The 105,479-nt window shown below is 35.3% G+C and overlaps 7 protein-coding genes across 7 annotated transcripts; 5 read left to right on the top strand and 2 right to left on the bottom strand.

Moving 5' to 3' along the window:
* Nucleotides 1–3,110: 3,110 nt before the first annotated feature.
* LOC113780825 (cationic amino acid transporter 6, chloroplastic-like) lies at nucleotides 3,111–7,497 on the top strand. The gene is made up of 5 exons (XM_027326605.1): nucleotides 3,111–3,504; nucleotides 3,682–3,904; nucleotides 4,423–4,753; nucleotides 4,894–5,122; nucleotides 6,929–7,497. The coding sequence occupies exons 1-5, from the start codon at nucleotides 3,111–3,113 to the stop codon at nucleotides 7,495–7,497; spliced, it is 1,746 nt and encodes a 581-aa protein (XP_027182406.1).
* A 1,017-nt stretch (nucleotides 7,498–8,514) lies between these two features.
* LOC113781012 (protein FIP2-like) lies at nucleotides 8,515–11,465 on the bottom strand. Its single transcript, XM_027326834.1, has one exon. The coding sequence runs from the start codon at nucleotides 10,177–10,179 to the stop codon at nucleotides 8,848–8,850; it is 1,332 nt and encodes a 443-aa protein (XP_027182635.1). The 5' UTR covers nucleotides 10,180–11,465; the 3' UTR covers nucleotides 8,515–8,847.
* An 11,859-nt stretch (nucleotides 11,466–23,324) lies between these two features.
* LOC113780824 (receptor-like protein 9DC3) lies at nucleotides 23,325–27,356 on the top strand. Its single transcript, XM_027326604.1, has 2 exons — nucleotides 23,325–26,479; nucleotides 27,204–27,356. The coding sequence occupies exon 1, from the start codon at nucleotides 23,325–23,327 to the stop codon at nucleotides 26,352–26,354; it is 3,030 nt and encodes a 1,009-aa protein (XP_027182405.1). The 3' UTR covers nucleotides 26,355–26,479; nucleotides 27,204–27,356.
* Nucleotides 27,357–35,547: 8,191 nt separating this feature from the next.
* Nucleotides 35,548–36,459, top strand: LOC113780823. Its single transcript, XM_027326603.1, has 2 exons — nucleotides 35,548–35,674; nucleotides 35,900–36,459. Exons 1-2 carry the CDS (start codon nucleotides 35,548–35,550, stop codon nucleotides 36,457–36,459), a joined length of 687 nt encoding a protein of 228 aa, XP_027182404.1.
* A 12,645-nt stretch (nucleotides 36,460–49,104) lies between these two features.
* On the top strand, nucleotides 49,105–80,426 carry LOC113779190 (beta-Amyrin Synthase 2-like). The gene is made up of 18 exons (XM_027324691.1): nucleotides 49,105–49,302; nucleotides 49,782–49,967; nucleotides 51,662–51,751; nucleotides 52,273–52,470; nucleotides 54,016–54,100; nucleotides 60,381–60,547; nucleotides 61,299–61,487; nucleotides 66,245–66,364; nucleotides 66,587–66,706; nucleotides 67,217–67,339; nucleotides 67,470–67,568; nucleotides 67,663–67,719; nucleotides 68,424–68,470; nucleotides 68,596–68,739; nucleotides 69,251–69,428; nucleotides 69,862–69,942; nucleotides 70,334–70,418; nucleotides 80,310–80,426. Exons 1-18 carry the CDS (start codon nucleotides 49,105–49,107, stop codon nucleotides 80,369–80,371), a joined length of 2,229 nt encoding a protein of 742 aa, XP_027180492.1. The 3' UTR covers nucleotides 80,372–80,426.
* Nucleotides 80,427–80,930: 504 nt separating this feature from the next.
* On the top strand, nucleotides 80,931–82,448 carry LOC113780822 (receptor-like protein Cf-9 homolog). Its single transcript, XM_027326602.1, has one exon. The coding sequence runs from the start codon at nucleotides 80,931–80,933 to the stop codon at nucleotides 82,446–82,448; it is 1,518 nt and encodes a 505-aa protein (XP_027182403.1).
* An 8,765-nt stretch (nucleotides 82,449–91,213) lies between these two features.
* LOC113780821 (beta-glucosidase 24-like) lies at nucleotides 91,214–94,897 on the bottom strand. Its single transcript, XM_027326600.1, has 11 exons — nucleotides 94,849–94,897; nucleotides 94,346–94,404; nucleotides 94,166–94,241; nucleotides 93,801–93,878; nucleotides 93,393–93,480; nucleotides 93,015–93,270; nucleotides 92,753–92,871; nucleotides 92,409–92,629; nucleotides 91,930–91,967; nucleotides 91,458–91,560; nucleotides 91,214–91,320 (listed from the first exon to the last, which is right to left on the bottom strand). Exons 1-11 carry the CDS (start codon nucleotides 94,895–94,897, stop codon nucleotides 91,214–91,216), a joined length of 1,194 nt encoding a protein of 397 aa, XP_027182401.1.
* Nucleotides 94,898–105,479: the final 10,582 nt, after the last annotated feature.

The raw sequence follows: 105,479 nt of genomic DNA, 5'->3' as shown, positions 1-105,479 counted from the left end.
AGGATATATAGGTATATGCCCTAGAAACCTCGAGATTTACTAGCACGGAAAAGCGTACATCCTACTAGCTCAAGGCGAAATAAGTTCATGAATACAAACTTTATGAGATCTTGATGAATATATGCTTCAAAGAAAAATAGCCACCGACTGCATCTGCTCTCCGCAAATTATACGCAATCATAACCTTTACTGGAATAAAATAGCCTATCTTGAACCGAATTCAATGGAGATTTGCAGGAAACGCCAATACATATGTAACACGCTACGTGAAAGAAATTGCCGAATCTGCTTCTGCCAAGGAAAATGACCTTCCTCTAAATATGGAGTGGCTAATTGCATTTCCCACTCTTATTGTTTATTCTCTCCTGGAACTCTTTCTTAATGCATTGATATTGAACTTTAATCTCAAAATGGCTACTTATATAGCTACTAAGCAATCAGCATCTGTCAAGAACTTAATTAACCATTTGCATGTCCAAACTACAAGACTTTTACCTAACTTTTTCTTTTGGCTAAATGTCTAGATTTGAAGAATGAGGGACATTCAAAAAGGCCATCAAGCACCATAGCTTAAGGTCATGAATCCAGCCTTTCCAGTACGAAATATGCTAGCCAGGTACAATTGCTGGATATAGATAAACCAGTGTCTCTATCAAACAGAATGAATGGCAAGCAGCCAAATTGTGATGATAGAGGCAATGACTAAGCTGTCTATGTACATTGGTCGAATGGAGGGAATCCTGGTTGATCTCTCTGAGTCCAAAGACATCTCGCATGTTCATCTTAATCATTTCTAAATTATGAGACATTAGTGAGGAAAATCCTGAGGGCTGTTCTGCTTGCATTTGTGTGCAAATCAAATTGATCAGTTGTAAACGTATATGAAGTCTAGTTCATGCATGCTTCTGAATCTTGTTTGTTCTGAATATCTTAGCTTAAATTTGATACAGTTGGCATTGACTGTACACCTGAAGCATACCTAGTTGAAAGTTGAAAGGTCCTTCTATTAAAGGCATTACTGCTATCTCTTGCTCATACCTTACTGGAATTGAATAAATCATCCACTCAAGAACAGAAGAACATAAGTTCTGCTCAATATAATTGTTACCTAATACCTTAAATTATGATCAATATTTCCTACACCGATGATGTGTGTAAAAAATTATGCCACTGCAGATATACAACAAAGGACATATATAGACGAAGGGGTACATGAAGCCCTTCTCTAGAACTAAATATAAAAACATCTAAGAAATGATATTCAAATAAGACGTAAAATTTATGCAAAAAAAATGTAACAGAAAGAAAGAAGGTGGTCCATTCAACATTTAGTAATTTCCTGGCAATTGTCCCTTACTAATCCAACTCAGTTGAGTCATGAATCTGACACACTATTATAGGATAATAAATTACAGGAAAAGGCATAGCTTGTTTTAAACAGTCCCTACATTCATTGCAAATCCTTCTTTAATTACTTAGTTGCTTGATAAAGCAATGCAGTTGGCATACTGCCCGTTGGTCGCTAATCATTACGACAGCTTCCGAAACCATCGCCTTTGGACTTGATAAGCCACAGCCTGATGGTAAATTAACTTGTCATGCGTGAAACACTTGAATTTGTAACCTCCTTGTCACAGCAACTGATCATGAATATAAACTGCAATAAAAGTTTTGTACTGTATAATTTGATTAATCTGGAAGACAGAATCCAAAGAACGGAAAGCCGATTTCTACGGAGTGGGAAGGGGATAAATAAGCATCTGAGTACGCTGCCACCAAGTATTTGTGAACTAAAACTATGAGAAGAATCAGTTTAGGAATCAAGTCCAAATAGTTCTCAACACTTGAGGAAGAAATCTTTAGTTTGCTTTTACAAAGTTTGGATGCTAGTCACATCTTTTCAAAGTACTTGGATAGGGAAATTCCAAAGATTAGGTCAAAGTCCTTTCAGCTTTGTGATTCGTCTTACAAGTTTGTTTTCAAAATTGTTTTGCTTTCTTCCCACCTTTCTTTGCATGCTTCTTTAGGAGAAGAACCTCTTTGATGTCTTGGGGCCCTAAAAAGCTCAGGAGAAAAAGGATTATTAATGGGATAAATCAATCTCTTAGAGGCCAAGGAGAACTTTGTACTTTCATCAATCTTGGGGCACACAATCAGGGTTCTCCAATTATCCAACAATCCTTTGAAATAGGGATAATTTTAGAAACTTCCCTTCAGATTTTTTTGACAATTTCACATATTTCCATTGAGATTTTAAAAATTATACATATATCTCTCTTGAAGTTACTGTTTTGATAACCAAAACTATTCAATGGTCAAAATTTTGAATAAATAACTCAAAATGCTCTCATGAAATTGTAAAGTTCATCTTACTCTCATATAATTCTCGAAAAAAAGTTAGAACATGCATAATATCACAAATTCTTTCAACTCTCATTTCTACCATCTTAAACGTTCCATATTCCCACATCCTACATCAGTACCACTATCTCCATGACCACCATCACCATAAGTCCCTAAATTCTAAAATCTCAATCTAAAAAAGGAATAGCACCATTAAACTTAAACAAATTTCACCAATTGCATTAATATAACACTCTATCTTTCAAATGTTGGAGTACCAACACCAACCCCATCTTTCTTAAACCTTCAGCCCTCATCTTGTTCTATTCTTCCCCAAATCCTCCAAGCAAAGTTAAAATTAATTTGTAATACGTTAAAATAGTGTTTAAGACATAATTGATTATTCAACGAGCGAATCTTGTTTTTGTTTCCATTTATTGTCTAATTGTATGAAATGCATTCATATGCATAAGCTTAGGAGTAGATTAGGAGCAGATTGTTTAATTGCATGAAAAACATTAATATGTTGAGGTTATTATTATTATTTTATAAGGCCAAGGGAAATTAGTATAATATTGAAAATCTCAAGGGTATTAGATGAATCTCTCAGAAATCTTGAGGGAGGTTCTTGAAATTATCATCCCTTCGAAATATGTACCATGCAATATATATATATATACACATATAGAGAGACACATTCTACAAAACCCAATGCATACTTCTTAACCTTCTCGTGGAAGCCAAAAACATTCACTGGAGTGTATAAAATGGCAGCAATTGATCAGCCTGAAACATCTGGATCTATGAACTTCTCTACTTACCTTCATTCGCTCTCTCAGACGCCTAACAGGCTTAAGAAGAGAATATTAGCAACATGGACACCAGACCAAGAGCTCAATAAAGTCAGGCTCAGGTCTGGTGCAGACATGAAGAGAAAACTAACCTGGTATGATTTAGTGGCTCTTGGAGTTGGAGGAATGCTTGGTGCCGGAGTATTCGTTACTACCGGTCCTGTTGCTCTAGATATCTCCGGTCCTTCTGTTTTCATTTCATACATAATAGCAGGAATATCAGCTCTACTCTCTTCTTTGTGCTATACTGAATTTTCCATTGAGATTCCAGTTGCTGGTGGCGCATTTAGTTACCTGAGAGTTACTTTTGGTAAGGAAAATAATCCTTAACCTCTTTTAATATTATTATGAAGTTTGGGGAAGGCATGAGCTTCAAACCCCAGACATTCTTTTACTAAGGGGTAGGACTAATTCTTTCTTTTAGACATGTCTTCATTTAGCTGTTCAGCCTAATACAGAAAGTTGCTCATAGTCTGAAATGATGCAGGAGAATTTGTGGGCTACTTTGCTGGTGCCAACATACTGATGGAGTACGTCTTATCAAATGCTGCTGTTGCAAGAAGTTTCACGGAGTATCTCTGCACTGCTTTTGGAAGGAACGATCCAAACTCATGGAGAATTGAAGTGGATGGATTAGTAAAGGGTTATAACATGTTGGACATTCCAGCAGTTGCTTTAACTGCTGTTCTAACTCTGTGCTTGTGTCATAGGTTGATCCCTTTTAATTCCTGCTTCCAATCATTCCCCAGATTTTCCTTCTTATATTTGTTCTAATTATATTTCTCATACCAGTTAGTTAGTAAGACAGCTTTTAAGGTTTGTATACTGCCCTGATATTCCGTTCTCAAAAATAATATAAAAAAAAGTTTGGAAAAAGATCTCAGCAAACATGCCATAATACCTCATGCTACTTGAAAAAAAGTTGTGTGTGATTGAATTTTGATCTTCATCTGGAACTTTTGTTGCATCAACCACTGGAGATGGCCGGTATAGTGCGCTGTTCAGCCACAAATTACTATTATCTGGATAAATTCATTGATTGAATGAAATTTGAAATGCAACTTTTTTTTTTTGTTAATGTGATAGAAGTGACACCAATACTATGATCAATCTTAGCATCTAGTGCTTCAAGAGAATTATTGTATTTTCATAGGTATTAATTAACATAAATATATAAGTGGCATTTCATAGCGATGGCTTTTGGTTTTTTGTTTTCGGAAATTTGCAGTACAAAGGAAAGCTCAAATTTGAACCTAGCGATGACAGTGTTCCATGTAGCTTTCTTTGGTTTTATTATCATTGCTGGTTTTCAAAATGGAAGCCCCAAAAACTTGATCAAACCAGGAGGCCTGGCTCCTTTTGGTGCTAAGGGAGTCCTTGATGGTGCAGCAAAAGTCTATTTCAGTTATATAGGCTATGATTCAGTTTCAACAATGGCAGAAGAGATCAGGAATCCTTCAAGAAACCTCCCAATTGGAATTGTGGGTTCAGTACTTATTGTTTCTGCACTTTATTGCCTCATGGCCTTGTCTTTGTGCTTGTTGGTTCCTTATAACAAGGTCAGTGGACAAAAATATAAGCGAATCATTTTATTCAAGTCTTTGGAAAAATTGAGGAAAAAAATCCTGAAATATACACACACACACACACATATATGTATCTTCTCATGATTTGATACTATGTTTCAAATGATTCCTAGATTCCAGAGAGGGCATCGTTTTCGGTTGTTTTTCGAAATATGGGTTGGAAATGGGCAAGCAACTTAGTAGGGGCTGGTGCAAGCCTGGGAATTGTGGCTTCTCTCCTGGTTGCCATGCTAGGCCAAGCAAGGTATCTTTGTGTTATTGGGAGGGCCCGGCTTGTGCCATCCTGGTTAGCTAAAGTGCATTCGAAGACAGGCACCCCACTAAACGCAACTATATTCTTGGGTGAGTTTTTTCAACCAATGAGTCTCTCAATTACAACCCTTTCAATGGTTTTCGTCTGCTTACAAAACGTTTTCATAATAGTAGTACTCTTTATTGAAACTTGAGTTACTTGACGGAATTGTATGTGGAAGAAAGAAAATTTGGATGATTATACTGAGCCAAATTCTCAATTTTTTGAGACCTTAGTGTACATTCTTTTACTATTACTTTGTGCAAATATGGGAAATTTCAGAATCTCCTTGTCTTTTTTTTCCAACAAACGATAACAGATTTCATTAATAATAACACTTGATAATACAAGTATTAATTACAAAAAGGGGATACTACCCTCATTTCTTTCTTCCCTAACTCAATCAGCCATGTTGGGAAATCATTTTCCCATTCAATATTATGCACTAGTTTAACTGCAAAATGGGCTAGTGCATGACTGATTTCATTTGCTGCTCTAGAAATAAACACAAAAAAGCACCTGTCAAAGCCTTTTCTAAGATCCTGTACATCCTCTAAAATCGTTGCAATGCTGTACTCATATTCACTGCTCTAGAATCTCCTTGTCTCAAAAGGCAAATATTGCTCTACTATTTTGACCATATGATTATACAATCTTTATTCATTCCAACACCCGCCCGCAGAAACACCCCCCCCCCCCCCCCCCCCCGGCCCCAAAAAAAAACCCCCTCAAAGAAAAAAAGAAAAGAAAAGTTTTTCCTCACTTAATGATTGAGGTCTTTCTTGAAAAGCAAGAAAGTTTTGTACTCATAATCCCACTCTTGAAACGAAAACGTCTTTATGATCTTGGGGAATGATATACTAGATTTTCTTTTTCTCCTGGTTTAATCGATTGGAGATCATGAATCCCTGCAAAATGATAGCCTGCTAGAGGCTGAGAAAATGCAGGAAAAGCTTGTCGTTTACTTTTACACTTGATGCAAAGCACTTTTAGTAGAGAATTGCGGATAAAGTCAACGTATGCCTGATGGTATTCTCTCGTAAATGCTTAAATGTCTATCTTATCGTGTCCTTTCATTTCAATGTTGGCAATTAAATCTTGATAATCATCGTCATTATATCTGTATGGTTCTTGGATGTTGAGTGATCCTTCATCAGTTCATTGAAACCATAAACTTTCTAACCAATCAAATATGAATTAGGTTGAGAGTCTGATTTAACATTTTGGGAGTAGTTCTCAAGTTGATGATGAGTCATATCTGTTGGCATAAGTTCAGTAATATGATGGATTAGACAATAGAGAAATTAAAGAGTAAGCATTTGTACGGTGTAATTGGTAGAATTAATACTTGTAAATCTTATATATACTGACGGTGTAAACACTATCACGGTTGGGTATGCGATATATATGAAAATTTTGAATTTCAAATTTAAATTTAAATTATGTATCATGCATCTAACGGTGAAAATGTATATACTGTCAGTATATAGAAGATTAATCCTAATACTTAATAGTGCTCTAGAACTCGTGCAATGTTACTGTTTTTGGAAGGCCTATAAGGACCAAAACCTTCTGAATTCCTCTGATCAGTTTTATATCACAGTTCATCATGGCCTTGCTCCAATTGATTCTGGTTGATCTTTATGCTGAAGTTTTTAACTTTATGGTACCATAGATGTTCATGAGCGAACAATTATAGGGGAAATTACACTCGTTTTCCAACTTTTCCAAGCATCAAGACCTAAGAGCTCAAAATTTGTTTCTGCCAGGGAAACTACGAATGCTACAACGTGTAACAGGAAAAACTATATATCCATGAATTTATATGACCCATTAGATTCCAAATCTTGATGCAGGATTTTGCCAAGCATCAATTGCACTCTTCACCGAACTGGACATTGTGATTGAGATGATCTCCATTGGAACCCTTCTGGTGTTCTACCTGGTGGCTAATGCTCTCCTATATCGTCGATACGTAATCACAAGCAGCCATCCTCCATTCCCCACTCTCCTGTTTCTCATCCTCCTCACTTGCACCTCAATTGGCTTCTCCATTTCTTGGAAGCTGAAAAGACACTGGTGGGATCTACCATTATTTGGTGGGCTGATGATCACTATCACTGCCCTTTTCCAATGTCTTATGGCCCCTCCTGCTAGCCAGCGCCAGGAACCTGCCAAATGGTCAGTGCCCTTCATGCCATGGCCGGCTGCAATATCCATCTTTCTCAATGTTTTTCTCATGACTACCTTACAAAAGCTTTCCTACCAAAGATTTGGTATATGGGCATGCTTTATTACTTTGTTTTATGTAGTGTATGGTGTTCACTCTACATATCATGCAGAAGAAATGGAAGTATGTGTTGATAATGGTGTCACCACAAACTCATCCGTTCAGCCGACAAAGTTTGATATCCAAGTTTTATAATGAAAGGAACCAGTTTTGCTTTGCTTTTCCATTTCTCCGATTTTTTTTTCTTACTATTCAATTAGTTGTTTTTGTTGAAAAAAGTGAATTTTATGAACTATTTCATGAAATTCTTCTTGGATTCTTGAAATTTTGACCCTCTCTAAATTAAAAAAGCTACAGGGACTAAATAAAAGCCTGGTTAGTCGAATTTGGGAGGTGCATTCTAGGCAGGGACTGAAATGCATGCGCTGCTTGCTAACCTTGCCAAGAGGGATGAAACTTCTTAACGGGCCTTCTTAGTCAATGAGACATTTGTTAGGCTAAGACTAATTGGGCTTCCTTGGCCCAGAATATTCTCAATTAACAGGCCTAATGCCCTCCTGAAAATCCAACAAACCTACTGGAGTTTCATCAGACCTACAACAAAGCTACTCTAGGCCTAGGGGTCCATCAAATATTTATGACTAATTGGGCTTCCCTGGCCCAGAATATCCTCAATTAACAGGCCTAAAACCCTCCCGAAAATCCAACAAACCTACTGGAGTTTCATCAGACCTACAACAAAGCTACTCTAGGCCTAGAGGTCTGTGCCCACCTACGAGTCAAAGAAGAACTTAGTCCCTTTTTTGCGATCACTAAGGGGTGAAATTTTTTAATTGTATGTGAGGTTCGAACCTATAACATATAATCCAAAGAGAGACTTAATCCCTCTTTGATGACCACTGAACGGTTTGCCGGAGGTACTCTCACTGTGCCACTAATTCCAAAACACATGAAAAAAAGTTCTCTGTGTTTGAATGGATAGGAGCTTATTTGATATATTATTTAAAATAATTATTATAACACTTGTGATGTATATGAAAGATAAAAAGGTTATTCGAACAATAAAAAAAAAAAATTAAAAAATATGTTTGTAATGCAAGTAAATAATTTTTGTACAAATAATAGCTATCCAAACGCACGTGTAGTACTACATAGAAACATATAAGCGCAGGCAACATTTATATTTAATCCGCTGATCGCAAAAGCTGGAAATCCTGAAAATTCACTGTCCCAAGATCCATTGATCATTTCAGAATATCTACAGCCTCACAAGACAACATTACGTGTATGTACATTAACTGATGTAGAACCAAAGTTATGCCTCACAGATACAGATGCCAAGGAATTCGCATTACATAACCTCAATTATAATTTCTTACATAAGTTAGAACAAAGATTTAGCAAAAAAAAAAAACTATCAAGAATGCCAAAAAAAAAAAAAACTAGTTAATCTGTAGAAAAGCTCATCTTTTCCCAGCTGGAAACTGGGAATAGCTCACACCTACCAAAATCAACACCCGTAAATCCCAAACCCCCAGCCTTTAGCTACGTTTCTGGAGCAGCTGTGATCTTCACCTTTTTTCTCTTGATCTCCATCAAACTCTGTGCAAGAGCATCAACAATCTGTCGCTGTGATTCGAGTATCAATTCATTCCGTTTCATCTCCATCTCCATTCGATTTTTCTCCATCTCCCTTGCCATATCCATTTTCATATTTTCCATCTTCATGAAACCTTCTCCCAACATCTTAATGGACGAAACCATTTCATCAATTGAACTCCGCCCCCTTTTCGCCTCTCCTCTTCCACCACTGTCGCAGCCAAAACCCCTCTTCTCAAATCCCAACCTTGACTGATCGTAAAACCCATTCAAACCTCCAGACGAATCGAGATCAGAATCCAAATTTTCAGCATACTTTCTCCTAGTGCCAAGAGACACCCATGACCCATCCTTAGCCTGATCAGCATCAAAACTCCTGTTCACCTTCCCAATCCTCTTCAGCCTAAGTCGCGGCGGAACCATACTCTCATCACCCAAAGTTTGCATATGAAATCCATCACTAGCTTCAAAACCTTTGCCTCCTAGAGATTCAAACTCAAAACCACTCCTAGAATTCCCTAGAATCTTGCCAAAGTTCTTCCCTTTAAACCCCGTAAGCCCTGGCATTCCATCATCAACGTTCTTAGCGCCAAACCCGCCATGGAAATCCATTTCTTCCTCATCTTTATCAGATCCAATATCCATGTACGAAGAGTATCCACCATTGAAAACTTTAGAACTAAAATCAGAGCCCACTTTTTTATCAGCATTTTTCGACGAATTCTTAGCCCTAACACCTTGGCTGAAACCAAAGTTAGGAGTTGAATTGCCATCAACTTTGGTACTTCGGTTTTTAGTACTAAGTTTTAATTTCAATATATTCTGATCGAGAAAAGTCTTCAACGGAAACCCACTAGCAGAATTTTCCCGATTCTCAGGTTCTCGATTGGATCCAGCCACTGAAACAGAGGTTCCATTTTCCATGGCGTCCATATTCTCAAAGAAAAACCAAGAGGAGAAGAATCTGCCGGAGGGGTAGGAGAGTGACCGCTGCTTTTCTGCTCGGTAGCGCTGCCGGAGCTTCTCCATCTTGTGGCGGCACTGAGCGGAAGTCTTGGCGGGAGAAGCATCTGGGCAGCGATTGGTGACAGCTGCCGCCACCGCATCCCAGTCAGCCGTTCGAAGATATCCGCGGCGGAGCGCATACCATCTCTCGCGGTAGGCGTCTATCAAGGCCAGAGTCTCCTCTTGGGTCCAACAAGGCGGTGGGAATTTCCTGGCAGGCCTCCCGGCGGCATCAGCAGCAGCCGGAGCAACGGTTGTGGTGGTGACGGACATAAGCTTGCCTTAAAGATGCTAACTTTATGATGATTGACCAAAAAAATTTTCCCCAAAAAAAAAAAAAATTATGATGATTGGTGACAATACTGATGGTGGCGGACGTTAGCAACTATGCTTGGAGTGCTAGCTTTGGGACCGGCGGAGGTGCTGGAGGAAAGCTATAAAAAGAAATGGCATACGAAGCAAAGAAAAACCAGACATGGTAGAGGTAAGTTCCATGAGGTGGAGGCGGACATTAGCAAAGATAGTGAGGAGTGGGAGTAAAAGCAGAGTGGTTGGGTTGGGGCTCCATTGGGTGCAAATTAGGAATATAAAAGAGGCTTGGTTGGGAGGTGAGACAAGTGGCGTAGTGTGGTGGGGTGGGGCAAAGAAATAGTGGGGGCAAGAGGCGGTGGTGGCGGTGGTAGTGTTGTTAGACGGCGCACGTTAGCAGAGGAGGTTAAAAAAAGAAAAAAAAACAAAGAAAGAGTGGGTGAGGTGGTGGTGGGGATAAGGTAGTTGATAGGTGATGGGATAGGGGTGTGGTAAAGCATTGAATTTTTGGGCTCTGATGCAGTGGTAAGAATAGTAATAGGAGGATAGATAGTGGAGTGGGCATCAGGGCAAGGCAGCGGCTGGGATGGGGATGGGGATTGGGTCTGGAAGGTGGGTGGATTACGGATAGAGTATGATGATGATGATGATGATGATGAGGATGGGCCGGATGATGCTAGCTTGCGCATGGGACGTGAGCAGTGCAGTACACCCCACAAGGCCGCAACTACTCCACCAGTTCACCACCACACCACAGCCCCCCACCCATCCCATCCACTCACCTATCCCATTTCCATTTCCCACCACTCAACTTCTAACGCACAACACCACCTATTCTTTCCCATTTCCATTTGTCCTTTTGTCTCTCAAAATATGCCCACCCACCATCTCTACTAATAGTTGTGGACCGGTTGAGAAGGGGGAGGGGGGTTTTGGGCATGGTTATGGCTTTGCGTGTAAATTTCTTCGCTCGTAATCTGGTTGGTTGTGTGTGACTGCGTGTGACCCCTGGTTGGAGCCATAGATGCAGTAGGTTTTGTCCAAGTGGTGGATTTACGGTAGTGTCCTACTTAAAGGGACTGGTACTCTGTGTGTTATTATTGAAGGTAATCGACTAATTGTCCTAAACCTAACTTTTGGAAGAGGTACGCCCTCTCTCCGTCGGGATTTTCTATGTAAACTTTAGGGTTAATCACAATTAAGCCCCTGGTTCGTATTGGTTAATCCTATATGATCTCATGTTTGGTTTGGCTGTGTTCTATGTATGGGAGGATACATCCCACCTGCCTGAATTAATCCTCTACATAGGAATAAAATAATTCTATGAAAGAAGTAGTATGAGTTATTCTGAGACGAGTAAAAGTTGGGATGATGACAATTAGAACTTATTTATCCTACTAATAAAAAAATGTTTTATTCTAATATCTATATAAACCTAATCTCTATCTATAATATTATCTAAATCTTGAACTAATTTTCCCTTATTAATCACATAATAAAATTTTGAATAAATTTGCTCCTACTAATAAAAAATTAATTTTTGGACTAATTTAATCATATTAATGATATACAATAATGTTGGACTGATTTGCCTACGTTATCAATAAAACTAAATTTTCACTCATTTACTCATATTAATGAAATAACTAAATTTTGGACTAATTTAAACCCATTATTAATAAATTAAAATTTTGACTGATTTGACTCTACTAAATTTTAGACCGATTTATCCATACTAAAAGCAAAAGTAAATTTCATACTATTTTGGCCCTACTAGTTGCTTATATAACCATATATTTTTTTGTCAAATTAAATCCATAAAAAGTTAAACATGTAAATTGAGACTTGTGAACCCATTTAATAAGGTTGAACTTGGTCCACAAAAAAAAAAAATTATGTGTTGGTCGGTCTTGGCTCTTACCACACAAAGTTCACATATTTGTGCTGCTTATTAATATCAAACTCATGTTCAAATCCATCAGTATATATTTATATGTATGTGTATATATACACACACACATACATATATAACTTTTTATACGACAAGGCTTAGCAAAATCCAAACATCCCTAATGTTTGCCAAAAAAGGTGTTTTGATCTATTAATAAATAATCCTATCTCAAATCAAATATAAAACGAGGTTATTTTCTAAAACATCCCATCTATCATAAAAGCCAACGAAACACTGAATAACAAGATTATTCATGAATCATGATGACTCAACCGAGGATGTACAATTCCATGAAGGGATAATTTCATAAATCTTCCCTGAGGTTTTTGTCAGTTGCACTTGCCTCCCCTCAACTTCTGAAAATATCACTTACCTCCCTTGACTATGAATTGGGACCCATTGCTGACATAAGCTGCTGCATAATGACTCTTATACCCTTAATATTTGCACTGAATAACATACGTAATTTCGATAAAATATTTTTAGGACTAAATTTGAAAATAAAAGAAGAAACCGGAGTCTTGAACGAGAAGTAGGGGTGGGCGCGGATCGGATACCCGCCCCATTCACCATTTGGCTGACCCGATCCGCACCTTACGGGTCAGCCATTTTCTGACCCTTACCCGCCCCGCATATCAACGAGTACCCTATAACGGGTACCCGCTGAGATAGGGTCGGATCAGCAGGTACCCGCTCCGTCCCGTTTATTATTTAATTTTTTTTTTAAAAATGATTTATACCCATTTAATTTTATATTTTACACATTCATCTAAGATTTAATAATTTTTTTTTCTACAAAAAGATTCCCACCAAGAAACAAGCATATGAAGAGAATATAAGATAAAGGATAAAAATTAAAAGAATTCAAAATCAATAAAAGTTTAAAATAAGTAGCACAATTTTTAATATATATGTTTCACATTAATTAAACTTTTTTCTATAAAATATAAGATCATGGCCTTTACAAATGAATCTTGTAAATAAACTATAGTCTCTCATATTTGTAATGTAATTTGTTCAATAAAATTACTTATTTAGTTATAACTTATTATTTTATAGTGTGTGTATAAAAAAAATAAAAAAAATATATATGCGGGGCGGATCGGGTACCCGCGGGTTTTTAATTATGTGACCCTAATCCGCCCCGCATCTTAGCGGATACCCGACTCTCTTTTGACCCGAGCAAATAATAAAAATCGGATATCCTGATTTTCGGATCGGATCGGATATGACGGGTTTTCAGGTTAACGGATAATTTTGCCCACCCCTGACGAGAAGAGAGGAATTGGCACGAAAGCAATACTTCCAATCGCGCCATAATCTGACAATTATGTATGATTGCAGATTGCTCTTGTCATATATCTCCTTTATATTACTCATATCTTTACTATTGTGTTGAGAGTTGAGAGAAAGAAAGATTTCTAGAAGGAAGGTTTGAGACATAAAGTTGTGAGACAATCAATTCTTCCTTGAATCACTGCTGATCTTCACAGCAACAGAAGTTAGAAATTTCGATTACTATGGTTTTACAAGGCATTTTGCACAAACTATTTTTATGATCATACTTAATTCATGTTATTTAGGTTAGTTTACCATGAAAACTGAGTTTTAGATTCTGATGATGATAACATTATGCTTGTTTAGATTAGTTATGCATGAAAGTTTTGACTTTTAGGTTGTGATGGTGAAAATATAATGTTTATTTTGTCAATAAATATCATCTACATCAAATAAGTTATTCATTCTTTAACAAAATAAACTATAGAGCATCTGGTTTGTGTAGATCATGACAGATTTTCTCTAGTAGGTAGTAAAAGCAAAATAATGTTGTGACATTATAGAACTAATGAATGGAGTTTTGTAGTTTTCATGTGAATAAATGGCTCTTTTAAGTGATATAAGTAGTTTTGCAGCAATATAGTGACAAGGATGAAAGTACTATAGCTTGGAAGAGGAACGTTGTTCTATTCTACCTATATTAGTTACATGATTTCTAGGATTGCTAAACTTATGTGTTGCTTTGATAATGCTGATCAGGTGATATTTCTTTGTGTATTTCATGTATGTTCAGATGCTCTTCATGTGTGTCATGTTTGTTAAAGTTACCAAATGTAGTACTAGGTGTACACCAGTTTAAGATTGAAGCCTTATTAAGTAATTCATTTGATGTTGACAAAATCCGAGTTTTTGGGAATGATCTTTCTAAAATCTCTCATTTACTGAAATCTCTTATTAAGTGTGTTCATGTTGTATTAGTCTTTGATTACCAATATCTTAATGTTGAAATTACAGGATGGGAACTCTTGCTGCTCATGACATTGTTGTCCACTACATGGGGAAGAAAACTAGAATTCCCAATGTAGATCCTCAAAGATATTCTTACATGCAACTATTGAATGATGTTGCTGAGCGGGCATTGAGTGACATGCTTGGGAATGTGAATCTATTGCTGCACATGAGATGTGGAATTCCAAAAACTATATGTAGCATGGATATCATTGATGATCAATTTGTGAAGGAAATATTCCAAGTCCATAAGAGTGAACTTGTAATCAATCTGTTTGTCCTTGACATGGATAGTATACCTAATGAGGTTGGTAACAATTTAAATGGTCAATCTTTCCAAGAGAACTTGAGAATTGATAATAAAGCTGGAAGACAGATTGAGTACTTTCAAAATTCTGGGGATGATGATGAGTATTATGATTCGAGTTCTGATGAGTCATGGAAACATCATTTGGGCAGTGATAAAGAAGATGGTTTAGATGATGATCGAGTGTCCCTTGCATCTAGTGACAGCAGTGACTTAAACTTTTCTGATTTTGAGGAAAATGAAGATGATAATATTGTTCCAGATTCTGATTCTGAATCTGAGAAAATTCCTGATTCTATAAAAGAAGTCATGAAGTCCAAGATGTGGACGTATAATCCAAGAGATGAGATAGAGTTTGAGAAAGGTCAGCTATTCACAAACGTAGATGCTTTCAGAGTAGCATTGAAAGATTATGTGATTCAGAAAGGCTTTCCAATTGTGAGGCTTAACAATGAAAAAAGTCGATGCACTGCAAAATGTGGTGGTCAGGGATGTAACTGGAGAATTCATGCATCTCCTATTGCTGATTCCGTGACTTTCATGATTAAGTCATACAATCCCAAGCATACATGTGTTATGAATAAAAGGATTGTGGAAGCTACATCAGATTGGATTGCAAAGAAGTTAGTAAGTGTGCTCAGAGATCATCTAGAAATGTCAAGGGGGTAGTTGCTGCAATGAGAAAATATGGTGTTACTCCAAGCAAGATGCAAGTGTATAGGGCAAAATAGAAGGCACTTGAAGAGATAGAAGGCACGCATAGTGAATCTTATGCTAAGCTGCCAAAGTATGCTAAACTTGTGAGAAGTACAAATCCCGGAAGCATATGTAAAATTCATTTTATGAGACCAAATTTACAGGTTGAACCTACATTCTTAAGGCTCTTTGTCAGCTTCAAGGCACAAAGAGATGACTTCCTATCAGGTTGTCGACCATTTGTTGGCTTTGATGGATGTTTTCTCAAAGGGCCATATGGAGGCGTGCTTCTAACTGCTGTAGCCTTTGATTGAAATAGTAGTTTATTTCCCCTTACTTTTGTAATTGCAGAATGTGAGAACAAAGAAACGTGGAGTTGGCTTTTCTACTTTTTTGAGGAGTTTTATGGTCCATTTGACAACAACATACCTTGGACATTCATGAGTGAGAGGCAATAAATATACTTTTTCATTCATCATTACTCATTTTTTTGTCTCTGTTTTGCACTTCTTATTGTATATAACTGAGTCCATTGATTTTTTTTTTTTTTTTGGCTCGGGACTAAACCTTGCCTATGAAGAGAAAATTCCCATTGCTGATGCTAGGTACTGCTGTAGACATATCTGCAGCAATTTCAATGCTCAATTCCCTGGATTGCTACTAAGGAGCTACTTTTGGCAAGCAGCTAAGAGCTTCGATATTATTGGCTTCAATGAAGCAATGGAAAGAATTAAGGAGCTGAATGTGGAGGCATGGAAGTACTTAGACAAAATTCCAAAAACAGCTTGGGCAAGGCACACATTCTTTACTGAAATAAAAGTGTGAGCATGTGACTAACAATTTCACCAAGTCTTTTAATGCATGGATTGGCGAACTCAGAGAAAAGCCAATACTCACACTTGTTGATGGATTAAGAAGAAAGATAATAAAAAATTGGCTAAGAGATACCAAAAGGGTTGTACTTGATGTGATTGAAAAGTTAAGGAAGATAACACAAAAGTCAAGAAGATGTGAGTTGATGATGGCTAGTGAGGATACTTTTGAAGTAGGCAACTTTGATAAGACTTATATAGTCAAATTAGCTGATAGACATTGTGATTGTGGTGAATTCCAACTCACTGGAATTCCATGTAAGCATGTTGCATTAGGAGTGGTGTGCAAGAGGGAGACACTAGAGAGCTACTGTGACAAAGCTTTCTCAAAGGATCAGTACTTGAGGACCTACTCCTTAATGATCCATCTAATTCCACATGTTCAGCGATGGCCATGTATGCCTGATGTGCTTCCAAAAACTGTTTTACTACCACCCCTTAGAAGAGCATCGGGTAGACCAAGAACAAATAGAAGAAGGGAAGCTGATGAAGGTGTTCCTTCTTCTCAAACAAAGAGCTCAACTACTTTCAAGTGTTCCAACTGTAAGGCATTTGGTCATAACAGAAGGACATGCCAAGGAGCACCTGTGAATGCAAAGAATGGCAGCTCAACTTCTAGAAATCAGGTTAAAAGTGAACAATATTTATACAGACTGCCATAGTTTTTAAAGTAAAACTAATTTTACTAATTATGTGTTTTGATCATAGGGTGGTATTAGGAGGGCAAAACCAAGAAAGGGCATTGCTAGCACTGGTTTAGCAGGATCTGTGCTTTGGGTAAGTGAGGTCAAATTGCATTTAAGTACAGATTATGCTATTTTAAGTTTCCTGACTCTTGAATTTTATTCATCCTAGGAGCATGCACAAGGAAATCTTCCTATTGTGGTTTCAAGTCAAGGAAGTATTCAAACTCCTCCAACTAACGCTGTTACTGTGAATGTTGGAGTAAATGTCGAAGCTACTGGAAGTGCTTCCAAGAGAAAGGTAAGTTGTATACAAAGTAGTACAAATTATACTCAAATTCCAATGCCATAGCATATAAGTTTCTTTTGTGTTTTCCAGAGAGGAAGAACTTCTCAAATGGCTGGTCCTTCTACTGCTAAAAGTTCCAAATAGGAAAGGGAAATGCTTTTACTAGTGCACAACCAGCCTCTGCAGCTAATACCAATCAGAATTCCCAAACTCAAGCCTGTGTAAGCATTGAAGCTGTTGCCAATATGGACAGTCAAAGTCTTACCAATAGTTTTAGCATGAGATTCTGAGTAATCTTGAAAGTTACCTTTTCCAACTGATGGAATTCTTACATATGACAGCACTATTAACTCTTATTATACTACTTGCTAAAACTCAATGTAACTTTTGTTGGGTGGTGCTTCGTGGATGTCATCTCAAATTTGCTGCCCACTCATTAATTTTGGACATGCACTTGGAACTATGTTAGCAGTATGCAATCCTCACCATCTAATTGCAGTAGTACACTTAGATGGTGTTTTGTGCAGGTTTGGACTGCAATAGCTAGTACTTATCATATGATGTTGGATTCTGGATTTGCACAATATATTATGTGGTTTTTTATCTACTTTTGACTACTTTTGGTTTTGTTGGTATTTAAATTCTTCATGCATTAATCATTTTGCATTGAATCACATTCTTGGATGACAATGATAATAGCTGCGTTGAATCACCACTCTTGGAGTCGTGCAAATTTTTGGATGACAAACTTTCACATACTTCTTCATTTTCACAAACACCCCCACACTTTTCATTTTTGTATCCCTACCACCCAATTATTTAAACATTTATTAAAATAACAAGTTGTAGGAAATAAAAAGGGCATTTTTAGGATTAAATTTCTCTCTCTCTTGTTACTAGTACTTTAATCCACCTTTTTCTGATTTGGGCTGACAAATTACTCAAGTTTCTCAAATAAGAAAGGTAAGTGATATTTTCAGAAGTTGAAGGGTGGCAAGTGCATCTGACAAAAATCTTAGGGGAGGTTTCTGAAATTATCCCTTCCATGAATAATTCTAGGATAAATAATTCCCTTTCATCTGTAAACCAAATATTTTAAAATATATCCCATTTCTTACTTTAGCCCTTTCCCTTTTTTTGAATCACTTTATTACTTTATCCCTTTACCTGTTGGACAAATTTATCCCTCTACTATCCTCAATTTTTATTTTTTATTTTTTTCTCTTATTTTTCCCCATTTTCCCTCATTTATTTCCTTTGCCTCTTTCTTCTTTCTTTACTTCTTCTTCTTCTTTTCCACAAGAAACTTCATCTCAATGATTGAAACTAATGAGGAATTGCACATATTTAGGCCATGCTTGGATTGCTTGTTTCCGTCGGAAAATATTGTCGTTTTTCGTGATCACATTTCCCTATCACCTTTTTCTCTCATATATATCAAATCGCTACAGTAATTTTTCCATGAAAAATGATGGAAAATGCAATCCAAACACAACCTTATCTTCTCGTTAAATGATCACAAAATATTCAAACCCATTCCCCAAATACCATTATTGGACCTTTCAATTCTTTTGCTTTTTCACCTTTCAATCCCAATTTCTTATTTTATTCTCAAGAAAACATCACAAAATGAATTTGTGACTTGATTAATGACATTAATTGCAATTTTCTGACAAATAGCATAGTATAAAAATCGAAATTAGCTTTTGAGGCCTTTCCAAGTTTCATCCATAAACCTAATTACAGACTTCAGATAAATTTTTCTGATAGGAAGGATGGAACAGAGAAGAAATAAGAAAGAGAAAAAGAAATAAAGGAGGGAAAATTGGGGAAAGGAAAAATGATAAATGAAAAATCAAAATAATGGAAGGATAATTTTGTTTTATAGGGGATTAAATGATAAAAAATGAAAAGTTATGGAGTAAAGTGAAAAATGGAGTATACCTTGAAGGGATTAATTGTATTTAAATCTAAACTTTACCTTCAACTTGGGTTTCTTGAATCTTGACCAGATTACACCTAGAGCTGTTAATCGAGCCGAGTATTTGGCTGCCGAGCTCGTTATCCTAACGAGCTTTAAAATGTGTTCGAACTCGGCTCGTTAAATGTACATGTGGCTCGAGCTCGAGCTCGTGCAAATTAACCTTAATAAAAATCTATAATTTTTAATTTTTATAATTTTGATTTCTAAAATGACAAATATGCCCTTCATTAACGAGCTCTAACGAGCTACTCGAGTATCAAACGAGTCGAGCTTACTCGGCTCGTTAACTAAACGAGCATGTTTCGAGCTCGAGCTCGACTCGTTAACCAAAATTAACGAGCCGAGCTCGAGCCTTAACGAGTCAAGCTCTAATGAGCTTTCGAGCTACTCGATTGACTTAACAACTCTAATTACACCCTAAGTTTCTTTTTCTTTTTCTTTTTTGTGGAGAAATGTTACACCCTAGGCGTTGGATATATCTTTTGATTGATATTTGACCTCATTTCTTTTCTCTACTAGTCTCCGCTTCTTGTACCCAGTTTCCTTTTTCTCATACCATCAAAAAAAGGAAATAAATTAAAAAAATCACAGTATCGTATGCTTCCCTACTTAGTTTAGTGACCATGCATTTTATAAAGTCCTACTTTATATACGGTTGTATTGTATAGGTCAAAATTATAAATTATTTTAAAATTGTCTGCAAAAAGAGTTGTGAAAATGGTGGAAAGAAACATACAATGAATCAAACATCAAGCGATACAAAATGTACATCTCAAAGACTTAACATAATATTGATATTGCAATTGAGGTGCTTATGAAAAGGGAAAATTAATTGGGAAAATAAACAAAAGTACTTTGAGGTGTGAGGCTATTTTTGTCAAAAATCAAGAATATAGGGTATGAAAATGTTTAGGAGAAGGAAGGGAATATAAATGAGAGGTTTGAGTTTGAATCCTCCCATTTGCACTAACCAAAACAAAAAACAAAAGAAAAAGAAGAGACAAATTTAAATATCCTAAAAGGTTAAGGGGAATAAGCGTGATTCATGATTTTAATGATTAAATTGTTTGGATTATTTCTTTTTGAAATATTTTAAGAAAATGATACTAAAGCATCCAAGGTTTCATATGAAAGATTATTTTTGAAAAACTGGCTTTGATCTTTTTTTTTTCTGATAAAAGTGCAAATTTTTAACTAATTAATTGTGATTTCAACAAAGAAGAATTTAGAGATTTCATTGCTGAAAAGAAATGTGTTAATTTAACTTTCACAATGAATGCACCTTTTTCATTTAAATTAGTAAAGCAAGAGAAGCTTAATAGATTTTTCTTGATTTCAATTTTGAAGGATTAAATTCAGATTTTCTTTTTTCATTTTGATGAACCAAATTGAGATAATACGCTACATTGGAGGTGAAAATAAGACTTTCTCAATTCGAAGGACAACATTGATATGTTTTGCTTCTTTGTGGGATCAAATTAAGACCTTTTCGAATTAATAGACCACATTGAGATATTGAACCAAATTAGAGGATCCATAAAATAGATAAAAATAACCTAAAAACAGTACTATGGTTTTAGCCCAAACACAATGGGCGCATTTTTTTTAACGCGTGTGGTGGAGGGTTATGCAAATTTTATAGGAAATTTGGCCCTTTTCTGTAGGCATGGACCTTAGAGTTCGGGGTATTCTAAAAGAATGACAAAAAGTGGGCAATCAAAAAAATTGAATTAGTCCAAACCAAAAATAGAGTAAGTAACCCACAATTTTTGAAATGGATAGATTACCCGAACCTATTTAAAAAATTAGATTAAAGTATGATTTTCAATTTTCAAAAACCCTGGTTACTCGAATCTACTCGCATATGTGTAGGGTATGTAGGGTTGATTAACGTAACTAGTATCCAAAACCTCAATCCATTAATTATTTAGTCATTAATTTGAGCTAGGAAGACCATTATACATTTTATTTTTGAAAATTTATAAACTTGTCTACCTAATCCTAACTCCCATTTACCTTTTCCAAATTCTACATTTGTTGCCACTAATTTTGTTTACTCTGCTATTCTGCTCTTTTTTTTTTTATAATCTTTTGTCAGAATTTCTTTTCATTTCTCATAAATTCTGCCCACTTCATCACTATACTATTTACTTTGTTTTCAATTTTTAAATTATGCAATTCTCAATTGCTCTAATATGGATAAAAGGAACAAGAATGTTCCTAGAAAGCCTTCCTCAACTGTGTCATGGAATTGTTGAAGCTAAGGAACGATAGCCCAAAGACTCTGCAAAAGTATTTTAGTGTCTGTGATTTTGTCACTACTCAGAAAAGTAAGCATAAGTGAACTCATTCACATTTCCGAGAAACAATGAATTGACTTCATCTTTGGAAGAAGATGGTAACACATTAACAAGTCAAGTTGTTCACCTATAAATTCGCAACTAGCATTGTATTAATTGTTTTGAATAATAGATAGAACTCAATTTATGAGGCCCTATTTCACGTCTTCTCACGTTTTAAAATATGCTTTTCATGAGTTTCTCTAATGCAGTGTTTTGAAAACCGGACCGGACCGGCCGGTTCGACCGGTTGAACCGCGAACCGGCAATGGCTCCGGTCCGGTTCAATGCTAAGTTTGACTTTGTCAAGAAACCGGTCAAAAACCGGTCGGACCGCGAAAACCGCCGAACCGGATTTGAACCGGTTATTTCCGGTTTTTGAGTTTTCCACTTTTTTTTTTAGTTTTGCAAAATGTAGTTATTAAGATTTGAACTCAAGACCTTTGTAATAGAAGACCAATGTAGCAACCATTGCACCATCACATCTTATTAGTTTTTTTTGATAACTTATTTATATAAAACAAATACTCATATTTCTTTTGTTCCATTTTTCTTACAAAATATCATCCTTTCATGGCTCTTTCTTTTTAATCTTCAACTCTTTCTCTCTCTCTCTATCATCTTTTCTTTTGCCACTCATTTTTTAATCAAACCTCTTTATTTTTAATTTATTGATGTTTTCTTCCATATTTTAATTTTGTTTTTGTCCATTAAATTTAAAAAAGTTAAAAAAGAATTATTTTTCTTTAATCCAATTTATTTAATACCACAACCACTCACTTTTATCTCATTTTTTGTTTCTTATCAAATTTGCATTTCTATTTTCAATTCTCTTGATTTTCTTCGAACTCCAAACTTCCTTTTTTAAATTGTAAATTTAAATTCCAAAATGTAAATTAAAATTTAAGTTCACAATGTCTAAATTCGTATAGACGTGAATTTTGTATAATTTCAAATATTGTGATATTTTTGGATTGGATTTAAGATTTTTTTGATAGATATAATTGAAATTGAGATGAAATTTATTTGTTTTAACTTATAATTTAAAAAATTTATTTTTAAAAATCCAGGTTATTCGAAAATAGTAAACTTTTCATCATATAAAGTATTAAATTATCCATTACATGTCTTATTTTGTGCATATATATATTTATATAAATTATTTTTAAAAAAATTCATTGAACCGGGGTTGAACCGGTCCGACCGGTTGAACCTCGACCCTTTCACTTCACCGGTTCAATTAACGGTCCGGTTTTTAAAACATTGCTCTAATGTGGACAAAGGAGCAAGAATGTTTCAAAGTCTTTGTCCAATACATCATGAAAGACTTGAAGGAAGACACGGCCAAAGACTCCTCTCTAATATGGATAACAGGAGCAAGAATGTCAAGTCTGCGTCCAATACATCACGGCAGACATGCCCAATGACTCCGCAAGAAATTTTATTCAAGTAATTTTGTCACTATTCGTTTAGTCAAGTCTTCCAAGTTAAATATTCCGTCCACAAATTCTCCCAAGTTGATGGCTTCGAATCTTGGTGATGGCTAAGAATATTGACAAAAAAAGAATTTTGGTGATGGCTAAGAATTTTTGGTCATTGTAAGCAGAAGTCAATTCGTATCCTGATTGGTTGAAAGTTGAAGCTCAAATCTCTATAAAAGACTCACCTTCTCGCCCTTCTAAATTTTATCAAACCAACCAAAATGGAGAAGCAAAATTGGCTTTGTTTAATATCAGCTCACCTTCTCATACTGCAAAGTGCAATTGCTTCCTCTTTTTCCGTGCATCATTTCTGCCACCATGATGAAGGTCTTGCGTTGCTTCAGTTTAAAGAGCAATTCAAGATTAGCGCATCCAATGAATTTTCTTCCTACTGTAGTTACTTTGGTCAGCATCCTCATCCGAAGATCACATCTTGGAACGAGAGTACAGATTGCTGCACCTGGGATGGAGTCACATGCCATGAGATCACTGGTCATATAATTCAATTAGACCTCAGCTGCAGCCAAATTGAAGGAGTCATCAGTCCTAATAGTAGCCTCTTCGGCCTTTCTCAACTCCGGAAACTAAACTTGGCACATAATGATTTCCAGCAATCGCGAATTTTGCGCGAGTTCAGTGGATTAACACAGCTGACACACCTCAACCTCTCGACTTCAAATTTCAATGGCCAAATTGCATCCGAAATATCTCACTTGTCCAAGTTAGTTTTGCTTGATTTCTCTCTACATCCCCCAAGCTCCACAACTTTAAGACTTCAAAAACATGATTTTCAAATGCTTCTACGAAATTTAACCAAGATAAGTGTGCTTTGTCTGTCTTCTGTACATATAGCATCTGAGGTTCCATTGAATTTTTCTTCATCCTTAACATATCTAGATCTTAGCAGTACAGGAATGCATGGTAATCTACCAGATCATGTTTTCGAGATACCGAACATGCAGGCGCTTGTATTAGGTAGCAATGAGAACCTCACCGGTATTTTACCTAAGTTTAACTCCAGCATATCTTCTTTGGAAGTCTTGGATCTCAGTTTTACCAACTTGTTTGGTGAGCTTCCTGTGTCAATCGGCTGCTTGAAATCCTTAAACTCCTTGATATTATATGGCTGTCAATTCTCTGGTTCTTTACCCGAATCCATTGGCAACCTTTCAAAACTCACTGACTTGGAACTGGGTTCCAACAATTTTGTGGGACAAATCCCAAGGAGTATTTCAAATTTTGTGTGGCTGAAGACACTAGACCTTTCAGGCAATCGATTTCCAGGTCCAATTCCAGATTCTTTCAACAATCTCCAAAAACTAACCTCTCTATCTCTTTTTTCCAACCCTCTAGTTGGTCCATTGCCGCCTTCAGTTGTCAACCTTACAGGGCTTGTAGAATTAGACATTAGATTCACTTCGTTATCTGGTCCACTTCCTTCTAATGCATCTGGTCTCCAAAATCTCGTAAGTCTTCTGTTAACCCACAGTTTTCTTGATGGCACACTTCCATCATGGTTGTTTCACCTTCCATCAGTGATTTTGTTAGATCTTGCATTTAATAATTTCACTGGGCCATTGCCGGATTTCACAGGAAATTCTTCATTGGCTCTTTTCTTTTTGGATCATAATAAATTACAAGGTCCGATTCCCAAGTCAATATCTACACTTAGGAAGCTAATATGGCTTGATCTTTCGTCAAACAATTTAAGTGGCATTGTTGATTTGATTATGTTCTCGAATATGAAAAACCTTGTTTACCTTTATCTTTCCTCCAATAGATTAGTATGTAGGATCGACAGCGGTGTCTCACTTCTTAACCTTGGACAGTTGGGATTATCATCTTGTGGGCTAAAAGAATTTCCAGGTTTCATTCAAAACTCAAAGAATTTGTCATATTTAGACCTCTCCAGCAACAACATTCGTCAAATTCCTAGTTGGTTGCCTTCCACGGCTTGGGATTCACTAACTTACCTAAATCTGTCTTATAATGCTATATCTACTCCTTTCATGCCACCTTGGAAGAGTCTTTCTGTATTGGATATTCGATCAAATCAGCTTCAAGGTCCGCTGCCAATTTCAATATGCAATTTAGAAGTCCTCTTCTTTCTTGACATGTCTGAAAACAAATTCAGCGGTGAAATTCCACATTGTTTCGGGAACTTCAGTAGCGGACTGGCTGTGCTCAATCTGAAAAATAATCGCCTTCAAGGAAGCATTGGTATGACTTTTGCCTGGAACAATGGTTTGAGATATCTTGGATTGCAGGGCAACCTTTTTGAAGGACAGTTGCCTAGATCTTTGGTGAAGTGTGAAAAACTGGAAGTCTTTGATGTAGGGAATAACAAAATAAATGACACATTCCCTACGTGGGTGGAAAATCTCAAGGAGCTCAAAGTTTTGGTTCTGAAATCGAATCGATTCTTTGGAACCATAGACAATAATTTCAAAACAAAAAGCCCATTCAAGAAGTTGCAAATTATGGATCTGTCCAACAACGAGTTCACTGGTGTAGTACCTATAAGGCTTCTAACAAGCTTGAGAGCAATGATGAATTCAGACAGAACTGAATCAAGAGCAATGTACTTGGGCGCTGGCTATATCGGTTATGACAATGATTACAGATATTCGTTAAGCATATCTATGAAAGGGCTATCAATGGAATTAGCCCAAATCATAACAACTCTCACAGCCATTGATTTATCAAGCAACAGATTCAGTGGAGAGATTGACGACGTCATCGGTAACCTGGTTGGCCTCGAAGTTCTGAACTTATCCCATAACAGATTCTCTGGCCATATTCCCTCCTCCTTTGGGAATTTGAGTTCCCTTGAATCATTGGACATCTCTTGCAATCAAATTGATGGAGAGATCCCACAGCAACTTACAATGATGACCTCGCTTGAATTCTTAAACCTCTCACAGAATCATCTTGTGGGACGCATTCCTCAAGGTAACCAATTCAATACATTTTCCAATGATTCATACAAGGGGAACGTGGGACTGTGTGGACTCCCACTAACAAAGAAGTGCAGCGAATCTGATTTTGAGGTGCCACCACCACTTCCTATAGATCAAGAAGAAGAGCAATCGGATTTCTTCAGTGGATTTACATGGAAACCAGTGATGATAGGATATGGTTTTGGAATTGTCCTTGGACTTGCTTTGGGATGGCTAATGTTTGCAACAGGAAAGCCACAATGGATCGTAACGTTTGTTGAAGAAGCGACATATAAACAGAAAACTCGTTGAAGATCCAAGTGAATAAACTGGTTGGAAGAACAAACAGAAAACTTCAGAAGCCTCGGAGGAGAACTAGTTAAAGATCCAATCCAACTACAGTAATGGAGCAAAGCCTTTCTGTATGTACGTATCAGGTATTGCACAATCTGCATCTGGCCATAATTTTATTTGACTAGAATAATAGTATTGACTTGGAGCTAGTACAAGGGTTTTGGGTCTGATCATCTATTTAATTCTATATGTCTCTTTCATTTTGAAAATAATTTATGCTCAAAACTGTTTAAGTTAGTTGTTTTAGTACTAAAATATTGGTAAAAGGATGTGAAGCAATTGTCTAGATTTTTGAAAATGTCGAGGTCAATTTGATTAAATTCCATTGAGCAAGTTCACATGCATTTTTAGACATGACTACATTTTCCTATGGAAAATAAATAGAATTTCCACACTAGTTGTCATTGTTGACAACATTAGGCCATTATGTATCTTTTTAAGTTTTATTTTTTCGAGCGTCATTTCAAGTTTAACAAAGGAAATAGATTTCAAGTTTAACAAAGGAAATAGATATGAGTAATTTATATGAACCCTATGACTTTCGAAGTATTTAAAATCCATGAAGATTTTGGCCGTTTCTCTTGAAATGGATGGTGACATGTAGAACTTGGATGGTGTAGTTGCCATTGCAGTGAAAAGAAAGAGAATTTCCTAAAGTCCCTTCTGATAGAGAATTGCTCTAGCAGATGTACTATTTGAAGTCCATGAATATGCATAATCCACAGCTCTTTCATGAAACGGGGAAAATTTTGAATATGATGACAATTGGCTTACTCGAGATGTTAAAGCCGTGCTGGTTTCTTGCAGGAATGGTTCAGGATGAAGGAGAATTGGAGCTAGCTTGCCGTTGAATAGGGCCTAGAGTTTTAAGTGTTTTAGTAGTAGTATAATACTATCGTTTTATCTTTTGTGTTTGATTTGTTGGCTTTGTAGTTGATTGATGTACTTAGAGGTGGTCTACCTCTGTGTGTATACTTTCTATTCTGATAAACATAAGTGCTAACAAGTTGCCCCAACAAAAAAAAAAAATTTTTTTGCACGCCAATTTGCTCTGTTTTTGTTCTTTTATTTTTTTGGGTGGGGGATGGGGTTTTGAGTTGCCTTGGGGTTTGCACATACCTTGTGAACGGGCTAATTTCTTAGATTATAGGTTAAAAAAAAAACAATCCCGCAAATGCACCTCTGACATGGGCATTTTCTTGTTCTATAGCGGCCGTGCTGATTCAGCACGGCCGCAAAATAAAAAATTCAGTTCCGTAATGTCAACCGTCTGCAAAGTTCAACAAATTCAGTGCGCCAGTTGAACAAATTCAGAGGCGCAGTGTCTGCGAAATGTCAGGCGCGGACGTGCTGACTGGGCACGTCCGCGCCAGAGAAACAGACTGCTCCGCTGCTGCGCATCTGTCAGCGCGGACGTGCTGACTGGGCACGTCCGCTGCCGACCAAAAATCAATGCTGTCGGTTGTGTCAGTCGCGGTTTTTGGAATTTTTGGTTACGGTTTTTGCGTTAATTTTTTAGTTTTAGGTTTTAGGTTTTTAGCATTAGGGTTTTTTCGTTAGGGTTTTAGGTTTTTAGCATTAGGGTTTTAGGGTTTTGGATTTTTAGCATTAGGGTTTTAGATTTTAGGGTTTTGTGCGGGCAATATAATTGAATTTAAGTTATGAATTATGTGATTTTGTATGTTTCCTTCAAGATAGACGGGAATTAATTTTACAAGTTTATAATAAAAAATTACTAATTTTTAGTATTTCAAATTAAGAACAAAAGCTAACACTTATTTTAAATTTTAAATTTAATTACTTTAGTTTTGAATTGGACTAACTCGTATATTTCATTTGGGCTTACATTCATTGTATTAAAGTCATGTAGGTAATTTCTGTTTGGATCAGACGCCTCATCCAAATATCCAAATTTGTTATGTTAAAGGTTGGGTTAAACAATGTGGACCATAATATTTATTTTTATTTTTCCTTTGTTTATCTTTTAATATGTCGATTTAGATATTTTATATGTTTTAGGCATTGTATAATTTTCTGAAAATATTTTTTCTTTGTTTTTCTTTTAATATGTAACTTTAGATATTTTATATGTTTTAGGCATTGTATAATTTTCTGAAAATTATACAATGGATTCTTATGTTCACTGATTTTAATCTAAGTCCATAATTTATATTTATAATTTGTCCCCTAACTTTTGCTTGGATAGTGCTAGGGTCTCAACATTTGCCAAAAATGGATTATTTTTTCATGTTTGGAGTTCTGGCCTTTCTTTATGATGTTAATGCGTATTTTTTGTGAATTAATTCTGACTTTTAGGTATAATTAGGGTTTTTAGTAAATTTATTAAGTTTAGGATTTTAATTTAACAATTTTAGAAACTAGACTGAATAATCTTTTGTTTGTAGATTTGTTAATCACTTTGGTAGTCTAATTAACCTAAATTTGAGTAGATTATGAATAAAAGGCTAGTAAAAAAAAGTTATTTTTAAGAATTTGCATTTGGCCCCTTAGATTTTTAAATACATGGTTTTACCCATATTTTTAAGTTTAGCCCCCATGGATCTTTGTTGCCCTTATCAATAACATTGTTCTAAACTTTTTAATCCGTCATTCGTGTTTGTAACTTTAATTTATTATTTGTTTTGCAACGTTAGTGGGTTTCTTTTTAATGACATCCGATCAAGTATTTAGGGTTACACTTTTGTATTTAGGGTTTAGGGTTTAGGGTTTAAGGTTTAAGTAATTAGGATTTAGGGAAAAATAAAATTAATCCTACGTACAAATTATACATTTTAGAAAATTAACATTCATTAGATAACTACCTAACACAGCTATTATTTACACGTGATCAATGCTTAGGGCGCATGTTGCCTTTACTCTTCCCCTTACCCTTACCAACATTTTGCGGCGTTGTGGAAGGGCAGCAGAATCTCTTCGGTCGTCGTCTCTGACGCTCGCCAATAACGACACCAGGATGATTGGAATAACCACGAGACGATGGATCATCCCTGGAACCACTATCAGGGTCAACGTCATTCGTCTCTAATGCATCGGAAGTATCGCTGCTCTCTGAATCGTTCGTGGAACGATATGTGACAAAATCTCCTGTCGATACATGACCGGATGCATAACTCGGCTGGTCGGTAGACGGGAAGACCGATGGCTGTCCGAGACTGTAATAATCTGGAAGCTCCAATGATGAAGAAGTGCCTCCCGTTCCACTGAGTAGAGTGAATATAGGATGTAATGCCGCATGGGAAGAAAAATCTCCTGTCATGGGGACATGCTCATACGGAGGTAATTGTGATGAAGAAGGAAATCGTGGATCAAATCCATACATGTCAGCAACTGGCGTCGGTGGTGCAGCAAATGGAGGAAATTGTTGCGACGGTGTTGCTTGTGCACCAATGGTCATCGACGCTGGCTGTGGAATAAACATGTCCCCAGATACATGATGTCGTGCAGCCATCCCCCGATCTACTCCCGGCACTGGTGAAGGTTCGAATGAGGTGAATTGCTGAATCGGAGGCGTGTGCGGATGACCAGTATCCATTCCCGTGACTTGAACGCTAGGTTCAACAACGGTCGATCCATCGTGCTGATCATGCCTCCTCTGTCTACCACGACTAGACGAAGGTCCTGTATGAGATGGAACTCGTCGACCAGGTGTCTGGAATGGGATATTTGATGCCCTAGGATGCCCAGAATCGAATGGATCGGACTGTCCTACAACCATACGATCAAACCGTCTAAGGTACTGCATCGAACCATATGCACCATCCATGATGGTCCAGATACGTGGCTGTGCTCTTTCTGCGATATCATCAATATTCAAAACATCCTGTGTCTGATGACCAATACGTTGCATAGCACCCATCTGAAACAAAAAAATGATCGCGCAGTTGTTAGGAATAATCAATATTGAGCACCTATGCTACAAAAATGGTTCCCAATAACAAAAGTTTCAAGTAAATGCATACCAGATATTCAAATTGCCCAGAGACTCCCTGAAGCATTTGGCCCATCTGCGGATTCTGGTCACTAGGGTTCGAAATATATAGAATAGTGTGCTCGTGATACCATTTGAGATAATCATTTGATGACCTGAATGTATCAGCAAGCTGACCTGTGACCTCCGCATTTGCGCGAGCATTCCAATATTGTATCCACGCGCTATGAAATTGGGCCCAATTCCTTCCAGGATAGCCCGATAAATCGAGCTGATGAATCCCCTGCGGATTTGTGTTAACAGGTTCGGGGACGTTTTGCACTAGTCCAAACTGCCGCATGACCCTATCTGAACAGTGAAACTCAATGATGTGCCAAAATACGAGGGGAACTCTAGCACGCCAAATGCGCTCGCCGTGTCTGCAGTATTGTGGTAGTGCGGCCAATCTTTCCGCACTGTACGGCATCTAGATGAACTGTCATAACAAAAAATTAATTATTTATTTTAACAAATAATAGGGTATATTAGTAAATAGTAACTGAAGTGTTAACATAATATAATACCTCATCCAGGCGTATGTGAACCGCGCAGAATCGATGAACCCCCAACGGCTCTTTCCACTCCTCTAGCAACCGCATGGCGTGGATGATCCCGTGGTGTCGGTCTGAAATTACGTATACGTTTTGTACATCTTGACATACGTGAATGCGCAACAATCTCATGAACCAACTCCAACTTCGATTGTTCTCCTCATCAACGAGTGCAAATGCTAGAGGGAATATATGGTTACAGGCATCAAATCCAACCGCCACTAGCAATTTCCCCCGATATGGCCCCTTTAAGAATGTTCCGTCCACACAAATGACCGGTTTTAAGTGACGGAATGCTTGGATAGCAGGAGCAAATGCCCAAAATATATAGTCAAAAATCGTCTGCGATGCTGTACTCAATGGATGATGGTCCCAAACTACACACGTCCCAGGGTTGGCCAATTGTAGTTCTTGTATGTATGTTGGGAGTTGTGAAATAGATGTCGGCCAATCACCATAAACAATGTCAATTGCCAGACGTCTGGCGTACCAAGCCTTTTTGTACGTCACATCGACGTGAAACTCCTTTTTCACAGAAGTCTGAATTTCCTTCACTTTGTACAGCGGACCATTGATAATGTGGGGAATAATATGTTGGGCAATTAGATCGGCACTCAACCCCCGATGGTCATTGGTATTGCACACACGGACACATGTATGCCCAGGTACAAGTGACACGATCATCCACATTTTATGAGAGGCACGGAGGGTTGCACGAAGTTGCCAATGGCACGGAGGTGTGGAGTTTCGGGCTCTACAGCGTACAAACCAAGTTGTAGGTGTGCTAGCCCGGACTTTGAACTCTCTGTTCTCCTTTATGGACCACAATTTAACCGCTCGCTTTACATGCTCTTTTGTTTCGAACAGTTGGCCCAACTCCAATTCTTTCGTGTGCTCACTCCAGAACTTTAGTTTTTCGGCCTCTCGAGTATCGAGCGGGTCAAATTGCAGTATAGCATCAACCCCTGCTTCATATCTCAAACTGGGACCTTCACTCCCGAAAAAAGGTTCGGCTAATGTCGTCTGATCCCGTGCTTCGCTAGAATGAACCGGATAGACATCATCTTGGTCGTCGTCACTACCAGAATTGTCATCATCCGGCTCTGGTTCGGAACCAATTTCGACATCAACTAAATCAATGTCGGTATACGGAAGAGGGTCTAACATTGAGGAAGTTGGGATATCCGCAGCATGAGCCATAATTGTTGACTTATGCATACTTGGCTGACTACTACTGGTTGGACGGTCAATTTCTCTGCAGCGCATATTGCCTTTTCGTCGTCCTGATCGGGATGGGAGATCATCGACCGTCTCTACTTGAGTAAGCTGACTATACTGGAGATTCGTAGGGTCGAATAAATGGTAAGGTGGTTCGGCCTGTGGTTCGGCCTGAATCCCACTTCCAATTTCAAAAGTTTGACTAACATGACCACAATAATTCGAAATCTCCTCAACTTCAACATAAATTTCAGTGGGTTGTCGACTACCAGATTTTAGGTAGTACATACCAGCCACTCCATTATCATCAACCAAAGGCATCGCACCAAAAATACCAGGTTGGGGGCAATTTCGAAATATCAAATTTATCCTTTGCCTATTTCGATCTAAACCCATGATATTGTATACTCTGTCTAATAATTCATCGTATCCCACCATTTCTGTCAAGAAGAGAACTTTTTTGGGCATAGGTGGATCGTAAAAAATTGAGCCTGCAGCGTATACAATTTTTCCTCCCCAATATAGTTGCAGTACCATACAGTTATCGCTCGACATATTATGCCTAATTTACACATAAGTAACAAGGTGTTATAAACTTTTTAATGAACATATATATTTACATGCTTGGTTACCGTAAAATATTTAAATATAATTACCAAATATAACTTGTAATTATTATCACAAGCAACGCCAAAATTAATTATATTTTTATTCATTTATATATAATCTCCGCCAAAATAGTCGCTTATATAGTTTTTATAATAATTTTAGTAAACTAGAATTTCACAGCCATCCTAAATAAATTTCATTACTTTAATTTTCAAAATAACCTGATTAAACTAAATTTTAACCATAATCCTAAATATACTTCAATTTATTAATTTTTAAAATAAATACATTCACCTAACCTCATTATTCATGTCCCTAGATGCCTTTGTATTCTAAATAGAACATGATTTTTTACTTAAATTTTGTATTATTATTAAATCATTATCAAATCCATAATAGTTGTTAATTAAAGAAAGATTCATGTATTCTAATAAGCAGGAATTAATATAATGAAATATATTTATAAGTTATAAATTATATAAATATTTATATAATGAAATATACAATAAATATTATTAATTGAAATATTATAAAAACACCATATTTATAATATTATAATATTTATAATTAATATTAATGTATATTATATATATTATATATTTATAATATTATATATTTATAATTATTATAAATATTTTATTTTATTTACGAAATACTTTTATATATTTATAATATATTTATATAAATATTATATACTATATATATTATATATATTATATATTATATATTGTACATTTATACAAAATATATATATTAATGTATTTTTATAATATACATTTATATTATGTATTATATCTAATATAATTATTTATACATATTATAAAAAAAATTTTACGTAAAATTTTTTTTATACATTTATAACATATTTATATAAATATTATATACTATATAAATTATATATAATATAATATAAATTATATATTATATATATTATACATTTATATAAATTTTCATTATACATAATATATATTAATGTATATTTATAATTTACATTTATATTATGTATTATATATAATATAATATATTTATACATTTATATTAATATACATAATATTAATTTTACATTTATACATAATATTAATACATTTATATATTCATATTAATTATATTAATACATTTATACATAATATTAATATATATTTATAATATATTAATTTATACATTTATATATTATTCATTTATAATTTATACATTTAAAATAAAATACACTTATAAATATATTTAATTTATGTATTATATATAATATATATAATATAATACATTTATATATTTATATATTTTTTATAAATATAAAAATATATTTATCCATAAATATTTATAAATGTATTATAAATGATATCTTACGAAAGTCCTACGTACAAGAATTCTTCATCTATACCAATCTTATCTCCTCAAATTTTTTTATTGATTCTAAAAACTAAAAATTTTAATTAATTCTTCTACTAATTCTATATGAATCATTTTATATAGTAATTCTATATGAATTCTATAATTTTATATAAGCCAAGGTCGACACCACTATAGAACCATCACCACTAGTTAACTCTTTTTGTTGCACTTCAATATTATAAAATTATAAATAAATTTAATACACTTTACATTAACTATTAATTAATATAACATAACAACAACAGATTCATGTATACAGAAAACATGTTTAATTAATATCATTTCATGACAGTATAATTTAACATGTAAATACATAAATAAGCTAAATGTTTAATTAACATAATATAAATAATGTAATTAATAACTAAAGTAATAATAGTTATAATACTAACCTGTACGAAAAGATTCGTAATCTGAAAAAATTTCGCCTTTGCTAACACCGCAATTGATTAGCACGGCGGCCTTACGTAACACGGCGATACCAACACCTGGTCCCTGATGTTAGCCCTCGGCTTTCACTTCAGCAGCGAATCTACTTTTCTGTAAAAATAAATATTATTATCCACCAATCAATCTCAATTTTTTAAAATTAACTAATAACATTTCATTTATAATAATATAATTAATTTATACTATGCTGCACCAATTAACCTGATAATGAAGCTGCCTGTTCACACAATACTCTGTCTACTAGCTCTAAAAAGAGCGAATTGCGCAAAATGTCACTAAACTATTTCAAAGTGCCGGTTCTGGTCACTAAACTTTTTTATTAGCGCGAAATGTCACTGAACTAGTAAATCTATACCGTTTTGGTCACTCCGTGTATTTGTGCCGTTAGGAGAGACGGAAATCAACTTTTTGAGGGGCAAATTTGTCTGCACAGCCTTTTCCTTGAAGCTTTTACATAATCAATGGTTCCGTATCCGGCAAAGACATAAAGGAGATGGCTGATCTGAATGGCGGCACCATCAAACTTCAACCAAAAAATGCAGGCACTATTTTTCAATTGGAAATTGATCTCTGACTCTCTGCCTCTTTTAGTTACCCACTACCCAGTCTTGATTTCTGTATTCTTTCACCATTTGTAACAAAACCACAGAGCACCAGCTCCAAACGGTAAAAATTGGAAATTGGGATCTAGGATGTGGGGACTGGCTTCTTTTAGATTTTAGATACTCTTGATGCCTTTTCATTTTTTTCCCCTTTTTAACGTTTCGGAAGGGGATTGCCTTCCTCTTGTCTTTATTTTCCCTTTTGTCATACACCAGAACTTATTCAACCTAATTGCTTCTTGGGAAATAATTTTTATCCCATTATGCAGAAAAGAAGAAAACCCTTTTTCTTATTTAAGGGTTTAACATGGTGGGTTTGAAGTTTAACTTTGGAATCTGCTTCTATGCGGAAGTACAAAAGCTCCCTAGATGCATTTGCTCAGATCTTGAAGAATGAGGGTGCAAGGTCTCTCTTCAAGGAAGCTGGTGCAAACATCTTACTGATTTTGAAGAATGAGGGTTCAAGAATTGGTTTTTTTCCTCAAGATTTCAAAGATTAGGCAATGAGAAAATCTCCCGTCTCAGAGAAGTTTCATCCACGTATACTCTCAGCTTTGGATTATCGGAATCCAAGTGTATACTCTCAGCTTTGGACCGTCCACGTGTCACGAAATTTACCCAAGGGCTTGTCCTGATTCAATTGCCCTCGTGGCTGATACTTAATCCTGAAACCATGCGCTCTCGGCCACAATTTAGATTTGCAGGCATGGCGTGCCAAGGAGATTGCCCGTGAGCAGCTTCAGGGATCTTATAAAGAGGCCTACTGCCAACTACCCTTCCTCTGTCAAAAGATAATGGAAACAAATCCAGGTAGTATTGCTACATTCGCGACAAAGGAGGACTCCAGCTTCCACAAGCTCTTTGTCTCGTTTCATGCATCAATATCTGGTTTTCAGCAAGGTTGTCGGCCTCTTATTTTTCTTGACAGCACTCTTCTGTACTCAAAGTATCAAGGCACATTGTTGGCTGCAACATTTGCAGATGAGAATAATAGTGTCTTTCTAGTAGCCTTTGCTGTTGTTGATGAAGAGACTGACGAAAATTGGCATTGGTTTCTGTCAGAACTCAAGTCTGCTGTCTCAACATCCAGGCAAATCACATTTATTGCTGATTCCCAGAAAGGAATAAGAGAGTCATTACGCGATATATTTGGTGAAGCCTGCTATCATGGTTATTGCCTATGCTATCTGGCTGAGAAACTGAATAGAGATTTGAAGGGGCAATTTTCACATAAAGCAAGACGACTCATGGTCTAGGATTTGTCTGCTACTGCCTATGCACCAAAACTTGAGGCATTGGAACGCTGTGCAGAAAACATAAAGGCCATCTACTTCTTGTATTCTTCATTTCACCTTCCTTTTCTGGTGACTCCTTTGGAGCCTCTTTAGCCACTTCTTTCTTATAGAGCTTGTTCCCCAAAATGGTTTCTTCCAGCTTCGATCTCAAATCATTCAAAGCCTTTTTCTCATAAATTTTTTAACTATTGTGTAGACGAAATTGCCCCTCAAAAAGTTGATTTCCGTCTCTCCTAACGGCACAAATACACGGAGTGACCAAAACGGTATACATTTACTAGTTCAGTGACATTTCGCGCTAATAAAAAAGTTTAATGACCAGAACCAGCACTTTGAAATAGTTTAGTGACATTTCGCGCAATTCGCTCCTCTAAAAAATAATCGAACACTTTTTCTACTACTATCAATCTGTCAAAAAAAGTTTCGGTCAACGAATTTTCAAGTCGCCAGCAAATCTGCCTAACCCGAGAAATCACTTGAGAGAGCAAAGATACTTTCAAGTCGCCAGCAAATCTGCCTAACCCGAGAGATGCTGCTTGAGAGAGAACTTTCTTCACAGATTCCGATTGCAAGAACAAAGAGCACCTGGTCTCTTAGAGCAAATTTGAGACTGAGAAGTGAGAGTGTTCGGAGAGTGAGTGAGAAATGAGAGTGAGCAGAGGGAAATTTCGTGCCAAACCATTTTATATCGAATTGAATCAAATCTAGCCGTTCATTTGAACGGCTAGGATTTTTTTTGGAAAAATCTCATTGCGGCCGGATTGATTGGATACGTCCGCGGTACTCATCGACCAATAGATTCCCACGCTTTCAATAATTTACGTACTATTTTCAATTTTCACGTGGCCTTGCCGGCTTGGTCAGGCGCTGACAGTCAATGTCAGGCACCTGACGCCTTTGACTGTCAGGCGCCTGACGCTTTTTTTTATTTCAAAAAGCTGTCAGCAGCCGTGCTGACTGGGCACGGCTGGTGACAGCTTTTTGAAAAAAAAAAAACCGTCAGGCGCCTGACAGTCAAAAGGCGTCAGGTGCCTGACATTTGACTGTTAGGCGCCTGACCAAGGCCTTTTTGACCCAGCTGACTGCTTTTTTTTTTAAAAAAAAAAAAAAAAAAACCTTGCGGCCGTGCTGACTCAGCACGGCCGCTATAGTTTTAGAAAACAAACCTGTCAGAGATACATTTGGCGGATTGTTTTTTTTTTAACCTATAATCTAAGAAATTAGCCTTGTGAACGAAATAAAAAGGTTTGATTGATAGTTTTAACTTGCAATGCCAATGTTTTCTTTTTTGAATAGATTACTACTTACCTCCCAATGTTTCATCCATTAACACAAGACCACCACTTCACATTTCAAATTCAAAATATCTGTCTAACATACTTAAAGTTTTATATAAAATGAAAATTGGATAAATTTGACCACTTTTGCACAAAATCATATGAGGATTAGACATCAAAGGGTTAAGTGAATATCATAATTTTAGTATACTAACTTATGCGTATGTCCAGTTTCCTTTTTACTCTCTCAGTCCCAAATTGAGAAACGTTTCTTGGGACTGCAACTTTTTAAGATTATTAGCGCCAACCGATGCTTTACTTTCAAATTTACCTAGCTGGAAGGACATTAGTCAACTAAAGTTTGTATTTTTCAAAGAGTTATAATTCTATGGGTTCCATCTCAATCAAATGCATCTTTTCATACATTGAAGACCCGTATTAATACTAGCCTTATAAAGTGGGAGTTGTCTTGCACTCTCTTCTAGGTTCTCTAAATGGGAATAAATAGTGGGTTCTATTAACAATGGGATGGAGGGAGTATATAAATTCATAGATGGATTATGTAGTAATATGCGAAACCACAATGGATAAATAATAATTTAATTCTTTTTCTTTTCTTTTTCTTTTTCCATTTTTTGGTGTGGTAGGAGGTTGAGGGTGGGTAGTTGAACACTTCAATTTTCTTTTCATTTTCCCCCTTTCATATTTTAGGAATCAAAGTGGGATAGATTTTATATTTTAAGAACTAAAGTATTCCACATTGAAAGATAAGAATCCAAGTGAGAATTTGAGTATAATAGAAAAGTGCAAAGTATAATAAACCCAAAAAAATATATGAGAATAACTTCAGCGTCATGCAGACCTCTCATGAGCAGGGGAAACAAGTAATTTTTTTTTTTTTTGAATTTAAGGAGAAACTCTAAGCTTTATAATGAAAAAAGGGGAAAATAGGAGGATTTGAGAGTTGAACCAAGAATAATCTACCTACGAACTAAATTGCGTCCTGCCCCAAAACAGTTAACATTCATGAAAAAGGAAATCCTGCTCGTGAATCAATGCGACTTCTCTTTGTTAACGTGAAGAATAAAAGCACAAAGACTGCACGTAACTACACGAATTGCAAACTCAGTTTTAACCATTTGAAGGCAGCACTATGACTGAACATCATTAAGCAGTATAAATACTCCCTCCCTTTTTTTATAACTGACGTTTAAGAAATTTGCTCTTAAGTACTTTTATCTGTCGTTTTACTATTCCCATGCAGCATTAATTATTTTTTCACAATTTTACCCTTTTATCTCTCTTTTCCAATACAGGGTTCTTAATTACTACTCCTAGTTAGTTTGCATTGCTTTTGGCCTAGTAAAAAAGCACCATTTAGTACTCTAGTGAGAGAAAACATGGATGAATTGGACAATTAATGAGGGTACAAAAGGAAAGTAGTGTATAGATTTAAACAATGAAAAACTTTTCTTAATTGGTGTGCAAAACCTTAAACGTCGATTATAAAAAAAGGGAGGGAGTATAAGATAAGGATTTTTTAGATGAATAAACACGACAATAAAGAAATCTACACAAGGTGTAAAACCAACAAATATACGCATATGCATGCGCACTTAGAAATAATCAAAGGTTTGAGTGTTTGGCAAAGGCCTTGTCAATTCATGATTGAGTAGTTGCGCGCACCAATGAACGTTAAAGTCGTTCTTGAATTTGCATGTTTGCTCTGGAATATTTACATTCACAAATGAATATTTGACAAACAGGGAAAAAAAAACCCCTTCACGCTTCGATCTTTTATTCCAAGCTGATGTTTGTAAACAGAGACATTAATTCGAGTGAAATTTATTCTTTATTCTCGAGTCTGTGCAATGAATGTTGGAGGACTCTTGCAATAAAAAAGTCCAGTCTTCACCGAGCCTTGTTGAAAGTAAAAGCTCCTGGAAGCAACTTGTAAACTTTTTCTTGACTACAGCGGAAGATGACAGCCACGGCTTATTTTTTTCCCCTTCGTTTTTGAAATTTAGGTATCTATTGGTTTCTTGACTTTACTTCTGTTAAATAGGAAAACAAATAATATTTTTCTTGCATCAGAAAAACATTTTTCAATCCATCTTTCTATATTTCCAACTACCTTTTTATCTTACATACATCACATCATAAAAAGTGTTATAGTAATTATTCCAAATAATACACTTGCACTATGTTGTCCTTATTGCACAGGGCATAGAGTTGTTAAGTTAATTAATTGAACTTTTTTGTTTTGAGCAAATGTATTCTCTTTGTTTTGTTCTTATTAATATCTTTATGGAAGTGAGATTATACCACGAATTTATTTAAGTGTTGGACAAAAGAGGTTAGACTATAGATGCTTGTTGGGGATTTGTGGATGGGGGCAGATGGTCAAATGCGACTGCCCTTATGTAATTTAATGATTGAAAATGAATTAAAGTATTCATTGCTTATTTGTTATTGGTTTGTTATTTTACCAAGTCTTCTCAACAAAGACACCCCCACCATTGACTTAGTTCAGAGAGCATTTATATTCTTCTATTAGGAAAAAGAAATTTCATGTGTACATACTAGCAAGTCAAAGAAAATACCATCTATTTTACACCGTTTCAAGTAGCTTAACAAATTATTTATGTATAAGTATTGATACGAATCACGTTGATGATGAAATTTGTGATAGTGAACCCCGGATCGATGGTGATTTATCGCAAGTTTGAATTTGACGGAATTTTCTATCTGAACCCTCTAATCCCCATGATTGGAATTTCGATACTTTCTCGATCCTCAATCCTACGAATTAGCGAACTTTAGGAATTGTTAGAAGGCGTCACAATCAAGAATATTATTATTCTTGATTGATAATCTGAACGAACACTAGATGATTCTAGTGTTCAAAAAAGGCTCGTAGAGTTAAGAGAGCAACTGTCAAGAAAAAAGTTCTGTAACTATTGCGAACTATCATTGAAAATGGAAAATAATAATGTTTTTATCGTTCCTTACACCGTAATGCAAAAAAACACAACTAATGGATCTTGGAAGCCGGCCCATAAAACTTAGCCTAAGACCACGGACCCAAACATAAGCTGGTCAAATCTAATTAACGACCAATCCAACTCAAACAACAACTAAGTTAACGAAAACTAATGCTGGAAAATGAGGGCTAACAAGGCCCGTCTTCATCAATTACGACACTTGGACAATTACTATGACTAACTAAATGAGATTACAAGCTCCACACTTGGAGACTCCGTACTCCCATCAAGTATGGTAATTCAAACTTATATGTGGGAGCAAATTAAAATGAGAAAATGAGAAAATATTCATGAACTTATATAATATAATTAATCTCCATGTTGGAGACTACATACATACGACATATTTGATAATCATTAACACTTCCATCGCATATTTTATTGAGGAAGAATGGAAATAGACAATCAAGAAAGAAGTTGGATAGTTTACCAAACTTGTCTCACTGATTACTATAGTATTGGTTTCGAAAGGAACGTTAATTAAGAATTAATATTGGTCATCATCAAATGCATTAATCAAGTGTATTAATCAAATGCAATGATGAAAAAACAAATTAATATAAAAATGGGAGGAAATACAGTGATGAATGGGATAGTACATTAATTGTGAGCATAAAAATGGGTATACCAAGAGAGATTAAAGCCCCCCCAACCTCCGTTCTCACCCTGCCTAATGGCCCTAAACTAACACTTCTTTTCTCTTTTCATCACAAGGGGAGAGGGGAGAGGGGAGAGGGGAGGGGGAAGAAGGGGTACTAAGTCTTAATTAATGGTGAGATAGGAGTAATGATCATAATCATGTTATTCACCTTAAAAAAATGAAAAAAAAAATTGAGTTTAATCATTTTATGTACATCTAGAATGTAATTTTGCTCGGGAATGCTTATCGCATAACTATGTGGCCAAAGGCATATTATTATTGATATCAAAGCGCATACCATCTAGGTATGAAGTTCCTCTGCCGTATTACTACCACCACCATATTCAATCACTAAAGCAACCCTCCACATAAATCTACCATCACCTCACTGACCTTAAACCCAAATCGAAGAAACTGTTATTTTTGTCCCTAGAATATATATATTTTAGGGCTGCAAACACTATAATAAATGATATGGCAAATGATGCTAGATGGTAGAGGGATTTTAGGGATTAAAGGGAGGGAGAAATTATAGACATGAGGACACTTAACTTAAGATGCCCACTAAATGGATACGAAGGAGAAGAGAGAGCAAAAGGTTATTGGTGGGTCTGAGTAAAGGAGACCGAAACAGAGACATGGGCAGAGAATGGATTGCATAGCAGTAATTGGATGGTAGGAAGTGGGGATTGACAAAGGAGGGAAGGAGAAAGTAGGCAGCTAATTACGACTTACAAGCAATCAATAAGTCCACAGCGGCAAGTAAAGTTCATTCTTTCCTAGTTTTCCTAAAAATTATTTCGTCCCTTAATTGCTGAAGATTAGACAAGTGTGACAATTATGCCCCGGTAGGTTCATGCAGATTGAGTAAAATGTGGTCCAAAGTCCTATATTGGAAATAAAAAACTTCTTCAAGAACTAAATTGATTAAAATAATTCATAAAGGATGAAATTGATTTTAGTGAAAATATTCAGGGACCAAAAAGATGAAGTTCCCTTTATATAACTCCAAGAGCATTTAGTAATGGATCCCTCGTTATTAGGAAGAATATATGTCACAAGTTTCATACTAAAGGTAGCACATAGCAATAACTACAGTAGCTCGATGCATCACAGAAGCTGAAAACCAATTAGTATTTCTATTTTTTGGATAAGTCAAACTTTATTCCAGAACAACATAAAGGTACATTACAAAAACTACAATAAAGCTGATCCCACAAAAGGATAGCAACCATAAACAAGAAGAACATTCAAAACCGTGAAAACCATTGATATTTCTCCACGGCACAAGGGGCATAATTTATTATTGGTAGCTTTTTAGAGCATAGCATTTCTTCATAACCAGTTGATGATTCCTTATTCCTTTACCCCTGGATTATGAACTGACGATGAGTATTCTCTGGTCTGATCACTCCTTTGTACCACTCGGCTGAAGCTTTTGGAATTCTTGTCAGGCTGTCATAGTCCACATAGTAAAGACCAAACCGATTATTGCAACCAAATGCCCGCTCAAGGTTATCAGTCAGTGCCCAATGTGATGTATCCGGATATGGTCACCTCGTATTCACTGCCAAGAATTAATTAAGGGAAAGGGAAATTTAACGGAAAGCTGAAATATTTTATCACACTAACTCGATACATTACTAACTTGGTAATTCTGTTTGCTTCGTATTAATGAAAGTTATGTTGCCTTATCAAAAAAAAAAAAATGCTTTGATATAGACAAGAGGAGCAAGAATACTCTTACCACCCGTTTGGTTAGAATTCCACAATGACAATGACAATGACCATCAAAAGTTCCTCAATGGCATTGGGGTGGGCAAAAAATCCGATCCGATCAGATCCGATCCGAAAATAAGGGTATCCGATCCGATTTTTCTTAGTGGGGCAGATGCGGGTCGGGTACCCGCAAAAAATGGATACGGATACGGATCAGCAAAATGAAAACCCGCGGGTACCCAACCCGCAGGGTATATTATATAAATATTAAAAAAATAAGGGTTCATTATATAATTTTATAATTTTTAATCCAAAGTGTAAGTAAAATGGTTCACAACCTCATATTTTAATCTCATATGATCCGCCTCTCCTCCTCTTGTCTAAAAAAAGTGAATATTCTTGGTGAAACCTGAACCAAATGAATAAAACAAAGAAAAATTTGTGAAACTCTATCATAAAAATTGTTCATCCCTTTCATCCTTTTTTTTATTTTTATTCTACTTCCATCGATCTTTCCTGTAAATTTTTCATCAATTCAATCAAAAATTTGTGTTTGGAACTCCAATTTTCTGTTAGCTAGATAATTAAAACATTTGTGTCTTTCATTTATTTATTTATTTTATTGCAATTGTGTCTCTTAAATTTGTCTCCTTTATTTTAGTGCAAGAAATTTATTTTTCTTTTTCATCACCGTTAATGCAACAAGGTCTATTCCAAAGATGTAAGAAAGTTGGGGAAAATGTTTCAAGATTATTTTGGTTATACTTTCTTCAAAAATTATTAGCTCTGTTCAATTCTTTTCCGGACTTGATTCCACAATCGACTCATTTTGGATGCAATCTTGTACCATAATATCCTTAAGGAAGTTGAAAAAGCTGTCATATACTTATTATCTTTGTGTTTGTTATGTTGTAAAAGGATGAAATGCGTGAGAATAGTGATGTATTCAAAATTATCATAAAACTTCGTTTTATCCTTGTGTTTGTTATACTTGGAAAAGTTGGAAAAGTTGCCATATACTTATTATCATTGTGTTTGTTATGTTGTAGAAGGATAAAATGCGTGAGAATGGTGATGTACTCAAAATTATTATAAAATTTCGTTTTATTTATTAGATATTATAATTCTAATATGTACTAAATTTATGAAATCGGTTTGATTATTGGATGAAATATGTGAGAATGGTGATGTATGGATTTTGATTATAATATCTCTACCAATGTTAATTGGAAAACATACTTTTTTTTATTGGAAAACATATTGATATTAAGTGAAAAATATTTTTTTATTGAAAAATAGTTTTTTTTTTTTAGGGGCGGGTACCCTATGACCCGTCCCTTTTTTTCGGGTTCCCGAATAGCGGGTACCCGAAAACATTAGGAGTGGGTTAGGGTCGCAAAATGGCTGATTCGATATTTTAGGATTGGGTCAACCAAATCTTGTTAGGGGCGGATACTCGACCCGTGCCCACCCCTAAATGGCAATAGGTTTTGCCTATTCCTTTTCACTCATTTGTTAATTAGGTTGCAATGGGAATCTATTAGATATTTTCCATTTCCTTTTTTTCGTCTTCAATATTTTTCCTTGCTTCATAATGGAATCGGTTGATCTTCCAACCACCACCAAGTAGCAGCCAACAATCACAGCCTTTGACATCAGGAAACATATAGTGGTCCCCAAAACTTCACAAATTTTATCTCAAATTCTTCAAACCATCTCCACCCATTTTAGTGAAAACAAAGGGCCTGTTTGGCAAACAAATTTTTTGTCAAGTATGTCTGCTATAAATTTTTTTAACAACTTTAGTTGTAGTAACCTCAAAAAACTTCTCAAAAATTTTAAACTATACACTTCAAAATATCCAAAAATTTAAGCAATTTAAAAATTTTTCCTACAACTTTTGCAATAAGTTACAGTAAAATTTAAACAAACACCCAAAAAATTCATTTGCCAAACGGGGCCAAAATTTCAATTGAAATTCAACAAACTATTTTTTTCCAATTTGTACAAATCTGAAAACCCACCACCATCACCACCAATTGCTAATTAAAAAAAAATTCACCATGAATACCCAAAAATTGACCATAACCACAGAAGAAGAAGAAGAAGAATAAAAAAAACTCAACCATTACCAGCGAAATCAGGAGAAGAAGAAGATGAAAATGAAGAAAACTCAACCATATCTAGATTGGATCCCATGGTTGACCTATGTTGGAGGAATCTAGAACTGATGGGTTAAGGGAAAGCTTAGGTAAGGAGGTAGGAACAAGGGGTGTGGGGTGGTAAGGATTAGAGAGAGAGAGTTTTGTGCGATGAATTTTTTTTTTTTTTTTTTTTTTTTTTTGTGGTTTGGTGGGTAGTCAAGGCAAAAGTGCCCAATTTACTCTGGAATGGCCATTGAAGAGTTTTTGGTCTTCCATTATCATAGATTCATTACCTATGCAGTGTTCCAAACATTATCAATGATAATCATTGATTGTCATACCCATTGCCTACCCAGTAAACCCTCCAACCAAACGGGTGGTTACTAAGTCTTTGTCAACCATGTCATTGGAGTCTTGAAGGAAGGATGGGCCAAAGACTCAGCAAAAGGATTCAAGTCATTGTGAATTTTTGGCTATTCAGAAAAGTAAGATTAAGTAGAATTCGACCGTATTTTTTTCTCAAATACTTTACTTCATTTTTTAGAAGAGTCAAGACAGTATTATAATAAATCCAGTTGTTCACCTACAATTGGCAACTAGTATTCTGTACCAAGCTAATACAAATTTAAAAAAATTTTATCAACTAAAGATGCAATACAAAAATCTTTTGATAATGTCCTACTTTTCTTCTTTTGGATCACTAGTCAGAAAAAATCAAGTTACGATAAATTTTGGATTTAATCACAGCTCCAGCTTCTATTCCCACATTCTATGTGCAATTGAGAAGGACTGACAATCCTTGACTTGTCTAACAACAAATCGAACATGCAATTGCAATTCCAAAATGTTTTGGAAACTTAACTTCTCAACTTTGGGCACCGAACTTGAAAAATAAAATTGGTCTTCAAGGGAGAATTGTCATGACATTTACAACAAACTCACAAAATGTTGATTGAGAAGTCTAAATTTGAGTTGCAATTTCTTGGAAGGTTCACTACTAACCATGATGATCGGCCAACTCCGAAGAAAACTGGAAGTCCTTGACGTTGGGAACACTCGTATTTTTTTTTTTTCAATAACGACAACTAATCTAACATACTCCTAATCTATGAGAGAATGGGGTTGGGGGAGGGAAGCCTAAAGAGGAGTTGGAGGGAAAAAGCCTAAACCATCAAACCAAATAAGTGCACTACTGCACTTCTAAATTTTTTAAAAACAAGAAGTGTTATACTTCTTGTGTAGAATTTGAATCTGGATAGTTGGGAACACTCATACAAAGGTGACATATTTCCAATATGTCTGACGGAAAAGTCTTCCAGATTCCAAGTCTCTAAAATCTCGAAAGCTAGTAAATATTTGGTAGGATGGTTATTTGGACCCATTGACTGGCAGTGACTTTTCGGATATAACAAACCATTTTCTAAGGACAATTTTTCTATGTGAAGAAATTGGAATGACGGGTCTTCCACGAAAGTATTGACTGTAAGTCCTTTTCTAACTATTGGAACAATCCCAATGATTTATACTCGACGCGACCATTTCTTTCATGTAATCCTGCCAAAATTTGCCAGCTCTACCTGATCAATTAAAACCCCTGTATTAAGTTCATAAAAGGTCTTTTATCAGCCATTCGATCATCTAAACAGATATACCTTCTGCAGCATGCCTTATTCCATTTTTTTTCAGTGGATTTAAAACCTCAGGTTTCATGTTTGGTCAAATAGCTACTATCCAACTCAGCCCAAGTGAGTCGGCCACAAGAGAAAGACTTAAAGCTTTCTTTTGGTGCAGGTCGAAGGATCAAATTCCTCTACTTGCATTCTTATCTAGATTTTCTTAAAAATTTCACCGAGTATACAGGTATTTGTCTGATTCGATAGTAGTTCAGTCCCCTTCAGATTCTCCATTGACCCCTTTAGATCCACCAAGTAATATATGTAGAATAGAAATTATTGTGTTGACAAACAAAAAAAGCTACTTGCAACACCCTGTGCCCCCTGGGCCAGTCCAATAACCTTTTGAGCAGAAATCACGGGCTCAAAATGGTTAATACAAAGTTATTATTAATTCGACGGATTGGATGTTATATTATTATTTCTTTCCTCTTTCGCTACCTGATGTGGGTCATCACACTCTCCCCACCTTTTAAACTTTGTATCGTTGCAAAACCCGTTACAATCCAATTGTCCATTTAATCGTGCATGGATTCTAGAAGTGACTCTTATGGGTTCTAAAGGTGGCCTCTCGTCGAACGTGACATTTAGTCCTGTACAATACTTAGTTCCTTACACTCCTTTGCGTAGTTGAAACCCCCACTTGACCCTAGGCTTACACAGCGCAAAGATCACGTGAAATTTGCTCTGATGCCATTTGTAATACCTCGCGCCTGCTGGGTTGGTCCAATAACCTTTTTCAGTAAAAATGACGGATTCAAAATGATTAATCCAAAATTATTAGTTGTATACTATTTCTTTCCTCTTTCGCTAGCGGATGTGGGACATTACACTACTATTGTATCTCGGACGATGCATGCGCAAAGACCATATACGAAATTATTTTGCAATCTAGAAACTAGGATTCGATTTAAACATGTATCTCACAAGTCAATCTGTTTTTCCTCTAGCTAAGCCAAGCCAATTAGTTGCACCGTCGAAGCCCATATAATCATATCTAAACTAGCGCAAGTTAGTTAAATGGACTAATTCTACCTTGCATTTCTGAACTTGTATTACTTTTTATTTTGCATCATAAATTTCAATTTTGAACATTTTACATTATAAAGTCTTAATTTCAGATGCCTTGCACCATAAAATCTCAAGTTTGTCCAATTAATGACTATGTTCGCAAAATTAATGAGATAAAGAGTGGTGAAAATTAATGATAATGTATCATTTTATTCTAACAGCGGTCCCTTAAAATTTTTGACCACTTGTATTACATTATCCTTAATTTATAAGGTCTCAATTACTAATATTATTAACAAAATTAACGAGATAAAAGATGGTATAAATTAATGACAATGTATTGTTTTATTTTTTTTATTATACCTTGACTACATTCGACATATAATCAATGATTTGTTGGATTCTCTATGCTGTTAACTTTGATAAAGTTGTCATTTATTGGACTTAAATAAAGCAAGCTTGAGAGTTTAGGGTGTAAAGTGTCTAAAATTAAGATTTTAAAATGCAAAGTGTCTAAAAATTAAAGTTTAGGGTGCAAAGTAGAAAAGTGATATAAGTTCCGAGGTGCAAAATGTAGTTTTGCCCCAGTTAAATTTCACTGCCAATATATTTCTTCTCAGCTTCTTTGCTGTATAATCCTTGCTTTCCAACATATATTATCAAGGTAGCTTCTCTGTGGTTAAAGTGCATCAGTTGTCCGGCCATTAACTATAAATTTTGATTTTAAAAATTATTTTGCTAAAAACAAAATCCCTGGATTTTATTGTTGCTATCCTCGAATCTCACCTCTATTTTCCGTGCTTAAAAATTCAATTTTCTTTTTGAAAAGTCTAAACGCTAAACCTTTCTGCATCAGATCTCTCACTTTCATAGCTTCGCACAAATCACTAACATTATGCAAAATTTCCAGAAAGGAAAAAAAAAGTCCAAGTCATTTATTCACCGTGATATTGACAATGAAGTTGATCTACATGTTTAAACAATGCCATGTTGCTTATATAAGTGCAGTTGGATGGTAGTAAATTGTACCTTTCAAATTGGCCTAGTTAGTTTTTCTCCCAAGTTTTGGCTTAGGATAAACAAGATACCATCTCAGAAATGTGGAAGCTTAAGGTTGCCGAAGGCCATGGACCGTGGTTGTTTAGCACCAACAACTTTCTTGGTAGACAAATATGGGAGTTTGACCCTGACCTCGGCACCCCAGAAGAACGAGCACAAGTTGAAAAAGCTAGAACGGATTACCAGAAAAATCGATTTCAAGCAAAGCCCTCTGGCGACATCCTTAAGCAAATGCAGGTAAAGATATACTAGTAGCTTTGTTCCCGTGTTGCCCAAAAAACGAGAAAAACAATTAATAGACACCTGAGATTTTGAGGTTTCGGTTCATTCAATAGAATCTATAACCAGACACTTCCCCACTATGTCGACCTATTAAATAAAAAGCGAGCCTTGATTTAAAGAGTTGGTGAAACAGAAGAATTACTAAACAATGATACGGTGAATTAATTAACTGGTCTTTTTTTTTTTTTTCTTGTGTTGCTTGATCAAATTCAAGTTTAGTTTTTCTCATACAAGCATAATGGACCTGTTCCTTTTCTGTTCCTTCCTTCCAACCCGTCGCCGCCAAATAAAATGTTGCAATACCTAAATTTTGTAATCAGGTAGAACCAATCGAAGTATCAAACTGGACTACCTTAATTGCAGAGAAAGCAATTTGCACTAGACTACCTTAATCTTCCTAAAGTCGCTGTTTTTTTTTCATGTATGTGTACCAGCTTATCAAAGAAAACCAGGCAGATCTAAGCTTGCCAAACATACGGTTTGAGAGAATAGAAGGAATCACCAGTGAAATGGTTACAAGTGCTTTAAGGAAAGCCGTGAGATTCACCTCAGCTGTCCAAGCACAAGATGGACACTGGCCTGCTGAAATGTCTGGGCCATTGTTTTACCTGCCTCCTCTGGTAAGCGTCTAACTAAGAGTCCTCTATGGTTGTGTTCACGATTACAGCTTTGATTCAAGGATAAGATCTTGCTGTAGTTGATGTAAACTCATATGAGCGATTCAAATCTATTGTTCAAAATTCAATAAAAAAGGAATTTATAGTTTGAAATTAACAATTTTAATGATCAAGCCAAGTCAATAGCAATCCAATCTAGATCACTAATTGTTTAATGTGTTACACTTGCAATTGCAGACAACCGCTTATACTCAGGCTCTGTTTGATAATATAATTCAGCACTTAAGTTTAATGGATTCATATCTTAACATGTTCGAACGTGTTTGATAACAAAAAATTGAACAACTGAATTAATTAAATGGTACTAAATTTCTTGGGTAAAACTTGTTCCAAAAAAATAAATGATAAATCATTCACTTATCACTTAATGTGATATACACTCAAATGTTTCATATTTAGTACTTAATAAATTAATAATTTAATAAATTTAGATTCCAAGTTTCAATTTTCAAATCTCAATTTTATGTGACGCATCTCAAGTAGTTTTTGGACAAAAAACTTGTGTAGATAAACTCGCAAGCCAAGTGGCGCAGGAAACTTCCACGTCATCAGAAGTAATTGAGATTGAAATACTCAGAATTCCTCTGCCTAGCTAGGAACGCTCTGCACTTTGGTCATTTTCTCAATTTTTTCTTTTCGTTTCGAAATACAAGTATTAGTACAATTCAAAATCCTATTGCAACAATCTTCCAGATTAGGTTTCCTTTTGCCTTATTCCACAAGCTCTGTCTCACCCTTCTTGTAAGATCTCCAAACCAATCTCCTTCCCCACTATAATCTTCTTTTTATTTTGGGTAAAATACAAAAAAGTTACCTATGATAAACCTAATACACAGAAAAGTCCCCCATAGTTTCAAAATATACAGCACGACACCTCGTATTTTGAACTAAATTGTAAAGGTGACGGAATCCGTTAAACTTAACGGAAATGACTTATTGGAACCTAAAAAAATTTTTTATACCTAATTTCTAACAAATATACCTGTTCTACCCCTTAACCCTCAATTCTCTCTATCTAGAGAATAAAACAAATAATTTTTTTAGCTGTCTTTTGCTTAATTATATCAGGGCATTTTGGTCATTTCGTTCATTTCCGTTAAGTTTAACGGATTCCGTCACCTTTACAATTTAGTTCAAAGTGCAGGGTGTCGTGTTGTATATTTTGAAACCACGAGAAGCTTTTCTGTATATTAGATTTAACACAGAGGGTTTTTTTGTTTTTTACCCTTTTATTTTTTGTAATTTCTGGTGTAATGTTGGGTTAACATTTGGGGTTTTCTCCAAAATTTATTAGTTGAACCAAAAAAAAATATTAAAACCATGATCTTAATTTTGTGAAAAAGAGGGAAAGAAGTCATGGCAAAAGGGATCTATTGGGATTGATTGATAATAGTGATGGTGGTGGTGGTGATACCTCAGGTGGGAAATGGGGGAGGGGGCTAAGAGGAGGGATCTATTGGGATTGATGTCTACAAGTGAGTCCGTAGATTGAGTCTATACAAGTTCTTGCCTAGTTTTAGATGCTCCGTGATAGATTTGCAAAGTCCCTACCGCAACTAATTACATCTCTTATTTTCATATTCTTAATCATTCAATACGACATGATGTCAATGAACTTTACCTCTCGCTACATGCAGACCATGCTTCTGTACACTAGCGGAACCATGAATGTGGTTCTATCAGCAGAGCACAAGAAGGAGATTATGCGCTATATTTACAATCACCAGGTACTCAGAAAATTGGTTGTGTACAGATTGTGTTGGTTCCATAATTCTCCGACAAAGCTAATTTAGTTCCGTAGGTTATCAATTTAACCCCGTCGATGTACATTTGACAATGTTTGACTCAGTTTCACGAGGTTTTTGAGATGTCCCTAATTGGTAGAAATTTAAAAAAAATAATCATAAAGAGACTAGCTTAGTTATTTTTCAAATGTTACACACCAAATTAGTCCACATGCATTTGGATGATAGCTGACTAAACAATTTCATAATATTCGTTTTCCTTCCTCTTGTTCTTTTGTGTGTGTGTGTGTGTGTTTTTTTTTTTTTTTTTTTTGCTTCCAGAAATAAATAGAAAAGGTTGGCAAAACATTTGTAGACTTTTTAATTGCTAGTACAGAATTTTTATTTTATGCATCACATCACGATAAAAATTCTTAATTTTGCACTTATTTGTGGCGAAGGTTCAAATCCCTCGTAAAACTTTTCGCTTCTTTGTTAAACACTCGCTATGCTCAAATCCGCAGAATGAAGATGGAGGATGGGGATTTCACATAGAAGATCACAGCACCATGTTTGGGTCAGCAAATAACTATGTCGCTCTTCGTTTGCTTGGCGAAAACGTTGATGGCCCGAATGGTGATGCTCTTTCAAAAGCCCAGAATTGGATATTAAATCACGGAGGCTTAACAATGATACCATCCTGGGGAAAGATGGGTTTCTCGGTAAATTCCTATCCAAATTTGTCCCGGATATAATTTCCTATAAGTCCACAATTGGCTTACATGTTTATAATGCCGTCCTTAATTTTACTACGTACACACCTTATCACAAACTATACAAAATTTTTATTGGAGGAGGAGGAGGATCTTGACATTCGTCAAAAAAGAGAGGAAATAGGTCAAAGAATCGAGAAAGGAGTTTTAGCAGGGAAAGAGAAAGAAAAAGAGAGGTCATGCGTAGGGATGGCAACGGGGCGGGGTTGGGGCGGGGGACCCCTCCCCCACCCCCCGCCCCGTTGCCTATTAGTTCCCCCCGTCCCCCGCCTCCCGCTCCCCCCGCCCCGCCCCGTCTTGCCCCGCTTCCCCCGCGGGGGCACCCGCGGGGTTAATATAATTTTATTATAATTAAATTTTAATAAATAATCAAGTACTAAAATATCAACACATCATCAAATTATTATTCATTGTAATTTTACAATTGAAACTCATAAAAACAATCAAACAGAAGTTATTTGAATACAATCCAACATGATGAAATAAATATAACTAAAATAGTCAAGTTTTCACTTTTAGTACAAATGCAATCACTAATTCATTATTGTATTTGTGCTTTTTTTTGAGAAAAAAGTGTTATTCTATTAAGTGTAATTAGAAATTTAGTATAAATGTATTAGTAAATTTAGTATAACTAATTAATAAATTCTATTAGTAGACATGTATAATTATTCATATAATTGATAATATCAATTATATTACATAAACTAATATACATTATATAATACATCTAACTAATAATATCATTATCATAAGTTTATAACTAATTAACTTACATATTATATATAATTATATATATATATATATATATTTTTTTTTTTTGTTTTGCGCCCCCGCCCCGTTTCTAAGCGGGGGGAAAAATTCCCCCCCGCCCCGAGAGCCCCCCGCGGGGCGGGTGCCCGCGGGCCCCCGCCCCCATTGCCATCCCTAGTCATGCGTTCAAATTTTTTCCTAGACTTGAACCCCTCTGTCTAATTTGGGTGCGTCGTGGGGGGCTACAGCATATTCCTCGATTTGGTGTGCCGGCTAGAGTTCTAAGTGGCTCGAGTCGGAGCATGCTTTGAATTACCAAAAAGAAGAGAGAAAGAGAAGAGGTGCAGAAAACAGAGAGACTAGAGAGAGAGAACCAAAAGAGAGAACATATTCTTCATTAACAAACTTTTGAGCTCAATTCCATACACATCAACTGATTAATAACCGTCTTTTCTAACTAATCGCTACTAAAATGATGCTGTTTTAGTAATACTTGACTCTAATTGCAATACAATTATGATTTACACTATAACGACATTAACAACATACAAAAACGACAATTTATAACGGAAGTTGCTTGCTGACACTGTAATGCATGTGTTTATGAAATTTGCACTGATATATGGACGGACACAGCAGCAAGATCGCAGGTTTGGACGGCTTAACTCCAAAGTAGAATGACACTTTCCTCGTTCTCTTGATTTCGTTATATATTTAACGAGATTTCACTCTCTTAATTAGCTGATCGGACTGTACGACTGGTCAGGCTGCAATCCCATTCCTCCAGAGTTATTTCTTTTACCTTCCTGTCTGCCAATACACCCAGGTACTAATTACTTGTAGCTTGCCATCACTATTAAATTACATTTTGCTGATTATTTTTTTCTTTCTACCAAATATCAATTTCTGAATATTCATTCTTTATTTGTATGGATTGCACACCAGTTTCTCACACAGAGACAGTATAAAATTATTTATTCATTTGAAAAACTCAACATTCCTGCTGCTAAAGATTAATTATCTATCTAGAACGTTAATCATTAATTTACTGGCATTAAAAAAATTTAGAGGGACTAATTTACAAGCTAATTTGCTTTTCCCGGTAAGCATGAGCTGAGCATGTTACTACTCAGACCACGTTATCATTGTTTATATTAAAATTAAACGGACTGTAGAATTTCCTTATGATTTAAGATGTAGAAGTCTTATTTTGAGGGTAAGCATCCGCACGTAGGCTACACTGTGGAATTGCAACCTCCTTTTGATCCACGAATTCCTGCGAGCACACAAGGTCAATTGTAATAATAAATAACCTGAAATATTCCAGGATCAGACCTACAGAGACGAGTTAATTTTCACTATTTTAATTATTCTAACAAAATAACAAAATTTAAATTCAAATAATTGTATTTTCTAACTAAGCAATAAAATAATAATCAATTCAAATAAAGTAGTGGTGAGTCTAGGGTTTTAGATTGGGCAAATTACATTTTAGCCCCTTGTGGTTTTCGCAAAAACCACATAACCCCCCCATCGTTCAAAAAGCTATACATAAACCCCCTGTGGTTTGGGTTGAACTGGCAAATAGACGGAAAGCACCCACCGTAACGATTCGTGGGCAAAATGTCCAAATTACCCTAATATAAATACAAAAAGGAAGCAGATGAGTCAGATTCTTCCTTGTTCTGTCTTTGTCGTGAGAAAAGGAGAGAAAAACATGACCACCGAATGAAGGAGAGAAATTTAACCCACAAAGATCTACCATTGAAGACCAAAAAGTAGCTGCGAAAGAGCATCACGAAAGCTGTTGTTGCATCTGGTAAGTTTTTTGACATCATTTTAGCATATAAGATGCACTTGCATGGTTTTTGAACAGAAACTATCGGGCATTGGAAAGTTAATAAATCAGTGATTATTTTGCTTAAGCGTTGATTAATTTAAAATTTTGCTGCTTTGGGACAATCTGTATTATCATATTTAAGCATAGAATATTTTATCGACTAGAATTGAATTTATGCATTAAGATTAGGGTAAAGAAAATTGCATTCGGGAGTAAAGAAAATCCCGCCTGCATAATAACGTTGAAACCCGCAAGCGGGATTCTGTGTTTTTTCTATTTCAAGGTTAGCTCGCATGCGGGTTAATGTTATATTTGAGCGCGAGAAGAAAAAATTGGTAATTAGGCTCTTTGGACATTATAAGTAAATATTTAAATTAATGGCAGTTTTATTACACCAATATTATTGTATTATCATTATTATGATTATTGTATTATTTCTTATGCAAATATAACATTTAATTATTTAAATTTGATTTTATTTTTACAATTTATAAAATTTTTATCACTTATATAATATTTTTAAAACCCTAATACATCTAAATTTGATTTTATTTTTCAAATTTATAAGATTTTTATTTTAAAAAATGGGATACGGATAAGATATCCGGTTGGTTCGATTTGCATAGGTGCATATGAGAATATCCGAATACTCTTTAAACCCGCATGCGGGTTTAAGGAGATTATGGCAACTCTCTGACACACTAGTTACCCGTCCAACTTATGTGTAACTAAAATATATTTAAATAATATATTTCATATTTTTGTTATTTAGAGTTTAACAAAACATTAATATTGGGTAGATTTGAGGGATATGCATAATTTTGCATATTTGTAGGAATATTAGAAAATGGAAAATTTGGGTAAATTCCCAAATTTTGGAGGTAAGGTGCAATCCAAGAACTAAAACAGTCATTTATAAAACCTTAACAGTCATTTATAAAATAGTCATTTATAAAACCTTATCATCACTGCCTCACCAGTTGAACGAAAATTGCAGGTTTGTTCAGCTTCTATCTTCACGGCATTTCTTCTTATTTTTCTTTCGTTCTCTATCTTGGGTTCCTTCACCAACTTTCAGTGCAAAGTCAGCAACAAAGTATTTCGGAAGATGGAAAGAGATGAGGAGCACCCATCTAGGCTTTATTGGGTACGTCAAATTGGTCAGGGGTAATATGGGTATGTTTCCTACTGTTACCAGAAGAACAGGCGCGTTTTGCCCACGAATCGTTACGGTGGGTGCTTTCCGTCTATTTGCCAGTTCAACCCAAACCACAGGGGGTTTATGTATAGCTTTTTGAACGATGGGGGGGTTATGTGGTTTTTTCGAAAACTACAGGGGGCTAAAATGTAATTTGCCCTTTTAGATTTTAATCCAGAATTTGAATCAATTAGATGTTGCATTTTATTATCAAGGACCTGTAAATTTGTATTATTTACTTTTTTACCCCTTCCTCACATTTAAGACAACATTGTTTTCAATGTTAGAGATAAAATAAAGAAATAATAACAAGAAAAGAGTTGAAAATGAAACTCCCTTGTGCTAAAAATCAAGTGGGGTGAGAGAAGTTGCTAGTTACTATCCAATAGTCAAGTTCAAGAAGCCATCCTACCAAACTATAAAAAGACTAGAAAATACTACAAATAGGAGTTAAATACACCACTAAAACCCAAACTAGAAAACAATAAAATTGTAAGGAAATATATACTGCCATTAATCCCAAACAAAAGAAAAATATTAAATAAATTCAAAAGAGGGAAAGAAGTTATCGGGTTGCCTCCCGATAAGCGCTAAATTTTATGTCTTCAACCGACCAAGGATAGATAAGGTCATGGAGGATGAAATGGTTCAGGCTTTTGCATATCCTTTCATTTATGTGCCTACAGTATTGCATAACTGTTCGCATCAACATTGCGCTTCCAGACCGCCACGAAGAATATGAGTGATGATCACGCAAAGGCATAAATCCTATATCCTATTCTAAAACATATTTTTTATCATACAACTTGTCAGTAGTAGCAGCAATAAAAGAACAAGACTCCTCATATGAAGGGTATTTAAAGGGTTCAAAAACATTAAATTTTTCCTTCTCTTTACCAACCCTTAAAGTTAATTTTTTTTTCAAATAGATCTATATTAACTCCTCCTATAGCTAAGAATCTTCTATCCAAGATAATAGGTATAGAAATATCTTCCTCCATATCAAGAACAAGAAAATCAGTAGAAAAATAAAATTTACCAACTTTAACCAATAAATTCTCTACAATACCTATTAGATGTCAAACTGAATGATTAGCCAATTGTAGAATCACTTGAGTAGGCACTAGGTTGGCAAATTTCAATTTCCTGAAAAATGATAACGGTATCAAATTAACACTAGATCCAAGATCACATAAACACTTCTCAACAAGAATATGTTCAAATTGACAAGGCACTGGTAAAACTCCCTGGATCTTTCATCTTAATTGGAGACAATTTTGAAGCACTGCACCGTATTCCTTAGTAAGAGACACTTCTGTAAAGTCCTTTAACTTCTTTTTATTAGACACTATCTTCTTTAAGAACTTTGCATAAGTAGGAATATTTGCCAAAATTTCGGAAAAGGAACAATGACTTATAACTTCCTAAACATATCCACGAACTTCTGATACAGCATATCAGTTGCCTTTTCTTAACCCTTTGCAGGAAAGGAATATGCGACACATAAGCTTTAACTTCAAGCAATTTTATACATTGATAATCTTCACCATTTTTGCCCAAACCATCATGCTCATCCTCAATTTTTTCACTTTCATCATCCACTTTAACCTTATTTTTCTTCTCAAGTACTGGCTTTACTTTAACTCCTAGATCATCCAACACTTTGTTATTGCCATTGTAGCTTTTTTAGGATTCGCTTCAGTGGTGCTAGGCAGTTTATCTTGCCTCCTTTCAATCATTGCCTTCGCTAGTTGGCCTACTTGTCTCTCCAAACTTTGAATAGAAGCTTGTTGAAATTGACCTATTTGCTCCAGTTTCTGCATATATATTGCAACATCATGTTTTCAACACTTGGCTTCTTTTCTTGAGTAGGTGGAGGTACATATTGAGATCCTTGCGGCTGATCTGGGAACCCAGATTGTCCCATAGGGGTGATCCCTTAATTTCTTCATGATAAATTAGGGAGATTTCTCCACCCCTCATTATACGTATTAGAAAAGAGATTATTCATTTGAGAACATAGCCATGAAAACTAAGTTTCGTCTTTTAGCAATAATTGCATCTGATGCATCTGACGACTGAATTTGGCCACTTGTGAACCAAAATCCTTAGAAGTAGACACTTTATGGACACTTATTCTTTTACCTCAACTTGCCTTTTGTTGAGAGTTATTAGCAAGTAACTCGTACATTGCAACCGATTCTTCCGAAATTTTATCACTAATATACCCTCCTGCTGCAAAATCTATCATATTTTGAGTCGTGAAATCCATCATAGAAAAACTACATTATAGAGCCAACGGATACTGGTGATGAAGACATTGACTAGTTAGTAGCTTAAATCGTTCCCAAACTTTGTGAATGGACTCTCCTTCCATTTGAGCAAAGTAGCAAATCTTGTTCCTTAGATCAATAGTTTTTTGTGGAGAGTAGTACTTGGTCATAAAGATATTGTAAATATCTGCCCACGTTCTTAAGGATCCCGCAAGTAAGTTTAGCAGCCAAAATTTAGCACGGTCCTTGAGTCAGTAGGGAAAACACCTCATCTACAGATCATCTTTTAATATCCTACTCAATGGAAAAGTCTACACCACTGAATAAAATTTTTGGATAAAAGATAGCGGGTCTTCATTAGTTAAACCACGAAAAGCAAGAAGCATATTAAAATGCAATGTCTTGGACTTGTAATTCCTAACCTTATCATTTAGCCGGATATAATGTGGAGGAAGCTGTTATCACAGAACGTTGGATGTCCCTCAGATGAAGTCTAGAAGGTGGAGCTGGTGGTGGATTCTGATTGGTAGGAATGTCCAAAGCCATCATAAACTAAGGTACCTGAGCAAGAAAAATAAAAATAAAAATAAAAGTGAAGAAAAACTTAGTGTCGTCCTCAGCAATGGCGCCAAAAACTTGATCGACGAATTCTAACATACTCTTGTGATTAGGTTAAGTATGTTTATCTATCTAGTACATGGTTGTATATCCCTTCTTAATTTAATACAAACCCTAAGAGTATGTCTATGGTGGCCAAACATAAACACGTAATTAAAATTGATATAGATAAATTATAGTAAAAGGCAAAAAGTTAAATTAGAAAAATTAATCAAATTCCTTTATAAAAACCCTAAGCCTAGCAACAATTTAGTTCAACATGATTAGAAAATTAAGACCACGAATTCAAAGAGTTACTACAAAGATAAGAAAAAGAGTAAGAAAACTTCTCAGCTGCTTGTTTCAATCTTCTCCTTGCGCGTTCCTTGATTCACCTCTATTTGATCTTGATCTCTCAAGATTAAACTATGAAAAGATGTTAAAACTAGTTTAGACTAATGTTTTCCACCCTAAAATGACCTAAAGAATCCCTATTTATAGCTTCTTGAACATGTATTCCGAACAGGATAGGAATAGGCTTTATTGAATTTGAAAAATCACATTTTTGCACATTTTTTTCCGATTAAGACCAGCCCAATGTCTGGCGTCGGTCTTGGATCCATCCGCGGATCTATAGGGATCTACACGTGGATCAATTTTGAAGCCCAAAACTCCACCAAATAAGTCAAATCAGTTCTTACTCAAAACAATAAAAGTTGTAGCCCTTTGAATAACCTTTCCAACTCTATAAGAACCAAGTCATTTGAAGGTTTGAACATTGAAATATGCCTAAAATACTGAGACGTGGTTGTAAGAGCATTGCAGCGCAACTATACTTCAGTAATTTAGATTTTTGACCATGAAAACGTAAGAACTAAATTTTGATGTCTTCATAATTGCAAATCGAATCAAGAATCATCTCAATCTGTTTTGTGTAGCTCAAATTATCACCAAAATACTGAAACATGCCAATCCTATCAAACCCATTTCTCTTGACTTTTTCCTCTTTTATTGCTTCTTCATGCCACTTTTTTAGTCCATTTTCCCTCTAATTGGGTTTTTCACCTATTAGAATAATATAAGAGTAAAATTAAGTAGTTCCACTTAAGATAAATCTCAAATAATATAATTAATTAGCAACTTATACATATACATGTACTACAATTGACGCCCTATCACTTTTCTTCTTTCAATATAGGAAATTTGTGGTGCTATTTACGGGAAACATATATGCCCCTTGCATATTTGTATGGGAGGAAATATGTTGGGCCAATCACCGATCTGATACTGTCACTGAGAAATGAGCTCTACAATGAACCTTATGATACAATCAATTGGAATGCAACACGACATTCGTGCCTAAAGGTAATTAGTTGCAACAATGAATAACCCACCCACCCCCACCCCCCCCCCCACCAACAACCCACACCGGGCCCCCCTTTTTTTCTGGGCAAAAGAAATATGCTGTTGTTGATTTGTGCAAAATAACTTCACAAAGTCTCTGTAATTTCTCCCATGCACACCCAGAAAAAGTGCATTGGAAGAATAGATGCTAAATCGTTTCATTTTCTTGATTGCACAGAACACAAACTACAGAGAAATTAGCTACTCTCTATCTAGCAAGTCTGTCCTCGGTCAACAGTTTGTGTTGTAGTGCTAACCTCAGCAGTCAGCACAAATCTAACTTTAGTATATTACAATTCCCCCAGAGAAGCTTGAACCAAGATACCTTTGCTCCTGCGCGGAACAGTTTTTCCATAGCAGACTTAACAGAAAATACTCCATTAGCAGCTGCTGCCCATCAAACACAATCCTGCATATAAGATTGCAGTAAAGTAGAAACACTGCATTTAAGCTCTTGCTCCTTAGCTAAACGTCTTCCGGTAGGCCAATTCCGTTCTCCATTCTCCATTCACAATTCCATTCTTTGCTTGCTTCAATACTAGCTAGCAAGCAAGAAATTCCACACTAGAAACGTTCATTCCATCGTTCGAGATTCAATTTGGGCATTTAGATGCCTTCTAAGTTTCCTCAAGCTCCTTATTAAGTTGTCCTTCTGAATTAATTATTTTGCACGCATGAACAAGACATGAAATGTAACAATTCTCAAATGCAGGACGATCTCACCAGCCCTCAACCTTTTATGCAAGATACAGTTTGGGACATCCTCCATCACGTTGGAGAGCCAGTTTTAAAGCTCTGGCCCTTCTCCAAGCTAAGAGAAAATGCTTTGCGAAAACTAATGGCACACATTCATTATGAAGATGAAAATAGTAGATATGTTAACATAGCATGTGTACAGAAGGTAAATCTAGAAACCTTGGCCCTTATCTCACCGTTAGAATCGATGTGCTTCATTTACATTTTTCAATAGCTAACGACTATTAATTATCGTTTTCGTTCTGATAAAACTTTTATTGCACATTGAGCTTTAGACATGATAGACAATATGAAAAGATGGTAATATATAGTTCAGATTTCACGTTTTTATCGCAGAAAGTCTTTACCAATAACGCCAACTGATGCATTTGAACTCGAAATTTTTTCTTATTACTATTATTTTTTCAATTTTTATAGTTCAAAGGAGACTCCAAAGCATACAAGAGGAAGGAGAAATGAGAAGGGTTTAAGAGTCGAACTAAACACTTTACAGCCACCTAACTAATATCTCTACCAACTAAAATGGGACTTAGAGACAAAATCCTTCTGATTATAACCATGGTTCAAAGTCGCGGTCGCGGTCGCGGTCGCGGCTTGGAACGTTCCACATCGGTCTCGGCATATCGGTCACGGTCTCGGTGAGACGCAAATTTTAAAGAATTTAATATTCTAAAAATTGTTAATAATATAAAAAAAGTATGTTAAACAAAAATAATAAAAAATAGCCAAAGAAATGGCCGAATCAATCCGTCGCGGTGTAACTTGGCCGATTTCTCGTCTTGACTCGGGATAACTCGGAGTGACTCGGTGTGACTCGGCCGAGTCAATCCGTCGCGGTGACGTCTCGGCCGATTTCTCGGCGAGATGAGTATCTCGGTCTCGATTCGTCGCGGTCTCGTCTCGGACTAGGCCGAGACGGTGACGACTCGGCCGAGTCGTCTCGGTCTCGGCCGAGTCTTCGAACCATGATTATAACAGATGGATCTGATGGATCTGATGTGCAAAAGACTTCAATCTCCTTGATTTGAAATTTATGTTCCAATATGGCTTGTCATTCTGTAAATAATCAAGACAACATATTGATTCGACAATTTTCATAGATAAATTCTGTTTTAAAAAAGGTATCATATACACCATAAGATTTTTTTTTTTTTTTTCGAAACGATATATGATTGTATTCCTTTTCAAAAGATGTACAAGTACGAGCAAAGGCTCGATGCAACTATACAAGCGGTCATTTAACCACTAAGGAAACAAAAGTTCCTCATCAAAAGTAATGCCTAAAGCATAAGAACTAAGCTTGGAGCTTAGATGATAGTTATCATTTTGAACTAGACAAAAGGAGCACATATGAAACAAAAGTCTAAGTTGAACAATATCCTCCACCACAGTTGCTAATCTGATATCCCGTGCTTGTTTGGATTGAATAAGGTTGAGGAGCTGCTGATTCTGAACTTGGAATTGGACCACCCTGTGTTGCATTCCAGCAACTTTACACATTGCCAATTTTAGAGCTAATGCTTCATCCAGCAAAAAAGATCCTGAACTGGTTTCACGCATTGCCCAGCCTGTGTGTGTTCCCTGAGCTCCTCCTATTAGACAGATTCCAATGCCAACCCATGGTTCGTGCTTATCCCTTGTAATTGCAATGCTGAATTGCAGGACACCATGTTGTGAACAAAGCTGTGGATATTGCAGATGTAGAGCTTCTGTTTCGGTCGTACCCATCCTAGTTTCCAGTCCATCTACTTCCCCCAATTCTAACCATTCCTTTAATGCCTTCTGAATAACCGTCCATGGCCTGTATTTCTTGCCATTGAATTCTACCCCATTCCTCCCTTTCCATATTTGCCAGAGTATATGGACCGATAGAGCAATATGTTGCCAACCTTGTGGTCTATGTCTAGCTTCAATGATGGATGTCCACCATCTTCTAAAACAGCCATGTTGTTCCAATATGCCTTCCCACTGGATTGGGGCTAACTTCCATGTCATTTTTGCATCCACACAATTCAGAAATGTATGTTCAATCGTCTCCCTTTCCTCTCCACATCGCATACAAATAGGGTCTCCAGCTTTGATTCTACCATAGATGATATCTCTGACCGGTAAAGCATTGTTTAGACATTTCCAGAGAAATATTTTCTGTTTATGCTTAATCTTTAAGCTCCACAATTGCTTCCAAATCTTCTTAGACTGATGCTCCCAACTAGTAGAGCTGTCATTCTGATTTGTTTTCTGTTTGGTTTCCTTGCTAGCCATCAACACCTTATACCCTGAATTGACGGAGTAATTCCCACCCACACCATGTAACCAAAAATGAGAATCTTCCCTGCCAGCTAGACTGATTGGGATACTCAAAATTCTGTCCGCATCTTTGGAGTTAAAAGTTTGGAAAACCAAATTGCGGTTCCATCTTTTTTGGCAAATCAAATCTTCTACTTTCTGCAGTCCACCATCCGTAGCTCTGCAAGTAGTTACTCTCCCATTTGTTGTGTCCGGAAGCCAGCTATCTTCCCAGATATGTGTATTCTTTCCATTACCAATCCGTCTTCTAGTGCCTTGTTCCACCACATGTCTCGCGCTCATCAGACTTCTCCATAACCATGAGGCATTATTGGGGACTTTACACCTGAATATTGAAGTTCTGGAGTAGTACTTAGCCCGCATTACTTGGCTAACTAATAGGTTGGGTTGAGAAATCAAACGCCATACCTGTTTACCCAGTAGTGCAGTGTTAAAGGCCTCCAAATCCTTGAATCCTAAACCCCCCTTGTCCTTCTCCTGAGTGATCTTTCTCCAGGAACACCAATGAATTTTATTATTTCCATTGATGTCTCCCCACCAAAAGTTTGACATGAGTGAGCTGATTTCCTTGCACAATCTGGATGGCACCTTGAAGCATGACATAGTATAAGTAGGCATAGCTTGAGCCACTGATTTAAGTAATATTTCCTTGCCTGCCGTACTTAGAAACTTGTTCTTCCACTGGAGCACTCTCTGTTGTATGTTCGACTTAACAAAACCAAAAAGCTGTTGTTTTGTTCTCGAAACTACCATAGGTAATCCGAGATACTTGCCTTGACAGACTCTTTGCATATCCCCCATGGTTCGGCAAATCAGGAGCATCAAACCTGGTTGCACGTTCTTGCTGAATAGAACGGAGGACTTTTCCAGGTTAATCACTTGACCAGATGCCAAGCCATAGACATCTAGCACTCTCATTAACTCCTTTGCTTGATCCTGATTTGCTTTGCAAAAAATTAAAGAATCATCCGCGAAGAAAAGGTGAGTTAAACTAGGTCCCCTTCTGCTTATATTCATCCCTGACAACATCCTATTAGCCTTAGCCTTCCTAAGCAGATTGGATAAGCCCTCTGAACAAATTAGAAATAGATAAGGGGATAGAGGGTCCCCTTGTCTAATTCCTCTCTTGGGGATGACATACCCTTTAACCTCCCCATTAATATTAAAAGAGAATGAAACAGAACTTAGGCACTGCATTATCCAAATTATCCATGTACTGTGAAATCCCATCTTATGCATCATAGCTTCCAAAAAGCTCCACTCCACACGGTCGTAGGCTTTAGACATGTCAAGCTTAACTGCCATAAACCCCTCCTTGCCATGTCGCATGTTTTTTAGATAATGCAAATATTCATGAGAAACCATAATGTTGTCAAGAATTTGCCTACCAGAAATGAAAGCAGATTGATTTTTGCAAATGCAACAATGCAAGACACTTTTAATCCTATTGGCTAAGATTTTAGCTATGATCTTGTACATGGTAGTACAGAGACTAATGGGTCTAAACTGCTTCAAGGATGTAGGGTTTAGCACTTTGGGAATAAGAGTAATCACTGTATGATTAACACTCTTTAAAAGGTAACCAGTATGGAAAAAAGTTTGGATGGCATTTACCACATCTTGTTTGATGGTAGTCCAGAATTTTTGAAAGAATAAAGGTGACATACCATCAATCCCAGGAGCTTTGTCCGGGTTCATAGAGAAAACAACAGATTTAATTTCGTCTTCCAAGACTGGTTTGAGCAAGTTTTCATTCATTTCATCCGTAATAGAGTGTGGTATACCATCCAGTACTTCAGTTAAGTCCCCTCCCTCATTCCCATTCAGAAGATTCCGGTAATAGTCCTCCATTTCTTTGCACAATTCCTCCTCACCTTCAGTCCATGTACCATTGTCTCGCTGTAATTTGTTCAGCCTATTTCGCCTTCGCCGACCTTGAACCAAGGCATGGAAATATTTTGTATTTTTATCTCCCTCCCTGAGCCATTGGATCCTTGATTTCTGCTGCCAGTATTGTTCTTCCTCTTGGTATGCGTCCTTCAATTGTCTCTTTAGAGATGCCTTAAAACCATTTCTGGTGCTCCCTGTTGACTTTTTCAGCTCACTCAATTGAAATTGAATCTTCTCTATCTTCTGCCTAGAGTTTGTTTGGAGCCTGTTCTTCCATTTACTGAGAGCTAGACGGCAGTTTTTTATCTTGCTAGTAACTTGAAACATTCTAGATCCTTGAGTCTCCTGCTGCCATGCCTCCCTGATCACATTCCCAATGTCTGCTCTTTGTAGCCACCTCTTATCAAAATAAAATCTTTTACGCCGCCGACTAGAGTTCGGCTTAGTGTCTATGATCAAAATGCTGTGATCAGATGCATAAGAATCTACATGTCTGCACACTACGTTCTCATAAACCTGTGACCAAGAGAGACTACAAAGACCCCTATCTAATCGCTGTTTGATCTCCCCCGTATCCTCCCAATTGTTACACCAAGTCCATGGATGTCCAGTGAATCCAATATCCATAAGTTGATTTCCATTAATGAATTGCATTATATACACCATAAGATAAATTGTCTAATCTTTGCAAGCTCATTTAAACAGGTACTCCACATGATGGCCTGTTGGGCAGAAGATCCAAATCCAAACTCAAGCTTTTTCAAATGTCATCTTGCCCGAGTTCCTGATTACTTGTGGGTTGCCGAAGATGGGATGAAAATGCAGGTCTAATTAGTCAACTCTCTAGATGATCTTTCATTTATTACCATCTGTGTAATATCTGTGTAATATGTATCCAAACAACTCTACATTTCACCAGCATATAACTATGGGAAAAATCCAAATATTAGCACATCATTAACTTATCTACAGCTTATTGAATGCAAATTAGTAACAACATTCTTGAAATTTAGATTTCTAATTCAAATATATTCTTATCAAATGCAGAGTATGGGTAGTCAACTATGGGATACTGTTTTTACCATACAAGCAATTGTTGCAAGTGACCTCGTAGATGAATTTGGTACAACTTTGAAAAAAGCGCATCAATTCATCAAAAAATCCCAGGTATTACTTCCACTCCTCAAGGCTTTAACTAAGGTCTCCTTTTTCCTCCAAAAAAAAAAAAAAAAAACTAAGGTCTCTTTCTTAGAGTAATTTGTTGATTATTAATTTAATGAAATTTTTATATGACACTTGTGGATTTTACACATGATTGGTATTATTGTTCAAAAGTCCTTAAAATTGTGACACAAATTTAGACATGTTGATAGTTAAAAATTCCATATTTGACTATGATACGAAATGAATATCTTTTTTTTTATTATTATTAACCCTCCCACACATTCTCACACCCTTTCTACTCCAACTATTAGATATATGATTTGAACTCTGAATCTAAACTTGATAATGGGGAAGACTTTAATAGATCACCGGACTGATCCCGGTGGTTAACCACAAACTCAATATGTGTTAAATATTCTGCTTTTTCTTCATTCTTATGTTTCTATTCTTCATTTCAATTCTTTCTGGGGAATAAATGTTTTTTTGTTGTATCTTATATCCGGAAATAAAAAGATACAAGAAAATCCATCGGGCAACTTCCGTAGCATGTACCGTCATCCATGTAAAGGTGCTTGGATGCTGGCTGATAGAGATCATGGCTGGCAAGTTTCCGACTGTACTGCTGAGGCACTGAAGGTTTTTTTTACTTTTTTCCCAAAAAACAAAAAGAAAACAATAATGATTGTTTATCTAAATGATCGTTTACTTGTATATTACATCATATAATCATATTTTAAATTAGACGGTTCATCCTTGCTTAATTCAGGCATCACTACTGCTTTCGAACATGTCAATAGATATTGTGGGCGAAATGATTGAAGTTGAAAGACTATATGAAGCTGTTGATTTTATTCTAAGTTTACAGGTTAGGGTTTAATTCATTCAGGGGGGAAAAAAAGCATTCTTAGATTTTTTTTATTAACTTTTACATTTTGTCTCGACATTTTGCTTATACATAGGGCAAAACTGGAGGTTTTACCATTTGGGAGCCGGCAACTTTACCAAAATGGTTTGAGGTAATTACTTCCTTGGTGTAATAAATACTTCAATTGCCTTCTGCATTCCCTTCAAATCCAACCTTCAACCAAATTCCATAGTATGGAAAACAACTATTCTTGAAGTTATTATTCAGCATGCTCATTATATACTCTAGAGATATTTATCTATTATATAGTAGATAAACTCTTGGTACATATGATGCCACTGTTTAGCAAAATGTTGATTTTTGAAAAAAAATTCTCCAAACGTTTAAAAAAGAAGAAGAAGAAGAAAAAAAAAAGAAACAACCTAACTTTGTGTCCACTATATATCTGCAACTGATCAAGTGTAATTTACTAAGTCATCTTACTTATAAAAATGGCTAATTCAATTTTTATCTACTAACTGCATTGCATTATGCACGAAAAGTTTTATGTTGATCTAATTGAGAATTCATGACCTGTAAATATTAGGAGTTCGATTAAATTTAATGTCTAAATAATGTGCTGACACCGAAAAGGTACAGATCGATTAGAATTATGCTGTATAGGAGACAGAATAATAATTTTTCTCAATTCCAATTTATACTAATAGATTCACACATCCGTCATTGAACTTATCTAATTGGTTTTTCATTTTTTTTTGGAGCATATCTAATTGGTTTCTACTGCTTCCTTTCCTTCTTTTTTTTTTTAGCATATCTAATTAGTTTCTAATACTTCATTTTTTATGCTTTCCTTAGTTTTTCAATCCAACACAGTTGTTTCAAAATGCCATGGTTGAATATGAGTAAGAACCATCCATCTAGCTTATTTATCGTTTAACTTGTCAGTGATTATAAGTCAAAAAAAAAAAAAAACTTGTGAGTGATTATTCCCATATCTATTACTAACATCGATAAATGATGGTTGTAGGTACGTTGAATGCACTTCCTCTATTGTTCAAGCTCTAGTACTCTTCAACAATTCATTTCCCATGTACCGGCAAAAAGACGTAAAAGCGTCTATAAAGAGCGCAACACAATTCATTGAGAAAACGCAAAATCCAGATGGTTCGTGGTAAATCCTAATCACTTGAACATGCATACAAAAAACAATGTGATCAAGAACTTCAAAGAGATTGACACATTCAAAATATAATTCACGTATCTTTCCAATCGATGATAAGTTTTCGAGCAAATCAAAACCTTTTCAACTTTTTGAAAAGTAATACTTCTATTTTCGGTTTACTCCTAGTGGTTCCTTGGCAATTCCTAATGTGCATTTTGGTTGTTGATGCAATGAAAATCGTTTTTCTTCCCTCCTCTCACTTTATCGGATCCTACTTAAAAATATAATGTGCACAAAAAAATAATCTTTGTGACCATACGAATGATGGATAATTCATTTAAAGTTCGGCATATATTTACAATGCCAATAAATTTTCAACGTAGAGTGGGCATTCGATCAACCAAGACATTTACCAAAGAAAGTCAGATTAACATATGAAAGACACATTGCATACTTATTAAGCACCTTTATGTTTGTTAGAAAGAACATTATCACAATTTCATTTCAATGACTTTGACAGGTTTGGCTTTTGGGCAATATGCTACACTTACGCCTCTTGGTTAGCATTAGGAGCATTAGCTGTGTGCGGGAAGACACATAGCAATAGTGAAACAGTTCAAAAAGCATGTCAATTTTTGCTCTCAAAGCAACAGGAATCAGGTGGCTGGGGAGAAAGCTACCATTCATGCATTAAAAAGGTAATTTTTTTTAATTCCTTCCATTATTTTTTAACCATATTACATCTATTTGGTGTTTCATTTTCCTTTTGCCATTTTTTCCAAAAATCCCCACTAAAATGTTTTTAATCTGTTTTGTTTGTTGTTTTGATGTACGTAGTGGAAATTAGAAAGCTGCTTCATGCATGTAACCCGTTTTCACCACTAATTAATTAGTGGAGTTGTACAGATGTTTTGTTTGATTAGGGCATGAATGAGAGAAGTTGAGTGTTTCACTGGTGAACAGCTTTAAGTGGCAAGGAAAAGAAAAAGAATCTTAAATAAGTTTTGAAACATATTAATCCTTCGGTCAGCAACTTACCTTTATGAACCAAAGAAACATACGTCTTTCCTTGATCTATTCATATATAGTGAGAACTTCTGGGCTTATATTTCAAGATATTATTGTTACTAGGAATACACAAATTTTGATGGTGAAACATCTCATTTGGTACAAACATCATGGGCTCTGATGGCACTTATACATGCTGGACAGGTTCGCTATCCTTAACCTCGAGATGATATGTGGCATTTTTTACTGTGTTTTTCTGCTCACAAGCTAAGCAATACGACCTAAATGGTGCTTACAAGACCATCGTAAAACTAGTACAATGGAGTACTATACGTTTCATGTAAGAGGCAAAAGTAATATTTAACAATGAACTAATTCACCCCTTGAATTTGAATTTCAAAAAATTAATAACTTAATTGTTTTGATTTGATCCAATTTGTGACTTGCTATCCAACCAAAGTAAAGTGAATAACTCATTTCTTAAATACATTTCATATGTTTGTCCTTATTACATATTCATGGATGTTTTCTACAACACAACTATTGATATAAATTGGCATTCTATTATACAATTAAATGTCGTAGTGTTTAACAGGCAAAGAGAGATCCGACACCTTTGCATAAAGCTGCAATGCTACTAGTCAATTCACAGATGGATGACGGATCTTTTCCTCAGCAGGTACATTTATTGAGAAAGTTGTCAATAAAATTAGTTTCAATCCATGAATATTAATTACATCACCCAGGTACGTTTGATAAAATTGAAGTTTGAATTTATTAAATTATTAAATTATTAAATATTAAATCTAATACATTTGAGTGTATATCATCACATTAAGTGATTAGTGAGTAACTTATCACTTATTTTTTGAATTAAGTTTTACCTAAAATATTCAGTACCATTTCATTAATTTAAATGCTTTATTTTTGGTTATCAAACATGTCTGAACATGTTAAGATCTGAATCTATTAAATTTAAGTGCCGAATTAGTTTATCAAACAAGATCTAAGTAAATGTCCATAATCTGTATAAACTGATTTAGTTTCTTTATTAGTATATCTTGGTTTTTTATTAGACTATCACGCAATGATCGGGGAGAAATGCAGTTTTTGTTCCCAATGCTTGGTCTAAGTGCCAAATTGGTCCTTAATATTTTGGCCAAAATAAATTTTGTTCCCAAAGTTTGTGATTTTAGATAGATTTAGAACAACTAAAGGAAATGAAACAATGACTAATGGTCAATATCAAATTGCTCTTAGTCAACAACTTTGACTTTGCACTTTTGATCCGTAAAGTTTGTGATTTTTGGCTTTTTTATGGCAACTAATGGAAAATATTCATAGCTAACGATCAACAACAAATGGCCCCTAAAGTTTGTGAAATAAATTAAATATTTGACAAATATGATCCTAAATTTCTATAAAATTTCATAAAACACTTTATATTGGCACAACATGAACGTAGCCTAAATAGTATATATATATATATATATATATATATCTTTGTTAATTAAGTTATAAGTGGATTATAATATACCAAGAATAAAGAAAACATAATATAGTGGAAGAAAAAGAGAATTTTAGTTTTATAATTTAAGTTTACTGTAGTTACTACTACAAAAATTGTTGCATGTCTTGTGCATTAGGTTTCAAATTCTTGTAACTAACCATTGTACTTATAAAACTTGTGATGGTAAGTATCAATGTGAAGTAATTATAGGAATTCCTAAGAAAATTATTTTTATGTTTTGTTGTCTTTCTTACCAATTAAAATCTAATGTTCCAGTATTGTAGTTTTAAAGTATTTATTTTAATGTTTATGTACCTTGATAATCATTTAATGGTTAATACAATATGCATAGAATACCAACTTCATTTCAAACTCAATTGACAACCTGTTAAAATACCAAAAAAAAAATGATCAACTTAATTTACAAAGATTATAAATTTGTTAAATTTTAAAGTAATATTTAATTAAGTTTTTAAATTATCATAAGAAATAAAAATAATAAAACTCATAATTAATTAATTATTAATAGTGAGAAACAATAATATATATATATATATATATATATATGTTATGCTGAATTTGAGACTAACTATGCAAAAGAAAAGAAATATGTGATATATTATTAGCATAAATAAATGAAATAAAAATAAAAAGAGAAGACAAAAAGTTTAATTAGAATTCTTATTGCCTATTTAATACAATTTCATTCTATTTTGAATCTCAATTCATGTTAAAGCCATTAATGTCGCTATTTAAAATTTAGAAAAATATAATGATTTAATATCAAAACCTTGGGGATCAAAAGTGTAAATTCAAAGTTGTTAACTAATGGCAACTTAATGTTGACCGTTAGTCATCGTTGCATTTCCGTTGGTTGTTCTAAATCTGCCTAAGATCTTAAATCTTGGAAACAAGATCTGTTTTGACCAAAATATTGAGGATCAATTTGGCACACAGACCAAATATTAAGGATCAAAGCTGCAATTCTCCCCAATGCTGGACCATTATGTTTTTTGCATCTATTTTGAAAATTTACCCCATAATTCTTTTAATGCTTCTCTTGTTGATTTATCTCAGCGGCCGGAAAGGTCATAATATTGGGTAAGTTAATAAAGCAACTGCTATCTTATTATTACAAAAGAAAACACACGTATCACTATAATATCAGGGAGGGTTTTGTTTAAAAAAGATTTAACAAATTAAAAGTGGAAAGAGAGCTATCAAGGAGAGACTTAAGACGTGAATGCAATTTTGTGGGACGCGAATTGCACCATAATTAGTAGCCCTTCACATGGCAGCTCGTTTGGTCACGGTTGTTTTTTTAAGACCGTTGTCCAACCTCCCGCAAGGATTCGAGTCCCGTGGGATGGAGCCTCTCCTCCCGAACCGGAGTGGGATTAGTCGGACCCTGTAAAGATTGATCCGGACACCCGTCAGCAAAAAAAAAAAAATAAATAAAAAATTGGACCATAATTAGTAGGTGCAAGAATTCATTCAAATCAAGTAACAAGACTTGAGTCAAGTGACTATTATGTCATTCAATGAATTGACACCATAGACCAACCAATTGATCACCATTTAGCTTACTCTCTCTCTCTCTCTCTCTACAGTTGTTTCACCTATTCTTTGTTATGACAGTGTAAGTAGTTCATACTATCCTTTCTATCGTCGAGAACTTCCATTGCACATTTAAAAAAGAATGGATATTCTTTTTTGACCTATTGCTGTATTGGTAAAGTGATTAGATTATAACAAAAACATAGAGATACACATGCTTTGGAAATCTATGGTATTTTAGCTAGGCGTTATAATTTTGTTATCTTGCAGAGATGTGCGTCCTCTAATTCTTTGTATCAATGTAAATCGTATGTAAATATATTCCATTTTATGTTGTGCCAAAAGAACAGTCACTTAGTTTAGCGAAAACTTCTAACTTTCAATTTAAACCACTGTGATTGGAAATGTTTCCAAATGCTTCCCATGCATCAACAATTTTCACAATAGAAAATCGAATTACAAAGACTATATTTATATTTTTTAGCAAAATATTGTCATACGAATTGGATTGTTTATTTTGTTGAATCAAGAGATGATTGTTCCCATAGCGCTGTTATGAGACAACTACTTGCTTTGTGCGTAAGAATTTTTGATATCACAATCTTTTATATATGTTGCTGCAGGAAATGACCGGAGCATCCATGGGAAATTGCATATTACACTATGCTGCACATAGGAATATTTTTCCATTATGGGCACTGGCAGAATATCGAAAAAATGTTGTACCCTATCTAGCTTGAAATACTTGATATGTTATGTACCTCGACAATGCCCTCTTATGTCACTGATATCCGTGCATGTACAAATGCATGCCAAGCACCAAGCATAAAGCACGAAATCATGTCTGTTAATTTCACCATTAATATTTGCAGCCTTCTTGAGGATGACTGTAGAGGCCTGTTGTTGCTTCATTTTGTAACTAATTTTAGCACAAAAAAAAAGTTGTTTTTTTAGATATAATACGTTTGACTCACTGCTTGATGGGGAAAAAAAATTGCAAAAAAGCAATATACCAAGACATAACAGTGGGTTATACCAACATATGGACAGAAACAAATCGTTTAAACTCTCTATAAGGACAATCTTCAAAAAGGAAAAATATATGATCGCATTGAATTTTTTTTTTTTTTTAACTGTCAATAACGCTTAAGACTATCCACTATTTGGGTGAAATAGGGATTAGAAGAAGAGGCTTATTTGGGTGCAGTGATATACCCTCTGAAGATTTTTAACTACTGGACGCGGAGTTTGATAGCATTGATAAAGATAGATTATTGCCTCTCCATGCTAATATCTTGTATTGTCTCAGCTGCTGTTGCATCCCCTTTGGAAAAGGAAACAGAGAACGTGATCGCATACAGGTTTTCATGCTCTAGGATGCCAAATTGGTGGATATTAAATTCAGTTAGCATCCGCTTAAATTGATGGATTTGTATTTGGTGAAGGATTTTATTTGATTAATTTCGAATATGGTCTCAATTTTGAATTTTCTGTTTTTGGTTGATTCAGATCTCAGATACAATTTACTCTTTAAGTACTAAGCATCATTAAGTGCGAAAACTACTGCATCATCTTCTTTTTACAAGACACACAAATTAGGGAGCACCATCAACTATAGCCCTTTCCTCTTGCAAACAATCCGCACAACCCGGAGGACCGTACTTGCTTTTCTCGGGGAAGAAAACACCACCGCTGCCAACGGCCCTTCTCTAAAATGCACCTAAAAAAACTCACCCGTGATTTACCTATACCATTTCTTTTGCCATCTGCCAAGTTGCCATCTTCACCCTCCCTATGTACATGCAATAAACTGCTAAATACCAAATAATTAGGGCAAATGAAGAGGAATTTAAAAAAGAATTTGAAACGACAACTAATTTGGGTGAATTTGAAATCCATCCACAAGTTTTAACCCTCAAAACCTTACTCCTAAGGTGGCCTTTCATCCAATGATTTAGTGGGGTTGACCAAGACTTGTTTGCGGACTTCAATAAGCTTCTAAACAACACTTCTAACAGTAAAGTAGCATGGAAAACTACCAACAGTATGAAACTTCCCTGTCCAAATTTGGGACACTTCGGATTTTCTTCTTGCCAAATAAAGGACTTTTCTGAGTTTCTGCAAAATGCAGAGAGCTTATGTTGGGTGTATTTGGATGGTATGTTTTCTAGGTGTTTGTATAAAACTTTAATTTATTGTAGAATTTGTAGAATTGAAAAACTTTTTATTTGTATTTTTCTTTTCTTTTTCCCCTTTTTTTCTCTCTTCTTCTTCCTTCTGGCCATTGCTGCTGCTCCAACCATCACCGGAGGTTTCAATGTTACTTTCGTTGCATAATTTTTTATGCCAACAAATACTATCGGAGCTCTAAATTCAAGAGTTTGATTTTGGGGCATCTATGATGCCCAGAGCATGTGTAAAGTTTGTGATAGAAGAACCTGTATCATAGAAGGGTACAAACATTGTGGTAGAATACTCGTATATTGGAAAATTGATCAATGAGGATTGATCTTGGGGTATTCGTTTGGTGAATAACAATTAGCAAAAAATTGACCCTAATAGGACAGAAGTTTAAAAGGAGGGATTCTATCGAGATTGACAGTGATAAGAACACACTGCCGAATAATTGTGTTGTGCAGTAATTGAGGGAGAAGGTCCTGCCAAATTTATTGTGATTGATTCTACAATGGAGTTTGATCGAAGTGAAAGTTTGACTCTACACTGGAGTTTGATCGAAGTGAAAGTCAAGGAGGCTAAGAAAGCCAAAAAAATTCAAGCAGGGAACACACTTGAATATTTTTTTTAAGGTACATAAAATTTTTTGTAAATTGCCATGGATGGTAAATTTGTTGAAGAAAGTTTTGATTTGAATAGAGACGTGTATAAAAATATTCATGTGGTGGATAAAATTATTAAGAATTATGGAATTGCAAATTTTTGTGATGAAAATTATTGGCAAAAACAAAGATAAGATTTTTTTTTTTTTTTGAAAATTGTGTGAATGTTCACCATTTGAGAAACTATGGTGGTTTCATAGATACTTTTTTTTTTTTTTATGCTAACGCAAACGAGGCGTATGACTATGGTGCTGTGATGGAGGGACTGTTAGCTGTCCATTGTGCCTTGTCCACAAGTCATGCCCAGTGGCAGTAGAGCTGTTAATCGAACCGGGCAGCTCGCGAGCCGAGCTCGACCCGGCTCGATAAGGGCTCGACTCGGCTCGTTTATTGAGAGAAACGAGCCGAGCTCGAGTTTAACTTGATGCTCGTTTAATAAATGCTCGGCTCGTTTAAGCTCGATAGGCTCAAATAGTAGGGGTATTAGTGTCATTTCATTATGTATTTGATACTCTACAAGCTCGATAGGCTCGAGTTCGAACTCGAAATTGCTTGAATAGTAAGGGTATTAGCGTCATTTTAATTGTGTATTTGATATTCTACAGGCTCGACAAGCTCGAGTTCGAGCTCGATAAGCTCGACTCGATTTTGAACTCGAGTTCGAGCTCGAGCTCGAGTTTTCTACCGAGCACATCGAGTCGATCTCGAATAGTTTGTGAAGCTCGAATTACTAATCGAGCGAGCTCGAGTTGGCTCGATTAGGGGTTCGAGTCGAGCTCGATTATCACATGCTCGAGCTCGACTCGGCTCGTTAACAGCACTAAGTGGCAGGGACCTTAGTCACAAGATGGAGTTATAATTTTAAAGTTGTCGCTCTTTCCAACCTTGTAGTGTATGTAGGTTTAAGATTATCCTCTTACGCTATGAAGACTTGGAAAACTTCCTCCATAACTTCCAAGACTTGGTCTAGACTTGGGAGTCCAATTCACACTCATCAACGTGTGTGTGTCATGTCTTGCAGACAATTTAACATATGTTAAGTGGGATTTGGATTGATGGGTCTTTTTCTGTAAACCTAACACATTGACCTGGAAGCCTATGCAATGCAAATTAAAGTATTCCAATTCAGACTCATCAACGTGGCATGTCCTGCAAACAAATGATTTGGATTGACGGGTCTTCCACGGATTTGCATTAATTGGTCATTTGCTTGCACGCTAGAATCTATCTGTTTCTGGATTAACTCATTCTAAAAGGACAAAGAAAAGTAAGCACTACGTCTTTCTCTTAGGAGAATGCCGTCTTTCTGCTCGGAACGAGATGTAAAAATTTGATTGAATTCTTAGGAGAATGCCGTCTTAGGAGATCGAATGCATTTCTTATATTATTGTTTGTAAGATTTTAGTGTTATTTCCGCTGTGTGAATTTTTTGCACTAACAAAAACTATATGAGTTTACACTCAGTAAGACTTTTGATGTTAATTCTACTATTTTATTATTATGTGTGTGAGAGCAGAAATTAAGTTAAATTTTTGTTGTTTGAATGACGGCATGGGAGTAAATAAAACATTTTACTTCAATTCGCTAATTTCCGTCAACTACCAACCTAGGACTCAAAGGTCTTAAATAGAGACAACCATAAATTCTATTCTAATTATAATACCAAAACCGATTTCCTAAATCAACTTTGACATCAATTCTAATCTAGTTACCAAATAAAAAATATAATTCTAAAACTACTAAACTTGTAAAAAGTCTTGGTTTAATTTTTTTTGTCAATAATGCCTCCCTTAAACCAAACTCTTGATGTTGTCTTTTCTAATGTCATCACGAGATTCAATCATCATTGCAGCCTTTGTAACAGTATAACTCACAAGTAACTCTAGTTTATTTTTTAATTAGGAGTAGGACATGCTCGTACTTTGCACGTAATTCAAAATTTATCCATATTGACCCATTCATCATTAGAGCCTCCATATCTTTTTGGACAATAATAATTCACACTACCTTCAAGCAATAAATCATGCATTTTTTGTTGCAAACAATTTTCAATTCCATAATTGCCAATGGATTCATCCACCCCACAAGTACAATAATTTCTTTTATTGACAAATTCTTCTTTATCAAATCATCCCAAACAAAGTATACAAATCATAATTTTCAAGCACATCAAAAATTTCAAAAGCCTCTTTATCAACACATATATTTTTTTCCCAATTAACTTCCCATGTTAAACCACGTTTTGACTTATGATCAGATTCATAGTCAAACTCTATCAAAAATATAAAGAGTTTCAATAATATTCTTCGGATTTCTGCATAATCCTGATAAAAAACTTTTGGTAAACAATAGAAAGAATTTACTTTAAGAATGTCACTCAAATCACACCTTGTGAGATATTTCTCCATTGTGTTCTCCCATTCTCGTCTTTCTTCAATGGTACTCAATGTGTGCAAATTTTTTAATTTTTTAACATTAACAAATTATCTCTCCATGGCAACTTAAAACAATTTACGTACCTTAACAAAAATTTTTTCCTCCCTGGCTTCAGGTTTGATCAAACTCCACGGTAAACAATCAACAATTTGGTAGAACCTTTTTTTTTTTTTTTTATCATTGCACAACACCAACAATCTTAATAGAATACCTCTTTTTAGACCTTTGTTCATATTCTTTTACTTTGCAATTATTCTTTTTTATTCTGTTCCTATTCTACTTCTTCATAAAAGGGAATTTTAACCCGAATTTCCACTGGTATCATAGAATTACTAGGTACCGAACAAAAAAGGAGAGAGAGGGATTCGAACCCTCGATAATTCTTTGTTCAAAACTATACCGGTTTTCAAGACCGAAGCTATCAACCATTCAGCCATCCCTCTGAGGGTCGCTTTTCCCTAATTCCAATCAATGATGGAATACTCCAAAACCAACCTTGTGGTCCAATTCTTCAATATATGATTACTCTATCACAACCTCTATACCTTTTTATAGCACATAGTCCTCTACCACAAATTCTGCACACCCTTCAGACACTACGATACCCCAAGATCAAACTCTTGAATCTAGGGCTTTAATACCATTTGTTAGCACAAAATATCACCCAACGGAAGTAACATTGAAATCTTGCAAACAATAATATAAGAAAAGCACAGGAGGAAACAAAATATTCTATTTCAATTCACTAATTTCCCTCAACTACAAACTTAGAACTCAAAATCCTTAAATAATGAAACATAACCACAAATCCTATTCTCATTATAATACCAAAACATGACTCAAACGTATTTCCTAAATTAACTTTGACACCAATTCTAATCTAGTTAACAAATAAAAAATATAATTCTAAAGCAACTAAACTTCTAAAAAGACTTGGTTTAATTTTTTTTTTGTCAACAGTTTTCTAGTTTACAGCAAAAAGGTTGTAAGAATTACGTCAACTGTTTTAATTAGATATAACTCAACTTAGAGACCCTATTCCCATGTCTTCTCAGCTTTTAAAATATGCTTCTCATAAATTTCTCTAATATGGAGAACAGAAGCAAGCATGTTTAGTCTTCCTCCAATGCGTCATGGAAGACTTTCCCAAGTTGAGGGGTAAATTACTAAATTGGGTTTGGAGCATGGTGTCATATCTTTCAAAATTAGGTGACGGATAAGAAGTTTTGGTCATTGCAAGCAGAAGAGTGAATTCGTATACTAATTGGTTGAAACTCAAGCTCTATAAAAGACTCATTTTTGCCCTTCTAAATTTTATCAAACAAACCCAAATGGAGAAGCAAAATTGGCTTTTTATAATATCAGTTCACCTTCTCATACTGCATATTGCAATTGCATCCTCTTTTTCGGTGCATCATTTCTGCCGCTATGATGAAGCTCTTGCATTACTTCAGTTTAAGGAGCAATTCAAGATTAGCGCATCCAATGAATTTTCTTCCGACTGTAGTTACTTTGGTCAGCATCCTTATCCAAAGATCACATCTTGGAACGAGAGTACAGATTGCTGCACCTGGGATGGAGTCACATGCCATGAGATCACTGGTCATATAATTCAATTAGACCTCAGCTGCAGCCAAATTGAAGGAGTCATCAGTCCTAATAGTAGCCTCTTCGGCCTTTCTCAACTCCAGAAACTAAACTTGGCATACAATGATTTCCAGCAATCGCGAATTTCGCGCGAGTTCAGAGGATTAACACACCTGACACACCTCAACCTCTCAACTTCAAATTTCAACGGCCAAATTGCATCAGAAATATCTCACTTGTCAAAGTTAGTTTTGCTTGATTTCTCTCTACATCCCCCAAGCTCCGCAATTTTAAGACTTCAAAAACATGATTTTCAAATGCTTCTACGAAATTTAACCAAGATAAGTGTGCTTTGTCTGTCTGCTGTACACATAGCATCTGAGGTTCCATTAAATTTTTCTTCATCCTTAACATATCTAGATCTTAGCAGTACAGGAATGCATGGTAAGCTCCCAGATCATGTTTTTGAGATACCGAACATGCAGGCTCTTGTATTAGGTAGCAATGAGAACCTCACCGGTATTTTACCTAAGTTCAACTCCAGCATATCTTCTTTGGAAGTCTTGGATCTCAGTTTTACCAACTTGTTTGGTGAACTTCCTGTTTCAATCGGCTGCTTGAAATCCTTAAACTCCTTGATATTATTTGGCTGTCAATTCTCTGGTTCTTTACCCGAATCCATTGGCAACCTTTCAAAACTCACTGACTTGATACTGGGTTCCAACAATTTTGTGGGACAAATCCCAAGGAGTATTTCAAATTTTGTGTCGTTGAAGACATTAGACCTTTCAGGCAATGGATTTCAAGGTCCAATTCCAGATTCTTTCAACAATCTCCAAAAACTAACCTCTCTATCACTTTCTTATAACAGTCTAGTTGGTCCATTGCCACCTTCAGTTGTCAACCTTACAGCGCTTGTAGACGTAGACATCAGATTCACTTTGCTATCTGGTCCACTTCCTGCGAATGCATCTGGGCTCCAAGAACTCATAAGTTTACAGATAACCCAGAATTTGCTCAATGGCACACTTCCACCATGGTTGTTTCACCTTCCAGCAGTGATTTTCTTAGATCTTGGATTTAATCATTTCACTGGACAATTGCCAGATTTCACAGGAAATTCTTCATTGACTTTTGTCTTTTTGGATCATAATAAATTACAAGGTCCAATTCCCAAGTCAATATCTACACTTAGGAACCTAATATGGCTTGACCTTTCATCAAACAATTTAAGTGGCATTGTTGATTTGATTATGTTCTTGAATATGAAAAACCTTGCTTACCTTTATCTTTCCTCCAATAGATTAGTATGTAGGATAGACAACGATGTCTCACTTCTCAACCTTGGACATTTGGGATTGTCATCTTGTGGGTTAAAAGAATTTCCAGGTTTCAATCAAAACTCAAAGAGTTTGTCATATTTAGACCTCTCCAGCAACAACATTCGTCAAATTCCCAGTTGGTTGAATTCCATGGCTTGGGATTCACTAACTTACCTAAATCTGTCTTATAATGCTATATCTACTCCTTTCATACCACCTTGGAAGAGTATTACTGTATTGGATGTTCGATCAAATCAGCTTCAAGGTCCGCTGCCAATTTCAATATGCAATTTAGAAGTCCTCTTCTTTCTTGACATGTCTGAAAACAAATTCAGCGGTGAAATTCCACGTTGTTTCGGAAACTTCAGTAGCGGACTGGCTGTGCTCAATCTGAAAAATAATCGCCTTCAAGGAAGCATTGGGATGATCTTTGCACCGAAAAATGGTTTGAGATATCTTGGATTGCAGGGCAACCTTTTTGAAGGGCAGTTGCCAAGATCTTTGGTGAAGTGTGAAAAACTGGAAGTCTTTGATGTAGGGAATAACAGAATAAATGACACATTCCCTACGTGGGTGGAAAATCTCAAGGAGCTCAAAGTTTTGGTTCTGAAATCGAATCGATTCTTTGGAACCATAGACAATAATTTCAAAACAAAAAGCCCATTCAAGAAGTTGCAAATTATGGATCTATCCAACAACGAGTTCACCGGTGTTGTACCTATCAGGCTTCTAACAAGCTTGAGAGCAATGATGAATTCAGACAGAACTGAATCAAGGGCAATGTACATGGACGCTGGCTATATCTTTTATGACAATGATTACAGATATTCGTTAAGCATATCTGTGAAAGGGCTATCAATGGAATTGCCCCAAATCATAACAACTCTCACAGCCATTGATTTATCAAGCAACAGATTCAGTGGAGAGATTGACGACGTCATCGGTGACCTGGTCGACCTCAAAGTTCTGAACTTATCCCATAACAGATTCTCTGGCCATATTCCCTCCTCCTTTGGGAATTTGAGTTCCCTTGAATCATTGGACATCTCTTGCAATCAAATTGATGGAGAGATCCCACAGCAACTTACAATGATGACCTCGCTTGAATTCTTAAACCTCTCACAGAATCATCTTGTGGGACGCATTCCTCAAGGTAACCAATTCAATACATTTTCCAATGATTCATACAAGGGGAACGTGGGACTGTGTGGACTCCCACTAACAAAGAAGTGCAGCGAATCTGATTTTGAGGTGCCACCACCACTTCCTATAGATCAAGAAGAAGAGCAATCAGATTTCTTCAGTGGATTTACATGGAAACCAGTGATTATAGGATATGGTTTTGGAGTTGTCCTTGGACTCGCTTTGGGATGGCTAATGTTTGCAACAGGAAAGCCACAATGGGTCGTAAAGTTTGTTGAAGAAGCGAGGTATCAACGGAGAAAACAGAAAACTCGTTAAAGATCCAATCCAACTACAGTAATGGAGCAAAGCCTTTCTGTATGTGCGTATCAGGTATTGCACAATCCTCATCTGGCCATAATTTTATTTAACTAGAATAATAGTACTCACTTGGAGCTAGTAAAAGGGTTTTGGTCCGATCATCTAATTAATTCTGCATGTCTCTTTCATTTTGAAAATAATTTAATCTCAAAACTGTTTAAGTTATTTGTTTCACCAAAATATTGGTAAAAGGATGTGAAACAATCATCTAGATTTTTGAAGATGTTGAGGAACGCACGTAAAGTTATCAAGAAATATAACATATATTAGTAATAACGTTGATGAAAAAAATAGAAAATTCATCTTGAATCGACAATGGATAAACCTTATTTTTTTTTTTCTTATTTCCTTTTGAGAAATTTAATCGTTTCTCATTTATTCTTTTTTTTTAAACTCTTTCTCGTCTTTTCTTATTTCCCCATCTCTATGAAACAAACACAATGATACTAGAAATAGGGAATGCATATTGTAAAAGTACTCAATAAGCTAAACTGTTGAAGTTATTTTGAGGTCAATTTGATTAAATTCCATTAAGCAAGTTCACATACATTTTTAGATATGACTATACACTTTCCTAAGGAAAAGAAGTAGAATTTCCACACTAGTTGATATTTGTTGACAATGTCAGGCCATTATGTGTCTTTTTAAGGTTTTTTTTTTTTTTGAGCATCTTTTCAAATTTTAATAAAGGAAATAAATACGAGTTATTCATGTGAACCCTATGACTTTCAAAAGTATTTAAAATCCATGAAGATTTGGCCGTTTCTCATGTAATGGATGGTGACATGGAGAACTTGGATGGTGTAGTTGCCATTGGAGTAAAAGGAAAGAGAATTTTCCTGAAGTCCCTTTTGATAGAGAATTGCTCTAGCAGATGTACTATTTGAAGTCCATGAATATGCATAATCCACAGCTCTTTCATGAAATGGGGAAAATTTTGAATATTGGCTTACTCGAGATCTTAAAGCCGTGCTGGTTTCTTGCAGGAATGGCTCAGGATAAAGGAGAATTGGAGCTAGCTTGCTGTTGAATGGGGCATAGAGTTTTAAGTGTGTTAGTAGTGGTATAATATCGTTTTTCCTTTTGTGTTCGATTTGTTGGCTTTATAGTTGATTGATGTACTTAGAAGTGGTCTACGTCCGTGTGTAAACTCTCTGTTCTTATCAATAAAAGTGCTAAGAAGTTGCCACCAAAAAAAAAAAAAATTGAACGCCAACTTGCTCTCTTTTTCTCTCTCTTTTTTTTTTTTTTGGGTGGGGGATGGGGTTTTGGGTTGGCTTGGGGGTTTGCACATTCCTTGTGAACGAGATAAAAAGGTTTCATTGATAGTTTTAACTTGCAATGCCTATGTTTTTGGATAAATTACTGATTGCCTCCTAAGGTTTCATCTATTAATACAAGACCGCCACTTTTACATTTTAAAATATCTGTCGAACATACTTAAAATTTTATGTAAAGTGAAATTTTGATAAAAAGTAGTCTCCACAATGTTATTAGTTAAAATTTCAATATTACCCTTACTAGGTATTGAATATAACAGGGTTGGCGCTTTTGTATAAAATCATATGAGGATTAGATGGGTTAAGTGAACATCGTCATTTTAGTACACTAACTTATGTGCATGTCTAGTTTCCTTTTTACATAAATTCATAGATGGATTATGTAGTAATATGTGAAACCACAGTGGATAAATAATAATTTGATCCTTTTTCTTTTCTTTTCTTTTCTTTTTCTTTTTATATTTTCCGGTAGGGTGGGAGGTTGGGGATGTGTAGTTGAACACTTCACTTCATTCTCTCCCTTTCATATTCTAGGGATCAGAGTGGGACAGATTTTATACTTTAAAAATTGAAGTATCCCACTTTGAAACACAAGAATCCAAGTGAGAATTTGAGTATAATAGAAAAGTGTAAAGTATAATAAACCCAAAAAAATATGAAAACAACTCCAGCGTCATGCAGACCTCTCATGAGCAGGGGAAATAAGTAACTTTTTTCTTTTTTCTTTTTTGGGATTTAAGGAGAAACTCTAAGCTTTATAATGAAAAAGAGAAAATAGGAGGATTTGAGAGTCAAACCAAGAATAATCTACTTACCAACTAAATTGCGCCCTGTCCCAAAACAAATAACTTTCATGAAAAAGGAAATCCTGCTCTTGAATCAATGCGACTTCTCTTTGTTAACGTGAAGAATAAAAGTACAAAGACGGCAGGTTACTACACCAATTGCATGCAAACTCAGTTTTAACCATTTGAAGGCAGTACTATGACTGAACATCATTAAGTGATAAGTGAATATTTTACATGTTTGTTTCATATGATTACATGCAAGCTTTTGTCGTGTTTTTAGGTGTTCATAGCCATGTCTAAGCCCTTTTTGGTGTAAAATTGCTTCAGGTGTTACTTAGTGAGCCAAATAAGTGGATTAATGCATAAATATGTGATATTTTTGTAGGTTATTGGTGCATGAAACACTCGTTTAAGTTGAAGAAGATGCAATGTATATCTTGGAGGATAATGCATAAGTGAGACCAGAAGAGAAAGTTGCACGACAAAGGAAGGAAATTGAAACTGGAAATAGGGGAGTTGGATCCGACCTCGGATAAAACTTCTGTAATCAGAGGCTGTATCCGAGGCCATGATCTGAGCTTGGATCTCTTCGACAAAGGCCTCAGACCTTGCATGCAAAATATGTGAAAATTTGAAGAAACCTTACATCCGAGCTCGGATCAGCTTGGTACCCCCCGAATCCAAGGGTTCAGATATTTTTCTCTCCTCAGCGATTTGTAGAACAATTTGTATACATTTAACACTTACTTTTTTGCCTCTTGTTTCACAATAAATTTCGATTGAAAAGTTGGCAAAGCATCTTGTACACTTGAAGAATGAATATTGGAGATTCCAATGAAGGGCATTTTTGGAAGAAGAAGAAAAAAACGAGTAGAAAAACACATTATTGAAGAGTGAGAAGGGAGATTGGAGGGGATAGAGAAGGGAAGATATAGAACTTTTCTTTCTTTTCTCTCTAGCTTAACTTAGTGATAGTTTTAGATCAAGTTAAGTTTTCATTTCTATTGAAGAACTTAAAGAATTCTTGATGTAACCATGTATTTTTTATGGCAATGAAGATGATGGAACTTGAAAATCATGTTTCTTCATTTGAATGAGCATTTCTTCTCCTTTACTCTCTTTATTTGTTTCACTAATACTCTGTTACATTGAAGACATGAGCTTTATTGTTAAATCTACTATGTCTAACTAAATCTTCTTGTTCTAGGGATAGATGAAACTATTTGTACCTTAACTATGGTTGAATAAAGTTAATTATTGTTATATCTTGCACTTGCTAGTTCATTTGTTCATACTTTAATACTTGTAAATGCTTGATCACCATTTACTAGCCACTTTAGTTGTTGTTAATATATGAAAATAGTTGATAATAATGAAAAATGAATGAAGGAGTAAACACACGAAAGTAGAGGTACATTTAGGTGGATATTTATGACATTTCGTGTCCTTGATATAGTTTAAACTAGAGATTTCACCACAAAAGTAGAGAAACTCTAGTGTAGACTAAGTTTGGTTCATTGGCGAAAGCGAGTTCCAATGGTTTGCGTGAAATGCATCCTTAGCAAAACAAGAGCATGAGTGATATTTAGCTAATTCATCCATGGTTAGCTACATTTAGTGGATTCTATACCCTAGGACACTTGTGTTGAGTTACTTCAAGTTGTTAACTTGCATTATATTACTTTTTGCATTTTGAATGATTAAACTAGTTAAAATTCTTGATAAATTTAGATAATAGAGTGAGTTAGAAACCTTGGTAGTTGCAAGTGATTCCTCGTGAGATCGATCCTAATTCCTGAGTACTACTAACTACGACCTGTACACTTGCAGTGCACGAGGATTTAGGTCAAAATTTAGAATGTAGGTTTGAGCCTCGTCATTAAGCAATATAAAGAAAGATAAGGATTTTTTAGATGATTAAACACGTTATTAAAGAAATCTACACTGGGTGTAAAACCAACAAATATACACATATGCACGCGCACTTAGAAATAATCAAAGGTTTGACAAAGGCCTTATTAATTCATGATTGAACACTTGCATGCACCAATGAACATTATAGCCGTGCTTGAATTTGCACGTTTGCTCTTGAATATTTGCATTCACCAATGAATATTTGACAAACAAGAGAGAAAACCCTTCATGCTTCGATTGTTTATTCCAAGCTGATGTTTGTGAATAGAGACATTAATTCGAGTGAAATTTATTCCCGAGTCTGTGCAATAAATGTTGGAGGACTCTTGCAATCAAAAAGTCCAGTCTTCACCGAGCCTTGTTGAAAGTAAAGCTCCTGGAAGCAACTTGTAAACTTTTTCTTGACTACACCTGAAGACGACAGCCACGGATAATTTTTTTTCCCCTTCTTTTATTGGTTTCTTGACTTGACTTTTGTTAAATAGGAAAACAAAGAGCTCATTGGGATTGTTTTTCTAGAAAAAGTTTTTTTTTAAAGGATATTTGAGCAGTAAAAAAATGATTGACAAACAAAAATTTTTTGAAAATAATATCTAAATTATGTATGTTCAAACAATGGCTGCAAACGAGTCGAGTCGAATCGAAATTTGGGCTAATCAAGACAGGCTTGACTTAATTTTATCAACCTTGAAACTCGAGTTCGAGTTTGACGAGTTGTCAATTTTGAGTCAAGCTCAACTAATTAAGCCGAGTCTTGACTTAATTTTATCAACCTTGAAACTCGAGTCCGAGTTCGACGAGCTGCCAATTTTGAGTCAAACTCGATCTCGAGCTTGAAAAATAAAAAATAATTATTTTTATTTTTTTAAAAAATAAATAAAATAATATTTTTTTTGATAAATAATAAAATATTAGGGGTATATATGTAATTTTACTATTAATATATATATATATATATATACTCGAACTCGCGAGCCGAACGAACTTAATATTTTGAGATCGAGTTCGATTTGTCCAACTCGCACTCGATATTGATTGAACTCGAATCGAGTTTTGACTCGAGCGACTCGGTTCGTTTGCAACCCTAATTCAAACAGACTATTTCGTCCCCTTAAAGGGACGATTTATGCAAAGGTCTATCAGTTGGTGTTATTGTATACGGATTTATAAAACAGTTCTAAAAAAAAAACTACTTTTGTGGTAATGATGTCTGTTATTAGGAAAAGGCAAAACTAGTTTGGAGTATGACATTGTTTGGACAGGAAAATTTTCTTTAAGAAGTTTCAGAATTTTCAAGGGGTAAGTTGCCTCCTCACATCCATATAGCTCCGCAAATGAACAATATTCAGTAGTCGCAATTGTTTTGTACAATGTAATCTGCCGTTAATATAGTAATATAGATCACCACATACAACTTTAAACGAATCTTCATAGAATGGTAATTTTAGATGATAAAATCAAGATCTCCCATTTCAATTTTTTTAGGCGGCAAGAAATAGTTGTAAAACACAGTTACTCTCCCACGAGAAACACTCATGTGGGACATAAATAGAGGCCTTTTTTTTTCGAAAACGATAATAATTGTATAACCTATTCTATCCTAATATACAGGGGGGAGTCTAAAGAAACTTGTTGGTGGGTGTCAAACCACCAAAAATAAAATTTATATTAGACCTACTACCAAAACTGAATGAGTATAGTGGTGAGTAGGGTCGTCTCCTCAGGGAACAGGTAGGCAAATCACACAGGAAAATGGGGGGGGAATTTTTAGCAATAGTACCAACTAATTAAAAAGGAATAAAAACGGAAATTCAAAGTTGAGTAAGATAGTAGAAACCAAATTACACAAATAACAATTAATTAAAACAACCTAGTCAAGGAATTAATCTTGGCATCGAAGCACTCAACTGATCACAGATACAAGGGACAATTCATATACTCACGAATAAACTGGTTATAGTGGTCAAGCGACGCGCCCAACCACCAATCTTTCCTTAATTTTATGATAGTCAAGAGACGCTCATAAACTACCCTCTTGTGACTAGACAACCCCAGAAACGCTCATAGGATTTAATGTAGCCACAGCATTAGGAATTAGAAAGACCTAATTCTAGATGACAAACACACATGCGGGTTTGTTTAGGCTAGATTAATTATCCCCACGATCCAATTAGACCCCTTGCGAGGCGGTGAAATTGTCTCGTTTGCCACTAATCAAGATGCTTAAAGGCGACGCGCCAACATCCTAATTGGCTATCAATTATTTAGACACTCGAATAACAGGCCTAATTATCCAATAAATCTAAACAATAATAACTAGGGAAAAATAGAGAATAATCAAATACCCATGAACATATAAATTAAAAATAAACAATTAAAACGATCTCACAGTTATGGTGCTCCAATCCTCGATTTATTTCTCAACTAGATAAAAGAACTAGCCTTGCTGCATAATCATTATGTGATTCCAAGCTTCCAAGTAATTTTGTCTATCAAGAAGTAAAAGGGTGCGGCGGCTTGTCTAAAGCTTGCGTGAAGAAGTAAAAGGAAAAAAAACAAAAGAATCAAAAAAGATTCCCTAGTCTATTGCAATCCCCCCAATTTGTAGTGCTGCCCGCCGTCCTTTTTGCTAGCCAAAATAAGAAGTTGTTTCTCAAACGAATTATTTCCTTAATTCCCTCATTGGATTGTTGCCAAAAGTCCTCTTTGGAAAAACTTCCTGATCCCACGTAGCTACCATCACTTTCCAAGAATTGCGGCAGCCTCCAAGGAGTAGGATCGCATACTCCGTCCTTATCACGCAGCTCCGCGTTATCTGGCGTGGGCACGCCTTAGAAGCAAGAGTCTTCTGGATTTTGCCTCCCTTTTGTCACTTTCAACACTAATTGCCTGTAATTAACACAAATACTAATTATGAGCAGAAATCCAATACTTTGCATACTAAACTGTCAAAATTAAGACCAAATAACCACAAATAAAATGCATAATTATATCCCTATCACTTGTGTTAGGAGTTAACAGATATACAGATCTTACTAAATCAAAAAAATGCTTTGGTACCATCTTTAAATTTTTTTTTGCTGCAGATGGAATTTAAACCCCGCCTACAGCCAAGGAGAAACTTAAAAGCTGCTCGAGCATTTAATTCTCTAACAAAAACAAGTAGCCACGAAAAGACTCAAAAGTTTGCCACTTTTGGATATTCCTTTACTGTTCCAAACTTCCCAAAAGAACTCGCTGCCATAAGCTTTGTCATGACCCACAAAAAAAGGGCCTATTCTTGACATAGTCCACGAACAATTATGATGCAATTTTACACATTCAGTCCATTTTTTTCCTGGTTAATTGATCAACCCTTTAAATTAAGTGCACTTATTATGGTTAAAATCATCATCAAAATTGCCTTAGGAGGTTGAATTCGAGATAATAAGCTATTACAAATATTTATGTACATCGGTTATTTCAACTTGTGGTTGAAGATTAAAAAAAAACTTGCAGTTGAAAGATCATTGGAAGTAGCTTAATGTTTAAAATAAAGGTGCGAGCATCTAGTCTTATAAGCCATTACAGCTCCTCACAATTTCTCGATTCTCTTCGTGATGGAGCTCCAATAACATGCATCAGCAGAGCATCAAGTTCGAGAAATTGCCAACAATCAAATCATCGGGGGTGAAAAAAGTGGAAATTTATCAGGGGTGAAGATAGAGAAGCTAGAGCACTACAATGGAGATAAAACAGCGTTTTGTAATTGTAATAAACCATGTCGAATAGCTACTTCATGGATATTGTCAAATCCAGAAAGAAGATTCCATGGCTACAAGAATTATGGGGTTTTTTTTTATTTTGTCAATATATTTGAGGGGAATTTTTTTTTTTTTTTTTTTTGTGTTTTGGCAATATAAGTGGATATGGATATTTAGCAGTAATTTCTGATTTAGTTTCATTTGCTTTGCAATAATGGGCAATCTAATTTCTACACATAATGGGGTATTGCTATTCATTATTGTCACTGAAAACTTGCAAATACTTTTTGTGGTATGATTTGCCAATGCCGAAGATGATGAAAAATATGATGGCAAAATTCTTGAAAGAACTAAGGGAAGTCGAACAAAAGAACCATGTCATGAAGATTGAACTTACAAGGTTGGAAGAAGAGAATGAGATGATGAAGCTTGAAATTGGAAAGCTAAAACCTGGGAACAAGTTGTTAGTTTTTGTTGTCGTTAAACTATTTCTGATGATCTTTCTAATCTATTTTGTCCGTTAATTGCAAAAGATTAGACAAGTGTAACGATTATGCCCTTGTAGGTTCATGCAGATTGAGTAAACTGTGGTTTAAATTCCTATGTTGGAAATAAAAAACTTCTTCAAGAACTAAATTGATTAAAATAATTCATAAATGATGAAATTGATTTTAGTGAAAATATCCAGGAACCAAAAAGATGAAATTCCCTTTATATAACTCCAAGAGCGTTTAGTAATGGACCCCTCGTTATTAGTAAGAATATATGTCATAAGTTTCATACTAAAAGTAGTACATAGCAATAACCACAGTAACTCCATGCATTGCCGAAGCTGAAAACCAATTATTTATATTTTTGGGTAAGTCAAACTTTATTCCAGAACAACATAAAGGTACGTTACAAAAACTACAATAAACCTGATCCCGCAAAAGGATAGCGACCATAAACAAGAAGAACATTCAAAACCGTGAAAACCATTGATATTACTCCCAAAGTCTTTACTCAATTGCTTGAAGAATACAGCACAAATGGTCTTCTGTGTAATCAATTCGAATTGTATCATTTATGGACTCCTCTTTGGTTAGTGTGTCATTAGTGCATACACCTGCAAACAGACGACCGAAATTGATGAACATATGATCAATAAATTACCTCATGAGTCTTAAGAGATGTAGAATCATGCAGATTATTTATCAACATCGATCTGAAGAGCAGAGCATATATGAGTGATTGGTTGATTACCATTCTCCGTGATGTAGATTGTTGGGTTATCATAAACCACTTTCGTGTAGTTCAGAAGGTCTCTGATTCCACGAGGATATACTTGAAGCCAAAACACACCAGCCTACAAGATTTTTTGAGAGTTAATTGATCATTTGATTTAGAATCAAACTCAAAAATCACAAAATAAAAAATTATACTAAGTTAAGATGTGCTGAAACACGTTGAAATTCTAAAATTGACTTCATTAAGAGAAGAAAACACACACTAGTATTCCTTTGTTCACTCTAATTTAAAAAGGCTATTAGCTTACATCACTAATAATAATTGGATGGGCATTGCAAGCAATTTTTCATGTGGGTCGAATTCATGAGCTTTTAACATTTAGATATTGTGGCTGTCAAAAAATACAGTAGAAAAGATATCTAGCATCATAAGATATAACAATTTTTTGCATGAAACCCATTGACTATGTGATAAATGCATAACTTACTGGTCCAAGACCAAAGGGATTGCCCTCACTATCAGTTTCTGAAAAATAAGAGAAGGAAGTTAATCCATAGACAGGAAATGATATGTCATTCAATATACACGCAGACCAATATAGTGATCGCAGCATTTTTTTTTATTTCTGCTATTTTTAATTTTGACACATTTAGCAATTTCCAAATCACAAGGTCATTTGTATGTTTCAATGTCAAAATCAGCCAACGTGTTATGTGTATATATTTGTACTTTCACCATGCCCTTAGTCCCTCAAAAGGGTGGAATCTCAAAGACGAAATATAGAGGGGAAAATATCCAAAACATGGTAAAATCATCGTACTGAGGATATAAATTGAGGGACTCCAAATCATATATATATATAAAAAATTCTACTATTTAGGCTATGAAACTACACATGAATACATGATGTAGGTTCTTTTTATATTTTTTGTTCTTTCGGTTACTAAAGAATAAATTGGAATTCACCCGTTACATTAACTCCAGAATCTGTGACGTAGCTTGGATGTGGTGGTACATAACCTTCGTCAAGGAAGTGGGTGAATGATCCAGTATAATAATTCAAACCAAGAAAGTCGTACGAACCCTCTAGCTTTCTACTCTCCACTGGAGTGAAACTTGGTAATCTTTCGCCTACTCTTTCCTTCATGGTGTCTGGATAGTCACCCAATGTGACTGGACGCATAAACCTGTGATGATCGGCACGAACTGTAAATTTGTTTCATCTTTTAAAATATGTAAAGCCCATCTGATGTTCAATATCAAGAGCCAAGAGGTCAGCTAGTGATAGCTATCTAAAGCATATCCCTTACCATCCAAACGTGAAATCGAGTTGTATTTCTGCTGCTTTCAGGTCATCTTCATTTCCATCCCTAAATGGTAGAAACCATTGGCTATTGAGTGTGATTCCTATAATCCCACCTTGGAGTTCCTGCAGAATAAACAACATCAGCTAATATATTAATTTCTCCTCCTAATAGAACCTTTTAGGCTTCTTGTTTGCTAAATTTTCAATTCAAAACTTGTAGAAGCCATGATGAAGACCACACATGCAACTTATATCAATGGTGTGACCTGATATTTTTGCCTATACAAGTCAACAGCAGCTGCATGGGAAAGAAGTTGGTGGTGTGTCACCAAATACGGTTCTATTCCTTCGTCTCCACCTGTACAATCAACGTTTCCCCATATAGTGCATCGACCAGGTGCCAGATATGGCAAAGTATGTCCACTTTCACTTAAAGACAATGGTTCGTTGAGTGTGATCCAAAACTTAACCCGATCGCCAAAATTCTTGAACAGGATGTCAACATAGTTTCGATAATTAATCCTCCCTATTTAAGAAATTAATTATGAGGAAATCAAAACTGGAAGGATACCCTAAGCCTTAGGACTACATAATAATTAACATCGAAAAATTAATTAATATAGACAAGAACTTGGGCTACTTACACTATTCGGGGACTCAGGAATCCACCATATAGAGATTGTAGAGCTTGGGGAACATCCCAATGAAAAGTAGTCACACAAGGGTCAATTCCTACACGATGGGAATAAAAGGCACATTTACCATATATATCATGCGCTTTTAGGAACTTGAATTTAGTGAAGGGGAAAAAAAAGAATTCAAAAAAATCAATTAACTGTGAAGGGGAATAAATAAAAAAGAGACCAAATTAAATAAAGAATGAGTTGTTCAATAGTATACGAAACTGTTTTCCATTATTTTAAACTTTCAATTACATTTGAAACTTTTAAACATGCAAGGAAATGGGAGAAAACTAATTATCATTCATGTTTGTTTTTCTATATTGTATCTTGTAAAAATCAAAGATTCAATCAAGGCCATTATAAATGAACCTTTTGCTATGAGAGCATTGATGAAATTATTGTAGTAGTCAATTCCAGCTTGATTCACACCATCTTTTAACTGACCACCTGTCGAGTAGTAAGAATGAGTGCATGGAGAGAGTTAGAAGTTCGAATGTGAGAAATCAAAACCTTAAAATTGAAATTACTACTGCATTTAGCAAGTAATGATCACCATTAACTTAATGAATTTTAGCTTTTTCCACTACCAAATTAATCCATTTCACTGAAAAGCTCTGATGTACATATGTTTTGTGTGCATGTGTACGTGTGTGTGTGCCCTGGGAGCTTTTTAATTGTAATTTTAAGTAGAAATTCTCGTAGAAATATGTAGTGCATAAACACAGGAAACTAACTTGGCAATATTCTGCTCCATGCGATTGAGAATCGATAAACATCAAGACCAAGATCAGCGATGTTGTTTACATCACCCTGCATTATAAATTAATTAGAAAGTTGTGACTGTATATAATACTTATGTAGTCCCAACCACATATAAAACCAGAAAAAAAAGGGCAATTGATTTTTTTCTATACCTGGTAAAGATCATAAGCATTAGTAGCAATGTCCCCATTTTTTCCATCAAAAATCTTGCCTGCAATTTCAAAGTAAAAAAAGAACCAAAAAAAAAAAAAGGGACTGCATGGCACTTGCAATTTCCTTTTCATTTTTTTCTTCTAATTGCTAGACGAACTAATTTGTTACTTGCTATTCCCTTTTCATCTGTTACTGCAGTATTTGTTGGAAAAAAAAAAAGCCATATAGAAAATACTAATGCGGTGTTTTTTTCTTTTTTACTAAAAGCTAATGTACTGTTTGAGGATGAAATTTAAGTATCTTGTTCACAACATTCATCTATAGTTACTGCCAGCAGAGGGCAATGTTAATGGTGCTGATGCAGATTTCTAGTTTGTTCAAATCTATAATCAGCTGATGATCCGAGGGTATCAAATTGTATCGTTTTCGAACAAATGGAGAGAAATGAAATGCAGAGCTGGATAAAGATGAGTATGTGTGTCCCAGATACTTGGTCCTTTACCGTCACGATTCCATGCACCTTCAATCTGGAAACAAAAGAGAGAACTCATAACGTGCAATCATCTTCCGCCAAGATTTTTGGCAAAAGTAAACCGAATATTACTATAGAAACTCAAAATAGAGGTTAGTTAGCCAGCTAGTGGCTGACTGATTTTGCTTGATTAAGATGCAAATGAAAGCAAATTCTTTGAACTTTGCATTGATCTCTCCACATCCTTCACGATGCATGCATGCGCAAAATAACTTGAACATCTTATTTTGAGGTACCAAAAATCTTTATTAACTTATTTAGGAATTTTATGTCCCTCTAGTGTATGTACTTATGTGCTATGGGTTTGAGGGGAAGGAGAACACTTCAGAACTGGTAAGAAAGTTGATCTTTCCCATTATCAGTAGGCAGCTTCGCCAATGAAGGCAACTGATTTCCATCAATCTTATTTGCAGATAATGCTACCTGATAGGCAGAGCTTGCTGCCCCGAACACGAAATCGCTCGGGAAGCTTTCACGCTTCACTGCACTGCAGTTACACTTGTAAGCTGAAGTATCAGCAAAGGCAGAATGAGCAAAAGCCAGAAAACAAAAGAGGAGAAAAAACTTGGTTGCCATGATTTCTAAGTCGAGATGGGTGCAGAACAACTGCCCTAGCTTGGGCTTATATATGGCAGAGGTGTGGCAGGAAGTTCCGTTGAAGGTTGCATTACCATGTAGGCGGATGTTGCTTTTCATCAATCTTATCTCCAAAGAATCAGATACGTAAAGCAGAAGCAGCAGCTTTTTTCAAAATCCCCAGTAGTTGATTTTTGTAGGGGAGCTTCAGCAGTCATTTACGTGTCAGGACCATGCAATTGTGCTGCGAAGTCTGATGTAAGTTCAAGTCAAGGTGTAAAAATGCAGATTAAAAGTGCATGATCTCGAATGTATCTAACACCTCTAGCATATGCAGGTACGTCTATACTCTTCCTATGTACATTCTACCTCTACAACTATACAATGTCAATCTGCCACAGTTTTAAGTTTCCAAATGCATGCGAGGAATTGCAGTTTCCTTCGTGGATGTCCAATAGGAACTTCTTCAATTGGTTGAGTGCATTTTTGCTAATGATTGTTTAAATCATGTCCTAACTAGACGTCTAAAGTTCCATAGAAATCATTATATTTCCTTTAACTTTAAATTTGAAAATTGTCCCTGAGGCCGAAGTTTAAGGGTCAAGTTTGAAATCCCCCACAATTTAGAACTTCTGTGTTCAACTTCCATTATGCTTATGTGAGTCATTAAATATAACTATACGTTTAGTAGTTGTCCTACCATTTATGAGTTAGTTTGTAATTTTACTCATTTCTAAATCAATTTATATTGGTCCCCTGGGCTTGTTGTAATCTTTCTAAAAAAGAAAAAAGAAAGAAATTTAGACAATTAAGCCAATTAAGTCAAACTCACCAGTAATTGACGAGAGAATAACACAGTTTTTTTTGCCACTTTCCTAGCCTATTCTTTAAGAGGTATGCAGATTGAAAATGTGTAGTTATCAATGGTTTCTAGATAAAACCCAGATGATATACGAGGTGATTATTTCCATCCCAAAGTTATGAATTTATATCCATGCGCAATTTGCTCGGGTTTTCTTTCCATGCTTATAGCTTGATTAAACCTGTGTTTTAAAACTCGGACCGGGTAACGACTCGACTAGTTAAATTTGGGGGTCAAACCGAATGATGTCATAAATATATATATTTTTTAATTATATAAAAAAATAAAAAGAATAAATATGTACTCATAGTAATTTCAATCTTTCCCATATGTCCTATATATTAAGAGGCCAAATTAATGATAAAGTATACAAAGTACTTTGATGAAACTTTTTTAAGTAAGATATAATAACATTAATGAGTCTCTAATTCCATAAGATGATGAATCCAGAATGAAAATACGAATCATTGTAAAAATGCAAAAAGTAAGGTTGCAAATGAGTAATAAAAGAATTCCATGTGTGTAATTATGATTATTTAAAATATTGAGGGGCCAAAGTATAATATGAGAAAAGTTTTTTAACTTATAAAGGATTCTTCTTGTTTCTTCCTCTCGTTGCTTCTTCTTTGCCAGTCCACCGTCAAAGCTTTCGCCTTCCAGTCCCGCATCACAGTGTCCAGATCATGTGTTTGCTTTGTGCTTTTTTTTTTTTTCCTTTTTCTAATGGTTTCTTTTTATTTCTTTTAAACTCTCTTCCTCTTCTCTTTCGCTTATATTCCCATCTACCATTTTTTATTTTAGATCTTTTCAGCATTTCTCATGTGAGATTTCTTGATCTCTTCTTCTTTTCTTCTCATCCTTTCATACATGTTTTCTTTTATTTTTTGTTTGATTTTAGATTTGTTAAAAAGCGTTGTTGTGTTACTGTTAGTCATTTAGGAAAATATAAAAGGTCCAAGAAAAAAATTGAAATTCAACAAAAATAGAAAATAGCAAAAAAAACCCGAGTTTTTTTGGGTTTTACCGGTTCATGGTCAAACCGGTCTTTTGATTGATTTTGACCGAGTTTTCTTTCATATGATTTTGTATACTAACTCGGACCGAAGAACTATCCGATTCTCAATTCAATTGGTCGAACCGGTTGGTCCGATCCTAGTTTAAAAACAAAGGATTAAACCTAATTCAAAAGTCAAGAAACAGCATATGATTTCCACAAAAATAGTTAAATCACCAAATTGGTCCATGATAGAAATGTTGGGGAAGCTATTGTGCTAAATTAGTCCTGCGTGATGATCTTTTACCAGCTCATGTAACAAGAACTTCAAAGAGCCACGAAGGACTTAGATTATTTCAATACATTACAACTCAAGAAAAAAACACTCCCGTGCATAGAGTTGAAATATGAACTAAAACTGCTTAATACTCAAATTGAATTCAATTCAATTAGAGATAATAGACTTTAGTTTGCTAACTAATCAAACTAAATTTAAACAACGTTTTATATTTGATAAACTCTCAAGCTTGGCATGAGTTTGATGTAATTACCATAAAGTTAGAATTTTATAGATAAGAAATTCAAACCAATCGAGTTCGATTTGAGTTTCTGATAGGTTGCAATTTGATAGTTAATTTTATTATTAATTTTCCCTATTACTTAACCCAATGTGAATTAATTATTAGATTCTACTCACTTTTCGTAATTTGCATTTATTTCAGGGAGTAGAACAAAAATATCACAATAAAGGCCAATTTGACAGTTATCGAGAAAGAGTTCACATAGCAGGCAATCGAGGGCATTTCTGGAATAAGAAGATACAAGTCCTTTTTGGTAATTCGCAGATGACAGCATTAAAAGGAGGAACGCAGGGCTGAAGTGGAGAGTCTTCTTCTTCCCCCTGGGGGAGCCGCCGCACAAGGCAGAGGAGAAGCACTATCTTGGAGAAAGCTTTTGCTGTTTGACTTTTCTTTTGTTAGTTTAGGAGTAGCTATAATGCTGCGCATGTCAGGAGCAATTGAGAATTGCTTTCTTTGACCTTTCTTTCTTTACCTTTTAGTACTTTGCTCCCCTCGGATGAGAGGACGAATTGAATTTCCCCAACTCTTGGAGACAATGGCCGTAACTACTGCCGCAATTTTGTTTGGGTTTTATTCATCAAATATGAACTAATTCTCTCACTCTAGTCAAGGAGCAACGGAGGCTTTGATTCGCCTAAAAATTGTGAGATCGTTTTAATTTTATCTTTTTCTCTTATTTATTGGTATTTGCATATTCTCTGGTTGCAGTGCTTATGGTTGTTTAATTAATTGATTGTCTTGGATCCGGATAATTAATTGATTTGATAATCTATTGTCATTTGAGGTATTAAATCCGTAATTGTTTAATTGCCTCAAAATAGTGACAACTGGCACGATTAGATTCGTGTCAGGGGAATACGCGGGCTAATCTAAAATAACCCTGGTAGTGTGTTATTTGGTTAGAATATGGCTCCTCTAATACGTAAGGCAATTGGGGAATTAAATTCTATGGGCGTACCTAGGATTATTTCTCAATTAGAGCAGTGATTAACGGGCGTACCTTGATCACCGACACAGTAAGGAGGGGTTGACTGCCATCGCCTGTTTGGTAGTTATAACCTATTTATTAGTAAATAATTGGAATTGCCTTTGCTTATCGATGATCAATTGGGTGAACCGTTGCTGAAGTTATTTCTTGGCTAGATCCTTAATTATCACTCATTTGATTTCAGTAATTTGTTATTTAATTTTTAGTAGCTTTTTAGATTTTAGTTGAATTTCTTTGATTGTCACATCCTGCATAAAAACACCCCCTTGTCACTGTGAATTTGAAAAGAAACAATTACTCCCAGTCCCTGTGGATTCGACCCTGCTTACCACTATCTACAGAAATTACTTTTAGTTTGAGCAGGTTTTATTATTGCACAGGCTTCGACAACCTGTCAGTTTCACTTCGATAAAAATTTGTCAAGAGTTCGATTCAAGAAATAAACAAGTCAAAATTAACTAAGATATCAAGTTCATTAAAATAATCAAATAAAGCTGAATATTAGAGTAATGATTTAATTAGATTCATTTACACTCCTACCTGTCTTCAAGAATCTTGTACTCCAAAGGGTTTCTTATTTTGACAAAGTGGAAGTGGGGAGAGCTGATATCTCCCTTTAAAGTTTGGTAAGCTAAAATCCAAATTTAACTTAGAACCCTGTATTCTTTTCATTGTCCAAAAAAAGAAGGAATAAAAAAAGTGCCAGTACAGTTGCATTATCTTAGAATCGTAGTTCATTGACCAATCTTCGGTATATACGGTACTTTATCATATCACTTCGGAAATTTGCATCCATAATGAAATAATTTTATATACACTATACATTATCAGAGTTTAGATAAATAGCGACTATGTATATACATTATCAAGTATACATTAGTAGTGGAGCCAGCACAATTTGCAGTGCATGCATAGTTGCCTAGCTCTATGAATATTGATTAAAAACGAAAATTGTGAGATTCATGTTGCATGTAATACCTATTATTTAACAACTAACATACTGAGATGTAGGAAAACTATTAATGCCCTACAACTCGTTAAAATGAAAAAACGAACTTGTTTATCAAAATACTCACCACCAATCTAGCTCTTTAAAATACCAAGGTTATGATCACATCGCCTTACCACAATCTGGTGAAACAGATTAGGAGCATGAAGAGCAGAGATTGGTCTTGCAAGCTGCAACATATCTGGAGGGAAGGAAATCGATGTGCAGACTGGCTAGCCAAGGAAGCAATCCGTTTACAGTCAACAGGCGGAAGATTAGAAGAGCCACCGGAAGGACTAAGGGAGTTAATAGGAGCAGATATGATTGGGGTCACAACCCCACGTTTAATACCATGTTAGAAGGCAGTGGCCTCTCCTTTGTATTCAAAAAAAAAATACCAAGGTTATACTTGTAATCATCAATTACAGCGATATAATACATATACTACTTGTTTTTTAATTAACAGTTGTAGTCAATTTTCTTCTGTGTCAACAAATAATCCCAGAAAAAGTAAAATTTTTCTAAAACTGAAAACCTACAAAAGAACATTTTAATTTGGTCAGTAGGGACACAACTGTAAATTGCTAGGGTACAAGTAAATTTTTGAAACAAATTTATACCCAAAATTGGAATTTTCCTTTGGCTGGTGAGAACAGGTGCCCCCACTGACCAAATGGCAGCTCCACCCCTATTTAGATATGCATGACAATTAACCTTTTAAATTTGAGATTTAATTTTTATTTGTAACACAAAATTCAAGAAAATATTAAAAAAAAAAAAAAAAAAAAAACCATCTCGGTCAATGGGTTTCCAGCTGCCCCGGTGGCCATGGCCAAGATACGATCACGTACTTTAACTTAGCTTTTGCATGTCCGGTTCGGATGTTGATAGACGTATAAGTTACATTTGGCATCTGGTTCCTTACTGATAAGAAAGTTATCCCAATCAAACCCGGTTGATGCTCCTGCACAAGTGAAAAACAAGATCATGATCATTGTTATGGTTTTTAACCTGCTGTTGTTTCTTGACAATTCTTTTCAAAAGGAAAAAAAAAGCTATGCTTTCTGTTTCAATTATTTGTTGACCCAATTTTTGACACCATATTTTAGGAGTTCTTTTTTTTTCCTAAAATGTTTTTATTTGTCAAGCCTTGTATATATAGCCATGCCCTTTCACTTAAAGGGGAAAAAAAGGATGGAACGATTCGACAATTCAAATATTTGGGGTTAGAGTACAATGGAAATAGCCCCTAAAACTGATAGATCGATATTTTGTCGTCAATTCTATAATTATTTCCCTCTCTTATCCTACCAAATGTTGCGTTAATTGGCAGATTCTATTTTATTTACTTTTGCTAATTTGTGCTGATCGCAAGGAGTTGGAACAAAAAGTGATAAAAAAGTACAAATTTTTCACTACACTTGCTATTCGGCGTGGTGGCATCATGCTCAAGGTTCAGCATGTTCAGAAAGCTCAAGAATGATGCATGACATCCAGTGTTGCAAATTGAGGTCACAAATCTGCTAGCCAATGGAATTACCGACTCTATATTTTCGGTTAATATAGGATTCACCAAATCAATTTATTTGGCAATTAGTAGGAGAGTTTTAGTAGTAGTAGGAAACAAGAGACCAATTGGGCAAGTTTTTCTAATCTATTTTTGAACAAAAAAGTCGTCAGACTAGTGGGAATGACCGAGGATCTTCTTTTTCTTATTCTTGGGAGTTTTTTTTGGGAGAAGGCCGCAATCATCAGGGACGGCTCGTTGGTTTTCTTTTTCTTTTCTTTCTTTTCGGATTATTGTAGTCTCTAATTGAGAATGCCTTCAACTATTAATTCTGCAATTTCGCGTGGGCTTATTTTCAACAGAAATGAACTAAATCTCTTTTTCTAGTCAAGAAACAACGGAGGATTTGGTTCAATTTAAATTGTGAGATCAAATTGATTTTACTTATTCCTATTATTTTCTGGTATTTATATAATTCCTGCCTTATGTTCCTATTGTATAGTTGTTCCTGCCTTATGTTTTAGACTAATTCAATAATCTAAAACTAATTAGAGGAATTAAATCAGTAATTATTTAATTATTCTTAATTAGTGGTAACTGGCATGATTAGATTTGTGTCAGGGAAATATACGGGTTAATTTGAAACAACTCTCATAAAGTGTTGTTTGGTTAGAATAGGGTTTTTCTAATTCTTAAAACAATTGGAAAATTGAACTCTACGGTGGTACCTAGGATTATTTCGCAATTAGGATAATAGCTAACGGTCGTACCTTGGCTACTGATAATTTAAGGAGAAATTAACTGGCATCGCTTGTTTGGCAATTATAACCTGTTTATCAGTTTATAAGTGAAACTATTATTGCATCGATGATCAATTGAGTAAACCATTTCCAAAGTTAGTACTAGGGTTGCAAACGAATCGAGCCGCTCGCGAGCAACTCGAGTCGAGTTCGAGCTCGAACTCGAGCTCAAAATATTAAACTCGTTAGCTCACGAGCTGGTATATATATATATTTTTTTTATTTTTTATTTTAAGTATATATTTTTTTTATTTTTTATTTTTAATAGTAAAATTACATATATATTCTTAATATTTTATTATTTATTAAGAAAAAAAATATTATTTTATTTATTTTTTTAAAAATAAAATAATTATTTTTTATTTTTTCGAGCTCGAGCTCGAGCTTAAAATTGTCAGCTCGTCGAGCTCGAGCTCAAGTTCGAGTTCAATGAAATTATGTCGAGACTCAACTCGATTAGGCCAAAACTCGACTCGGCTCGGCTCGTTTGCAGCCCTAGTTAGTACTTGGCTAGAGCTTGTCCAATATTATTTAAATCTTAATAATTTGCTATTTAATTTTTATCTATTTATTATATTCAAGCTGTATAGTTTATTGTCATTTTTATAAAATCCCCCGTATCCTGAACTCTAGAAGAAATTAAATTCTCCCGTCCTATTTATCACTAGACTTAGAATTAGTATTCAATTTGTGCAAGTATATTTATTATTGTCCGGGCCTGACAGGTTGTCAAAGACCCAACTGAGCCGGTGAAGATTTTATCTAGGCGACGACGGTATATGTCTCGTTCAACTTGATGTAAGTCCACATTCGTCACATACCCTACAAAGTTGTTTCTGTTCAAGGAATATATGTCAGATTTGGAAAAAAATTATATAAACTGAGGGTTGGGCTGAATACATCATGTAGATAATTTCATAACTTTCCATTTTCCTCAATGGATGTATCATGGTTACACAGTGAAATCTCAAATCTTGTTTCATTGAGTGACTGCACTTGTCTCTTGGCCATGATTTTTCTAAGTAATATTTGCTGGGCTCTTCCAATCTGTGTGTTTAGGGCACAGGGAGAAGTGGATCCAATCTCTGATTGTTGCAAATGTTTTTTATTTCTAGGCTAAAGGATTCACCATTCAGGGGTAGATAAATAATATTTGGAACTTATAGTGAGCCCATTCTTCTTATTTTGTATGCTTATATTGTGTCCTTATATCACAAAATATTTTATAAAAAAACCATTTAAATTTAGTAAATAAACACAAAAAAAAAGTCATACGAAAGATCTTAAATTTACTCCTCATAATTACTATAAATATTTAGACTATGAATGCACGTACTAACAATTATTACCCTCCTTATATTTATACTTTTCCCTAATTAATTTTACTTTTTAAAAAATTTAACACCTGCCTCCTGGACACTCGTCACTTGTCACAGAGACCCTTATTTAGACTATGAATGCACGTACTAATAATTATTACCCTCCTTATATTTATACTTTTCCCTAATTAATTTTACTTTTTTAAAAATTTAACACCTGCCTCCTAGACACTCGTCACTTGTCACAGAGACCTTTTTTTTTTTATTTTCAAGATAGCAAAATCACTTGCACAATTCGAGGGACTCAACCACCATACACATTTTTCAAAAGTAGGAAGAAATCCCAATGGAATATGAACACAAGACCTCTAAATCTTAAGATCTGAACCTTAACCACCAAGTAAAGATTTCCTCGACTCGCTATTTGTTTTGGATACCCAAATTATTCCAAATAATATTTCGCTTGCATCATAAACACATTTCCCAACCTATCTTTTTATATTCCCAATCACCTTTTTATCTCACATACATCATATCACAAAAAGTGCTACAGTAATTATTCCAAATAATATTTCAAATAATACACTATCCAAACAAACCCAAATTAGCAGAATGCAAATCATGAAGGTCTTTTATCTTAGTGAGAAGATGATTGGAATATTACCTTCATTGTGGTTATACACATAATCGACCCAAAATAATATAAACAAGCTAGCTGGTAAAAACTAAGCAACTTTTTTCTTATCTTTTTCACACGAGCAATTTTCTTTTTCTCAATTTCAATGTCACAGGACCTTACCACCATGGGTCTGTGAGGGAACAAAAGAACTCCTCTGCTTCAGTTGGAAAAGCTAATAGTATGAAAATAGAATCTTCTTTTAAAGTACAAAACCCCCCAAAAGTAGAATCTCTTTTAAAGTACAAAAACCCCAAGAGCAAATTTAACTTGATTCCCATATGTATACTTTTTCATGGTCCAAACAAAAAAGCAAGTAAATTTGCATTCTTCAAATTGTTGTAGTCAATTTATATCAATCTTTGAGATATACTGTGCTCTATTATTACAAAGCAATGAGAGGGACAGATCTCGTTCATGAGTTGGAACAGTTGAGCTCTCCTAAGTCAATTGCAAAATGAGTTGGAACAGTTGATGAAATTACGATTTTTTGCTTGCTATATACTAGTTACAGATTCTGTTACTAAAGTTCACATTTTCGTTGGTTTTTCTTCTTCGAATTTAATCGTCAACAGTTTGCACGTCAAAAATAAATCTAAGCAGCATTTTTGCAGTGATAAACTTGAAAAAAAAAAAAAATTGATGAATTACAAATAATTTGTACAGCTTCTAATCCATGGGGTTCCCAGCTGCCCAAGCGATCAAATATGCATTCTTTTTTTTTTTTTGGTCATCAATATGTATTCATGACGTGTTCTCCATGGTTTCGTATGATCCAGGCCGAGTGTTATAGAAAACCCTAGTAGAAGTTGCTTTTCGGCCTTTCGGCATCTGGTTCCTTTTTGACAAGATTTACAGAAGCATATGAATGAAATAGCTTATGAAAATGACGGTGGTCTTTTGCTGAGGGCCTAAGGCCGGCAATAATGCAAGTGAATAAGCAGGACGCTTATTCTCCAAAATTCCTTCTCGGGGCAACATCTTTGCATGTTAGGCAAGATGGAGAAGGGAGAGGGGCAAGAACAGTTCTCAGTGAAATTGTTGCTAAGGGTAAATCACTTTTTAAACTTATCGTAGTTCATTGTAAATTATCTGTACAATTTCTGATGAAGATGTGAAATACATGGTTCAATTACTGCTCCATGTGTGCAAATTGCTCAAAAAGAAGCCAAAAAAAAAAAAAAAAGGGAACATTATGTAAGCAGTTTAAGTTATAAGGGAAAGGAGATTCTACATACATACCGCAAATCTCATGCTAAAATTATATCACTACGAATAAAAAATTTCAAGGTATGTTAGCCTCGATTCGA

This window comes from Coffea eugenioides, chromosome 8 (genome assembly GCF_003713205.1).
Source record: "Coffea eugenioides isolate CCC68of chromosome 8, Ceug_1.0, whole genome shotgun sequence".
NCBI lineage: Eukaryota > Viridiplantae > Streptophyta > Magnoliopsida > Gentianales > Rubiaceae > Coffea > Coffea eugenioides.
The sequence above is the reverse complement of the archived record's forward strand: the minus strand, read 5'-3'. Positions and strand labels throughout refer to the sequence as shown.

Coding starts and splice junctions, on each gene's coding strand:
- LOC113780825 (XM_027326605.1), top strand. CDS start 3,111: ATGGCAGCAATTGATCAGCCTGAAACATCTGGATCTATGAACTTCTCT. Junction 3,905..4,422: donor ACTCTGTGCTTGTGTCATAG/GTTGATCCCTTT, acceptor GGAAATTTGCAG/TACAAAGGAAAGCTCAAATT. Junction 5,123..6,928: donor AAACGCAACTATATTCTTGG/GTGAGTTTTTTC, acceptor ATCTTGATGCAG/GATTTTGCCAAGCATCAATT.
- LOC113781012 (XM_027326834.1), bottom strand. CDS start 10,179: ATGTCCGTCACCACCACAACCGTTGCTCCGGCTGCTGCTGATGCCGCC.
- LOC113780824 (XM_027326604.1), top strand. CDS start 23,325: ATGGAGAAGCAAAATTGGCTTTGTTTAATATCAGCTCACCTTCTCATA.
- LOC113780823 (XM_027326603.1), top strand. CDS start 35,548: ATGCGGAAGTACAAAAGCTCCCTAGATGCATTTGCTCAGATCTTGAAG. Junction 35,675..35,899: donor GAATGAGGGTTCAAGAATTG/GTTTTTTTCCTC, acceptor GCCACAATTTAG/ATTTGCAGGCATGGCGTGCC.
- LOC113779190 (XM_027324691.1), top strand. CDS start 49,105: ATGTGGAAGCTTAAGGTTGCCGAAGGCCATGGACCGTGGTTGTTTAGC. Junction 67,720..68,423: donor CTTTACCAAAATGGTTTGAG/GTAATTACTTCC, acceptor TGCTTTCCTTAG/TTTTTCAATCCAACACAGTT. Junction 68,740..69,250: donor CAAAATCCAGATGGTTCGTG/GTAAATCCTAAT, acceptor TGACTTTGACAG/GTTTGGCTTTTGGGCAATAT.
- LOC113780822 (XM_027326602.1), top strand. CDS start 80,931: ATGAAAAACCTTGCTTACCTTTATCTTTCCTCCAATAGATTAGTATGT.
- LOC113780821 (XM_027326600.1), bottom strand. CDS start 94,897: ATGAGTTCTCTCTTTTGTTTCCAGATTGAAGGTGCATGGAATCGTGAC. Junction 91,561..91,929: donor ATCCCTTTGGTCTTGGACCA/GTAAGTTATGCA, acceptor AAAATCTTGTAG/GCTGGTGTGTTTTGGCTTCA. Junction 91,321..91,457: donor AATCTACATCACGGAGAATG/GTAATCAACCAA, acceptor GTCTGTTTGCAG/GTGTATGCACTAATGACACA.